The sequence below is a fragment of the Canis lupus genome, chromosome 29 (genome assembly GCF_048164855.1).
Source record: "Canis lupus baileyi chromosome 29, mCanLup2.hap1, whole genome shotgun sequence".
Classification (NCBI taxonomy): domain Eukaryota; kingdom Metazoa; phylum Chordata; class Mammalia; order Carnivora; family Canidae; genus Canis; species Canis lupus.
Window position 1 is genome coordinate 39,919,938 of NC_132866.1, and position 144,179 is coordinate 40,064,116.

The window sequence follows — 144,179 nt, forward strand, 5'->3', positions numbered from 1 at the left end:
ATTTATTTCACTTAGCAAAATACCCTCTAGGTCCACCCATGTTGTTGCAAATGACAGGATTTCTTGTTCTTTACTTTTATATATCAGCTTTGGAGAGTAAGGTGTTTGTTGATTCTGTAATCACCCATGTAATGACCCTAAAATTAATGTAATGATTACCCATGTAATGATTCTGTAATGACCCTAAAAGATTATAGAAAAAAGCAGTGCCCAAAATTAATCTGGGAGGGATTTGAGAAAAAGTCAGGGTAAAGAGAAAGTTGGACAGAATATATGAAACAGTGAGACTAAGAGAGGCAAAGGCACAGAATGTCATGGTGTCCAAAGTAGGGACACTATTCCTCATCTCCACACCACACTTCCCCCTGTATACACACATGCACACAAACACACACATATACATATATATTTCAATGGAATCATATAACCATTGTTATATATTCATTGCTTTAAAAATTATTTGTTCACTTATTCAACCTATATTTAACATTACTTTTTGTAGTGGTGGCTAACATAATTCTAAATAATATGCTTTTACCTCTATTTTTAGATTTATCAGTTTCTCACAGTGTTCAATGCACTTCAAAAATATTTTTTTCACGTTTTAAAACTTTATTTGCATATTAAAAATTGTGCATTCCAATAATTAAAATCATTTGAACAAAAAAATGGCACTCTGATTAAACTGCATTTTGACAGCCTGCAAGATACCTTGGGCCAGCTTGGTTTTTTACTCTAGATCTCACTGTCCTCCCACCCAGCTTCTTCCTTCACCAACATGCAAGTTCTTTTCCTTCCCTGCCAGCCAGCCAGCCAGCCAGCCAGGCAGATGGGAAAGGCAGGCGCCTTCGTTGTCAGTAGTTCTCCATTCTTTGATGTGGAAAGGGGCAGCGCAGTCATTTAAACTTGATCCAACCGCTTTGCATCTTACAAAGTTAAACAGCTAAAAGAAGTAAAATAAGAAGGCAATGCTTGTGGAATGTACAGTGCATATTAGTGGCGCATGCCTCATTACGATTCGCCTGCTTGCTTCTCCTGTTCAATCGTTTCTTTCGAAGGCAGTGGATTTTTCTCTTGCGTTTCTGTCTTCTTCAATTTCGACTTCTTGAATTTCTCAATCTCAGCCATATCGGGTTTGTCAGACATGGTTACAGAGGAAGCGGAGCGAGGCGAACGAGTGAGCTGGAGAGAGGAGAGGGATCCGGTCTGTGCTGTGGTCGCTGCCGAATCCCAACATATTTTTTTTTAAAAGATTTTATTTATTTATTCACGAGAGATACAGAGAGAGGCAGAGACAAAGGCAGAGGGAGAAGCAGGCTCCCTGCGGGGAACCTGATGTGGGACTCGATCCCAGGACCCTGGGATCATGACCTGAGCTGAAGGCAGATGCTCAACCATTGAGCAACCCAGACGCCCCATTTCTGTTTTTGTTTTTTTGTTTTTTTTTTTTTTAGTTTTTCCATGTTTCTGAGGAAGGGGAATCAAATTGGGGCATTGCCACTACCCTGAAGTTTTTTTTTTTTTTTTTTACTACCCTGAAGTTTTGAAAAATGAGAGTCAACTTAGTCCTTCTGTTTTGTAGAGGTAGGGAGAGAGTTTCTTACACTGAACACTAAATAGAAAGGAAAAGCACAGTGATAATTATGGTCATATTTAAGAGAGTTAATATTTTTAAAGCTCTCAGGACAAAACCTGGTCCACAGTTAGGACTTTAAAAGTCCTTGTTATGTAAAATGTATTAAAATCCAAAGTAATAAGTACCATAGTAGAGATGCGGTTTGGGGTGCAGAAGGAGCTGAGAAGGCCTAATTCTATTTAGAGGATCAGAGAAAGCTTCAGAAAATAGAAACTTTGGAATGGGTGAGAGAAATCCAAGCAGAGAGACCCATATGCAAAGTCATATAGGCCTGAGAAGAACAAGTAGCAATATGCTGGGAAAAAATAAACTGTCCCCCTCCTATCAAAAACTCTGGTTCATAGAATTTGTCTGTTTCTGTAGTATATACTCCCACGTGGTCAATTTCAAGTTACCAATGTGAGGCCACTGATTCTATGTTGGAGACCTAATGTGACTGTACTTAGAGATAGAGCCTTTAGGAAGTACCTAAGGTAAATAAGATCTTAAGGGTGGCATGGGTCCTAATCTGTTAGAGTTGGTGCCCTTATGTGATTAGGAAGAGACAGGAGCACCTGTGTGGCTCAATGATTAATCATCTGCCTCTGGCTAAGGTCATGATCTTGGGGGTCCTAAGATAGAGCCCCGAGTCAGGATCTCTGCTCAGTGGGGAGTCTGCTTTCTCCTCTTCCTCTGCCCCACCCTCACTCTTTTTCTCTCTCAAATCAATCAAGCTTTTAAAAAAGGAAACACCAGAACTCTCTCTACCATATGAGGACAGTGAGAAGATAACTATCTGTGAACCCAGAAAAGAATCCTCACCAGGATTAATTAGACTTTTCAGCCTCTAGAACAGTGAGAAAATAAATGTCTGTTGTTTAAGCCACCCAGTGCATGGTATTCTGTTATGGCAGCCTGAGCAAACTAAGGCAGTTGGAAAGAGGTGCACACAATGGTGCTAGCCAGTTCAAGATGACTGCAGCACATTACAAATAGAATAGTAAATAGTTCCTTAAATCTTGAGAGGACAAAAAATGATATAGAAAAAATCAGACTGGGCAGGATAATAAAATGGCTTGGATAATATGTTAAATAGTTTGGATTTTTTCCTGCATTGGTCGGTCTGAGGCAGAGGAGAGACATGATCCAAAGGGTCTGAAATCCTCACCCAAGTGCATGGGTAGGGAAAAAGACTGGGCTAGGAGACTGATTGCAACAGTCAAGAAAACTGAACATAGGGAATGGAGAAGATGGGATAGATGTGTAATCTATGGGGGAGGTGGAACTGATGGAACTTGGGGACTGAAAGGATGTCGGGGGGAAAGGAGAGGTTTTGGTTGACATTCAGACACTGAAGTTCATAAATGAATATTATAAGTAATTGCTTATAATTTATCTTAACCCATTCAGGCTGCTGACAAACTACTACAGACCTGGTAGCTTAGAAACAACAGAAATTTATTTCTCCTAATTCTGGAGGCTGGGAAATCTGAGATCAAGATGCTGATGGATTTGGTGTCTGGTGAGAGCTGACTTCCTGGTTCATGGACAGTCATCTTTTTGCTGTGTCTTCACATGGCAGAAGGGGTGAAGGATCTCTCCAGGACCTCTTTTTGTAAGGGCACTATATTCCATTCATAAGGGCATGAGTGAAAAGAGGGATTTTGGGGTATTCAGGTAGGCACAGAAATCATCAAAATCTAAGTTGTTGCTGCTAATGTGACATTACTACTTTCAGGCCACAGAGGTCAGAGGAAACTTGGCTTAGAGAAAGTACATAGATACTTCAATTAACTAAATACAAATTCATCTAAAAACCTTTACTGAATTAATGGTGACTGTTTCATTACGCATTTTCTACACTAAAGGGATACTAAAAGGATGAATACAATTGTGTAGGGTATAATGCATCTTTTCAGTTTGATGCTCCAAACCTACTCTCCATCTCTCTCAAACCTAACCTAGGCCTGAAGAGGCTGATCTATACAGAATGGCATCAACAGGCTTCATTGCCCTCTGGCTGTCAGTAAGTTTGGCTGGTGGGAGGCAACAACAGATGAAATAATAGAAGGGTAGTGAGTTCGGGGTGTTTATTTCCCCAGTTCCCTCTCACTGAGTGATCATGGGTTGATACATTTCAATTGGTCTTTTCCATTCAACTATTCTCTTCTGAACCAATGTCTTACCATTACCCTTTCATGCCCAGGGATGGTGTATTCATGTTAGTGCTGCCATAATATAGTACTACAAATTGGGTGGCTTAAAAAAGAGAAATTTATTTTCTCACAGTCTGGAGGCTATAAGTCTGAGATCAAGGGTTGGCAGGGCTGGTCTTTTCTGAGGCCTTTCTTCTTGAATTGTAGATGGTTGCTGTTTCCCAGGGTCTTCACATGGTCTTTCCTCTGTGCATGTCCAATGCCCCAATCTCCTCTTTTCATAAGGACACCAATTATATTGGATTGGAGTCTACCCTAATTACCTCATTTTAACTTAATAAAAAGGTTTTTGGGGTCTTTAGAGATCCTATCTCAAAATATAGTCACTTTTGAGGTATTGGGGGTTAGGATTTCAGTTGAATTTGGAGGGATGCAATCTAGCCCATAATGTAAGGGAAAAGGTCCTGAAGTCTTGCTAGCCTCAGGGGTACTGTGCCATCCTGAGTTGTTTTCTTAATCCTGTCCACATCTTTGTAGAAGTTATTGATTCTCCTCTAGTTTGAGTGTAGCATCTACTTCTTGTCCAAATTCTGATTGATACATGGGGGCTCAGCAAGATAGTGCATATTTAAAAGGGAACCTCATTCTCAAAACGGTTGGGAGCCACTGTATATCTGGGAGAAACAGCTTTCAAATTCAAGCATTAAAAGTAGTATCTTACCAATGCCTTTCTATTCTCAATAATTGTATCCAGGAGATCACTAGAATTCTTTATTCCTTTTTAAAAAACAAAGTTAGGAGGCGGGGCAAGATGGCAGAAGAGTAGGGTCCCCAAGTCACCTGTCCCCACCAACTTATCTAGATAACTTTCAAATCATCCTGAAAACCTACGAATTCAGTCTGAGATTTAAAGAGAGAACAGCTGTAGTGCTACAGTGAGAAGAGTTTGCGCTTCTATCAAGTACAACTTGTTTTTGGCCACTCTGCACTGAGCAAAATGACTAGAAGGAAAAACTCACCAGCCTCGGTGTCCATTGAAAGATGAATGGATAAAGAAGATGTGGTCTATGTATACAATGGGATATTCCTCAGCCATTAGAAACGACAAATACCCACCATTTGCTTCGACGTGGAGGGACTTGGAGGGTATTATGCTGAGTGAAGTAAGTCAATCGGAGAAGGACAAACATTATATGGTCTCATTCATTTGGGGAATATAAAATTTAGTGAAAGGGGATAAAGGGAAAGGAGAGAAAATGAGTGAAAATATCAGTGAGGGTGACAAAACATGGGAGACTCCTAACCCTGGGAAATGAACAAGGGGTGGTGGAAGGGAAGGTGGGTGGGGGGTCGGGGTGACTGGGTGACGGGCACTGAGGGGGCACTTGGCGGGATGAGCACTGGGTGTTATGCTAGATGTTGGCAAATTGAAGTCCAATAAAAAATAATTAAAAAAAAAGACAAAGTTACATTTTTTTGTGTGTGTAGGATGACTTTGTGTGTGTGTGTGTGTGTAGGATGACTTGAGGCAAATGTAGACTGTGCTGCTAACAGGAGAGATATTGTGGTATTACTATTACCCAGTAGTTTCCTAGCCCCCTTTTCCTGTTATCCCACTTCAGGCTTTAAGATGAGGAAGGCACTTCCCTACCCAGGCCCAAAGATGTTTTCCTAAAAAACCAAACCAGACCAAGCCACCCCCCAGAACACAGAGACCTTGTCTGAGTTCCTACGACTCCCAGAGGACTTTCCGGCGCTGGCGCTGGCGCTGGCGCTGGCCAATCCGCCGTGTTGCAGCGCCGGAATCCCCGGGTTGAGAAGCTGCCTCTTTTGGTAAGCCTGGCACCCATCACAGGCTACTCCTTCCTCAGGTAAGGCTTGGTTTCCTCCCTCTGTGGTCAACATAGGTGTGGGTATTTTGTTTCTTCAAAAGCTCCAAGCAAACATTCTCATTTGGCTCAAAATCTCTGTTACCTCTTTGGTAGGAGGCCAGATGGGAGGGATTGCTTCAGTCACGCAATCCAGACCGTCGCGTAGGCCCGCTGCGCACCCGCACCCGCACCCGCACCCGCACCCAGACCTGCGCGGGGGCGGGGGGGCATCAGCCCCGCCTCCGCTCGTCGCGCGCCAACAGCCGCGCCAGGTGACCGCATCCACCGTGCGTGCGTCCTCAGGTGTGCCGTTCGGGCCCCTCCCTTCTGCAGCCTTACTTTCTCGGGGGTTCACAGCGTACCTCTCCCTCTCTCTTCCTGGAGACACAGCTTTTACTCTCTACACCAGGCGACACACAGAGCGCGCAGGCGGAAAGGCGGGGCCACGCGCCTCCTTAAAAGTCACGTGCTCGGCCACGCTCGTCCTCGTCGGCCTGGCGCATGCGCCTTGGGGCCTACCGCGCAAGCCCGTCGGGTCACGCTGGGGGCGGGGCTGACGGGGGACCGAGGACGCATGCGCCGGGCCGCCCGGGCTGGCTTCTCGGCTGCTGGCGGCCGCGGTGTCTGCGTTTCCGCTCGGGTGGCCGCGGGGTGAGTGAGCGTCGGTGAGGGTCGGGGCGGCCTGGTGGAAGGTCGGGCGGGGGATGTCTGGGCCCCGCTGGGGCTTTCAGGCGCCGGTGGCTTTGCCTCGGGTGTCCGGCCGCCTGGAGGGAGCCCCTCCGCGGCCGCCCGGGAGCTGGCCCTCGCGCTGGGCGCGCGCCCGCAGACCTGGCGCACCTGCGGCCGGAAGTGACGAGCCCGCGCTCACCTGGGACTGCGGCGCCCCAGCTTCAGGCCGGCAGCAGGCGGGCGGGCGGGCCCGCCGCGAAACCTCAACTTTGGGCCCGTGTCGGCGCCGGCGCGCGGGGCCAGGACCCGGATCGGCGCGGCCCTGTTTGGTTTAGGCAAGAATAGTGGAGTTACTTGAAAGAGAGGATCGGGGCAAATACAAGTCGGGCACTTCGGGCGTTGATATTGTCGGATGGGAGCGTGTGAAGGAAGGTCGAGCAGCCTGTATACGAACGCTGTGACATTGGTTTCCCACGAGCATCCGTCTTCACTGCTGTCACCCTGTTCCAAGTGGCCATCACTCCTCACCCATAGGTCTCCCATCATCTCCTTGTGCTGCTTCCTCGGATCTGTTATCCATACAGAGGCCAGGTGGTCTCTTCTGAACATGAGATGGGTCATGCCATCATCACCCCGCTTAAAACTCTTAAAAATAAAAAAAATTAAAAAAAAAAACTCTTAAAAATCATTCCATTGCAATTGGAATGAAATCCAAGTTCCCGTTCTCCCAGGTCCTTTGTGATCTTACCTACCCCTCCATCCTCACTTATGCCCCACTCCCTCCTCAGCTAGGCATGTGTACAACCAAATCTGCAAACTAGAATCCAGCTCGTCTAGGAGAAGCCCCAGTGCTCAAAGGAGAGGACAGTGAAGATACTGTTTTCCCAGAGGACTGCACCTTACAGAGTGTTAGAAGATATTCTGCAATATTTACACGATGAAAGGAGTCCTTATCAGCAGCTTTAACTCAGTTATTCATGGAGGATAAAGTAAAAAATTCCCAGTGTTCCACCCTTTCATTTTTCCAAGTGTACCATCTTTTACTAGCCTTAGACATTACACGTTTCTTTCCAGAATATTCATTCCACTTTTGACCTTATTCATCCTTCAGATACTGGCTCAGGTATTACTTTATCATAGAAACCTCCTTTCTCATACCTACTTCTGCACTGTCAATTAGGTTCCTCTGTTATTTTGGCCTTAAGAATCCTGTATTTTTATAGCAGTTACCATACCTACATTTCTGTGTATAATTTATATATGAATATACATATTTAAAATTGTAAATACGTATAAATGTATATAGTTCTTAAAGTGTGTGTCTCCCCAGGGGACTCTAAGCTCTATGGCGACAAAAACTAGTTAACCTAGTACACTGCTTAGTATAATCAACTCTCAAATATTTGTTGAATGGATGATTTATTTCACTTCTGAAACTGTTTATCTTCTGATAAGAACCTCCTGGTTTTCAGCTCTCATTCCCAGGAGACTTGCCTTTTGGTCCATAGTCACACCAGGTGGCTTCTTGGTCTTCCTCTCTCCTTCCCTCCCTTCCTATCCCAGTCTGTTCTGGATTGTTTTTTTTTTTTTTTTTTTAAATCTGTCCAGCTTGGACCCAGAGTTCAGTTACTTAAACTACTCTCTTCCTCAGCATGGCATCCATGTATCCATGCCCTTTTGTCCTGCTACTTCTGCTCCAAAAAACCGCAACAATGACATTTCCCCTGGGACTGGTAATTACGGAAGGAGGAAATTGTATAGCCTTGGGGATTGTTGGCAGTTTGTGGTTTTGGGGGGCTCCACACTTATGTCACCAGTGTTTGTTCCCCATTGGCTTTTCCCTTCTATAGGACATTTATTCCAGATTCTTACTCTTCTCCAGCCTCCATCCCAACTTCATCCCTTGACTCAGGAGATGCCAAAGATCCCAGACTTGGGATATTTTCTCTTTGGTCCACTTTAGCTTCTCTCCTCCTTAAAGATTTAGATTCATGAAGATCATCCTTCTGCCAGGGTCAGAGAAAGATGTGTCTTCTGTTTCCATCTGCATTTGGTCCCTGCTGTCTTGTACAACCTATTTTCCTCCTCAGCATCTGTATCCTTGTCTCTGTAGGTTACCTCCATATACATCTTCTTGCCCCTGTTGCTTCCGTAGTTTTTCTTGACCTAATTTTCCAACCCCAACCCCGTTCATTGTTACATTGATCATTCCACATGTCTCCCTTCCAGCCAGGATCCTTAGAGGGTAGGCTACCCACCTGTGGCCTCCATTTCCTGATCAAATCACTTAACTCCTCACTGTCTGATTTTGGCCCCCATGGCTCCACTGAAACCTCTTTTACTAAGGTAATTAGTGACCTGCTAATTTCCAAATTCACTGCTCTCCTTCTGGTTTCCTTACATGAATTTGCCGTATCATTTCCCATTTTTAACCATTCCTTCTTCCTTCTTTTGTATTAGAAGTTTTCACCAAACATTATTTTAGTCTTGTCTTTGTACTGCAATATTAAGATTTTTGATTGAATTGATGTTTTTTTTTTTTTTTTTAACTAAGAGAGGAATCTTTGTATACATACAAATAAGAACAATGAAATCAGAGTTGTTAAATTCCAGCTATCATGAAGGCTCTGAGCCAGAATCCTGCCCACTGTGTTGAAAATGCCAGCTAGCTAGGGATGCCTGGGTGGCTCAGCGGTTGAGTGTCTGCCTTTGGCTCAGGGCGTGATCCCAGGGTCCTGGGATCAAGTCCCACATAGGGGCTCCCTGCGTGGAGCCTGCTTCTCCCTCTGCCTATGTCTCTGCCTCTCTCTCTCTGTGTCTCTCATGAATAAATAAAATCTTAAAAAAAGAAAGAAAGAAAATGCCGACTACCTAATGATAGAGCACCAAGCTGATCCTTTCTTCTGAAAATGATCAGAAGGCCCATAGAAAGGAGGAACTTTTTACTCTGCGGTTAACTTTTAACCTTTGCAGTGTTAGCCTCTTCTTACCCTCTGAAAGGATCTCTGGTACTTGTTATAGCCTTGGGATTCCTTGGGCTGCATCCACATCTCATCCAGACTTTTTTCTTGAGCCCAGATTTGCATTTCTGACTGCATGCTGGACAGGTTACCTGTGGCTAATAAGCTCTCTACCAGCCCCTCCTTCTGCTTCCCATCTGCTTCCTTTCTGAGATTTTCATTTTTTATCACTGAATTCACGAGTGACTCAGTTGTCCACATCAGACTTGTTATTTTAAACTCTTTTCTAAACTTACTTCTGTTCAACATATGTGAAGCATCTTTTGTATATCAGACTCTGGGCCGGGGATTCAGATCTTAGCTTGTATATGTTTCTTTAGCACCAGACTCAATGCATTGTTCCTTCCTCTGTTTCCAGGTGGCTTCTTGTGCGTGCCTCTTCTACAGACCTGCCCTGCTCTTGTTATTGACATGTTTCTCCTCTAGAGAGTCAGCTTCTCTGGAAGGGATGGTGCTAAGTTCTTGGCATCTTTGTATCCTAGTGCTTGGCTGCCAAGATGGTTTTATTTAATGAGAAATCAGTGGGGCTGGTATTTTTATATAAATAAAGTTTTGGTGGTGAAAGAAATCTTAGTTTATTGACTTAAAAAGCAAGGCTGTCTCTTGGTTATTGCATTGCTTTTTGATGTATTTATTAGATAGAGTTATACAGGCAACACAGCGAGTACATTTTCATTCAAGGAGCTTCTAAGGGTATGTGGAGTGAAATGTGAAAGCTTCCTTTATTCGTCCCTGTTTCTTCTTGTTCCTCCTCCCCACGGGTTGCAGATTTAGTGTATATCTCCAGATCACTTTGAATGCATTCCATACATACAGATGCAGAATACATTTTTAAATCCAACATAAATGTGTTCATATTATGTGATTTTTTTTTCAGTTTACAAGATTTTCATATCACTGTTACTAGAAATACTTAGTGCCTTAATTAAACTGTTGACTTGCTACAGTGAACATGCTTATATATATATGTGAATATTTGGTATAGATACCTGGTCATGTGCATTTAAAGTCTTGGTAGATACTGTTAAATTGCCTTCCAAAGAGTTTTAGTAGTTTATATTGCCACTGGTGTTGTGTGAGGGGGGATCTTCCATGTCTTTAGTGGATATTATCAGGCCCAGCCTGTTTTCGCCAACCTGATTGGCAGGAAATTGTACTGTACGTTGAAATGTTTTTTTTTTTTTTTTTAAGATTTTATTTATTTATTCATGAGAGATAGAGAGGCAGAGACATAGGCAAAGGGAGAAGCAGGGTCCCTGCAGGGAGCCTTATGTGGGACTTGATCCTGGACCCTGGGATCACATCCTGAGCCAAAGGCAGAAGCTCAACCACTGAGCCACCCATGGGTCCTGAAATGGGGTTATTTTTGAGAGTGTTTAATCTTTCTCAGATTCAGATTTTAGTGGTGATACTATGTCTCATTCAGAGTTTTTGTAAATGTTCAACCTAAAAGTTTCTAGGGTCAGATTCATAGAGAAATTTGTTCCTTACTTCACTAAATTCACATATCACAGTTGATCATGCTGCTGTATTGTGAATCGTTGGTGCCATAGTGCAGTGAAGATGTTAACTTGGAAAGTAGAGCAAATGACTTCAGTTGATTTGGAGGAGACTCTTAGGGTGTCAGTCAAGATTTTGGTTGCCACTTTTCTTAGCTGACTCTCCAAATGTCCTTTGTTGTTGATATGTGTTTTTTCTTCTTGTTTGTCTTCTTTTTCCTTTGGTTCATTTTTCTTATTTACTATCAGAACTCAGGAAGATGTGTAGTTTATGCCATTTTAAGAAAAGTAATACTTGGAGACTTGAATTTCTCATTGGAGGATTATTACTTGATCTTTTAAAAAATCATTCTTTAATTATAAAAGTTTTAAGAAACTATATAAATATCAATTCTTTATAACCAAAATTTGACTTCTTACTTTTTTTTTCTTTTTAGATCATCTGTAGAGGATGCAAAATGCGAGAATCTCCCACTCAAGTCAAACTCAGGAGCAAGACTGTTTGCTCAGCAAGACTGAGCAAAGTCAGTGTGTCAGTGATAAACAAGAAATGACAATCAAGCAAGAAGATGATGGCAATATGGAGGTGGAGGAGAGCCTCCCCTCTTGTTCTTCTGCTAATGGACCATCCGCTTCTGCCGAGGGGCGTTCATCGGAAGTTCCGAAGAGAGGGCCAGCCCTGCTGCATATCGACAGACATCAGATACAGACGGTGGAGCCAAGTGCACAGGCCCTTGAACTGCAGGGGTTAGGTGTGGATGTGTATGACCAGGACGTGCTGGAACAGGGTGTGCTTCGGCAGGTGGACAGCGCCATTCATGAGGCCAGCCGTGCAGCCCAACTTGCTGATGTGGAGAAGGAGTATCGATCAGTCCTGGATGATCTCACGTGAGTGTGGACCATATTCTCTGGTTGCAGAATTTTTGTCTACATGTGATGGAGAAATTCAGATGGTAGTTGTAGTATTCCAGAAATTTAGGAGATTTATAGAACCTCTTATTTGGAAGATGGAGGCAATTAGGGTAGTTCTCACCCTTGTGTGTGAACCCTAGCCCTTTCCTTCAGGAGCAAAATTGAACATTGTAGTCAGGCTTTCATGCCAGCTCATAGCAACCTGTTTATGCATAATGTCCTAGAGAGAAGTACTGTTGTGAGTACCCTGGAATTCATAAGCATGTGCACAAAATGGTTTTCAGAGTGTACCCAAAGGTGTGATGTGTCCTACTTGAGATACCAGGAACACATTGCCATATCGCCCCTCCTCCCATTTTTCTCTTGTTCTGTAGTTTCTTTCCAGTTTCCTGTGTCTAAACCAAGTCTCAGTCTTTTGGTAATTTTTCAGATTTGCATTTCTAGAAATAATGAGAAACAACTCATTGCTTTTCCTTTCTTCTGTCCTACTTGTGACTATAGAAAGATGAAGTCCCATGGAAATGTCATTTGTGTGTTAGAGAAGTAGGCTCTGGACGTGGGCTAGAAGGGCAGGACAGGTGAAGATTCAGCTCATTCCCTATTGCCGGTCTGCCCTGTCTTAGCCATTGTTCTAGGCTGTGTCAGGACAAGCAGGAAAGAGGAAAGGGATGGATGGAAGGATGGTGCAGTCTCAGATGGGAATGGCTGGAGGAGGGGAAAGGAAGGAAGAATGAGCTGTTGGCTACCCTTGGCTGGGGAGACTGTGGTACAAATGGCTGTTGGACCTTAAAGGACATGTTTTCTGCCAGCAGCTTCCTGGTGTGTCCTCTTGGCCTCTTAAGTAGCAGGTATTCTGGAATACTTATAGTCTGATCTTCAGGTGTGAGGAACTTGACCCTTCATAAGGAACACACCTTTACATTTGACTGTGGAAATGTGCCTACTGCTTACATAGGTGACACCAGAGTGCTGCAGAATTACCACACAGATTAACACTAGCTCCATGGTGACACGTGGTTAGAATGCATTGATAACATCTTTTATCCTGAAGTCCACAAAGGGTACAAACAGCAAATTATACAAGTGTCAAGACTGAATTTGTGTTTTGAAAATTGAGAGTTATGGTATCTGTTTTAGGAGCATTGTATTAGAGTTTTTTTTTTCTTTTACAGTATAAAATATTATGCTACAGCAAACCTTCCAGTTGTCACAGATACTTGACATATAAAAAAAAAGTCAGCATTTTTAGTACTTTTCCAAACTTCAGATAACTTCCAGAATGGGCTTTAAAAAACCATCTGTGGGTTGTTGATAATGGGGGATGGTGTTTGTGTTTGGGGAAGCAATATATGGGTGTCTCTGTACCTTCCTCTCAATTTTGCTGTGAACCTAAAACTGCTCTAAAAAATAAAATCTTAAAAAATAAAGCTCAAACCACCTATGTACATTGTTTTTCATCTAAGAGGACAACTTATTGCACATTATTTTAGTACAATCTCTTGAATCAGGCAGACACTTAAAATGCTTGTAGAATGAATGAAACAGCTTACAAATGAGATTGTGCTGATTTCAATCAGCCAGATCAAAGAAAACACTAGCAGTTATCTTAAACTTCTAATAACCCTTCCAGTTGTATATGTGGCCAACAAGGATTTGCATTCTGGTTTAGTTTCTTTTATCTTTTAGTTAATAATAAGTAAAAGGACATCTTTGTAGCATTTCTGTCTTCATGTTACACTATAACAAAATGTTACCAGAGTAGAAAATAGACATTTTATTTTTATTTTTCAGGTCATGTACGACATCCCTAAGGCAAATCAATAAAATTATTGAACAACTTAGTCCTCAAGCTGCCACCAACAGAAATGTCAACAGGAAACTAGATTCTGTAAAACGACAGAAGTATAATAAGGTGATTCCAAATATATTAAGTATTGCATTTTTGAAAAAAGTCATTATTTCTGTACATGTAATATTGGGGAAATATTCTGAAGAACAGTTAAGACAGGAAGGAAAAATCTATAATAGAAAACTTTGAGTTCCTTTTTTATGTTTAATATTTCAGTTGCTTCCCTTTAATATCTTCTGTTAAAGAATATCTTTTAAAATACACATATGCATACACACACATTTGAGATAAGGTTCCCTTTTTGGCTTTGCTTGCCACCTTTTTGATGTTTATAATTACAGTCTTCCTTGTTGTGCTTTTTTTTTTTTTTTTCCTCAGCTTAGTTTCCTGTTTGGCATACTAGCCTTTCATCAGTCTCTTGTGTTGTGTGAACTTTCTTTTTTTTGCTTAGCTCCTGCTTGTCCTGATTATGTACACAATGTTTCCTGTTGCTACAGCCATCACACACTCACGCTCACTCTTCTTAGGTATGGTTATCACCTGGCCACATTGATGGGTCTGCACTTAGGGTTGTGCAATTTCAGGGTAGGGAATATCTGTTACTTATGACACTGTTTTTATGAGGTTTGAAACATTTTTTAGAATTTATGTATGCTTTATTGAAAACATAGCAAAGTAGGTAGGAATGACTAGTTTTGATCATTTGATTTCTGCTATCTGAAATTACTAGCAAATATCCTTGTGCTGACAGTTGACGCACTACAGTGAGTAGAGTCCTTGCATCTCTTATTTAACTTCCACTACTGATGTCTATAGACTCAATGCCTCCTTTTGCTTTCCACTCACCAGTCCATTATCTTTGCCATCCCATCTTCTATCACCCACCTCCAGAATAACAGCCCAAAGGTCAGAGCTTGCAGTGGTTTCAGGCCACTGGGGTTTCCCCAGAGCAAAGAGAGGACATCTGGCCTCTTGTGGGAGCGTGTGAATGAACATGCAGAGACCTCTGACCTCGGGCTTCTGGTGGGCTGAGAGGTTTCAAGGAGCAGCAAGGACCAGACTTTGGGCCATTTTAGGTACTAGTCTAAGTCAATTCTATATTCCTGTCTTTCTAAAATAGCCCTTTGATGGTTAGAGATAGACTATTCAGAGAGAAAGGCTGTTTTTTGTTGTTTGTTTTTTAGAAAGGCTGTTTAAATGAGATTATGAGGGAAAGACTGAAAGAAAAGGAATTGCAGTTTAGTATAACATGGCATTTATATTTAGCATTTCTCCTTATCTCACTCTCATATTTGGTGTTTAAACATTCTTGACCTTGGGAAGAAGAACCAGGTACCATAAGCCTAGTTAATTGGAGAGGCCCTAGGAATGTTTTTTTTTTTTTTTACCTTTTTTTTTTTTTAAAGATTTTATTTATTTATTCATGATAGAGAGAGACAGAGAGGCAGAGACACAGGCAGAGGGAGAAGCAGGCTCCACGCAGGGAGCTCGACGTGGGATTCGATCCCGGGTCTCCAGGATCGTGCCCTGGGCCAAAGGCAGGCGCCAAACCGCTGCGCCACCCAGGGATCCCGGCCCTAGGAATGTTTGCATAGCTGAACTCTGGTGATGTGGAGGGAGACGAGTTAAAGAGGGGTCTGAGCTGGGTAGTATATCCATGTGTATATTCCTTTTAAAGCCTAGCGATTGGGGATACTACTATAAAGGACTATAAAGGATAATCATAAATATGGTAGATTATCAAAGGAGGCTGACGTTTTCAAGTTTTTAACATTTGTGTTTGTTTGTTATCCCCATAGCCTGTTGACCTCATAGCCCATCAGTTGATAAGGTCAGAAACAAAAGTTTAATATTTGACCCAATGCGTAATGGAGAAAAGCAAGGAGAACAGTTCCACCTCCGTTAGTGGAGAGTCCGTACATGAGAACTTAAGTGCTCAGGCACATAGAAGACAATGCCTCTAGCCAGGAGAGTGGTTGGGGACAGGGATTCCTGCCTGATGAAAATGCTTTTGGGCCTACATCCTGTTAGAAAAGTGGCAGTTGCTCAAATAAGTTTCTCTATAGTAATAGTAACGTAGAATTTGTTTTATTTTGCTCTTTTTTTTTTTTTAAAGATTTTATTTATTCATGAGAAACACCGAGAGAGAGAGAGAGAGAGAGAGAGAGAGAGAGAGGCAGAGGGAGAAGCAGGCTCCATGCAGGGAGCCCGATGTGGGACTCCATCCTGGGACCCAAGGATTACGCCCTGAGCTGAAGGCAGGCGCTCAACCGCTGAGCCACCCAGGCGTCCCTATTTTGCTCTTGATTAAAGTTTTTAAATTTATCTTTTGTATTTAAAAAGAAATCACTTCATTGCTGTTTTCTGTGTTCAATATTTATCATTCAAGGAACAACAGCTAAAGAAGATCACAGCAAAACAAAAACGTCTCCAGGCCATCCTCGGAGGAGTGGAGGTACAAGTTGAGCTAGATCATGCCAGTCTGGAGGAGGAGGATATAGGTGAGGATACTTGGGAACAGTGTCTCTTTGTTCTTGAATTGGTGCCTGATGCCTTTAGCTCCTTAGTTCTGGCCTGGGTTTTAAGAAAAATCTGTTTCTTTGCCTTAGTTTTAAAACAGACTTAGGAAAATTTTATTCTCTACACCTGCAGAACCAAATATCTTTTAAGTTATAAGGGGGTTTTGGAGAATGAAAGTAAATGTTTAACTCCATCTACTAGAGGCTACTGGTGCACATTTGGTATTATACTCAATAAATTAGGGAGCTTAGCATTCTTGCATAGTTAATTCTGCAGAGACAACATCTTAATCAAATTACATTTTTATGCCCAGCATCATCAGTCACCATTCATAGAATTGCTTTTACATACATTTTTTGGATGTATTTGGCAGGCTTTCCAAGCATCACTTCTGTTATTTAAGAAAAGGTATCTTCATTCAGGTTATAGTATGACTCTGATTTTGTTTTTATTACTGCTTAGGATGGATGTCTTTTGGAAAACCTTTTGAGAAAATGCATAAGTTCTGAAATGAAATATCTTTGTAGTCTTTGTGTATGTGCGGATGTGTATTTGGAAATTGTTGGTAGCTGCTCATCATTTAATACTTGAAATGTAGATTAAGGCTTCTTAGCATTTAAGCTTTCCAAGCAGATATTTTCTGCTAGCTCCAGAAGTTTATTTAGTAACATAGGAGAATTATTATGAAGAATTGAGGTAACAGAAAAAAATACTAGAGAGAAGGATTTATAAAGTTCAGTCTCAAAATTTGTTGGGCCTGTGAGTGAGGCTTTCTGCTGGTGAAGTGCCATGTTTCTCATTCCTGTCTGGCTGCCTAAAACCTGCTGCTGCATTTTACCTTCTCTTGCTTCCTTAGTAAAACTTTGCCCAGGATTAATAGTTACTTCCCCAGTTCCAAAAGCCCCTTTTCATTTTTGTTCCACTTGGCCTGTCTGAAGCAGCAGATACTTCTGTGCCTTCCAGGATTCCAGTTGCTCCTGGTTTTCCTTTTGGCCCTCTGACCACTTCAGTGGGTTTTTGTTTTTTTCTTTTTTGAAGGAGAAATTTTGGGGTGGGAAGGATAGGGTGAGGGTAGGGGCATTAACAAGCTGATTCTAAAATTGATGTAGAAATGTATTGGGCCAAGAAAAGTTACTTTTGAAGAATAAAATATCAAGACCTGTTATCAAGCTATAGTAATTAAGACAGTGAGGTATTGGCATAAGGAAAGACAAATAGACCAATGGGACAGAATATAGGATCCAGCAAACAGATCCACCCAATATGTGGTCATTTGGCTTATGACAGGTATAGCAATACAGTGCTGTGAAGAAGTATCTTTTCAGTAAGTGGTGCTGGGCTAACTCACTTGAAGGTAAAATGAATCTCAGCCTATTATACCATGTACAAAAATACATTCCAAATAGATTTGAAATATGAATGTGAGTGATAAAACAAAGCTTTTAGAATATAGCTTAGGAAAGTATTTTCATGATCTTGGGACAAAGACTTAATGAGGCACAAAAGATGCTCATTGTAAAGGAAAAGATTTGGTAAGTGAGCTATATCACAACTAAACTTCTGTTCAAAAGATAGCATTAAGAGAGTGAAAAAGCAGGCTGCAGGGTGGGAGAAGATACTTGCAATACATACATTAATTGAAGGACATGAATCCAGAGTGTATTAAAGAACTCTTGGGAAAGGGCTAAAGACTTGAACATTTTCTTCAAAAGAGACAATTCAGAAAGTCAATAAATCAATGAAGAGTTGCCCTAGTACATTAGTTAGTAAGGAAATGCAAATTACAACCACAAAGTGGTACCATTACACATGTACCAGAATAGCTAGAATGGCAAGAATGTAGACCAGTTGAAACTCTCAAACATATAAACTTAAAATTAATAGGACCATTTTGAAAAACTGTTTGGCAGTGCCTGCTAAAGCTTAACATACCCAAAGAATTATGTATAAATGTAATACTGAAGAATATGTACTGGGATATTCATAGCAATGTAATTCATAGTAGCTAAAACCTGGAAACTACCCTAATGTCCATTAATAGTGGGATGGAAAAATTATAGTGTAGTTAGATGATAGAATACTAACAGCAATGAAGATTCACAAACTGCCACTATCTTCAACAATAAGGATTGATCTCAAGCATGATGTTGAGCAAAATAAACTGACACAAGTATACAAACATTTCCATGTTACTTAAGGTTCAAGGCCAGGTACAGCTTGTTTGTAGTGTTAATAGTCAGCCATTCTTTTGGATGGGGTGTGAGACTGGAGAGTACCATGAAGGATGCATCTGGTGGTGCTAGCAATTTCTGATTCTCGATCTGGATCATGGTGTATGAGTATGTTTTTTCCTGAAAATTCACTGTGCTGTACACTTAATATTTGTGTAATTTCTGATGTGTATTTTTCTTCACTGCAAATTTAGTGAAAAACTGACTGTGATATTACTGTACTAAAAGAAATGTAGATTTTAGAATATGGATTCCTCCTCTTTGGCCTTACTTACATTGGTATTTTGGCTGTGGGTAAAGTAATGTTGCTGAAGGTTAAGTTCACCTAATGAAAGAGGGATGACTTCTGGGTGACTTTATATTATCATGACCTAACTTCCAGTTTATGTCCCCTGTTCTGTCAGTTTGCACATCTAACACAGTGCTGTCCAGAAGACTTGATTGCAGTGATGAAAATGCTGTCTGTGTTGTCTGTTGTGGTAGCCGTTAGTCACATACAGCTCACTGAGCACTTGAAATATGGCAAGTGCATCTGAGGAATTGAATTTTCAACTTAAATAGCCACAAGGTGACTATTATATTGGGCAGGCAGAGCAAACATTTATGTTTTACCTATTTAGGAATGTGTTGACTCTATGTTTGCAGTTTTACTGTTCTCTTGAATTTAAGTTCCGTGTGGATGCTGGTATTTGAAGTGATATGGAAACTTGGGAGATTGTTTCTTCTGGGGCTAAGCTTTGATAAGGAAACAGACACATTTATCTGTCTTTGGATGCAGAGAGTATATTTATAATGTATTATTTTAGGAAAAGTTATTGAGAATTTACCTTTTTGAATAGGAGTATATTGAATTTGGCACAATGAATGCTATAATAAATTTTATTCTGTTCTTTATATATGGTATACTTTAGTACATCCATGGTATGTTTTTATTTTTTTGATTTTATAAAATGTTTATTATTTATTTTTTAGAGAGCACGTGTGAGCAGGAGGAGGAGTAGAGGGGGAAGGAGAGGGGAGGGGAGGGGAGGGGAGGGGAAAGAATCTCAGGCAGGCTCTGCACTGATTGTGGAGCCCACTGCGGGGCTTGATCTCATAACCCTGAGATCATGACATGAGCCAAAACCAACAGCTTGAGCCACCCAGGCACCCCCATCCATGGTATATTTTTAAAATGTGAGTTAGGGATGCCTTGATGGCTCAGCAGTTAAGCTCTGCTTTCAGCTCAGGGCCTGATCCTGGAGTTCAGGGATTGAGTCCTACATTGGGCTCCCTGAGGGGAGCCCGCTTCTCCCTCTACCCTGTGTCTCTGTGCGCGTTCTCTCTCTCTCTCTCTCTCCCCCCCTCCCTTTCCCTCTCCCCCCACCTCGTGTGTCTCATGAATAAAATCTTAAAAAAAAAATGTGAGAATTGTAGGTGCTGTTTATTGAAGAAGTGACTATTTCTGTCGTACTCTCTGAAAGGTTTATTCTTGTGCCCAATGCATTGTCATCTCTCTTTCAGAACCGGGGCCATCCTGTCTTGGCAGCATGCTCATGCCTATTCAGGAGACTGCGTGGGAAGAGCTCATCCGCACTGGCCAGATGACACCTTTTGGAACCCAGATTCCTCAGAAATCGGAGAAAAAGCCTAGAAAACTAATGCTCAATGAAGCATCAGGCTTTGAAAAGTATTTGGCAGATCAAGCAAAATTGTCTTTTGAGAGGAAGAAGCAAGCTTGTAATAAAAGAGCAGCTAGAAAAGCCATAGCCTCGGTCGCTTCTGAGCTGAGTTCAACAGTCGATGAAAACAAAACAAATGAGCGAAGCAAAGTTCTCTCAAAAACAGATAAGCGCTTGAAAAAGCACATCAAGAAGCTCCAGAAAAGAGCTCTTCATTTCCAGGGGAGAGTGGGGTTGCCCAAAGGAAAGAAAACTTTGGAGTCTGACATGAGACTGAAGGTGGAGGGCAATTCTGAGGGTGAAGAGTCTGAGTACTTACCCACAGAGGAGGAGCTGGAGGAGGCAGAGGGGGTCAAGCTGACTGGGGAGGACAAAGACTATGAACTGAATCCCATGCTCAAGCGCTGGAAACGGCAGAAAAAAGTAATGGTGCAGGAGAACGAGGATGACTTTTCCCCAAGTTCTGGGGAAGAAGCAGAAGCTGCCTGTGGAGGAAGAGGTCGGAAGGTAGTGAGATGCCGAGATGATGGAGACGAAGATTATTATAAGCAGCGGTTAAGGTCAGTCTGCAGAGTTTGTAAACAGATTGTGCTACTTGCTTGATCTCAGGCAGCAGGTTTATTACATGAGAACTCTAGATTCAGCTTAATGTGTTAGACCCGTTTATCCAAAGGTTGGACTTCCTGCAGCCTTAGCCTCCTAGAACCAGCAGAGTGCCTGAGTCTTTAGGGGAACTAATTCCAAATGCTTCTAACTTTTCTTTATCTCATTCAGATTTTGGGCAAGTCTCATTAGAAACGTTTAGGGGAAGGGCCAGGGCAAGAGGCATGCAGAAGACCGAGGTGTGAACCCCTATGCCTTTACACTCAGAGGTCAGCTATAGCCAGGGTCAGGAAAACGAAAAGGCTGGCCTGTGTGATATATGCTGGATGGTTGTTGTTTTTCTTTTGAAGCAGGAAAGTAATTATACAAGACTTTCCTCCATAAAGTAGTAAGATTAAAGCTTTAGTGTATGAAAGAATAAGCTTGTTTTCTTAAATCCCTCCTTCCTTGTCTTGAGAAAATAGTCACCTGCAGAATTACAAACTCCTGTCATGCTGCCAGAGAGGCTTTTCATGTGCATAGTGTACCCCTCCTTTTCATTCTCATTTTTGTTGCTGGACACTGACTTTGGGTTTTCTTTCCATGACTCTCTCAGTGGATGATGCAAATAAAATGAAAGGGGAAGTGATTGTGTCTCTTCAGGAAGTCCATTGCCACCTATTTTTGTGAGCCCTGAAAAACGGTCTATACACTGAAGCTACCTGGTGTGCCCACTGAGCAAGACCCTGCTGCATCTCTGATCTCTCACATGAGCTTACCAAGCACTAAGAATGTCCAAGGGAAAGGGAATCTGTTTATCAGATTACTTTTTAAGTATTTGCTCCTAGGATGGCTTTTTCCCAATCCTCAATAGTTTTTTGTTTTCATTGTAGGGAGACCTCATTTATTGTTTGTTGTAGCTTTCCACTGACCTTCGTGAATACACACTGTCCTAATATCTTTTCCTTCTGTTATTTACTCATTCATTCATTCATTCTAGACGGGGAAGAGGGGGCAGAGACACAGGCAGAGGGAGAAGCAGGCTCTATGCAGGGAGCCCGACATGGGACTCGATTCCGGGTCTCCAGCATCAGGCCCTGGGCTGAAGGCGGCACTAAACCGCTGAGCCACCGGGGCTGCCCTTCCTTCTGTTATTTAGAACTGATGACCCACTTCCAGCTGTCGCATACATTCCCTAACCTTTAAAAGCAGATGTGGCATAATTCTTTTCACACAGAGCTTGAGGACCTGTGACCTAAATCAGTTCTTAAAAGCTGTTACACTCACACCGTGGTAGTCATGTAGCATAGTTAAGGAGTGGCTTAACATTTGTTACTTCTCATTGCAACTTTAAGTTTATTTGGCACATCTAATATGTGCAGAGCCATTTGAGGAATATTCCTGGATGCTCTTGAACCCTGAGCAGTGTAAGTCTCCTGTTTTTTTTTTTTTCTTTCTTAAAGATTTTATTTATTTATTTATGAGAGAGAGAGGCAGAGACGTAGGCAGAGGGAGAAGCAGGCACCTTTCAGGGAGCCCAATCAGGACTCGGGATCATGCCCTGAGCCGAAGGCAGACGCTCCTCCACTGAGCCACCCAGGTGTCCATCCTTAACTAACTGTAGAGAATTAATAAATTGTTAATCTCAACATACTGATTGTAAATGGAAAAATATTTTCTTCCCATTCAATATTACATTTATTTTAAGTATATTAGTGTGTTGATCAGAAGCAGTTTATTTTGATTGTATTTTAAATATCAGTTTAAATTCATGGGAACACATTTTTCTTAATAATGTCAAGATTGTAGACCAGTTATCTCCAAAGCCATATCAAAGCCAGTTTTTTGCTGAAGTTACAGTAAAATCTCAAATGAATTTCAGAAATATCAATAACTCTAATTGCCACCAAAATACTGTAGCTCTTAAAATTTTATAGCCATAGTTATTAAGGCTGTTAAACTGCAGATAGCACATTGAAATGTTTGTATTACATCTCCTTTGGTACTCTTTGGATTGAGGGATGGTAAAAGAAAATGCTTGAGATTGAGAAGCATTATTACCAACAACTGGCAGTTACTTTTTTTATTTTGTTACTTCTTGTTGCTGATCTTTGTATACAGATTGAAATTGTAATGGTATTCCCTTGAGTGAGGAAAAAGAAGACTTCAGGCTTCCTTATCTTAACAGTGATTTGATGACAGATGATCAGAATAAAACCCCATAGAGTTTGCAACATAGAAAAGGAGTTTTTCTTTATGGTTAGAGCTTAGGAATATTTACTGAGGCCAGGCACCTTTTACTGAACTTGTATTGGTTATAGCCCTATTAACTATAATGCTCATTTAAACTCAGAGGTGAAAGTGGGTCATTCCTAGATGTCTCATCCCCTTTATTCTCTTAGCTGGAGCGTCACAGATCTTTCTTTAGTTCTCTAGGTATCTTTCTTTTTAACTGTTTTCAAGTTGGAATTTCCTCACAAGCCTTTTCTACAGCTTAACCTTTTCTGGAACAGAATAATGGCACTTAGGATCCTACTTTCTCTGACTTCGCCCAAGACCTCAGATCAGTCTTGGAAGTGTTACCCATTTTTTAAACTGCCCCGGTATTTTCTGCCTTTCCCACATTTGTATCTTGCTTCTGTCTCTGTACTAAGTTGCATTTGGAGGCTGTCTCCTTAGTGGTGTACCCTGATTTTTATACCTCTGATAATGTACCAGGGTGGATGAACCAGTTCTTAGAAGTACATATTCTGTCCGTTCTTACTCATTCCTTGGTATGCAGATCCTAGAAAGCAACCATTATTTTTTAGTTTTCATTTTATAGCAGCAGAGTTTCTATCAGTGTATTGCTCTTAGTGGTGAGATTTAGGTTTTCTTAAAATACATTGTTGCTCTAGAAAGCTAAGGCCTAGAAGCTCCAGGAGCCAAAGAAAGACTTAATAGGAGTGACACTTGTTCAGCGTTTGAGTGGTAGGCGTCCCTGGTGAACGCTTATGTGTCACTTATCCAGTCTGTACAGCCGGAACAGATCAGGGTGGCCTAGAAGACCAGACATCTCATATGTGCACCTTTCCCCTCCAGGTAACCAAAGATCAGCAGTCCTCAGTGTTTCGGATTCATTTCCAGATGAGATATGAGGCACCTCCCATTGCTTTGTCTTTGTTCTCACTGCTTGAATACATTTGTGTACTCTAGGACTGATACTAGGGTTTTTGGCAAGGAATTTGCAGTCTTCCAGGAGATGTGGGCACAAATAGGCCCTAAGCAGAGTGAGGGAATAATGAATTCTGACAGATACTTGGGGAAGACTTCATGGAGGAGATTCATCTCAGCACAGGGCCTTGTCTGTTGGGTAGTTTAGATATGTTGAAATAGACCTTAGGGTGCAGGCTATTGAAAAGGAAAATACTTGCTTTGCTTTGGAGGCACCTCATTTCTCATTTAGATTTCCTTGTATAGTGGTGTGTGGTGTGGTAGCTGTGGTCTGCAGAGATGCCTGGTTTCTAGGTCGTCCATTATAGGACAGGCAGGTTGCAAGCCCTTGTATTGCCAGACAGCTCCCATCTTGGGCAGTGGTAGTCTGTTCTGGGGGAGACTGAGGCCCTGTTTGGACTCTCCGGGAAAGGGTGCTGCAGTCTGTTAGCGATGTCTACCATGAGCACAGGGGCCTCAGGGGATAGCAGCAGCATTCATGACAGCTGTTTGACAACCTTCAGATAGAGCAGAAACAAACTGTCGCCAACTCTGGCCTCCTTCTTCAGCAGCAGTCAGACTGCTTGGGTCAGACTTGGGCTGTAGAGGTCAGATTGCACCCTGAGTGAGAGGATACACTTCGAAACAAGTGTTGTCTCCTGCTGGCACAGCTAGGGTTGATGTTTATCATTTGACTTAAACCCATGTCCTAAATCTTTTCGGTTTCTATTTGCCAGGCATTATTGTTTAAGTTGCTACACAATGGGCTGTATTTCCATGGCAGTGAGCAGAGACTAAAGCAGAGGTTCCCAGCCTATAGGAGAACCACTTGGGAGCCCTGCCATTGGAAGTCCTGATTTGGGAGGTCTAGCATGAGGTTACCAGGCAGTAGTTTTTAAAAAGCTTTTCTAGGTATTCTGATGCACTGTCAAGTTTGGGAACTATTTGATGTGTATAAATAGATTTTATATATTCTTTTCCTTTTTGAGGTTGTGGCTTTTGGCAGACTCAGTTTGTGTATGTTTCTCTAAAATCCTCTGTACATTCCCTGCACAGGTGTGTTTATGTAGGGGAGGGCTTGAAGAGGAACTTTGAGGTTAGTTCATTCAGCTATATGCTGTACATAATAGACCATTTGCTTCTCATCAGAGCAGCATATGCTTCAGAAGTACCTGGAAAGCATCTTTAGGACTCAGCCTAGAGTGTCTGAGGCAGCAAGTCAGGAGTGGGAGGAGCTGGTTACTGCCTGTGTGCTGTGACTGAGCTCCCGCTGATTCTGAGGCAAGTTTGGTGGCATTTTTCATTGTTATAGGCCCTTACTGTGTTTCCGTTTAGGAAGCCCTTGAGGTGGTTGGAAAAAACTGTGGGTAAGGATGCTGGGATTTGAAAATGTAATGCTTTTTCCCTCTGCTCTAGTCCAGAGTCGGCTTGGCATTGCTACTGCAATAAATCTACCCACCCCCTCCAAATCCACTCCCACAGCAGTGAGTGAAACACAGTAGAGTTCAGAAACAGACTCTTGAGTAGGTGGTACTGAGTTTTCTCAGATTATCAGGTACTCGGGGCCAGGTTGCTGAGATCACAGCCTGAAACCGACTTGAGTTGCTGCCTGGGAATGGTTTGAAGGCTTTCCACACTCCCCACTTTGCACTTTTGGTGATTCTTTGTGGTTTCTTTTAGTGAAATTAGAATAACATTAAGATAAAAAAAAAAACTACCTACACCTTTATTTTTCATATTATTTGTTATTCCAGGTTTTGATCCTTACATATCTTTCATTTATTACAACTATAATAAGCTGTTGAGACACTTAATCATATCTTGTTCAAGTTGATCAACTTGCCTATGATTTCACTGTTAAGAGGTAGAGCTGGGATTTGAAGCCGGGACAGGGTTGTTGTGTAAATGTCATTTTCCTTCCGTTTGTGGAATGTGCAATATCTAGATGTGACCACAAGGTGGTGCCAAGAATCAGCACATAAGCTGCTTCCACCTCACTGTGATGGGAACCAAACCCTAAACCTAAGCCAACTGAATGGGGACTTGGAGAGATTGTAGGGAGTCTAGAAGACTTGACAGGTATGGTATGGATGGGGATAGAATTTGCCTCATGTCTTGTATAACCTGCATCTATAGTCATGATGTCTGTTGCTGTAATTGGTTTCTAATCCATTTAATAAAATACCTTTAAACCTTAAACATTTTTCATCTCTGTCCTTTTTTTTCTTTATTTTATATGACTAATTTTGAGTTTAAAAAGGCTCTCATGACTCCACTCATTATGTAAATCTTACACAGTGTCTTCACACTGCAAGGCTTAATCATTTGGTAAATGGTATCTCTCTTGTCCTTCCCCTTGAGCACTGGGGCTGCTGTGGCTAGGGGTGAGTTGGATCCTGGTTTGGAGGGTTTGGCTGTATACATGAAGAGAAAAAAAGAAAGAGACTGAAAAGAGAAAGGCTGTCAGCATTTTCAGATGCTTAGAGGGGTCAAGCCAAGTAGGATAAATGATGAAAAAAGTCTCTTGGACTTGGAAATTTGGAGGCTTTAATGGCCTGAGCGAGATTGGCATGTGGGGGGTGGAGGGAGGTGCTATGAGAACAGCTGTAACTGGTGTCACTGAATGCATACTACTTGGCAGTGCTTCATGTAAGATGGGCTCGTTGGTTTAATCTTCACAACCCCTGAGGAGACAGGAACCTGAGCCTAGAAAGCTGACATAATATGCCCAAGATAGCATAAATGGAAGAGGCTGGAAGGGGAAGGGGTCTGAAGGTGGATTGGGCTCGCAGAAGTGATCTGTCAGCTTGGTCAGTGGGATAGACTAAGAAGGCTGTTGCCTCAGCAGCACATTTCTGCCACCACTTGATAGGGACCACCTCCACACTTTTTGTGGGTCTCATTCCTTGCCTGAAATGCTGCTGAAGGCGTTGCCTCCTAGAATTACTCCTCGTTTTTCTACCTCCCTTTTATTGTGCTCACAGAGCCTCTTTCTCTTGCCGAGAGCCGGCTCCCTTTGTATTGGGGTTGTCTCATTTATTCTGCATTTGGATTTTGTTTGCACTGGATGACGATTTAGCACATCTGGGAAGGTTGCACATAGGAAAGGCCAAGTTACGTTGTAGAGCTTGTCACTTTATTTTTTTTTTAAAGATTTTATTTATTTATTAATGAGAGACACAGAGAGAGAGAGAGAGGCAGAGACACATGCAGAGGAAGAAGCAGGCTCCATGCATGGAACCTGATGTGGGACTCAATCCTGGGACTCCAGGATCACTCCCTGAGCCGAAGGCAGATGCTTAACTGCTGAGCCACCCAGGCGTCACAAGCTTGTCACTTAAAAAAAAATAATTTGCTCCCCCAAATCTGATTTATTAGAAATTTAATCTAGATTTGATCAAGAAACCTAATGATTTGAAGATTGTTCTTACCATCAGTTTCTGGGAGTTAATTTCTCAGGAAATAAACATATATTCTTATCTGCCCCCCCTCCCTGCCCCCCGCCGCCCTAGGAGTCTATATTTTTAAGAGAGAAGAAAAAGTTGCTCCCTTAAAGAGTTTTCTTAGAATCTTGGCTTCTTTTAAATGACGAAGCTAAGACACAAATGAAGACTAATTCTGCTTCGTGCTCTGCACGCACCTCTTATTCCAGCTCCAGTGCATAATTGTCTGCATCAGTCTTCATTTACTCTGTGAGATCTGGACTGCTAACTGAGGGTATTTCATCTGCTAAGATGTGCCAATTAAGTCCACCCAGATAGACCATAAAAAGGCAGATAAGAAAAGTAAAACACTGAGTATCTCAATTTAGCAAATTAGACTAATCTGTAAGGGATTCTTAGCTGTCTGAAATAGAAAACCTATCACACTACAGAAATGCAAACTATATTAAATACCCAGCTTGGTGCCTTGAATATATTTTTAAAAATCAAATTGTACTCATTGTGCTTCTGTTGTAGAATTTCTTTCATGGATATTGCAATAAATGGAGAATGATCCTGAGATTGAATTTTCACACCGTATGAGAATGATTTAACTGTATGGTGTGTGACTTTTTCCTCACAGTGCAGATCTGAACTCCGGACTTGGTGGCCCTTGCAGTGTAAAAATGAAAGCAGGGCAGTTTGGTCACTTTTGAATTCCAGGCAGTTTTGGAGTGTATGTGTTCATTTTATTACTATATGATCTGAAGCTACTCGTATTTGACAATTCCTATTGATTAGGTAGATTTTGCCATATTTGTGGGTTGGTATAGGCAGTTGAGTACATTGGTTTGTCTGTTTATAAAATGTATCTAATGTGTTAGTTCAGCCCTATTTGTAGTAAAAAGAATTGCTTAGCTGATTTTACTGTTACTTGAAAAAGTTTGCAGGTGTACAGTGAAGAAGTAGTTTTGACTCTGCAGAGTTGAGATAGGGACATTTTTTGAGACAAATTTAGAATTTGGTTTGCTCTTGTACAATTGTTTTCATTGTACAGTGATTAAAGAGGTGATTACTTACTCTTTGGCTTGCACTATAAGAAAAGGGGTGGCTTTAGGGAGTTTTAAAAATATTTTTGAGAGGCAAGATTATGTAACAGGAATACAGATTCTGGGGGCTGATTATCTGGGTTTGAATTTTCATGTTGGTGATCTTGGCCAGGCTACTTCACCTCTCCCTGCCTACTTCTAACTGAAAAATAGATTAAAAATAGTATATGCCTCATAGGGTCTGTAAGGATTGAATTAATGAATTAATGAATGAATCAATACAGGTAAATTGCTTAAAACAGTGTCCAGCACACAGTGAACATCAGTACCTATTCTTATTGTTATTATTTGTTTTCTGACTCTAAATCTAAAAAAACATATACATGGTATGGATGTTTGTATGTTCAATTTCAAAACACAGCTAGTCCAGAGCTAGCAAATGTTACTCAGGAGGTGATATGTGACATATGGGTTAGAAATCACAGCCATGGAATTGAACGTCAAAGTCTCATCTAGTAGCTATGAGATTTTTCTACATTTCTTCATCTGTAAAATAGGGATTATAGCAGTACTTTTTTCAGGGGTGGCATGAAGATTACAAAAGATAATATCCCTAAGCTATTAGGCATATGTCAGGCAGTCAATAAATATTACTTATTCTTATTTGCATGCCCACTACCTAGTGGCATTACTGAAAACATTTACTGAAAGATTTCATTGAGCCGGTAGGAGGGTCTGTGAGAATCATGAATAAGAGCCTATGAATATTGATATATATGAAAAGATGTCCTCTTTCCAAAGTAAAAGGCAGTTTAACAATTGTTATGATAGCCAAATAAATATTAGCTATTATATACTTAGTTTTGTTGGTGTCAGGTTTTCTTACCTATTATACTTTTTTTTTTCATACGATAAGATCCACTTAGTGATAAAATATCCTTACAAATATGAGCACATTATCAGTAGTTGTTTGGGGAGAAATAAAAATTTCTCCTTTACACTAGGGGGCACTAGACTTCTACCCAGGGGGCAGTCTTCAAACTTCACAGCATGGTCATCAGTTCTAAGTGTGGGTAGGTCAGGATTACACTTTGGTTCCTCATGGTTTTCTCTGTTCTAAGGTCAGTGTTCAGATCATTCTGTTGTGTCTTGTAAGGCTTGATTTCCACACACCTTGCTGACCTAGATGTGTAGAACGTTATCCCCAAGTGGACTGTGATAATCTTGGCTGATGGCATGGGTAGACTAGCACAATGGCCTTCTAGACTTGGGGGGTATGTCTAACTCCTACCTGCCCAAGATTGCAGTAGATGTTTTCACGGTTGTTATTTTTTTATTTGTATTTAACCTACAATTAACTAAAATGTCCAATTTTACTTTTTTATATAATCTCCAGCCAATAATTAATTGTGAGATAGTGTCTGACATGTATGCAGTGTAAACAAAAAATAGTTTCCAAAGAGTGTAGTACCTATATTATCATTGTAGTGCTGTGAGAACCTCTTACTTGGTTCCTTTTGTGGCCGGGGAGACAAATACAGTGATGTTGAATGATGTTTCTAAAGTTCAGATCTCCCCTTGCTAGTTATAGACCTGAAATGTAGCTCTCTGCCCACATCTGGTTTTCACTTCTCAGTGTTATCTGAAATCAGTGTCTTTTACCGGGTTCTCCTCTAGTGGCTGCCACCAAAGTCTGAGGAACTGTAGGAGTTAGAAACTCTTTCCAGTGAATAATGTGCTTCATTTTATTTGGTTGCAGCTGTGACTATTGCATGTGTGGATTAAAGAAAAAGATGAAGGTGGGACCATCAAAAGCTTTATTTCCTTTCTAGTAATGTGAGTGTTGTTTAGGGCTAGTTTAAGCTTTTTACCCCCCTCCCCTGTCAGAAGATGAATTCTTTCATTAAAAAAAGTTGAATTTTTTGCCCACCCTTTCCACGTGGATCCAAACTCAGGGCTCCCGATTCTTCCCAAAGGCTGGTGGGCAGAAACCCAGTTTTGTTGCAAAGTGAATCCACTGGAAAACCCGAAAAACAGAACTCAAGACTTGAAAATAACTTATAAAATTTTTACTGGTCGATTTAAAGAATTTCTCTGATTCCGTCCTTGCCATGCCTCATTTCTTTGTGGATCTTAACTATGTTTATCCAGTGGATGCATCTGGGGGTAGTACCTTAACATCATACATTAGAGAGAGGAGGAATGCAGCAGGAGGTAGGCTGTAAATGAGATAAACGGGACAATTCTTGAACCCATTTTTGAATGACCCACTTTGACCATTCCCATGCCACGCATCTGTCCCTGATGTCTTCCTTATCCCTAGCCTGATTCTGAACCGCATTCATTGATTCATTCACTCATGCAGCATGTACTGAGTATCTATATTAAGGTAGGCCATTGTACTGGTCTCTAGGGATGTGAAAATGACTATAAAAACAGTCTCTTGCCTCAGGTGGCTCCCAGTCTAATGGGGGAGATAGGGTTTTCAAATGGTACTGACACTTGGTGAGCGCTCTAGTAGAAACACCAGCCGTGGATTGGGAAGGTACCAGGGGGGTAGGACACCTAACTCTGGCTGATCAGAGGAGGCTTCCTCCTTTGGAGGCACTGCTTGAGCAGAGCTCTGAAGGGTCCATGGGGGATGTAGATGTTTGTGTTTGTGGGAGGGAAGTTGGGGACAGTATAAGAATGCAGATGGCACAGGAAGGATGGCACCACAAGGTAGTGGCATAATGACAGCTAGCTATGTTTTCCCACTTACATATTTTGAACATCTTTGGCGTTCTGGAAATTCTTCTTTGAAAATAAGTTAACTTTAAATTGGCTGCAGCTAGCTCTCAGGTGTATTCTTAGGGTTCGATTGATGAGGTGCCCTGGCAACTGGAGGAAGTGTTGTTCCTGGTATAGTTGAACTGATTATGCTGTGCATTGTTGCCAGCAGCCTGGCCCTGGGTCCCCGTTGCTTCTGACAGATCGTTGCTGTGGTCTCAGCCCCAGGCCAGGTTCTTGTTCTTGCATGAATGTAGCAAAGCCAGGGAGCATTTTCTCTGCCTGCATCTGATTGGAATTTAACTTTATGTTTATTGCTGGGTTTTTCTCTTAAGTGGCTGCCAGTGAAGCTGCTAGCAGGCTGACGATGGCAGTCTTGTGAAGAGTTAGAAAAACTGCCAGGGAACACCAGGCCCACTTACTTTTATGTGGCTGCAGCTGTGACTATGATATGTGCAGAGGTTTTTAAATGAGAGTGTAGAAAACATGAAAAAGTTATTTCTTTTCCAAAAATGGACTGTTTCCTGCCCCCTTCCACTTTTAAAATCCATTCTCTATGTTATTTATTGAAATAACAGATTTGAGATACTTTGGGTCCATATCTGATTTTTAAGATTTTAAATCATTGGGGCCAAGATCTTAATCTTGACCCACCCCCAACCAATTTTAAGTCATTCTGTATCTATTTTCTTGTTATTCTTATACAGAAAGCGGCCATATTTTATGACAGCTCCCTGCATACACATCTATCACAGAATTTTAAAATCGAGGTATTCCAGTAAATACCTTCTGATGGGTAGTTGTGTTTACTCATGGTGATCATGTTAGTCATCATAATTTTCTGAGCATCTGTTTGATTCACAAACATGGTTTTTGTTCAAATGTACATATTCAGGTAGTTCTGTTAAACCCTTGCAAGCGTGTTGCATTATCACAAGCGGATTGTATTGTACTATATATTGCCTCCACCACTTCTCTGTACACGAATGTAGTAATATACTGGTCTCTGGGGATTGCATGCAAGTTTGTGTGAGGATTTCAGTAAGCAGACATGATTACGTATAACAGTGTATTTATTTGTTAAGTACTTATATTCTAGGCTTATGCTAAGTGCTTTACATGTGGCACCTTATTTAATCTTCCCTAAATCTAGGGAAGTGGGTAGACACCATTGTTCTCCTCACCTCACACTTGAGGAAAGGTAGGTGCTGCAGAGGTTAAGTGACTTGCTGAGGGTTAAAGAACTGATAACTTGCAGTCAGGATTTGATTCTAGACCATCTGGGTGCACTTTTGTATTTTGGTTTGTGCTTATTCTATGCGTCAAACCCAGTTTATTCATAGCACGGAGATCCCTTTACACCTGCTGGCCAGACAGATTGCTCAGCCTGCCAGGCTGCAGGACAAGCAGGTTAAGCACACAAAAGAGAGCAACTTTAAGACCCTTGATGGCATCTAGGATGGGAAAGGCATCTGTTTCTCTCAATTCAGGTGAATCTGGCACTCCTCTGCCTCCCTAGTCTGCTTCTTGTCCATTGGCACTTGGTCCTGCACTGCTTCATTGGGCATTGGTTAGATGGTCCGAGGTCTATTTTGGCTACAGGCCACATGAGGAATTACTGCTTTATATAACAGAAGGATCTTTTAGCCTGAGCCACATACGCATGTGGTTTTATAACCTTGGTATTTACTGTCTTTAATATGTGTATATGATTCTACTGGGGCAATTTGTCTTAACAATGGTACAAATGTTTGTAGGCAATAATGATTTTTCCCTACCACCTTTAGTCATCCTTTAGCCAAACTGAATAAATATTCAGCTCTGTTCATCTTTATGAAGCGGAAGTCCCTGGAATGCAATCATTTCTGTAGTGGCTTTTGTGGTTTCCTAGGTGCTGTGTTCTGTGGTGACATAACGCCTATACATTTTAGGAGGGAGGAGAAAGAGGAGGATGAAACCCTGTTGACGCAGAGTGATGCAGTGGGAAATTGAAGAGCCACAAAGACTTACTGGCTGAGTCTGAGGAAATAGCTATCATCTGTCAATGGAGTTTAATATGTGATACTCTTTATGTAAAATATTTAGTGACCTTATGCCAAACTTTTAAAACCAGTATCTTGTGGTGTTTTCCTTTTTCTTCCTGTAAAATTATCTTTGTATAATTGCAGAATGGAGTATTTTTAAGGGGATATGGTAGTTTTTGTGATTCTTCTGAGTTTTGTATTATTCATAAATTTACTAAATACAGGTATGTTTTGTAGTTCTGGTTTTGGTTTTGAGTTCTGATTGTAAGGAATTTGGATACTGAGGAATATCTCATTATGTGAAATTGCTTGCTTACTAAATTTCAGATAGTAGGTAACAAGAATCCAGATATATACACCAGGAAAATATATGTTCATCATTTTGGTTTCTAAGTTCTAGTAGTGGATATACTTATATACCATGGTTTTTTTTCAGCCTTGGCACTATTGACATTTGAGACTGGGTAACGTTTTGTTGTGGAGGACTGGCTTGTACGTTGTCAGATGTTTAGTAGCATACCTGGTCTCCACCTGCTAGATACTAGTAGTAGTATATCTCCCTCCCCACAGCAGTTGTAATGACCAAATATGTCTCTAGACATTGTCAAATTACTCTGGAGGGGCAGGGAGGATGGCCAGATTGCTCTTGGTTGAGAACCACTGCTGTATACCATTGCACTTAACTAAATTTGTAGATAATATGAAACTCAAAAGAATAGCAGACGGAGCCACTGAGAGGTACTTCATTTCATCAATTGCATGAAGATAATTTTTAAGAAAGAAAAATAAGAGAGGAAGAGATGCCTTTAGAAGTTAAGCACAAAAATGTCATCAAATATTTTATATAAAAAGACTATCTCATGGTTATATGACAGCTATTTTCTTAGGCTTGGCTATATACTGCCTCTTATATTTGCTATTTGGAAATTACCAATAGGGCTTATTTATAGGCATTCTTAGTACCCTAAGAAGCCGCTTCAGATCACCAGCTACTGCTTCCTTACTGATCACAGTTAAATTTCAGATAGCCCTTCCTTTTGTTTCTTGAAGAGTTGACATATTCAACAAAGGCAAGACTTTATCAGAGAATGTGCTTTAAGGGCCTCCAGCAGATACCTGGTCCCTTTTGGTCTTAATATTTGGCGGTGGTTGATACTGGAAAATACCATTGGTCTAACTGGGCAGTGTGTGATATTATCCTTCCATGTGCTCATTCACCTTCCCCCATACATTCTCTTTGTATTCTTACATAATCGATGATTGATAAATGTCTTCTTATACAAGCTGCTGTTCTCATTCCCTTCCTGGGAGCTTTTTACTTTGAAGGTGTTTATCTGTATTGCTTTATTCCATTCCCAGCATTTTGTGAAATTCCCATTGTGAGCTGTGTGCATACTGAGAAAGATCATCCTTTTATTTTGGAACTGAATAGAATGTGAGACTGTTGAGTTTTGTGTGTGTGTGTGTGTGTGTGTGTGTGTGTATACATACACACAAACTCATGACACCAGTGTCCATTATAGTTATTTAAATACAGAATTAGTCTGGTTAAATGACTGCACCTTCCCAACAACCTTAGTGTGTTGTTAAAACTTTCAGATCTTCAGACATTTCTTGTGGTATACATACATGGCATCATCCCTCTGAGATATAAACACTGATTTTATACTTGAAAAGCATCATATTACTAAGTTTATAGTTTAGGTTTTATTTAGTGAACACAGTTTTTCCTAAGTTGTTTACTTTAGCAGTCTTTTGGTATTATTGATGCCCCCCGCTTAAGTAAACAATATGTTAATCTGATACATAGGAATTTTGACCCCAAATTGGCTTTGTGTTCAGGATACTATGCTCACTTATGCTATGACCATCATATCTTTTGCATAGAAATAATAATTATAAATCTGTTTTTGTTATACTACCATTTTGGAGATACTTATATTGAAGTTTTCACTGAGTCTTTTCTAGAATTAAGTTCATATATCTTAGGAAGTAGCAGAGAAATTTCCCCACAGGATATGCCAGAAGAGGCACAAGTAGTTTTGGTAATGAAATGAGACCTTACAGAAATATTTCTAAAGCAGCTGTAATAATTCAAATAAGAATTGAATTGAGAGAAACGACAAATACCCACCATTTGCTTCGACGTGGATGGAACTGGAGGGTATTATGCTGAGTGAAGTAAGTCGATCGGAGAAGGACAAACATTATATGGTCTCATTCATTTGGGGAATATAAAAAATAGTGAAAGGGAATAAAGGGGAAAGGAGAAAAAATGAGTGGAAAATATCAGAAAGGGAGACAGAAAATGAGAGATTCCTAACTCTGGGAAACGAACTAGGGGTAGTAGAAAGGGAGGTGGGTGGGGGGTGGGGGTGACTGGGTGACGGGCACTGAGGGGGACACTTGATGGGATGAGCACTGGGTGTTATTCTATATGTTGGCAAATTGAACACCAATAAAAAGTAAATTTATAAGTAAGTAAATAAATAAATAAATAAATAAATAAATAAATAAAAAAAATTGAATTGAGAAGGAAGGAAAAGAGAATTATTTTTCTTTGAATATCAATGTTTTGGGTAATGATGGTAGCAGAAAGCTAAAAGACCATTCTGATTTCCCTCTTTTTCGTACATTATTTAGAAATATATTTTAACCTGTCTTTTAACCAAAATAATGGAAACATGATTTTTGTTTTCGTGGTAGGAAATGGAATAAGCTGAGGCTGCAGGACAAAGAGAAGTGTCTGAAGCTCGAAGATGATTCTGAGGAGAGCGATGCTGAGTTTGACGATTTTAAAATGCCGGGTTTTCTGTTCAGAAAGCTTTTTAAGTATGTGCCATGTGTTCTTTCCTTTATATCTATCATCAAGCCATTGTGTACAAATTAATATTTTAGATATGACACAGTAGTAACCTGCGGTCCCTTAAGGTACTTGCAGCAATTTATTTCAAATACAGATACCATCAAATATAATTTTAGCCACGTGCTGCTCATTAGAAGTAGATGATAATAAATTGACTGAAGTGCGCATGGGGCATGTTTGTAAGCTGGTGGATCTGTGTGGACCTGTCTCAGCAGGCAAAAAGCAACACATTTAAAAGCCATCTACACTGAATTAATTTTTTTGTTCTTAGTAATTTTAAGGGACCAAACCTCTAATTTCTTAAGTCAGATGAAGTAAGAAGAGTTGTATATTAAAATCAATATTGGGGTTTTTTTGTTTGTTTGTTTTTGTTTTTTTACTTCTGTGTAGAAATAAAAACTATTGAGAACAGTTTGAGTTTTTTATATTGTACCTAAGGGTATAATACTTTTGAGCTGACTAAATGTGCATCTAAATATTTTATGTAGATGTTGTTCTAATGTCAAAAGAGAAGATCTAGGCAAACACCTTCAGCATTAAGTTGCTACTTGGAACTGTGTTTCTTATATGGAGTAGCCTAGTGTTCCAGATAACCAGAAGCTGTGTATTAGATGCCTGTAGGCTCCATGGCCCAGGCCAGTCTCCCATGGTGAACATACATGCTGAGCCACATTTGGGATTTACTTAACAAGATACTTTAGGAAGGCTTCTTGATATGTATAGGAAGTTAAACCATTCAGTAGCTATTTTCTGTTTAGTAGCATCACTTGGTAGTTGGTGCAGGATGTGAACTTTCTTTGAGACAGTTATGTTTAATCTCCTTCATAGAGTTGGGTGTCTGCCATGCCTTAAACTCGTGCAAGATGTCTATTTTAAAATAACATGCTTTGGGCAGCCCTGGTGGCGCAGCGGTTTAGCGCTGCCTGCAGCCTGGGGTGTGATTCTGGAGACCCAGGATCAAGTCCCACGTCGGGCTCCCTGCATGGAGCCTGCTTCTCCCTCTGCCTGTGTCTCTGCCCCTTCCCACCTCTCTGAATAAAAACAAAACAAACAAACAAAAAAACCATGCTTTTTGTATTTCCTTTCAAAGGGCATATATTCTAGTTCTAATTTTTATCTCAGTGAGGGGAGGGTGAGCAAAAGGAGTTGGGAGTAGTTATTTTATCCCACTGAATATATAGGAAAGCTGAAATCCTAAAGATGTGAAGTGTCTTGGTTGGATTGCCATAACTGGACAGAGCAGACCTATGTAGAAATTCAAATCTGAGTCACTAGTAATTTTTGCAGACAAATCATTTTGTAGTCCAGAGGGGTGGCTACTTTGTTTATTGCCTCTCCCAGATGAGAATTAACTATGGAAGGGTATGCAAACAACATTTATTGACAACTCTTTTTATCTTCTTTAAAGTGATTTCTTATTAAGGAGCAGGCCAAATGGTATCAGTGTTGTACTAGCAAAAGAAATACCCAAATTATAAATTAAATCGACTTAACAAAGAAGAATACTTCTGCATATATAATGAGTTGGCAATTATCCTCAAGAGTTAAGTTGAATGTGCATTGTTGTGTGTGAGATTTTTGCTTAAAAAATTTCACGGTCACTAGAACCAAACTTTGCTTACTAGGAGTATATAGTATTCGGTGTATTGACTATTAACCTTATAGTAGTTAATGTAAATACATGTTTATTTATTTTAATGAGTCTTAATTGCACATTTTTGGAAAGTATTTTGTTTTCATTTCTCAAAACCAGGTTTTTTAATATTTCCTAAGTGTTACTAACTTCTGTTCCTTTTCTGTATGAAAAAATTAATAGGGTGATAAGTCTCCATTTTTCTTTTATGATTAAGTTTTAGCCAGGCCAGTTTAATTTTAAGCCATAGATATATTTTTGCTCTATTTACTGCACTCTGTGGAATTAAATTAACAGGGTTGTACACAAGGGACTCAGAAGGTACAATTATCCATTTAAGTGCTATTTTCTGCAAGATGATGTTTAACTTTAAAAATTCTATTTTGAAAGTTTGCCCAGCAAATGCATTTGTCTGGATCATTTAGCAATCAAATGACAAACTTCAATCTTTTGACCTTACTTTTAGCCACACTAACAAGTGTAATTTCTTGGGTTAGTGTGACAATGCCAAGATACACCAATTATTTGTGGTTACTTTGTGATACTTCAGTCTCATGGGGGAAGCAGTGTATAATCAGTTTTTACTATTGTACAATAGTTTGTAAAAAAAAAAAAAAGTTCTGGAAACAATTCTGTAACCTTTAAAGTATGTAATTATTTACAGCATTTATTAGGAAATTAAAGCAACAAAACCTAAGTCAGTTAGTGGTACTGCTGAAACCAGAACCCAGACCCCCTAACTCCTCCTCATCCAGTGATACATGCCTACCAGCCAGTATGCTAGTGCAGTCTGAGGGCCTTTGTAGAAAGAGCCACTCTTTGCCATCTTTGCACAGTGTCCCAGTTGTTGGGGATTTCCATGTAGTAATGTGACTTACAGGGCCACCTAGTAGATATTTTTCTCTTAAAACATTTCTTTAGTGTTAATCATTTTATAAACATGTTATGTTTATGCCCTTGGAGATTACATCTGTAGATGAGAAAACACCCATCATGCTATTACTGCCTCTTCTGGATGACATAGGATGCAGCTGTCTTAATGCTCTCCTAAACTCCCTTTGGGATACTGTGCAGGTTGCCACTTTTTATTCCTTTGATGACTTCTCAAGTGCTGCTCTAGATTTTCCCCACCTTGAGTTGATTAGCTCCAGACAGAGAGCTGTTGGACCCATGTTGGGAGGAGGTGTTGTGGTATAGTAGGTGAAACACTGGAATGGTCACTGGGAAATTTTGGTCCCTACTCTGCCTGGAGGAGCTGGTCCTGTAGTTGTTCTCCACCTTGGTAAAAGGAGGTTGATTAAGTAGTATCTAAGTGCTTCTGATCATTTAACAGTTTTTTGAACTACATTTTTATTCACAGCTGAGCTTGGTCCAGTGTAGTGGTTCACAACCAGCTTTTATTCTACATCAAGGCTTCTCCTGCTCAGCACAACTGACAATTTGGACAGAATGGTTCTTTTGTTGTAAGGATTATTCATTCTGTGCATTGTAGGATGTTGAACAGCAGCTCTGGACTCTGCCTACTAGATTATAATTGTACTTTGCCAGTTGTAACAACCGAAAATGACTCTAGGGATTGCCAACGGTCCCCTGGGGAGCAAAATAACTCCCCATGGAGAACTGCTGGTCAAGATTATCTCCAAAGTGGAGTCATTTTAGAAGAAGAGGTTCTGGATTTCAGTTCTGGCTTGCTCATTTTTTTCCTAGCAGTGTGACCTTTGGCAAGTTACTTAACCTCTTTGTGCTTTCATATCCTTACTATATAATGGGTTGATTATGCAGGGTGGTTGTGAGGCTATGTCCAAACCACCTGGCCAGCTGTCTCCACAGTAGTTGGCTTCTTAAGGAGTTGGTAGCCATTATTCTTTGATTACATACCATGTTAATAGAGCTTGTCCTTCCTAAATTTAATGATCTTTTATCGATACTAGACTTTACTGTGTTTTGATTTTTAATCCTCTTCTTCAGGGTGCATATTCAGTGTGTATATTAGCAATCTTAATAAGCAGCAACATTCTCAAAGTTTCCCTTATATGATAGTAACAGCAACATCTAGAGGTAAGCTTTTGGAATCGATTTGCAAACTACTGGGGGAAAAGTTAATTATAATACATAATTAAGTTATTAAATAAAACTAGCTCAACAAAGACTAGAATCCACAATGAGACTTTAGGTATATACACCACACATACTGAAGTAAATATTGGGCTAGTAAACCAACAACAAAACTACCTGTTGTAAGGTGGGAAGCTCATCAGCCTTGGTATTTTCTTTGGAAAAAACAAAACAAAACTTTAGACTTCATTGTCTTTTAAATAGTTTTTGCCTTGGATTTGTTTTTAAACTTGGCATATAATTTTCATACCATTCTATCATGTTGCCCTTCCTTTACTCTCAGAAATGTTTCTTGCATTGTTCCTTTTTTTAAGCTTCATTTTTAGATTATAGATTAAATATACCATTGATGGAGAAAGGAAAATACCGTTTTTTGAGAACATATTTTTTTTCTTTGTCTTGTACTCCTTATTTAAAATTGTAATAGCTCTGATTTTTTCATATTTATGGTAATGATAATTTGTATTTATGAGTCAAATTCTGCTTTAAAATGTTAAGACTTTTTGTATTGTTGATTCTTTAAACTATTCTTTTTTGCATCTGCTAATAATATGAGAGAATCATCCATCATGTACTAATTTTGTGAGCAGTCCTTTTATTCAGACTTATTTATGGCCTTAAAATTCAATTAAATATTTCCTATGAAAAGATAATGTAATTATCAAGTGACTTTTCAACAGTATATGCTATGAATTGTGCTGTTCTCGGTCTTGCTTTTTGATGCTGTTCAGATAGAAAAAGTAAATGTTAATGCCTCTTTTTTATAGAAAAATTATTGGAACTTTATGTAACTAAAAATATTTGAGATTTTTTTCTGGAAAGATACTGAATAAAAGATAATTAATTTATGCTTGTTTACTAAGCTATTTCTAATGTTGAAAAAGAAATGAAATAGTCCCTAATTACTTCATCTATCAGTTTAATTAGAAATGTGTTAACGTGTTCTATAAAGAAAAATTTGTGATTTTATGCCTAGATAATAAAAAATGTATGACCTTATAAATATAATACTCATGTAAAACACACATCCGGCGTGTTTCTCTGACTGGTACTAGAACCTAGCCAAATGATTAATTCATGAGTACTTTCTGTTATGATCTGTATTATCCACCATTTGCCATTTTCTCTTTCTTGTTGGTGTTTGTTGTTGTAGGTACCAGCAGACAGGTGTTAGGTGGCTGTGGGAATTGCACTGCCAGCAGGCAGGAGGAATTCTGGGAGACGAAATGGGATTGGGCAAGACCATCCAGATAATTGCCTTCTTGGCAGGTCTGAGCTACAGCAAGATCAGGACTCGTGGTTCAAATTACAGGCAAGTGCTCCTCTGCAGACTGTCAGTCTGTGGAGCTCAATTAATATTTCATCAGATGTATTGCTGTGGAGGAGGGTCTTGTGAATTATTGATGACATTTCAATTACAATATTCCTTTAATTCTTTTAGTGGGGGACATCAAAGGAAAATTTTTACGAGACAATGGAGCTGTAGGGCAGGAGAAATTAAACATGTAACACTTTTAATGAATTCCAGGCATTGATGCTTCATTTTGCAGATGAGCCCCACTAGATATTTTGGGTCAATACAGTGTCTAAGGTTAGCTTCTACAAATGGATTGTTTACAAACTCAATTATGTTAATATCAATAGTTTACACAATATGGAATTTTAAATTGGGCATAATACCTTTAGTTCCATTTATTAAATTTTACATTAAAATATTTGTTCTGGCAGGAGACCAGGTGAGCATTACAGTAAGTACATCTATTCATGGGGAAAGTTGGAGCTTTGGAAAAGCCATTCTCCCGAATTTCTTTTATAATCAGTACGTGCTATTGCATTTATAGATAGTGGTAGTGGTTTGTTTGTTGGTTTTTTTTTTACATGAAATTGTCTGTTCACTATGCTTTCTTCTCCCTCTCCCAATCTTCAAGAATTTTATATCAACTCTAAAGCGAAAGCATAAATGACTGCCTAAAATGACAGAAAATTATGCTTAGATTGTGATCTTTATTCTCCTTAGGAATGTAAATGAACTATTAAAGCTGTGGTATTCAGAAAGAATCAACATTTAAACTGTGTTAATGCAGTATGTTGGGATTGAAATAATTTTATCTTGAAATACAGTGAGCATTTATTTCAATACTGAAGCTGTAAATTGGCTTTATGTAAATCAGTATTGGTAAAAATAATACCAGGCAAATTATGTAGCGTATTTAATCTTGAGCCCAGATAATCTGAGAGCTCTTTGGATTCCAGTAGGTTTATCTAATGAATAACAGCAGGAAATTTTCCAGATGGTTTTGTTGTAGCAACCTCAGATACTCACTAAATAGGGTTTCGAGACACCTTAACATGGTGTCAATGTGCCTTATGTCAGCAACTGTAGAAAGTGACTGTCCTGCACTCTGGTTTATCCCCAGAGAAACGTTTAGTATGGAGCCAAATGCAGACCATAAACTATTGAGTAAAGAACTTTATTTTTTGATCTTCCAATAGTGCTTTGTTTTTATCCTTCCATTAATTTAACAGATCACACTTCTCATGAGGAGCATATGAAGTTTTAAAATATTGTAGGAATATTTTATATGATGTAGGAAAGGGAAAAAACATATGGAGATTTTAAAATACTAAATATTTTTTTATTACACAGATGTTTTTGAAGCTGAAGTTTTCCTTCATATATTAGAATTCTATTACATGTTTTGCTTGGGAACATGAAAACATCCCAGCCCAAGGGAAAAGTCAGAGCTGAAAATGAGCATTTAGTGTTTTCATATCTACTAGTGTCATTAGTTTAATATTTTGAAAAGTGCTCTCTCTGTTCTAAATAAGCTCTTTGATTGGCTTGGCTTTGTATCTCTATATGGCTGTTTTTTGTTTGTTTCTTTTTGGTTAACTGGAATGCCCCTGGCTGCTCCAGATGGTTTCTAGGACTGTCCTTCTTTTCTTAAATGATTTCTCAGATTTTCTTATTTCCTGTCTCTTATCTTTCCTTCCCTACCTATTATCATGAGACTTGTATGGAGTCTTAATACTCTGGGTCTACGAAACTCAAGTCATCCCTGCAGTGTAGTTTTGATCTAAAAATTAAAACATGCTCTCCAGAGTGGTAGCAATCCTACTAGGAGTGAAGGCAGGGCTAATAATGAGCAGCAGCTGTAATCAATTAACTATCAAAGCTCATATCCTCTTTTCCATAATGAAATAGTGTGGCATGTTGGACTATAGCCCAGATTGTTTTTATTAAAATAGTATTGGTAGAAATATGGCATCCCAGAATGCATTTCTGTGTCAGCCAAACAGCCGGGCTCTTTATGAACAAAGGTGTGCTGGGGAGCTTGGTCCCCTCCACTTCCACGTGCCAGAGCAAATTGTGTCATGTTTTTCTCACATTTTTATAACATGTCCACCTCTGCAACTAGATGAGCTTGGAGTTCTTCTCTGTGTTTATATTCTAAAGAAAAATAGATGGTCAAATGAAGTTCTCTAGGAGTCGCTCATTTTGGCTATTTACATTTTCTCTGAACCTCTTCAAGCTGTAGATTGGGGGGCCCTAACTTGAGATGGTCTTTGGGATGCAATTTTATGGTCCATGATGACTGAAACAGTGTAAGTCTCTGGGATACCAAGAAGAAATTTCATGGTACAGAGGTTTTTTCAGTTTTGCTTTTTCATGTTTTCACATGTGTGTTTGTTTTTAAAAGAGGGAGAAGCTTATTACATGCAACTGTAAAAATTTACACTGGTCGTTGTGCTCCTAGTTCATTCTGTGTGTACTATCCTCCCTTCCCCTGGCCATTCATATTATATTGATAGGTCCTCTGAATTTAATGACGACGAAATAAATTATTGACCTTTCAGACTGCAGTTAATACTTTAAAGTCTTGGATATCATTTGGTAAATTCCTGGTTACAAATAAATGGCTTGCAAAAGTTAATGAACTTTTAAAGGTAAATATTTTCCTTTTAAATCCTGCTAACTTCTAGCCTGTGGATAGCAGATTTCCATCCTGTAAATTGAAGTATTTGACCATTAGAACTATGGGCTTGTCCTGAACTTGTTAGATAATCAATGATAATCAAAGATGAAAGGAATTTTAGCCAGTTTGGTAATTGATGCTAATCACTCTAGTACATTTAGCCATTTCTTATGCTCATCTCACTGGTTTTGAGGGTTAGAAAAGGGTGGTTCAGTTGATGTGACTGTTAATGGATTTGATTGCCCTTCCTGTGGTTCAGGAGCAATCTAGGTCTGCTCCTGGATTTCTACTCAGTGTGAAAACCTCCATAGTCTTCTAATAGAGGGAGAATGGCAGAAACGAAAGGCCATCATAATGCCAGATAGATGTTCAGTTAGAATAAAATATTGGCCCTAAATGACAAAACGTGAGTCATCCGTATAGCCGTTTGCAGAAAGCATGTGATAAAAAGGAAAAAAAATGCTATATAACTGAGTAAAGCGTGTGTATATATTTATGCTTACTTGAAAGTGACTTTGTAAATATTTTAAACAGGTTTTGATTGGTTGTTTCCTAATCCCTGCTAAGTGCATATTGATAGTAACTCTTGGGGACGTGGAGGATATAAAGAAGCTGGTACATTTAATCCTTTTAGAAATGAATATTGTTATGGAAGGGGCCAGAACAGAGTCATGCTCTCCCCAGGGAGCTTGAGGGGATGCCTGCATGGGACCTGCCCTTAGTGAGGAACAGAGCCTGGCTTGGGAATTCTTTGGGAAGTGTCAAAGTCTGTTGCAGCCTCTACTTCTTGAACCCTTAGTGTGGACGCAAAGGGGCAGGGGCAGTAGCTGTAGCTGAAGAGTAAGAGGATTTAGAAGTGGGTGGAGGCATTTTCTCACTTTGGAATATAAGGGTGAGCCTTTCAGTTATGGCTTGTTTCTATATTAGAACTACAGATAGTTTTGAGTTGTGCAGCAGATTATTTTTAATATTTCAAGCACTGTGATTTACTCTAACTTACAAAATTTTTTTTTCAAGCTCAGAAATTATTTACTGAGCTATATCAAGAAGAGAAATTTACCCATATTCCCTAACTTGGAAATAATCTCTTTTAACATTTCAGTATATTTTCTAACCTTTAAGAAAATGTTTTCATTTAATGAAGCCAATATTCATTAATTACATCCTGTGCTAGGCGTTTGAAGAAGAGGCCTATCTTCAAGGAGCTTAGGAGGGATCTATTACAATATAAATAATAACATGTTATGGTAGGGTTAGTATGGGGTCCTAACTAGGATTGCTATACCAAGGAAGGATCATTACCCATCTGGGGAGATAAAGGAAGACTGTAAAAGAAGTCCAGAGCTAAAGCACAGGTAGATGGCAGCTAGGATAAGAGGGTAAGAAGGGGAATGCCTGGGTGGTTCGGCAGTGTAGTGCCTGCCTTTGGCCCAAGGCGTGATCCTGGAGTCCCAGGATCGAGTCCCACATCAGGCTCCCTGCATGGAGCCTGCTTCTCCCTCTGCCTGTGTCTCTGCCTCTCTCTCTTTCTGTGTCTCTCATGAATAAATAAATAAAATCTTAAAAAAAAAAAAAAGAGGGTAAGAAGGGACAAGGGGGATATGGAGAGATCAGAGGAACGTGCACTTTGTAGGAACTGAAGATAGTGCTGGCAGGTGGAGTGCCGAACCACAAAGGCTGATGCTGGAGTGGGGGCAGTGAAAGAGATGAGGCTGAGGAGGTGAGCAGAGGGCAGTCCTTATGGTCTTCTAGGCCAGCTTAAGGTGTGTAGATTATTCAAGAGCAGTGGGCAAATGTTAAAGTCTTTCAAGCAAAGGGATGAGATATTCAGATTTTGCTTTTTTGAAATGTCTCTGCTAAAAAGTGCAGCAACTTTGGTGAGGTGATAGTGGCCAAAACTGGAGTATCAACAGTGTAGATGGAGAGCCAGGGTGCCTTTCAGAGGAGGTAGACATGACATGAACTCACTGTAGGTTGGGTATGGTAGAGAACAAGAGGGACAGATCAGTGATGAAGCATGGATTTCTAATTTGGGCACCTGGATAGTGGGTGACAGTTCTTTCCATTGGATTTGTAAACATGGGAGGAGGACAAGGTGGGGGAGGATGATGTGTGGTGCTGTGGGAGCATTTAAGTGGAGAGACCAGCCAGCAATTAGATATCCATGCATGTGATACTTTGGAGTTCAGGAAAGAAATATGGACTGAAGACCTAGATTTGGTGTCATCAGTGTAGAGGGAGTAATTACAACTATGGGAATTAATGAGATAGCATAAGGGAAGTATGTGCAGTGTACATCTAGCTTCAGATATTCAGCATTGTTGTTGGGCAGAAAAACGTGAGGGAGGGAGGAAGAGTGGCTGTGATTCTGCCTCAGAATGAGTGACAGGTAAGCTATGTGGCCTCAACATCCTTAGTCAGCCTTGGCTCCAAGCTGCCTCCTGGAGCGCGAGCTGAGTGTGAGTCTAGTGCTGAAGAGATTCCCATAGTTTGACTTTGGCTTGATTTTCATTTTGTGCACCAACTGGCACCCGATTCCCAGCAGGACGGAGGAGGAAGTAGACACGGTAGTGAGAGCCTTGATGTCGTAGGGTGTGGACTCCTAGGCATAGGCAAAAGTTAGACGAGAAAAGGGATACTTGTTCCACTGTAATGGGGGGAAGGAGGGCAGGGTGGTACACATTCAGTCAGTACCCTGGTGTGCAATGTATCAAGATATTTGGGCTGCAAGTAGGCAAAACTTACTTTGAGTCATGTTCACAATATACGTGATACACCTAGGAATACAGAGGAGGTGGGCAGTAGACACAGTGTGATCCGCAGCTCAGTGATGTCGTCAGGGACCCAGCGACTTCAGTTTTCTCCTAAGGTCAGTGTTCCTTGTAGTCATAAGATCTCCTTGCCCTGTAGCCCATCTGCCCAGCAGGTGCTGGGCTATATTTCCTTGTTCATATGTGGTAGGAGAGACTGAAAGAGAAAACCCGCCCCCAGCCTAGAATGGAAATCCTTCCTTACACTGAGCATACCAGTCTTACCAGGCCCTGAGTGGAAGTGTAAGCAACGCTGAGCGGTACTGTGTGCTGACAGCTGTGCATGAACCTGGGTTCCTGCTTCTCCTGTCTTGCCACAGCCACACAATGGTCAGAGTCCCATCAAGTATATGTATGGGAAGCAAGAGGGGACACCCGCACAAAATCATGGTTCTGTTAGGAAGGAGAGAGGGAGAGATGAATGTTGATGAAGTGGCCACCACAACCAATCTACTGGCTCTCTATGTGAAAGTGAGTTGGAGTGAATGCATAAGTCATTTTGTTTTTTAAAAGACTTCTTATGAGCATTTTTCAAGGTTTTTAAATATTCTTCATGTGACTTTAATGGTTCTGTGTTATTCTATCTTACTTAACAAGCCCTTGTAATATTTGTTGGTATGGCACTCTTCTGAGCACTTTACAGGTATTAACTGAATAAATCTTCATTTAACCCTATGTGATCAGTACTATTATTACTCCTCTTTCAAAATTAAGAAACTGAGGTTCAGAAAGGTTTTACTTAACCTGTGCCCAAGATCATGCAGTTAATGTGTGCAGAGCTGGAGTTCAGACCCAGGCAGTGCTCCTAATGACTAGCTTGTGCCGAATTAAAGAAATGGAATGGTTTGTTCATCCCTTGTCTTGATGGATGTTTAGGTAGCGCCCATGTTTTCCACAGTGCAGATGATGCTCCAGTGGGTATCCCGGTATATAAATGTGTCTTTGGGAGTGCTGTTAAGGTTCTCGCTGGGTAGTGCTTTGTGCTCCTGTCGTGCTCTGCTGCTTTCCCCAAGAACAGTGCAGCTGCACTCTTGGCATGGGCTTTCTAGGGGAAGTGGTCCCTGTCATGGCCCTCCATTTGAGTGTTTATCACATGGAGAAGTGAGCAGCACAGTATTATGAAAGCAGACCGCAATGGTCAGGAGACGGATTGTAGGTGTTGTTGGCATCTACTGGTATCCATGTTGCCATGGGCATGCCAACCCTTCAACCCCTGACCACTGCAGCATTTCTTCCCAGGGCTGGGAGTTTGACTGAAATCTTGTGGGCAAAAACTTGTAAGATTCTCTTGTGTTTGAAGAGATACATAACATCTCCTCTCACCTGAAATAGAAGAGGAAAGGAAAGTATTTTTGTTACGTAATTTTTGTTTTACTTATTTATTTTTTTACTTAATTCTAGATTTCACTTACTAGGTGTTAATCTCACTAGCTTTTTCTTTATTTTTTTTTTTTATTTTTTTTTATTTTTTTTTTATTTTTAAATTTTTTTTTTAATTTATTTATGATAGTCACACAGAGAGAGCGAGAGAGGCAGAGACACAGGCAGAGGGAGAAACAGGCTCCATGCACCGGGAGCCCGATGTGGGATTCGATCCCGGGTCTCCAGGATCGCGCCCTGGGCCAAAGGCAGGCGCTAAACCGCTGCGCCACCCAGGGATCCCTAGCTTTTTCTTTAAAGAAAATATCAATGAATTTCTATAGCTCAGCTCTTCTTTTTAAAACTGTTACCTATTTGTTTCCTTTTTTGTCTTTGGTGGTTAATCATCCATACGCTGTCATTCATGGTTGTGTTTTCTTCTTGGATGTTTTGGGTGCAGGTTCAAGGGATTGGGTCCGACTATAATTGTCTGTCCAACGACAGTGATGCATCAGTGGGTGAAGGAATTTCACACCTGGTGGCCTCCGTTCAGAGTGGCAATTCTACATGAAACTGGCTCCTATACACAGAAAAAGGTGACACTACAATACTTCAGTACCAGTTAGTTTGCTTGGTTTTAAACTTCTTTTACATATTTGTTTTTCCTTTGATCCATATATTTCTCAAATGTATGTTCCTGTATTTCTTTTGTGCATTTACTTACTGTTACTGGTTTAATTTAGAGCTCTGTATTTTCAAAACAATTATGAATATAGGCTTTATCATTCTAATTGTTCATAGTGTTGTTAAGACATGTTTGTTGTCCAGCAAAACACAACTGGGCACTGACAGGTCACCACAAGCCTGATAGCATGATTGGGACCATACACGGGAGGCTTATTTAACAGTTAGCTAGTGGGATTCGGGCTTTTAGTGGCTTTCCAGTTTTAAGAAAGTGTAATGTAATAACTCCTCATTGGCAAATGCATTTGTTAACATGCTTTTCAGCATATTTTTAATGAACAAAGAATAACCGGCCCTTTTGAGAATTTCCTAATTTGTGTTGTTGCTTTTTAGTTAAATTGTTTTGTGTTCTCTGAATCCTTAGCTAACATGTAAGCATAATCACTGTATTTTGAGAGTTGAGTTTCTTCACTCATTTGTAGTTTTAGTCCCATTATTAAAGTTTATTTGTGCTCAAATGGGTAGCATAGAGAGCTTGTATTATGCTTTTTTAGTTCTCAGCTCTGACCATCTAGACTGTAAGTAGTGTAAAGTGCTCCATAAGCATTTGCTGAGTAGCAACTAATTACACATCTTCACCTTGGGTTTGCAGGTTACTTTATTGACACGAAGTGGCAGTTTGTTATGAGTTCTTTCTTTCTCAAGTCTTTGTAGCTTTTGAGTGAACTCTTCTGTACCCCCAGGAGAGCAGTGCACCCAAAAGAGCAGCTGAGTATTTGCCTCACAGAGTTAGACACATGTGAGCCCCTAAAATCCATTGTCTCTTCAGTTTTGCCCAGTACCCCTTTCCTCCAAACTCCTATTTTGTTCAGGATCATGAGTAAGTGGAGCTTTTGACAGAAGTGAATCAGGAGTATATACAATTTGGTAGCTCAGTTTTGGTGAGATGGAATCTTGCTATACTAGCTGCTGTTAAAACCAACTGACTTTGCCCTAATTTTAAATGATAAATGGAAAACTGAGTTAAAATAATTAATGAAGGAGGGTTAATGCCATGATCAAAACAAAACAGTGATCTTTAACAGCATGAAGATAACCATTTAGATTGTTATTCTAGTCAAACTAAGTTGTCATAACTATCTTTTTGTCACCCGTATAAAACGTAGTTGTTGCCTTCATTCACTTCCATCTCTCTTGACATTTCTTGGTGTTTTGTATTACAAAATCCTGCAGGATTCATTAGTGGATGTTTCTCTTTAAAAGGCATATTTTCAAAAAATAAAAAAGAAAAAAGAAAAAAGAAAAGGCATATTTTCCGTATGTTCCTCTTTATCCTTTTATTTTCTTTGGGGTTACTGAAGGGTGTATACTCACTTGCACCTTTATCATAGCTTATCTGCATTTCCTCTTTCATTATAACCTGAGAACTATCTTCATGTAAATGAAATATCTCTGTTGGTGAGACTTGCTTCCTTGTTTGGAGGGCAGAACTTTAGAGAATAGATACTTTACTTTTGTTTGCAGTGATTCCATCTTCTGAGGTGGTTTTGCACATGCAAACACATGCATACATGTGATTGTTCATAATTTTTCTGGTGCTTTACCATTTACCAAGGGCCTTAACTTGTTTCTTATTTAACTTTTGAGGAAAAAGCAGTAGACTTGTGTTCTTCCTTTGACCCTTAACTCTACCATTTCTTTTCCATTATAAAGTATCCCAGATCTCTAAAGTTGTAAGTTGTTATGCAAACAACCAAAAAGATATTTGTTTGCATCTTACAAACCATACTCTTGACTTAGAAACATAGTTTATTATTTATTATTGTTAGTATCTGTTTATTATTTGTATTGAGGACACATTGAAAATACATTAAACCCTTTGCACAGACCTTGTTAGTAACACTTCCAAGATCAGAACTCTAGCTGCTGGATTCAAATACCTTTGCTCCTTTCTTTTAATATTTATTCGTGAAGATCTTCTTCACCACCCCATGCGTACCTGTTGATTTGCAGATAATGTGTTAGATTGCAGTAGAGTTTGTTTTTTAATCGTAGTTCAAACATTCTGTCAGTGCTGGTCCCTAAGCCAGCATCTAATTTCTGACTTCCTTTTTTTTCTTATCAGCTAAGATTCTTTTTCTTCATGGGGGAGCTTTCTGTGTCCACTAGCCTGTCCAGATAATGGTGCTCTGGCATAGGGGACATTCAGTGCTAGGGCAAATATGGAAGCGAATTTCTCTTTAGAAAACTGAAAAGTACAGTGCTTGGCTGGCTTAGTTGATTGAGCATTTGCCTTCAGCTTGGTCACAATCTCGGGGTCCTGGGATCAAGCCCCATCCCATGTCTGGCTTCCAGCTCATTGGGGAGGAGTCTACGTCTCCCTCTGCCCCTCCTTCCTGCTTGTGCGTGCATGCTCTCTCTCTCTCTCAATAAATAAATAAATAAATAAACAAACAAAATCTTAAAGAAAACTTGAAAGTAATTCAAGAGTTGTTCTGCTTATTCAAATAGATTGTCTTTGTCATAGCTGATATGACATATAATTTTGAAAATTAAAAAAATCTTCACTTAGAGCACAGACATCAGATGATCAATTTCTTAATGGAACACATCTGTCATTCTTCTTCCTTGTGTTGCCTTTTAGCTTCCCACCTCTCTCGCATGTGACCCTGTATTATCTTTGTTAATACTCTTTGATTGACAGCATAATTTAGAATTACCAAATGCAAACCCAGTGACCATGCAGAAATATATGTGGCTAGTTTTTTCAACCCAAACAATCAAGTCAGATAAAGACATTTTCAGTCTTCTGGATCTCCTCTTAATGGTCAATTGAAATCTCATTTCATGGGAATCTAAGATTTTCCTTTTCTCATTATGTTTTGTGATCCCTTTTTTATAACATAGAGAAATTTGCTACATGAATTGATTAACACACATTTGTTGAGTAACCATAAACATGACATTGCATTTGAGGCTGTTAAGTCTCCGAAAAAATGGATGTGATGTTTTTAACTGACCTTGAAAAGCTAACCATTTTCTTGGGGAGAGAAAATATTTGTAAAGATAATAAAAGGCAGTTTTGTGATACTTATCCCATAACTCACAGTGGATGGTGGCATCTTTAGCACTGTTACGAAGTTTATTTAATTATTAAGGACACTTTGTTAGAAGTTTTAATGAGAAATTTCTTGCTTATATTCTGAAACAGTTTTCACTTTGTCTCTCCCACCTTTTCTTGCTGTATCGTACAGATACAGTAATTCTGTGGAATATTTTTGGTAATTCAAAGAGTTTTATCTCATTTTGACAAACTTGGGGCATTTAGAGGCATGAGTGGAAATACAACAATAGCTTAAAGGTTCCAAAGCATAGGTTTTGTCATTACCAGACCAGGGTTTGAATCTTGGATTTGCCATTTTACAGCTTTGTGACCTTGGGCAAGTCACTTAGCTTCTGTGAATCTAGTTTGATCTCCTAAAAAATGAGTATTTTTTGGTAGTTTTGTTAATTGTTGGGGTAATAGGTATACATGAGAAGTGTATTGTCGTCCTTGGCATGTAACATTTACTCAGGTAGTTCCTACTGTTAGCAACAAAGAATGCTGTAGACCTATTCTCAGTAGGCAAAAGAAAGGATGCTCTGGTATTTCTGACTCATTCAATATAAATACTTTCTAGGTCAAAGGTTCACACTTGCTTTATCAAATATGTTCGTTGGCATTTACGTCTAGACCTTTTTTCTCACAGTCAGATGCATTTGGCCCCAGGTGGAAACAATGAAATAGCGTGTTAAAATTCTTTTTGTGAAACACAAGGTGTGATTAAAGAAAAAAAACACAGGAAAACATGGCTGCTTGATGAAACTGCCATTATGAGTTCTTTAAAAAGACCTGTTTTCTAGAACACTAGAGTCAAAGGACTTGGCTTTTTAAAGAGCTGGAAGGGAGTCAGGTAAAAACATAACAAATAAAAGTAGAAAAGGGCCACATGGTCCCTCAAGCATCCTAAATATTTCAGACCCGTTCCAAGTACACAAATTATAACACAAAGTGATATAATTCCTATTAACTTCAGAGACGGTGTATACACCTGATACAAGAAATGATAGATGTTATGTTTGTTCTGTGAGGTATATTGTAAAATTATGTTGCTGGAGCCCTTTTTTTCTTCATTGTCAGCACAAATCCTTGTTTATTAAAGATTTAGCTTGAAGGAAATTTTAATTAATTACAGGTGCAGTAAATCCTGCCTGGGAAGCTGCCGTGCTGTGTTTACCGTGAATGGCCTTCATGTGCCTGTGCTCCTCTCCACTCTCCCTGCTGCCTGACAGTGTGATTTATGGCTGTTGTTTTCTACCAGTCCACTGTTTGCCCTCTAGGAGGGATTGGTCTCCTGAGCCCCCATAATAACAGCAGCACTTTCACAGACATCTTTTAATGACAACAGCACTGCATTCAGTAAGTCAGGCTAATTGCAGATGTACCCTATTAATTGCAAAAACTAGGAGAGGTTACATATTTTACAAGCTTTTAATTTGAAACCGCCCGAGATGATTTGTCTTAAGTATTTGGATAGAGATGTCCATAATCAACAATTCACCATTATTGAAACTAGTCTAGGCAGTTACAGAATTCTGAGATTGAATCAGGTGAAAACAAAGTCTTAGACGGTGTTTTTGCCCAGTGGCTGTTAAGTGGAAGTTAATTTTCAATAGAGATGCTTGAAAAAAAATTCTTAGTCTTATAAAAGTATCTTTTTGATTCTTATTCATCATCTTCCATCTGTCTGAATATGGTAGAAATGGTTCAACATTACAGAATTTTCCAAGTAAACTTCAGTCCTTAAACATGGAAAAGAAGTTGAATTTGGCGCCAGTGGTGTGTATTTGTGAGGTTTGGCATCTCGTTTGTTCAGCTGTGGTGAAGTGACATCCAGAATCCAGGTCAGGATGGCATTCTTTGGGGGGTTTCAGGGAATGGCCAATGGCGAGTCTGTACATCCAGCAGTTACAGGAGTTCCAGGGTCCTGAGCAGGTGGACCTACATTTGCAGGGCTTGGCTATCACCCCGTAGACATTTTATACATGTGGATGGTAATTTGACCTCTGCTGGTTTTGAAGCCCCAAGCATTTGTAGTTGTTTTCATCCCCCTCTTCTCTCTGTGCATGCATAGAGCTCCAGGCCTAGAGGACAGTTCGGCTCGGACATTCTTGGTTTTGGTCTGCTGCCCTCTCGGGTCTTCTAATAACCACTGTGTTCCTGGAGGAGAAAATAAGGTAGAGTTGTGGTGGCTGCCTGTCCACGGGCTCCATGGAAAACTTAGATGCAGAGGAGCTATTAGCATCAGCTCTGGCTTCTGAAAGTCACGGGACCTGCAGGATGAGGCGTTCAAGGTGGAGCAGTGCATCTTGAGACAACTTGCTTTTCTTCTTGGGCACTAGTAGCTGTGGCAGGGCTGGTGGTGGTAGAGTAACAGTGTAGTCAGGGTGAAGCAGAGGGAAGGGAGTCCCAGGAGAAACCTACATATGTTTGTAAAGCTGGGAGCCCTGAGGTTTTTACTCTGCATTCACCATAAAGTACAGAGTTGGGAAATGGTTAATCAGGTATGCTCCTCAGTGTAGTACAGTGCAGATATTAAAAACTGACTAGGAGGATGGCGAAGTAGTAGTCATAATAATAATAATACAGCTCTTCCATTGAACCTTTAATACCTGCCAGGTACTATAGTTGTTCTCTAAAGCAGTTTTATGAACTTGGAAGTTTTGAGTGTAGTATGACATGAGAAAGTCTTTTTTCTCTCTTCGTTCTTCTCTTTCAAAATTTTTTTGGCTCTTGTCATACCCTTTTATACTCTGTTGAATTAAATATTCCAATCCTAGTTTATTAACATATTAAAATCACTTTTGAAGATGTTGAATTTTATAAAATTTGTATAATTATGATTATATGAATTATTGCATTAGGTTTCCTGATATTTTGCTATTCTTATATTCCTGTGATGAGCCTTATTAGGTTGATATAATATATGGCTAGGTTTTATTAGTAATGGGTCTCTAGTAGGGAGTACATGTGTAAGTGTGTTGCGTCTGTTACTTTGGAAAACAGGGTTTTGCTAGCCTTATAGTCATGAAGTGAAATACATCCTGTCTTTTCCTGCATTTTCGAATAGTTTAAACAATAGAATGGATTCCTATATTGCTCAGGAAACCCTTTGGGTCTGGTTGGCTTTTGGTGAGAAGAGCATACCATCTTCTTTAGTAATTGGTCTGATTCTTTAGTAATTGGTCTGATAAGTTTGTCTCATTTTTCTTGGGTTCATTTTGGTGCTTTATTTTTTTAACAGTTGTCCTCTGTCCAAATGTTCAGGCTTTTGGCTCACTGGTGGTAGTTGTGAGAATATACATTTGTGTATTGTCTACATCTGGGTTGTGCTCTTTTTGACATTCTCATGCTGTATGTCTGATTCTGTGCTTACAGAGGTTTGTGTGTTTGGTTTGGTTTTTGCAGTGAGGTGGTTTGTTTTTTGCTTTTTCAGTTCTACCAGCTTTGTGGTTTTTTTTTTTTTTATGGTCCACTAAATTTTGTTTTTATCTTATTCTCTCATTTTCCTTTTTTAGCAGTTTGCATTTACTGATCACTCAGTTTGATTTTAGCCTCAGTGGTGTGTAAAGAATGAGTATTCTCTGTGAAACTTTGCTGATAGCTATTAAAAAAGGAGCTCATGGATGGTGGTGCTCACATCCATTTGTATCTTAATTTTTGACCTTTTGTTTTCCTTAATCTTATTTTCTCTGTACTGGTTTGTCACACTCTGGCAGGCGGTAGATGTCTTGCTTCTTAGCACAGCTCTGAGGGCTCTGCGCCCCTGGTTTGTTGCAGGGCTTGTTGGTAGGTAAAGGTGCATGGCTTCTCCTCCTGTGTCTGTTATCTCATTTAATATATAAAATATTCCTCTTTTCTTCTCTTCAGTTCCTCTTGTCTGATATTTGTATTTCTAGTCCTGCCCTGTTTCTGTTCGCATTTCTTGGGTTAATTCCCATATTTACACCTTTCAGTGCCAGTCTTGTTTGGATCCAAGAGTCTGGCCATGTGTACCCACTGGAAAGTTACGCTGCTAATAACCCACTATCATTGTGGAGACTCTTGGTACATTTAGTCTGAAACCAGCTCTCATATTTTCTGTTTATTGTATTTTCTCTTTTCTTGATTTTTTTTGTATTTTTCTATTACTTTTTTCCCCTAGAGTGGTTTTGATAATACTACAGTCTCTCTTTTTTTTTTTTTTTTTTTTTTTACAGTCTATTTCTTGTCTCGTATTTACGTTGAAGTAGCAGCTATGGATCAGTAGACAGGCTTGTCTTTCACAAATGTCATCCATCCTGTTTCTCTTTCACAGGGTTGTTCACATTTTCTTTTTCTGGTTTTTAAAAAAGCGAACATGGACAGCCTCAGTGGCTCAGCAGTTTAGCGCCGCCTTTGGCCCAGGGTGTGATCCGGAGACCCAGGATCAAGTCCCACATCAGGCTCTCTGCATGGAACCTGCTTGTCCCTCTGCCTGTGTCTCTGCCTCTCTTTCTCTGTGACTCTCGTGAATGAATGAATGAATGAATGAATGAATGAATAAATAAATAAATAAATAAATAAAGCAAGTGGACAGTATCTGTCACCTGTGCTCTTTTCTACCCTTGGACAGGGCGGGATTTAATAAAAGTACACTTTTATTTTCTCCTGTTCTTGCTCTAGGTTTTGTTAAACTAAACAGGAATTATAGTGACACTTAAAAAGTATATCTGTTTTTATATTTTAGATTTATTCTTAATGGTTTAATTAATATTTAAAACAATGTTTTAATATTTGCTTGCTGTTTTAATACAGGTTTCCCTGCTATCCAAAAGTAGAGCATTCCTATAAAACCTTTCATACACTGAAATGGCTTCAAGTAAAGAAGTACTTACTGTTAATTTATATGGAAAAGTTTTTTAGCATTCCTAGACCCAAATAATAATCTCTCTTAGGCTTTTCTGATACCTTAGGGCACATCTTGTTAACATGCACAAAATAAATCAGGATAATGCGCAGATGCTTCACAGACCCAGTTCAAAGCTGCAGTGCTTGCTGCCCAGATGCCAAGTGTAGTTCCTGGGGAAGAAGCTTGGTGGCACCACTCTCATGCTGGGGGGGTGCTGCCTCTGTAATGGCTCTCTTCGAAACAAAGACTGAACGCTATTTTTGCTTTTACCTTCATAAAAAAGTAAATCTTCTTTGGCTTTCTTTTGATTGGCAAAAAAAAATACTAATGTGGGTCTTCCCGTAAAAGTGAAGTGGCCTAACTGAACTTTGGAAAAGCAGAGGATACCTATAATTTATTTTAAGAACTTATGTACATATTACATGTAATTTTCCCTTAATTTCTTTTTTCTTTCACTGTTAAGTATGAGGCAGTGATGCCTAATATTTAGTTAAGACTAGCTTTGGAGTTGGCTACCTGTCTACATTCAGATCATGACTCCATCCCTTACCAGCTCTGTGACCTGGTATATTATTACAGTTTCCTCCTCAGTGAGAAGGACCTCTGTCCTTTTTCAGGGAGCTACTGGGAGTGCTCTGTGATGAGCATTCTGAGTCAGGGAGCTCTGCTGTCTACTGTTCTGCAGCATGCTTTGTGTTCCAGACACACTTTCTTCTGCCCTTGGAAAAGGATGGTGTTCTTTAAGTGACCACACCCCTGTACTGTACCTAGCCTATCTCTTGCTGGTTTATTTTCTGTTTTTTGCCTGTCTGGAGGTGGAATTTATTTTTTCTCTCAAGCATGATTGCTGGTTTGGATCAGTGTAGAACTCCAGGGTCAAAGCTTTTTCCCTAGAATTATGGAAAGATTCTCTCTTTGCTTTCTGACAATTTTAGTGTAATAGAAGAGATGTCCAACTCGTCTGGAGTCTTTTTCCTCGGAAGGGAATCTTTTCTTCTTCTGTTTTGTTCTGACTAGAAGCTGCAGCATTTTCTTTACTTTGGGAATTCTAGTAGGTATATGCCTAGGGCTTGGTGTCTTTTCAGTGTTTCTGCCTGACACTCCATTACATTTTGCTCTATACACTCTTGTTTCTCCTCAGAACTTTTTTCTGTCTTTAAAAAAAAAAAATTGCTTTTATATCTTTTTCTATTCTCTCCTCTTGGAATTAGGAGAGTGCCTAATAGATAGAGTGCCACATCGATAGAGTGCCCAGATTTGTCTTTCTTGTCTCCCTGGCTTTTCTCTCATTTCTTTTCTGGTTTAAAAATAATCACTTCCCAGGCAGCCCCCGTGGCTCAGTGGTTTAGTGCCGCCTTCAGCCCAGGGCGTGGTCCTGGAGACCCAGGCTCGAGTTCCAAACAGGGAGCCTGCTTCTCCCTCTATGTCTCTGACTCTGTGTGTGATTCATGAATAAATAAATAAAAATCTAAAAAAAAAAAAAAAAAAAATCACTTCCCATATATCTTGTTATTTTAAGTTTAACAAGAATTGACACAGAGGTTATTTTAGAAAGATAAATATTGGATAAGTGTTTACATATTATAACTTTTTCTGGTTTTCTTTTGAGGTTCCCCCTGCCTTTAATAGTAGATACTGTAGTCCGTGTTTACCAGTTACAGATTAATGAAACATAAAGTGAGCTTCCAGTGCTGATAGTGTAGAATTGTAATTTTATGTATTATGTTTGTATACGTATCTTAAAAATGCATTAGATTACATCATTGAAAGATTGCCGTTTAAAGAATTCTGCTCATTTAGTTCATTTAAATGAACTTCTTTAAAACTGGCTTTACTATTTTATCATGATTTTAGGAGAAACTAATTCGAGATATTGCTCATTGTCATGGCATTTTGATCACTTCTTACTCTTACATTCGGCTGATGCAAGATGACATTAGCAGGCATGACTGGCACTATGTGATCTTGGACGAGGGACACAAAATTCGAAATCCAAATGCTGCTGTCACCCTTGCTTGCAAACAGGTATGGCCTTTTATAACAAGGGAGATTTCCACGTGGAAAATGATACTTGAGAATAAACTCTGCTTTTAGTAACACATTTACTGATTCTTGTGCCTTTGCATAAGGAATTTGAAATGCAGGTTTTGCCTTAATGCAGAAAGTTCTTTACTCTTGTACATAATCATGGTTTTACAAATTCTGATTGTTCACATTACTGACTGTCTCTCTAGAGATCAATTGTTAGAATGTAACCAAATCCAACTCTGAATCCTAGTATTCAGTTTGAACAAGAAAAATCCTTCCCTATTTGTCTTTTCTATGTAAAATGTCTACATTTTGGAGATGACTAAAACAACATGTAAAAGTGTTAAATAACAAGATTGCATGGGAATATTTTGGGTTAAGGATGGCGATCATCTCTTGAAAAGTGAATTTAATAAAAAAAAGTGTTTTCTTTCCTCCAAATAGTTCCGTACCCCTCATCGCATCATCTTGTCTGGCTCACCAATGCAAAATAACCTCCGGGAGCTGTGGTCGCTCTTTGACTTCATCTTCCCAGGAAAATTAGGCACATTGCCCGTGTTCATGGAGCAGTTCTCGGTCCCCATCACCATGGGGGGATATTCAAATGCCTCCCCAGTACAGGTAACGTATTAGGCAGGTAACACTTTTAGGCATTTTAATATTTAAAGTGTTCCTACTAAATACTATACTTTGTAGCCAGGTCATTTATAATATAAAGGAAATTGCCAAACTTGTAAACTGGTATTTGCCCAATGTCACAAAATTATTTTTGCTGGACAGCTCATATTTTTCCAGATGAGTTTTAAAAAAATCATGTGTAGCATTCAAAAGCAGTCAGAAATTATGAAACAAGAATAAATCAGTTCTGGACACTATATAATTTAGTGAATCTTAAAAGATTGTATAAAAACTTAGAAAAGGAGAAGCTAGGGAAGATGGAGTTGTTCAGAGAGGACTTAATGCAACACTTGTGTCCCTTCACCTGATTCTGGGAAAACAGGTCAAGAAGAGCGGGGCATTCTAGATTAGGGCAGCAGTGTGAACATAGCCATGTTGTGTGGCCACGGGCAGTGAAGAAACATGCCTGATTACACTAGAGATGCTTGTAGGGTAGCAGGGAAGGTACAGATGCCAGAAACAGGGGCCTTGAAAGGGAGGCAGAGGCTCTAAGGCAGCTGAGCAGGAGGCTGGAAGAGGGTTACTCTCGGAGGGTCACTCAGGCTGCAGGTGGTGATGGGATAGAGGCTGGCTTTGAGACACCTGCAGGAATTGTTAGGGGTGAGGGTGATGAAGACCTGGACCCAGACTTGGGTAGTGGCTCTGAGAAAGAGGATAGAGAGAAAAAGTTCCAAGTGGGGTCTTTTTTGGCAGAACAAACAAGATGTGGGGGCTGATAAGATAAAGGAAGTGGGGTGGAAGTGGTGAGCTTGTTAGAGCTGAGTCCTGAGGTTTTAGACCTGGGTGACTGGCAGAAAGCAGTTGTGTCACAGACAGGAACATCAGGAGGCTGACCTGAGGGCAGTTTGTGGCATTTGGAAGCAGGCCTCAGCCTTGGTGAGGGGCATAGCCCCCAGGCAGGGCCTGTGCCCGCCAGGTCATGACCAAGTCAGAAATAAAGCCATCCACCAAGAGAAACATTTCCATGTTTACAAATATTTAATGAAAGAATTTTAAAATTAGGGGATTATCAAAAAGCATTTTAAAAGCTTTTACATTTTGAGGTAGAATGATTTGTAACTAACTTTTATATAAGCCTCTTCCTCCACTGAATTCCCACTGTCCTTCATTTATACCAGTCTTGGAGAAATTTTTATTTTGAACTAGTTTTACCTTAACAGAAAGTTGTACGAATTAGAAAAAGAACTCCCATACTCTTCCCTAGATTCACCAGGTGTTAGCCTTTGCTGACATTTGCTGCATTGGCTTTATCTTCCCTTCCCTCCCTCTTCTTTCCTCATTCTTTGCATGTGCACACAGATTTAGACTGTTTTTCGGGCATCATTGGAGAGCAGGTTATAGACATTCTGTCCCTTTCCTCCCAGCCCTTCGGTGTGTATCCTTGTTCTTTCCTAAGAACAAGGATATTACCCTACCTGACCACATAGAAACATCCAAATCAGGAAGAAGTTGAGCACCAAGGTCTAGTCTCTAGGCATTCATGTTTGCCAGGAGTTCTGGTAGTTGCCCTGTCTCTTTAGTCCTCCTTTAATCTGCAGCAGTTCCTATATTCTTGCTTTGCCTTTCACGACTTTCAGATCTTCCCAAACTACAGGCCTCTTACTTTGTAGGATGTGCCTCGCTTTGGATTTGTCTTCCATGCTCTGTGACTTGTCTTTCTCAGTGCTTCACATCTGGAGGCATAAGCTGTCGGCCTCTCCTTCCTTGGTGGTAATAGTTAGTGGTGTCTGGTTATTTGGGTAAGGTGGTATTTACCAAATTTCTAAATGGTGGTATTTACCAGATTTCAAAGTTGACCCCTTCCTTTGGAATTAAAATCATTTTTAGTGAGAGACTTGGAGACCTTACAAACATGTTATCTTTCTTCACTGACATCCTTGTTTCAGAAGTCTGTGTACTTACCCATTTTCCCTTTGTAGGTTATAACAGAGCTCTTGTTTTTATATTTGTTTTTTTGTTTAAGTCCATGGTTGCCATAAGTTACTGAATCCCAAGAAGATAGTCAGTCAGCAGATATTTATTATGTCAGGCTGGGGCTAAAATGATGAGAGGTGGCTGGCAATCAGAACCTTCCCTTGAATAGCATTCCTCCCCTAGTGGGATGATCATAGTACAGGGAAATGAGGACTATGATCAGGGGAGATATCCAATATCAGAGCTTGTGGGAGTCAGGAAAGACTTCCTAGGGAAGAGATGACTACATGAGGCTGAGGGAGGGTAAGGGAGAAGAACTGTAACTGCCAAGAATGTGGCCTGCTTCTTGGCTTTGCGTGTTAAGCTTAAGGTTTAGAAGTGAAGAGAACCTCCCCATTTCTTGCTCAAGGTTATTGAGACTCAGTGGTTTGGTGACTGGCCTAAGGTCACTCGGCTCTGGAACAGGGACAACTGGGGAGTGGTTATCACTCTGCCTTGTCAGGAATAGGAAGGAAGGACAGGCATGCTCAGCTAGGTTTCCATGGCCCTGGGGAGCTGGGAGTGATAGTTAAGAGGAATACAGTTGGGTCCCCACCTTTTGTGTACTCACAGAGAGATAACGAGGCAGATGGGAAGTAAATAGAGGGTCAGCTTTATTGCCCGAAGCACAGGATTGCCTAGGAAAGGGACTGAGAATGTGGCTGGACATCAAGGCTGAAGGTGGTGTTTAGTCTTCCTTACTGTCCCAACCCCAGCTCTTTTCAGAGTTTTAGTTCTTCCTCTGAAGGAGCATTGGGTGTCACATCCCTAGCCACTATGAGCTCTGACCTCTGTGAGTTCACCACAGTGGGCCAGGAACAGGGAGGAGTGGCAGAAGGATCCAGAGAGGTACAGACAGGAGAGAGTGTCAGAAGGGGCAGCCAGGCCACTCATCACCCCAGCCCTGGTTTTCCAGCATTATTGTCCAGCTCACTCGTGCTTCTGGGGGAGAGAAATGTGGGTAGAGGTGGAGATGTAGAGACTTCCCTTAACATACTGTATATATTTTTAGGAAGAATTTAAACAGTGTACTTGCTTCTTTGGTAGGACTGTAAGGTCTTGTTAAATTTTGAAATTTTTCATCTCTATATTACAACCATAATATGATCATCATCTTAAGGGTAGTTTTGTCTGAATGATACATTTATTAGGTTACCTGTAACTAAAAGTTGTTGATTAATTGAACTTGTTACTCTTTGCTATTCCAAGTAAATCCTGTTTTTTATTTTAAAATGTTTTTTACTATGTTAATTTCTTAACATAGAGTTTTCTCTGTTTGTTATGGTCAAGCTCTTTTTATTGTCATTCATTTTGCAGCTAACTTTGTTAAATTTAGATTTTGGTTGGAATTTTTCTTGTTCCATTAAATACTAATTTACTAGGTTGTTAAGCCTATTTAGATTTTTTTAAGTATCAATAATTTATTGAATTCTTTGTTTGCCTTTAAGTGAATTGCATAGGGAGTGTTTCCTGAGCTATGGGTCTTTGTTTTTCTGCGTACAGTTAATACCCATCTCATGTGGCTATGCTCCATTACAGAACCATATGCTCCATCTCAGGGTAGAGTGACCTTTCATTTCTGGGATCATAGGGCTTTTCTTGAACTTACTCTCCCAAGTCCCCAGTGGGCAGTAATCCCTGCTTATTATCTGGTTGCTCCCATGGCTGCAGCTTTCCCCTAGAGTTAGCTTTTGATCTGCAGTCTTGCAGTGCAGCAGTTCCTTTGTAGCTTTTGGAGAATGCAAGATTATAAACAGATTTATTTGAAAGCCGTTTTTTCCCTAGAGGGTAGTCGAGAACCAAAGAAATCTCTACTTTAGGGTCTAACAGTATAATCATAATCATAATTGTTATTAAAGCAAAGTATGGAGGAGGAATAGGGCACAAAATTACCAGTTCTTTTGTTATACATTTTGGTTAATAAGTTTTTTTTTCTACTGATGATATCTTATGAAAGATACCACCATCTGGAGTATATGGAACCTATTCTTATTTTTCCAAACCATTTTCTAACTATTCCCAGCCAATTTTGTATAACCATAGGTCATTAGAAAAATTGTCTTAAACCTTGGAATCAATTGAGAGGTAAGAACAAATGCATCTATCAAACATAAGTAATTGTTTGCCCTTTTCTCTTATTAAAGGTTAAAACTGCTTATAAATGTGCATGTGTCTTACGAGATACCATAAATCCATACCTGCTTCGGAGAATGAAGTCAGATGTCAAAATGAGCCTTTCTTTGCCAGATAAAAATGAACAGGTCTGTAATCCAGGAATTATCAAACCAATCCTAATGCATGGGTGCACCTGTCTGTTTACACGTGCTTTTCACATGCAGAATTGGTGAGGCTAACAGGTGTGGTTGCTGGTGCTATAGGGCAGCTGGTTTATATCTATATATACCTGTCTGTGGCAGGTGAGCCTGCTGTCGCATCTGCCCTCAGCAAGACTCTTCCTTGGTCTATAGGCTTTGATCTTTCTCTTATTAACACAGAGATCCCTGCAGCTGCACTTTTGAACTTCTCCATTTTCCTCAAACCCTCCAACTCATTCATGTTATGAATTGGGTACCAGTCATGTTCATGGGAGATAGTAGTGAACAGTGCAACTGCTTACTCTCATGGATCTCACATTCATTCTTGAGGAGAGACAGTCATAGACACATATGAGGAGGAATCAGTGAGCAGGGTAAGAGGATATATCAGTTGATAAAGAGATGACTGTGGGCATGTAGGGCCATGGTTTGGGGAAGTGGGCTTCTTATAAGGAATGATGAGAAGTCTCTCTGATAAACAGACATTTGAGCAAAGGCCTAAAGAAGGTAAAGGAAGTGAATCATGGTTGGTTTCAGAAGAAGAGTATTCCAGGTCTATGGAAATGGAAGGTTGTTGGTACCTCTAAGGACCAGCAGAGAAGGCAGTGTGGCCTGAGGGCAGGAAGAAGGATGAGAGCCCATGGAGGGAGAAGTCAGTAAGGCGGCTAGATCACCAAGGCCTACTGGTCATGGTGAAGACTTCAGATTTTACCGGGAGTGAGGAGGCATTTCATGGAGATACTGAGCCAAGGAGTGATGTCATCTAACCTAAGCTGTAAAAGGGACACCCTTTTAAAGCTTATCCTAGTGTTCTATTATCTCAACTGATGACTGCACCCTCTTTGCAACATTCAAAAGTAAATACATTGTAGATTCTCAATGGTGAGACTAGAAAGGATCTTGGAGGTGTGTCACCAAGGCTGCTTGTATCCCTGTCCCCAACCTCCCTACCCCCAAACCCTTGATCTTAACATTCCCCTTACCAGTCTTCTTTTCCCATCAGTGTCTTGGGCTGCAGTGCTCTTGCTATGTCTGATTCCAGATTCATCTTTTATTGTGCTGTTTTATTTGTCCTTACTCCTGCTCTCATTTCTTTGCTCCACATCCTCATAAATTAGCGCAGCCAGTGTCTGACTGGTTTCCCAGCCGTTCGCACTCTCCACTCCATTCAGTATTGCACAGTGTTACTGGATTAGTTTTCCAAGGCTCATCTTTCTACTGGCCTGCCTGCATATCCCTCTGCCCATCAAGAATCCTGATTTAGCTCATTTGCACCAATTTATTTTCACTATGGAGTCCCAGAATGACTCTTCTTTGTAATCCATGTAGCAGCCAAGGTAAATGGCTTGGAAATAGTTCCTGTTTTCCAAACATGTGCCGCTTGTTTTTCCATTAGCATGTCATGTTCCCTCTACCTTGGTCTCCACCCTGCTGCACCCACCCACCCCATCCCCCAGCAAACCCACACACAAAAGTTGTAAGATCCCACTAGGCTCTTGACTAGATAGAACTGCTTGGGAGTGGGACTTTGTCCTACTCACCTTAAAGTGCTATGTAAGAACTGAAACAGTGATTTGCAGACACTAAGCATGTGGTGAATAATTAGTTCAGTTAACCTTGTGGTTAACAGAGGAAAGGCTTTTCTCTTTTGCCATTGTATTTAAAAGACTAAAACAAATTTAAGAAATCAAGAGATAGAAATACTCAGGTTCATATTTTCAAAAGATTACTCCAGCAGCATATGAAAGCATTGGGGGAGGAAGGATAACAGAGACAAAGGGATGAGTTAGCTGGTCCTTCCAGAGTCCATGGAGGGGAGGGTAAGCCTGAATTGCAGAGGGCAGTGGGGCTGGCAGGTGCTTCCCAGGTTTCCTGTTTAGATGCTGGGTTGGATCTGCTGCCAGATGCTTTAAAAGGACAGAGCATGGAAGAGATAGTTGTGTTTTATTCGGTTCATTTGAAGTGCCCATGGCACATCTGTTTGCCCAAAAGGCAGTTATAAATGGGTCTTGGGTTCTTAGGAGAGTTGTAGGGGGGATGTAGTTGTGACCTCTGAGCAGGGAAGGTGTGAAACTTATGAGCAGGGATGAGGTTGCCCAAGGTGCATACATAGAACATGCAGAGAAAAGCTGCAGTGTTGTGGATATGGTTTCAGGAGGGGCTAGCTGGGAGGACAGGAGGCCTAGGCAGAAAGGCAGGTGGTAGGGTAGAGGAAGTGGAATCATGAGGCCTAGGGGCTCAGTGTGGCTGGCTGCTAGGAAGTCATTATTGAGCTTGTCCATAGCACTTTCTCAGCAGACATGCCCTCCAGGCTTGTGCTGGGACCAGGAGAGGCTGAAAGCCAAGGATGTGGGATGATAATTATATGTAATCCTTTTAGGGAGTTCCGCCATCAGTTTTTGAAGAGTCTAAGGTGGTGGAGCACTGTTGAGGGGAAGAAGTGAGGGTTTTCAGATCTGGTATGAAAGTCAAGGGTTGTCCTAGATCCAGAACAGGGAGTCAGATGTTCCCTTGAAAATAAAGGGAAACAAAGTGAGGTGGATAAAGTGGATAAATTTTACGGAGTGAAAATTAGAGGATCATGACTGATAGCTTCAGTTTCTGTTTTTATTTTTGTCTCTTTGTTTTTAAAGATTTTTATTTGTTTGAGACAGTATGAGAGAGAGTGCATGAGCGGGGGGGTCAGGGGAGAGGGAAAAAAAAAACGCAGACTCCTCACTGAGCAGGGAGCTGTACCTGCGGCCTGATCCCAGGACCCCAGGATCATGACCTGAGCCAAAGGCAGGTATCTAACCCACTGAGACACCCAGCTGTCCCCGTTTGATTGTTTTTAAGTAGAGGTAGAGACGAAGGTGAGTAGGTGCGTGGGTGGCTTGGGAAGAATGAGGAGTGTTGTCACAGCCATTCTGGGTTTATAGCATGCACTGAGCAAGGAGGACATAGAAAATTCCCCTGGAGACCAGGAGCAGGCCACTGCCCAGAGGAGTGATATTCTCCAGCAGCACTTAGCATAAAGGAACAGAGATGACAGGTGTTTGAGTCATTCTTCATTTGGAAGTCCTCAAGGCAGATGTAGTGAGTGGCAAAAGGATAGCTAAAGGATAAGATCTTGGGTTTATGACTAGCCAAGGAATAGGGTCAAGCCATGAGGTGATGGCAGTGGACATGAAAGAGAGGAGGATTGAGAGGCAGAAGGTCAAGGAACATTCTGGCATGGAGTAACAGACACAGTTGGGCACAGATAGGTCAGGTAAACTTGGGAACCTGTGCTTCAACCTCCAGGAAAGGGGGCAAGTCAGGAGAGGGCAGGGTCCCTGTCAGATGTGCTGAAGTGAAGTGTGGGTGAGTGGCATGGGTGGTGAGTGCTAAGAGGCTACGATGGAGGAGGGCTTGTGCACCTGGTCCTGAACTTTGTTGTGAAAAGGAAACCAGTCTTCAGGGACTATTGGGATAGTGGGTGGGGACCAGAAGGTGGATGGACAGGAAAAATGGAGGGGCTGTTGAGAAGGGGTGACTATGTCCTTGTTTAGCTCTGAGATGTGGCACTGTTTGGGCTTTTTAAAATAAGTGGTACGTTGTTAAAATTGTATACATTGTGCTTTTTTTTGGTTAGAAAGTTTTGTTGATATTTTAATTATTTTATTATTATTTTTTAATTCTATGGAGTTTTTTTTCTCCCCTCCTCCATAGGTCTTATTTTGCCGTCTTACAGAGGAACAACATAAAGTCTACCAAAATTTTATCGATTCTAAAGAAGTTTACAGAATTCTCAATGGAGACATGCAGGTCAGCTAAATAACAGAAACTGGAGAAATGAACTGTGGAGTCAGGAAGCAGGGGAGGAAAGGAAACTAGTACAGTCATATTTCACTGGTAACTCTTGGAAACATTTGGGTGTGAACAATCACTTAATTCAAAGCCCTTCCAGAAGTAAGAGAATGCAATTATATTTGAGCACATGTCTTTTTGCCTGTATTGCAGCACAGTTACACTTGAACCCCACATCACATGGTTTAGCAGGTCTGTAGCGGTGAGTCCTGCAGGGATGCATGGTCCTATGCAGAACACAGGGAAGTGGCTCTGGACTGCTGGGGTTAGCAGGTGCATGAAGGAAGAATTATTATTATAGATATTTGTGTAAGTAAAAAGTATTTTAGTTGTTGGCAATACTCAGCAATAGATGTTGGTATGTTCAATAAGCATATGTAGTAGGTTTATAATCAGCATATACTTTGAAGTTCCATATGAACTATTCAGTTTCTTTGTGCTTCAGGATCCTAAAGTATGAATTGTGATTTATTAGACACATGAAACTTCCTTAGTCTTGGGTCTCTTCTCACAGGAGGTACAGCTGAGTATCAAGCACTATACTCTGAAACACACTCTCCTACTTATACACAGAGGTTGATAAAGAGATGACTGTGGGTAGCATGGCTGCTTGGGCCCCATCGCATCTTTTTCTTCCAATTGAAGTCATTTCAGTTCTAGCCGTGGCTTACCATTTCTCTTCATTCTATCTTTGACCTCTATGGGAGGTTCTTAAATCATTCATATTTACTCAGCTCTCCTAAGTCTGCCCTTAACTTATTATCTTCATGCACCTCCAAGTTGTGAAGCCTTAATTGGTCTAGATTAGCACTGACTTGTGGATACAGAATGTAAGCTGCATGTATGATTTTTAAATTGTCTTAATAGTCACATTAAAAAAGGTAAAGAGAAAAACAGGTGAAGTCAATTTTGGTAATGAATTTTATTTAGCCTGATGTATCTAAAAATGTTATTTTAATACATAATCAAAAATTTCTAATTATGAATGCGATATTATTACCTCTTAAAAAAAACGGTATCTCCAAAATATTTTACATTTGTAGCACATCTCAACTTAGATTAGCTCTCTGTGGCTTGGGGCCACTGTACTGGAAGCACAGATCTAGAGGTTGACAGAGGAGTTACAGATGATTCTTGGGGGAGTTCTGAAATATTCTTGATTTGTTTAGATTCTTAATTATTTATGTGTTGTTTGTGAGTTAGAACAACCATACTCTTTGATTATTGGCTTAACTTAACGTTTATTCTTTTTCTCCTTGAGCTTTTGTACACATGAACTTGATTTGAGTCACACTTGGAAAGCTGTGAAGGATGCCCTCATGCTGGGGTCTGGAGGGCAGGCCCTTCTGGTCTCCTATGCCCTTCTGCTGTATGAACCATCCTCATATCTTTCCCATTTGTGTATTTCCCATGCAGATGTTTTCTGATATTCTAATGTATAGGTAGATGAAACTTCCACCACTGACTTATGTTAAACTACAGAACTTTTAGTGAGGAGTACTTAGTGTAGTATTTGAATGCATTTGCTAAGTCATCTGCCTGATTTCTCCAAATTTAGATGGGCATTACACTTTTTTTAAGATAGAAGATGAGTCATTTTTTTATATGCTGTGAATTGCATATCTTTCTTTCTAGTGAGAGAAAAGAAATCATCAGCAATTGAATATGAACAGTAGATGTTTGGTCCCATAGAATGTTTTTGTTTCAGAGAACTTCCCTTATCAAGAATTTACATGGTATAATCCAAATGCACATAATTCTTTTATACCATAGATTTTCTCTGGACTTGTAGCCCTAAGAAAAATCTGCAACCATCCTGATCTTTTTTCTGGAGGCCCGAAGAATCTCAAAACTATTCCAGATGACGATGAAGAAGATCAATTTGGGTACTGGAAACGTTCTGGGAAAATGATAGTAGTTGAGTCCTTGTTGAAAATATGGCACAAGCAGGGTCAACGAGTATTGCTATTTTCTCAGTCAAGACAAGTGAGTATACAGACTTTGTAAAGAAACAATTTGATTTTTTAAGACTTACAACCAGTTATTAAGAAAATGGGATATAATCTAAAATAATCATTCTAAAAGCAAATTCACCTGCTGATACTGAAGTGGCAGCCTACAAATCTCTTTGGGAGCTTGAAGAGTTGGTGTCCAGAAGTTGACTCTTTTGAAAGGTGTACCATGTGGTTCTAGGGTGTGGGCAAGTTTGGATTTGATCTCAGATAGATACCCTGTAAGAATTAATAGTAAGGAAGTACCAAAAATACTCTTGTACTAGTAATATTTATCTGCCTCAAAGCAAGAAGCTCCTTTTAATTTAAACCTATCGGGGAAGGCATGACTGTTGAGACAAATGTGGACATACTCACTGGAGGTGTATATTTGATTTTTAAACTGTTATCCCCTATCCCCTCTCCCAAAAAGATGTTGGACATACTTGAAGTATTCCTTAGAGCCCAGAAGTATTCTTACCTCAAAATGGATGGTACCACTGCAATAGCTTCAAGACAACCACTGATTACAAGATATAATGAGGTAACAAGTGAATTTAACAGTAAAGTCAAATAGTGCTACTCCATGCAGGGGAAGGAAGAATAGCCTCACCCACCTGCGCCCTGCTTATACTGGGACGGGCAGCAGGTAAAGAGAGACATTCTGCTTTTAACTCTGGGTATTCTTAGATATGTGTGTATGTGTGTGTGTATGTGTGTGTGTGTAAAGAAAGAATGTGTATTCCTTCTTGAAAAGCCAATTCTGAGATATTGCCAATATAATTGGTATTAAAAACAGGAGCTGTGAGATGGGATCTTGACTGACCAGCAGTCTCTAGGACCCATCCTTTGTATTGGGAAGAGGTTTCCATGTGCAGAATATGTAAAGATAGAGGTGAAGAGCTGTAACTAGTCTTAAATGTGCATACCAGATGTTGTGCATCTTACTCTAGGACACATCCATATTTGTGTTTCTTCTGACCACCCGGGTGGGTGGCATCGGAGTCAACCTGACAGGGGCTAATAGAGTCATTATCTACGATCCCGACTGGAACCCAAGCACAGATACACAGGTAAAGGAGTGTGTGAGTGACATACAATTGAGTGGCCAGCACTTGGGAGGGGCCTTTGGTGCCCCTGTCCGTTTCTGCATAGGGTTCCCATTTTGGTTGTTGCCTAGGCCTTGGCATGGAGGAAGACCCTGTCTAGCCTCATAGTTGGGAAGAGTCTTTAGCAGTTTATCTGTAGCATTCATCACTACATCTGGGGTACAAAGAAAGTGCATAAAGTACAAATAAACACATTGTTTTTTAGGTAGAGGTGGCTAAATATGTCTTTGTCACCTGCCTGTTTATCTTCCTTAGTACACCTTAGCTATATTTAGTGTCATTAGCTAGAATTTTAGCTTTGGCAAGGAAAGGAAGCAGCCAGCTGTCTCTGTTTCTTTTAGTTGCAGCCCTTGTCATTGGGAAGGGCGCTTGTCCTTGGAAAGAGCACTTGTCCTTGGTAAGGGCACTTGTCATTGGGAAGGGTGCTTGTCATTGGGAAGGGCACTTGTTGAGATGTATCTCTCTGCCATAGGCCCGGGAGCGAGCATGGAGGATAGGCCAGAAGAAGCAGGTGACGGTGTACAGGCTTCTGACTGCGGGTACCATTGAAGAAAAGATTTACCACCGGTCAGTACAGATGCCTGCCCGCTCTGTGACTGGAGACTGCTGTCCTGGCTGTAGCGTGTGCAGGATGTAGATATAGAAGTATGCTACCAGGATTTTGAGCTGGGAATTTTTAAAATGTATAGCTCTAAAAAAGTATTTTCAGGAATCCCTGGGTGGCGCAGTGGTTTGGCGCCTGCCTTTGGCCCGGGGCGTGATCCTGGAGACCCAGGATCGAATCCCACGTCGGGCTCCCTGTATGGAGCCTGCTTCTCCCTCTGCCTGTGTCTCTGCCTCTCTCTCTCTCTCTGTGTGACTATCATGAATAAATAAATAAAATCTTAAAAAAAAAAAAGATAAAAAAAAAAGTATTTTCATCTTAGAGCAATAGTTACTATAACTTAAAGGATATATGAGGGTTTTGTTGTTTTGTTTTTGTATTTTTTTCTTTCTCATTAAAGTAAATTTATTATTATTGTTTTTTAAAAATATCTTTGAACCCAATCATTTTTCTACCTTATTAAACATCAAGGACTACTTATGTGTAACCTTCATCTTAATTGTTATTTAAGAGAAATGTATCGTTCACTATAGTGAACCATCTTTTTTTCAGAAAAATTTTAAGAAGTGACAAAGTTGAAATACCTGATGGAATTTTCACATACCATTGCAGCTGTGATCAGCATGGGTAGCCTGGTGATCTTTGGCTCAAATACCCCTGAGCGAGAGGTTGACCAGGATACCTGTTTCTTTCTCCATCCCTCTGTACAATGTGTAGGTGTTTAGGTGAGGGCCCCTTTAACAGTGGGGTGGAGAAACTGCCACCTTCTCCTCATCCTCTGCCGAAGACTTTATTCTTGAGCTGCACCCCAGCTTTTCAGTAGAGGCTCCCTGCTTTCCACCATGCACTGGTCCATTCCCAGATAGGGTGTGTGTTCTTCAGGCTCTTATTCTGAGAGGACAAAAGACTAGCTATATCCTGTGAGGGAGAGCTTCCCCTTAGATGTGCCTTGGGGGGAATAGTGGGGGAGACTGCTTTGTAGGGATGTCTGGGCAGGAGTGACAGTGGTGTAGAGGTTCAGTATAGAGTATGAAACAGCAGGCAGAAGGTGGGTAAAATGACTTCAAGTGAAAGCTTTGTAAAGCCCAGGTAAGAAGTTTCCTGAATCCCATCACAGAAGGGTCCTCAGAAAGGTAGGGCAGGGGACTTTTGGTCCAGCAGTCCAGGAAGCCAACTCCTTCCACCTCAGAGGCGCTGTGAGTCACATGATTGTATGTAGAGAGGTGTTTCCTGACATGTGATGAATATTGGAGATTGAAAAAGCTCACTGGGTATAAATAATAAGATACTCTGTAATTTAAATTCTGTAAAGCTTGGGGGACCACCTCATATTTTATGTACTTTCTGAATTGTAATTTTTCAAGGTGAAAAGTTTGGGGATGATTTAGATATTTGTTCAGCTACAGTTATCATACCTTTCATGTTGTTTTATAACTAGGATTTTGAGGTACAGCTAAACATTGTTTTCTATCAGTTTAATTTTTTATCTTTTTAGACAAATTTTCAAGCAGTTTCTGACAAACAGAGTGCTGAAAGATCCTAAGCAAAGGCGATTTTTCAAGTCCAACGATCTTTATGAGCTGTTCACTCTGACGAGTCCTGGTGCATCCCAGAGCACTGAAACAAGTGCTATTTTTGCAGGTATTACATAAAATAATTTAACTTAAAGTAATAAATTACAGAAGAATTATGTAATGTAACTTGAGTGTGTTTTACCCCTTTACAGGAACTGGTTCAGAAGTTCAGACTCCGAAACTCCATTTAAAAAGAAAACTTCCACCGGCCTTTGGAGCAGACCATAATATTCCAATATGCAGAAAGTTCCCTGATTCTAATGCATCCACAAATGATACCACATCATCTGAAGAGAAATTTACAGCTAAAGGAGCTGGAGTAAATACAATAACTTCTGATCAAGGCGATCCTTTGAAAGATGCCCCCCAAACTCCTAGGAATCTCACTGGCAGTGGTGGACCTGAAGAAAAGACAAAGGCGGTACCTATACTAGAGGAGTTGTCTGTGACTAGTGGACGTGTGGATTGTTCCAGTTCTCCAAGAACTAGCAAAATGGATGGGCTATCTAGTGAGGAAAGCATCCATGAAAAGCAAGGTCTTTCTGACAGAAGAGAAAGCTGCCAGGCTCAAACAGAACCTCTTCAGGAGAATAAAGAGTCGGAAAATAATTTTTCAAAGCACAAGTCAAAAACAAAACATAGTGTGCTGGAAGAAGAGACCCTGGAGCAACTTCAGAGGCCGAAGTCGAAGCCTAAGAACACTAAGCATTGTAGAGATGCCAGGTTTGAAGGAACCCGAATTCCACACCTGGTGAAGAAAAGACGGTACCAGAAGCAGGACAGCGAAATTGAGAGTGAGACCAGTGAACAGAGCAATGATGATTACGTCTTGGAAAAGCTTTTCAAAAAGTCAGGTAATGTTTTTGCTGAATTTGCCACAAGTGTGCTGGAAACAGGTGGGGAGTAGGCCATTTCTAGCAGTGGCAGACTTTACTCACAGGGCACAGTGGGCTCTCAGCTGGAGGTATTTTATTCTTCTAAAATTCAGATTTTGTATTGACATTTTGACAATAGTATTCACCTATCTTTTCTGAAGACCTAGAGGAATTTGAAACTTTGACTTATAGCCACATACAGAAGGGTGCAGTGCTTTAAGTAGGTTTGTACTACCTGAACAGTAGTGAGTAAATAGGAAGGTTCTGTACATGCTGTATTTATCTGATTTTTCAACCGCAGAGATTAACAGTCATGGGGGAGAGGCAGAGGCATGACCAGAGGTAGGCACTCTGGAAATAGAAAAGCTGATAACTAATAGATTGCTAATGTCAAGGGAGAGAAAACTCAGGAAAGCAGATTCAACAGTTGCTCAGGACTGGGGAGGAGCAGCCCAGCACAGCTTAGTTTTTCCTGGGGGTGTCGGCCTATTGTTCAGGCCAGTGTGATGGCCCTGAGTTACCAGAGATCAGTTTGTGGTTCTTGGTTTGGGAAGGCCAGGTTTCTCTACGGCATTTCAGAGAGAAACCATCTGAGCCTGATACTTTACCATAAGAAAGTTTATTGGTAACTTTCTACTCTTCCTGCTGTTACTAGCCTGTTTCCCTAGGAAATGATCTGTTTTGTCTAGTTTTCAAGTTTATTTGCACAGAGGCATTAAAAATATTCTTATAATAATTTTTTAAAATTTGCTTCTGTTTCAAGATAATTTCTCCCTTGTCATTTCTGACTTTTAGTATTTCCACCAACCCTTTTTTGGTCAAGTTAAGCTAGTGGTTTGTCTATTTTGTGATTTTTTTAAAAATAAACTATTTTAATTTATTAATTAGATCTTGGGCTGTTCTCTATCTTATTAGTTTTTGTTTTTATCTTTAATCCTTGTGCTTTTGTTTTTGTTGTGTTTTGTTGAGTTTTTTGGCTCAATTTTTATAAGAATCTTTGACTTGGAAATTTAATTCATTTGTTTTTATTCTTTCATTTTATTGATACACAAATATTTAAGGCAATGAATTTTCCAGTGATAAACTGCATTAAATTCTGCTGATAAGTAGCATTTTCATGATCATTACTTTTTAGAAATTTTATAATTCTGGTTTCTATTTTTATATTTATTCCTTCAATAGAGAATTGATTAATAGAAGGCTTTAAATTTTTCCAGATAGCAAGGATGTGGAAGTTGTGTTGACAAGGGCTTATGCTTCAATTATTATAAAACAGGGATAGTCAATAGTTCGTGCTTTGTCGGGTAGTGATGAGGGCTAAGTGGTGATCACATTTATAACGTTCCTGGGTCATAATAGTCAACTTGGCAAATAGCTACAAGTGTTCAATATTTTTTCTCTACCCACAATATATTAGATTATACAGAAGAAAAAATATGATTGTATACAAACTAAAATAATATGTCACTGTTTCCTTTGTTCTTGCTAGTTGGTGTGCACAGTGTCATGAGACATGATGCTATCATGGATGGAGCGGATCCGGATTATGTGCTGGTGGAGGCAGAGGCCAACCGAGTGGCCCAGGATGCTCTGAAAGCGCTGAGGCTCTCTCGTCAGCAATGTCTGGGGGCATCGTCTGGTGTTCCCACCTGGACGGGCCACAGGGGCATTTCTGGTGCGCCAGCAGGCATAAAGTAAGACATTACTGCTCTGCCATGCATGTGAGGAGGTCAGACCATGTAGGCTAGCAGTAAAGTCAGGGCAGGCGTGCTAGAAAATCTCTCAGGGAGGGGTCAGGTCAGCCAGATTTGCGTGACTTGGCAAAAAACATTTATAATCTTACGTTCTTCTTTACATTGTCCCCTGCTCTCCAAAGCTGAGTTTTCAGGGAGAAAACTGATTTGTTTTGTTTAAGAGATGATGTTAACAATAAGAGATACAGAGTAGTGATTACACTTTAATGAGATGATCAGCCGTTGTTCAGCAGTCAGTAACTACTGTGCTATTTGATATGCTCGTTTAGAATAATTCCCTATCTTGAATTTGACAGTACTTTCCATCATATGTTGAACAAGTTATTGAGAGGTTCTGACTTGAGACTCTTCCTAGGAGAGTAAAGGAGAAAAATTGAAGGGAATGAGCGGCATGGCTGTGGAAGAATAATCATGCAGAAGAAAATTTTTCCAGGAGAAGATTAAGTTGTTGAAAGGGAAATTTTGTCTCTCAATCACAAAAGCAAACATTTTATCTACTGTGTGATTCTTTTCCTTATTTAGGAGTAGATTTGGTCAGAAAAGGAATTCCAAATTCTCTGTGCAGCATCCTTCTTCAGCATCGTCAAAGGAGAAATGCCAGGTAATGTGAAAGCCTTGATAATTTTTGGGTGTGAGACTTATTTGACTGAATTGCCATGAAAATTTAACCTGATGGGGATATGAGGAAAACCGCTGGCATAATGACACCTGGTATTTGTGTTGTATGCTCTGATTAATGAAGCACTTTCATCTGAAGCTGAAAGGGCCAGACAGCTTTGTAAAAGACAAAGTCTTGAACCCAACTCCATAGCAGAATCTCTGCTTTGCTCCCTGAAAGTCAGGGAATAAGTGATGTGTGAGTTGCTGCCCAGGCAGCCTCCTCCATCCAGAGGTGAATACCAACTCCACAGAGCACTGCCCTCTAGAATGAAGGTCATGAAAACCACCTGGAATGTTGTTTGTATTAACTGGCTGCTGGAGCCTTGTGCCCGTCTCTCCCTGTCCTGTAACCCCCCCGGATGCCTTGAGTGCTTCACTGAGTAAAGACTAGAGCAAACTCTATCATTCACTGCTCTCTCTTCGGTCTTTTCTGCTCAATGGTTATGTTACTGATAAAAGTTGAAGACTCCCAAGTTGAAGACTCCCAAGTTCAGACTCCTATTTTAGATTAATATGAATACATTTAGGGATAGAGAACCTTTTTCAAATTCCCGTGTTGTGTTCTTTTAACATTAGAGATAGTGAAGAAAAATCAGATTTGTGGTGGTGTTTTAGGGCAAAAGATGAGAAAGTCAAAAGATGTAAAAGTAAAGAGAAGGAAGTACAGCTCTGCTATTGTTCCTTATCCCACAGTGCCTGGAGTAGGGTGTCCTGGGGTGGGGGGAAGGACAGGAAAAGCCTGCAGAACCCGTGCCTCCTGGAACTGGCTTTCCCACCAAAGGGAGGCTCAGTGCCCTACCCTGCCCCCCACCTCTCACCACACAGAATGATGATGCAGGGAAGAGTGTAGTTTGGGGGATTTGGGTTTTTAAAGAAATGTTCTTTAATGGTGGGTAGATTTCAGTGCTTGACTTGCTCCCTGTCTCTTTCTGTTCCACGGCATCTCCTTCCTTCCTGGCAGCCTCATTGCCATGGGCTCGAGTGTTTATGGCTCCTCAGGGCCTTTGGGAAAATAGTGAGAGCATGAACTAGAAGCTGGTGTGTCACTGCAGTGGTTTTCTTTCTCCAGGATGGTGTCCCAAGAAAAGATGGAAAGGATAATGCTTCTGAGCACTTCAGTGGAAAAGTGGAAGATGCAGAGTCTTCACCTGGGGCTCTCCCTTCATCTTCACTGTTGGCTAAAATGAGAGCTAGGAACCACCTGATTCTGCCACAGCGGCTGGAAAGTGAAAATGCACACCAAGAGGCTCCTGCTCCACCACCCCCCACCACGGAACACGATGACCTGCTGGTGGAAATGAGAAACTTCATTGCTTTTCAGGCCCGTGTGGATGGCCAGGCAAGCACTCAGGAGATACTACAGGAGTTTGAATCGAAGCTGTCAGCCTCACAGTCTTGTGTCTTTCGACAACTGTTGAGAAATCTATGTACTTTTCATAGAACTTCTAGTGGCGAAGGAATTTGGAAACTTAAGCCAGAATACTGCTGACCAACATTATTTTTTAAATTCTCAGTTTCCTAATGGAAATTTCTGATTATTAATCCTATGATTAATTATCATGTTCGTCAACAAGTTGGCGTCATTTGATGTTTACTTTGAATGATATCTACCTCATAATTTAAAACTTTAAGGAAGAAGAAATTCATCTCCAAAACTTAAAAGTTTTAAAAATACTTGGGTTGATATTTTTATTTTGACACCATGAATTAAATGCATTATAAATCAGGGACCTAACAGTTAATCCTTGGATTGCATTTGTTCCTTTATCCAAAAGATGCCATCAGGGAGCACATTGCTGTTCATTTAGATGTTTGTAGGCCAGACATCTCAAGAATTCTTTTTATTGGTGCTAAAAACATGTCTTATGTTAAGTCAGACCTATTCAATAAATTAGTTCACCAGTATCTGATAACAGATACTTATTTTTGGTGCATAGCTTTTAAACGTTTAAATTTATCATTTGCTACCCATAAAAAATCAGACTTGTCTTTTAAATATATTAATTGCCTTTAAACGGTCTTCCTTTTAAGGTACTGATAAATCGGCACATATTTTCATTAGTAAAGCATGAAATAGCGTGGTAATAAGTGAGGAGACCTATACTTGGAGAAGGTTTAGTGTACTCAGCTTATAATGGCTTTCCTTTAAGCAAAGGGCATCTTTTCCCCTGCTACAGGGACTGTTGGTTTTAGGAAAATAAAATTTATTATCTTGAAAAAACTACACAAAAACTTAAGCAGAACCAAAAGCAAGTACAAATAAAACAGCGAAAAAAACCCTCAAAACAAAAAAGCAAATAAAACAGCCAACATACATATGCACACAGTGTTACTCTAGACCACAGCCAACATGCCATGGTTGCCTTGTAGTGACCGCTGTTGGGGCCCGTGCTCTCTGCTTACCCGCAGGGAGATGACTTGAAGTGTTTTAAATTTTATTTATTGTTTGCTTTTCTACGGATGCTGATTACTTTGTATTGGGCACTGTTGTTCTCCTTATGTATTATCTTCTTTCCAGTTGTCCTTTGCATTCACTGTGGCTCTCCTGTTCTAGAGGTTTGGTTTTCAGCTGTTTTCTGGCTATTGCTTATGTATTTATAGTTTTGTGATGGTATTGTTTTGATCCTTACTTTGTTCCCTTAGCCTTGATTTTCTTGTTTCCTTCTCATTGTTTTATCAGCTCTGAAGTCTTGTTTTCTTAAATTCATTACATTGTTTAAATTTTTTCTAGAGATGTTACAGTGCAGTTTGTTCCTTGGGTTCTCTTTGGCATGCTGTTTTTCCACTCTGCTTTTTCTGTATCATGCTTACCTTCCTCCCAAGCCGTTTACTTATGTTGCAGATGAGCAGCTCTGTCCATATTTGTATACTCTTCCCTGTGACCCAGAGAGAAGGGATTTGGGTTTGGGGATTGGGAAAAGCCTCTGCTGGGGACCATGCCGCTCTGGTTGGAGGATTTATGTTTTATCTCTCCATTTTGAGATTTTGTTAAATAGCTTGGGCCAAAGAGCCCTCCCTGTAGGCAGGATGTGTCATAGAGTCATGATTCTCACCAGGATTTTCTGCTGCTTTTTTTTGAATTCTGGCTTACTCATTTTATTCTGTATTTAGAGTGATATATTAGAGGAAGAAGATTCTATTATTGTTTGCTGTCATTATCTAGAAGTCATAGAAGGGATTTTTAAACAGCTCAATAAATCCTAAACTTGAGAATTTGGCTCAGAAGGGAGTCAAAACTCATGACTGTTTTGTTTCTGGGAAATTCTTTTTTTATTTTTATTTTTGTGATCATTAGCCTGTAAGAAAATTGCTTTCCCCCTATTCTCAGATTGAATGCAGTTCATTATCTTTCTTTCTGAAATCTGAACTGTACTGAGTGAGAGAAGTTGTAGCCTTCTCATCCAATAGAAAATACCATCAAAAGCTATGATGCAGTAAAAGCAGGGTGGTCCTCACCTTAGTTTGTGTCTCTGCTCTGCCACCAACGTGCTGAGACCTTGGGCAGGTTGCTGCCCTGCCTGTGTCTCAGTGTGGACACGTATCAAGATTGTCATCATGCCTCCAAGGTAGATAGGCTTAGAGGAATATGGTTTTAACAATAGAGAGTAACTTATTCATTAGATAGAATCCACTTTCTGGAACTTTAAATGCTTTGTACAATGTAGATAGATTTAATGTAGTTAGCGTGTTATATTGGTACCAAGCTACAGTAAAGGATTTTAAATTTTGTGAAATTTTAAGACTTCCTTAGTTCATACATGAATATACTACCACTGTTTTAAAAATTTCAGGCAGTACTTTGTCTCCTCACTGTTCCTGCTCCCATTCCAGAGATAAGGATTTTATTCAGTGTGTGTTCTTTCAGGCTGTTTGCCATGTATTTGCAAATACACCTCCTTCCTTCACTAACAAGGTTCTGGAGTTTTACCTGGATGCATGGCTGCTCAGCTGAAGACTCCGCTTCCCTGCCTCCCTTAGAGTTAATTGTGGCCCCGTGACTAGGCAGTGGGATGTACGTGGAACTTCCAGAATGGGCCCTTAAATAAGGGAGTGGGGTATGCTCCTTTTTGGGTGAGATTCCAGGGGGAGCTTAAGCTACATATGGAAGCTACAGAGGTGGTGTGTTGAGCCTGGAGAAGCTGGCCTGCCAGCCTTGAACTGCTTTCCTTCTACCTGTTATTTAAGACCAAAATAAATTCCTGACTTGCTTAAACCACTGTCTTTTTGAGTCTCTTTTATTACTGAACTAGCTTTGCTTTATGTATGTGATTTAATGTAGATGGGATTTGTATCATCCTTACTGTTTTGCAGCTAGCTTTTCAATTAATGTTCTATGCAAGACATCTTTTCATCCCTGCAATTATATCTTTACCTTCATGGAGCTGCTGGATTAAAAATGATACAGATATTTTAAATTTTTTTAAAAAGGTTTTATAATTTTAATTTAATTAACATATACTGTATTAGTGGTTTCAGAGGTAGAATTCAGTGATTCATCAGTTGTATACAACACCCAGCGCATGTTACTTCAAGTGCCCTCCTTAATGCCCACCACCCAGTTACCCCATCCCCCCACCCACCTCCTCAGTTTGTTTCCTATAGTTGAGTCTCTTATGGTTTGCCTCCCTCTCTGTTTTCATCTTATTTTACCTTCCCTTCTTCTATGTTCATCTGTTTTGTTTCTTAAATTCCACATAGTGAAAAAGTGACAGATTTTTAATTTTAATGGATGTAATGAAACTGCTTCCTTCCACTTACATTCCATAAGAAGACCCATTCTCCACAGTCTTGCCAACCATCAATCTCGAGAGATCTTTGTTTTTGTTTTGTTTTTAACCAATCTTGTAATTGAAAAATACCTTGTTTGAACTTCAGTTTCCCTGATTACTTATAAAACCAAACATTTGCATGTTTTGGGGCCATTTGTAGATCTTTTTGAGTGTTGCCTGTGCACATCACATTTGTCTAGTTTTATAATTGCTTATAAATATTTGAGGGTCCCTCCCCCCAAACAAAATGAAAAGGCAATCACCCCAATTATTATTGAAGCTTTTCATTCTTTGTTCTTTTCTCTGTTCATTCTTCTCTCCGTCTGAAATGTCAAGTCTATCGTATGCTAAGTTGTCTCTTCCTGGACAATGGATCCAGATGTCTATTCTCCCAACCATACTCTTCACTGACATTTGACTTTGTACTGTTTTGCTATCTACAGTCAGATTCCTAGTCCTTCCTGCCTCTGCCCCCATTGTCTTGTGTATTTCTTGTTCCAGGTGAATCTTAGAATCAGTTTGTTATGTTACTAAGATTGTGTTGCTCTTTTGATTAGGATTGCATCAGTTTATTCATTGATTTGAGGATAATATACTTATTCAAATTAATACAATTTTTCCCATTAGGATCATGATAGGTCTCATTTTACTAAAGAATTTTATATTCTTTGATAAAATTTTAATGACTCTTCATAAAGGTCTTGCCACATTTCATATTAAGCTTATTCCCAGGTATTTTATAGATTTTTAGTTTTGGTTGGGGGAATCTTTCTTACATAAGAATGTGGGGAAATAGAACATTCATGTATCTACTTTGCATATGATGTCATTTATCATATAGAAGTTTTAAATCAAGTATAGTTGAACTCTGTCTTTTCCATGTTTTGTTTCCCTATTTAAAAGTCCCTTTCCTAACCCAAGGTCATGATTACATTCTCATAAATTCACTTGTAAATTCCATATGGAAAGTTATTTTTCCTAACACCTTTTTAAAAAAATATATCCCATTTTTCCCTCCTGATTTGTGAAGGTATTTCTATGATTATATCCAACTTTCACGTAATTATGGGAGTATTTCTGGGCTCTATATTCTGTTAAATTGATTCTGTTATCTAACTTTGCCAATGACCCAGTTTTAATCATTGTAGCTTTATAATTGGCTATCACATATGGTGGAATGATTCCCCTCATCTTCCAAAAATGCCTTAGTTCCTGGTTCCATGTAAATTTTTGGGATCACGTCACATTTAGATTCTTGTTTTCACAATTGTAATTATACAGATTATTTGGGGAGGATTGTTTATGATCTTGAGTTTCTCATCTATGGGTAGGGCATTTTTAATACATATCTATTATGAAGACATAATTCCACTATATCTTCCCCTTATAATAAGGTCATGCACATCTTACATTTATGTCTAATTATCCTACAGTTTTGATTGCTATACTAAATGACATTTAAAAGACATTTTCTAGTTCATAAGAATACTGTTGATTTTACATATTGGTGTGTATCTAGCAATCTTGCTAAATTATTTTGCTAATCCTAATAGTCTATAAAATTGTCCTGCATGTAACATTCATGTCAGCTGCAAATAATGACAATTGCGTTTCTTCTATTCCAATACTTACATACTTTATATACCTCCAATATGGTAATGAATGTAAATAGCAACAGTTGGCCTCTTTGTCTTATTTCTTATGTGAAAGATAAACTTATAAAGTTTTACCATTAACTATGCAGTTGCTGTTATTTTGTAGCAGATGGTCTTTATCAGGTTAAGGAAATGCCCTTTCCAGTCCTAAATCCAGTGTTGAATTTTATTAAATGCTTTTTCCTCACCACTGATTTAATTGTGTAGTTTTCTCCTTTAGATATCTTAGTGTCATAAAGTACACAATCAAATGTCTTTTAGACTTCCACTTCCATAATGGCGGTGTGAGGAACTACATAGACTTGCCATTCAGAAAGCAGAATGGCAAATAACTGGGCAAAATATTAAAAGACACCCGCCTCCCCCCAAATCCTTTAGTGTTTCTGGAAATAATCCTAAGGACATACTGCAAATGAAGAGACAGTCAAGAAAAGCTACTAAACTGTGTTAGGAACAGCAAGAATCTGATTCTTTAGCCATAATCCATTCTTTCCCTGCCTTCTCCCACTTCAGTTGTGATGACAGATACTGTATTCCAGGTGGGTTTAGCCTGAAGGGTTAGGTTCCCTCCAGCAGTCCCCAAGGGATACAATATCTCACTGAGAGGGGCATGCTGCTAGCCTTTTTCATTCCCTCCAGCTCCAAGTTGCAGAAACTAAGTTCATGGAATTAAAAAGTACAACAAATTAAAAATTCACTAGATGGGCTCAGGAGGAAATTCGAACTGTGAGGAGAAAGATTCAGCCAACTTGCTGATAGATTGGTAGAGATCATGATGCTATCCAAAGAACAGGGAAGAAAATGAAAAATGTACAAAGCCTCAGAAGAACAATACCCCATTAGGTGCACCAATGTATGCATGAGAGTGCCAGAAGGAGAGGGGAAAGAAAGAAGAAAAATAAACAAATAATGGCTGAAAACTTCCCAAGTTTTTTGAGAAATCTCCATGAAGCTCAAGGAACTCCAAGCAGGATAAGCACAAAGGGACTCACAGACACATCATAGTAAACATTCTGAAATCAAAGACAAAGGGAACACCTTGAAAATAGCAAGTGAAAGATGATGCATTATTTACAAGGGAACTTCAGTAAGATTAACAACTTCTCAGAAGAAACAGTAGAGGTTAGAATGCAGGGACAACTCTCAAGGTGCTCAAAGAGAAAAAACCTATCAATCAAGAATCCTATATCCAATAAAAATATTCAAAAATGAAATACAGGCCTTTCCAGATAAAAATGGAGAATGGTTTTTCCTAGCAGCCCTAACAAAAAATACTAATGGAAGTTCTTCAGGCTGAAAGCAAGGGATTCAGATAGTAACGCATATCTACATAAACAGTTTCAGTAAAAGTAATCATGTTATTATAAAATACATTGTAAATGCATATTTTTCCTCTAAACTGATTAAAAAAGCAACTGTAAAAAATAATATGTGTATAGTGTATTGTTGAGCATATAACATACAGAAATGTAGTATATCTGTAACTACAGTTGCCAATAACTGCAAAGGAGGTGAGGGGAGCAAAGCTGTAACAGGCTAATGAAATGATGACAGGTGACAAAATAATAGTTACAACATTGTAATGTTGGGTTTGCAACAGTAATAGATGTGTATAACCATAATGCTGCAAAAAAAGGAGAAGGCAATATAGGAGTAATGTTTCTATATATTATTGGAATTAAGCTAGAAAAAAACTATAACAGATCCTGATAAGAGGTATATGCTAAATCTGAAAGCAACCTCGAAAAAAATAACTAAAAAGATAGTGAAAAAATCATGAATTAACTTAAAATACTACTTCACAAAATATTCATTCAATGCAAAAGAAAACAGTAAAGAAGAATGGATGAATAGATAAATAAAATGTAGTATACCCATACCATGGAATATTGTTCAGCCATGAAAAAGGATAAAGGCATGATACACATTACAACATGGCTGAAACCTCAAAAATATCATAGTAAGTGACAGAAGCAGACACAAAAGACTAAATATAATTGTATGATCCTATGTATATAAAATGTCCAGAATAGACCAGAAGTCAATAGAGAAAGATGTAGATTGGAAGTTACCAGAGGCTGGGAGTAAGGGAGTGATGTGGAGTGACCACTTAATATGTACACAGATCTCTTTTTGGGTGATTAAAATGTTTTGGAACTAAATAGAGTTGGTGGTTGCACAACATTGTGAATGTACTAAAGGCCACTGAATTGTGTACTTAAAATGTTTCCAGGTGTTCAATAAGTTGCATTTTTCTGAAAAATTGTGCATTTTGTTTAAGTTTTCCAAATTGTTCCTTTGTGGATATCACCTCTTTGTCATTGGTATTCTGCATTTCGCTTTGATGTGTGTGGATTTATTTTGATCATACATGAATCTCATGCTTCCTGAATTTGAGGATTTGTATCTTTCAGTAATTCTGGAAAACTGTAGGATTATTTCCTTACATGTGCATCTCCCAGTTTTCTCTATTCCCATCCTTCTGGGACTCTTTCTTTCTAATTTTCTATTTAATTCATCCATTGCATTTTTAGTTTTTTAATTTTGTAACTGTATTTTTAGTTTTTTTTTTTAATTTTTATTTATTTTTGATAGTCACACACGGGGGGAGAGAGAGAGAGAGAGAGAGAGAGAGAGGCAGAGACACAGGCAGAGGGAGAAGCAGGCTCCATGCAGGGAGCCTGACGTGGGATTCGATCCCGGGTCTCCAGGATCGCGCCCTGGGCCAAAGGCAAGCGCTAAACCGCTGCGCCACCCAGGGATCCCCTATTTTTAGTTTTAAAACTATAATTTTGATTTCTAAAGTTGCTCCCCACCCCCAAAACTTCCTGATTTTGTTCCACAATACTTTTCTCTTTGAATTTTTCTCTTCCAGCTAGTAATTTTAAACCATTGTTTTAGAATCTCCATCTCATTACTGTGATGGCTGGGGTTCTTGGTGTTCATCCTGTTCCGTGTTATGTCTGTTAGCTCTCCCCCATAGTGGGTTGTTTTGTGTGTGCTTGCAGTGTTGGATGTGAGTCATCCTCAGAGGGACTGACTTATCTGTGGGTGTAAGCCATGCCTCACCAGTGTGGCTTCGCATTTGCTGATGTCCTCTGATACTACCAGCCTGGGACCAATTTTTGTGTTATTTTCTTGGTTTGCAGTTTCCTGGATCACATGGTAGTGTAAATTTGAACCCCATATGAGGATATAGTTATAAATTCTCAGTGGGCAGGTGTAGGGGTGAGGTATGAAGGAAAAAAATTCCCCACTAAGAATCTGGACTCAGGGATCCCTGGGTGGCGCAGTGGTTTAGTGCCTGTCTTTGGCCCAGGGCACGATCCTGGGGACCCGGGATCAAATCCCATGTCGGGCTCCCTGCATGGAGCCTGCTTCTCCCTCTGCCTGTGTCTCTGCCTCTCTCTCTCTCTCTCTCTCTCTCTCTCTGTGTGTGTGTGTGTGTGACTATCATGAATAAATAAATAAAATCTTAAAAAAAAAAGAATCTGGATTCAAACAGAAAAGCTTCTCTATCCCAGGAGAAGCCTTTGTTTCTCTGAGAATCGGAGCTATATATAGGGGTCCTGTTCTGCCTCCTGGTCTCTCATCCATGCTTTGGTGTTAAATCCAAACTTCTAGATTTCAGAAGCAGCACTTTATGGTAAACATGTACTACTCTATGTTTTTCAGTTTCTTTTTTTCAAGATTTTATTTATGTATTCATGAGAGAGACACAGTGAGAGAGGCAGAGACACAGGCAGAGGGAGAAGCAGGCTCCCCATTGGAAACCTGATACCAGACTCGGTCTGGATCATGCCCTGAGACTCAATCACTGAGCCACCTAGGTGCCCTGTTTTTCAGTTTCTTTTTCAGTTGTGGGCTCTGGCAGTTCACTTTGCAAAGAGCTCTGGTTTTACATCATAGAACATTTCTTATTTCCAAAGACCTTTAGGTGATCCTATCTGTTACATTGCTGAAACTATGACATTTTCTGATTAGTCATGTTAGTATAAAGGATTTACAATAGTGCCTGGCACAAAAATAAGGGCTGTGTGTGTTAGCTGTTATTATTGTGTTGTTGTTACTATTATCTTTATAGTTCTAGGATTTTGACAGCTGATTCTCACATATTCTAGGTATTCCAAATATCATCTACACATAATGTCAGGATTGTCTCTTGCCTTTCAATACTATTATCTCTTATTATTTTCTTACTTACGTGGTTCTTCTAGCCCAGTGTTAATCAGGAATGGTGATTAGTGTGTCTTGTTCCTACTTGAATGAGGAACACTTTCCATATGTTAACCATATTTGCGCTGTTTCTGGTTGACACTTTTTAATGAGTTAAGAACTTTTATTCCTATTCCTAGCTTTCAAATTGTTTTTATTAAGAACAAATGTTTAATTTTTCAGTTGCATTTTCTGCATTTACTGAGATGATACTTTCTTTAATCTGCTAACATTCTGAAGTGGATTGATATGGTAGATCTAGTTTTTGTTGAATCAACTCATTCAGTCATTCTGGGGATGTTCTCAATATTGGGTTGGAGGTGGGAGATCCCAATTGGGTCATGATATATTTTGCTTTTAATATATTGATGGTTTCTGCTGGCTAATACTTTGGGGTTTTATTGTTTTGGTTTTGTTTTTGCAATTTTTAAAAGATATTTATTTTTTTGAGAGAGAGAGAGAGAGAGAATGAGTGGTGAGGAGAGGCAGAGGGAGAGAGAGAGAAAGCAGACTCCCTGCTGAGTGGGAAGCTTGATGCAGGGCTCAATCCCAGGACCCAGAGATCATGACTTGAGCCAAAGACAGATGCTTAATTGACTGAGCCACCCAAGCACTGCTCATTTTTTTTTTTTTAATTTAAATTCAATTAACAGGGATGCCTGGGTGGCTCAGCAGCTAAGCATCTGCCTTCGGCTCAGGTCATGATCCCAGGGTCCTGGGATTGAGTCCCACGTTGGGCTCCCTGCATGGAGCCTGCTTCTTCTTCTGTCTATGTCTCTGTCTCTAATGAATAAATAAATAAAATCTTAAAAAAATGAATTCAATTAACATATAGCATATTATTATTTTCTGAGGTAGAATTCAGTGATTCATCAGTCTTATATAATACCCAGTGCTCATTACATCACATGCCCTCCTTAATGTTCAGCTGGCTAATACTTTGCTTTTAACCCTTTGGTTTATAAGAGATTTGCTCTATAGTTTTTTCTCTCACTTTTTGATGTGCTCTCTATGCGTGTACACTTGTGTGTGTGTAAAGGTTATTCTGCTCTTGGAAAATGAATTGACACACTTCTCACCTTGTTCTAAGAAGAGTTTATACCACCTGGGAATTATATGAACATTTGATGGAATGGTTGTAAAACTTTGGGTTTGAAACCTTTGGGTGTGTTAGGCTTTTTCCAAATGAATGGCGGAGAAATAAAAAAAGAAAGCAACAGAACAAAACAAAGCAAAAATAAAAACAAAAACAAAAACAAAAACGGCAGAGCCAGGCAGTAGGTTCGAGAGTGCTTTTAGTGGGGAGCGCTCCCTGCGAGGTTCCGAGACTCGGAGAGGTGGCCCGAGTCGGGGAAGTCGCGCCGGGGTTGGGGAGTGTGGGGTTCTTAAGCCTTATTGGTTCCGGTCCGGATCCGGGTGGGTCCCTTGCCAAACTGGCAAGGGAACACCGTGTCCCTAGGTGACTGGCTGGGGGTGGGGATAGCACAGACGATGGGGGGTGGTCGCTGGCTGGAAAGTCCTGGATGGAAAGTTTGGGTTTCCTGTCTAGGCTTCCATTTACTGGAGATGACGCGGTGCTCATGGCTGCCTTGGCGGGAAGATCAGCCATTTGACCCAATTTGAGATGTCCGCCGTGGTGGGTGCCCCTGTCTCAGCCCGCCCAACGGGGTGAATGTTTCACTTTGGTCCTTAGGCTCATTAAATTGATTGTTGATGTTTCTTTAATTTCACAATATATTGTTCATCTCTAAAATTGGTCATTGGTCCTTCTTTCCTAATAGTCTACTCCTTGGTCATGAATGCATTAGGCTCTCTATCCCTCAAGTATGTTAATTATCTTTAATCCTCTTTCATTTCTTCTAGTCAACTCATTTTCTTGAACTCCAGCGCTGCAGTCTGCTGTTTTGGTACTCCAATGGCCTCGGCTGCCTGTGGGCTCAACACCCAGCCACTCCCACCTTGGCAGCCACCACCTGTTCCATCCGAGTTTGCCTTCTCATTCCATTGTGTCTGCCCTTCAGAGATGCTTCATAATTTCTGATTCATAGTGGCCTTCCTTTACTCATTTTCCAATGTTTATCGATATATATATATCTCATACAACTATTTATGACTGTTTTTATATGTGTATATATATTTTGTTGGGAAAGAGTGTCAAGCATTTATGCTCAGTCTACCATTTGATTCAGTCTTCATGTAATGACTCTGCTTTAACTTCTTTAACCTAAGTGTATTAACACTTAATTCATGAGAGTCATTTTAGAACATATTTTTTATCTGAATCTTAATTTACTGCCCAAGTGGGAAAGATTCTTTCAGAAGTTGAATTTCACTTTCCCATTCAGTGTCCTCTGCTGTTAAATCTCTGGGAACTTCATTTATGCGGAGAGGGAAGGGAAGGTGATGAGCCAGGCACACCAAGGGGATATTTTATACCTCCACTGGCACAAGTGTCTGAAGTGAATGCAAACTAAGTAATTATCTACAGGCGAAGAATATCACTAACATTTTTAGTCTATTGGATATGTTTCAATACTCAAATTATTGGTTGGAGTATAATATTTTTCACTAAACATAGAAATGAAATTTTGGAGGTGAAGAATCTAACAAGACAGGTAATCTCAGTCCCTCTTAACAGAAGAAGCTCTTCATAGTTCTATGACCACCTGTCCCCTAGTAAGACCAACTCAACAAGAATGCTGGAAACCCCTGCCCCAAACCTTATATTTTACACATTTCCTCTTTTGTGTGTTGTAGATTTCAGATTTGAAAAGCTTTGTTCTGCATATTTCTTTTACCTATATTGTGAATATCAGATTTGAAAAAAAAGGCTGGAACCCAGCTTCAATTTAGATTTTTGCTTTGGATCGCCCTGAGTTTATTTTTTTAATATTTTTTTTATTTATGACAGTCACACAGAGAGAGAGAGAGGCAGAGACACAGGCAGAGGGAGAAGCAGGCTCCATGCACCGGGAGCCCAACGTGGGATTCGATCCCAGGTCTCCAGGATCGCGCCCTGGGCCAAAGGCAGGCGCCAAACCGCTGCGCCACCCAGGGATCCCTGGATCGCCCTGAGTTTAAAACAAATTCATCTTTGCAACTAATGCATCTCATTAGTATTGTCACTGTCAAGAATTTCAAGTTGCTTGTTAGAACCCTCTGCTTCTAGTGGGAGAAAAGGCAGCACCTTAGTTTGTACTTTGGTTTGAGAAACTCTGTTTCTGAATATTGGCCACCACCATTTATCGTTTTCTTTTTCACAAAGAATGTGGCGCCCTCAACCTTGTAAGCATTACAGAAGGACCTCTACAAACATGCTTCCTTTTTGTTTTTCATGGCAATCGGGGAGGACCAGGTCACTCCTGCTTAGTTTGGCCCACTAGGGGCAAGAAGAGGTAGGAGGCTGGAGCGGTGTGTGGTCCACTGGCTCTGGTAAACTTGACCTTAGGCTCTAACTGTAATTTGGTAAATATCCATGCAAATTAGGAAAACTAGGGGTTGGGACTCCTGGGTGGCTCAGCAATTGAGCATCTATCTGTCTTTGGCTCAGGGAATGATCCTGAAGGCGAGGGATCGGGTCCCACATCAGGTTCCTTGCATGGAGCCTGCCTCTCCCTCTGCCTATGTCTCTGCCTCCCTCTTTCTGTGTCTCATGAATAAATAAATAAAATCTTAAAAAAAAAAAAAAAAAGGAAAAATAGGGGTTTTACTCTTCTGCCTTGGGCAGAAATGGGGTGGGGGAGTTAGACATTTGCAACTGTGGCTATTCATTTTAGTTCCCTCCCCCTTTGCCCCTAGAGGCAGATACCTCCAGGGCAATCTTGTTGGAACCGAACACCCTAGGGTGGGAGAAGATGGTCCTGAAAGGGACCGCGGTACCTCGGGCCTTCCTTACTTCTGGACACTTTCCTGACTTATCTCATAAAATGAGGTTTTATTTCAAACTTAGAGCACCAGCTCTCACTCTTACACTTCTTCCTTTCTCTTTTGCATTGCCGGCTCATCTCCTTTTGGTTTTTTCTTTTTTTTCTTTTTTTTTTTTTTAATTTATTTATGATAGTCAGAGAGAGAGAGAGAGAGAGAGAGAGAGAGGCAGAGACACAGGCAGAGGGAGAAGCAGGCTCCATGCACCGGGAGCCCGACGTGGGATTCGATCCCGGGTCTCCAGGATCGCGCCCTGGGCCAAAGGCAGGCACCAAACCGCTGCGCCACCCAGGGATCCCTCCTTTTGGTTTTTTCATGGGTCCAAACTAGTCATCAAAACCACCAAACCTCCATTTTTAAACCCACAAAATCAGGAAAACAGCTTCATACAGCTGCACTCGAGTTGGTGAGACTGCTGGTGCTGTGGACGGAGCTAAGCCGGGGGCACCCAGGAATGGAAAACCCATGCCCTGGGTGACACTGGGAGTGCACGGAATATCCCCCTGGGAGAATGGCTGCAGAGACCCTGGCAACTGCGGGACAACACATTTTACTGTTAAGAAATCACGAGACACAATTGTACACCCTGTAAAATGGGTCTGTATCATGGAAAAGAGGCAGAGGAATGATGTAAATAACTGTTCTGCCTTTAAGAGGACAAAGTGGGTTTAAAATCCTTCTTCATTAGTCGTGTTTTTATAATAGTCACATTTTAGAATAATTTTAATTTGCATTAAAAAGGAGGTTTCCTCCTCCATTTAAGAACCACAATCTGGACCCTCAAACACACTAAGATGTCAAGGTGGGAAAGTAATATTTTAATAGGGCTTCGAACTGCATCCCCTCACTCCAGCCTGATAACTCCCTGCCTTAGAGCTCACCTGTTTCTTCAGATATGTTGGCTCCCAGCCTTGTCAAGCTTCTCATTCCTGAGGATAAATATTCATTTGTATGGTGATTTTCTCCTCTGGATTTCCCTTATTTCTAAGTTACTAGTTTTCAGTGAAGTACCTTTTACTTACACTTTTTAACATACCTTTTAAGTTATGCTCTTTCATGAAGGCAGAATTAAATGATATTTTGCCCAGCTTTTGACAATATGAAGATTATACAAAACCTGTTTTAGATCTTTTTTTCTTAAAGAAATAAATGTGACAAAAGGAACCTACCATCTCAATTCCTTTTCACTTCCTCTCCCTGAAGTAACTAGATACCTAATGTTGATGTATTAATCTTCTAAAGTTGGCATATGTTATTCCAAACATATTTTTATTCTTTGATTATATATCTAGCCATACACTAATAGAGTATTTTTTTAGAAAAAATATTAAACAGAATAGTGTCATTCTGTGCATATTTTGTGCAACTTACTTTTTCACACACTATGCTCTTGAGATTAGGTCCATGTTGGTCATGCATTGCTCGTTCATCTTAACTGTTGCATAATATTCCATTGTGATCTAATTCCTTACCATAGGCATTTTTTGGTATAATCAGGAATAATACTGTGAACAGCATAGTCCCTGATTCCTTGTGCGCAAATGCAAGGACTTTTCCAAGACAGATGTCTAGTTGTGGGGTTGTATTTTCAGCTTGTCTTAGGAACTAACAAAGTGCTCCCTGTAGTCATACTGATTTACTCTTCCACCAGCACTTTATGAGAGCTACACCCTTGCCAATACTTGTTAGGTTTAGAAGACATTTATACATCCAAAAAGGGTATCTATTTTATTTGTTTTTACTTTGATGTTAAAACAGCATTAAAAGATGTCTTAGTTTTTTCTAGTAGAACTTTAATATGACAAAGCCATATTGCCAAAATGTGATTCTTAAGCAAATACTGAGTAATGTTTTAAATTCAGAAATAGAGCTTCTATGATGAGCACATAGAAATGATTAATATTCTTTTTAAAGACTTTGTTCTTTTAATCATAGAAAATTTCTTCATTTCATGGTTACAGAATGGTGCTAAGTAATCTCTTTTCTTGTAACTCAAAGGAGGTACATATTTTATTTGTTGTAGCAAATTCCTAAATGAAAATTAGGCAAATAATGTCATATCTAACCAGCTGCAACCTCCTCCCTTGACCTGCATACTCAGGAATTCTGAGCTGAGACTCTTCATTATGTGGCCTTGGGATCATTTTTACTAGTCGTCAACAAATTCACTTATCAAATGCAAAGGCAGTTGAATTACTGTGAGTGGTTTTGTTGTAGGATTGTGCCATGGTGAAAAACTTACATTTTTGGACACTTACCTATGTTCATAGAATTAATCTAGTTAAGTGGCAACACATATTTAAAATGTATTTTAAATGGACAGATATTGAAATTGTATCTCATTGTTTTATTTTCATTTCTCCCTTTACTAGAAAGATTGAACAACTTTTTGTTTGCTCAAGATACTGTTCATCATGTTCCTTTTCTGTGAATTGCCTATTTATATCATTTGCTTATTTCTATTACCCTTTTCTTACTGATTTTAGGACTTACATAGTCTAGATATCTTTTATTGGTATGTTACAAAAGTTACCTCTGAATGGCTTGTGTTTTTACTTTGTATGATGTATCTCTTATCAGAGAAGTTTTCAGCTATCAGTCTCTTTATTTACAGTTTGAGTATATTATGCTATGTTTATAAAATCATTCCCTCTCCCCAAAGTTATAAAAATTTAAAGTTTTATTTTTCATGTTCATGTCTTCAATCAAAAATCACTTGTTTTGTGGAGGATGTGAGCTAGGAATCTAATTCTATCTTTTTCCATATGGATCCTAATCACAGATGGATGTTGAGTGTTATCACAATCAATGATTGTTATTTTATTTCTTCCCTCGATCTTTTCATATGATAAAGCAAACTGCTGTGTTGTCATTGTGTTCCTGTGATAAATCCTACTTTGCTACTATTTTTTAATATACTGTTAGATTCTGTTTGCCGCTATTTTATGTAGGGTATTGCATCTGTGTTCATAAACGAATCTGGCGTAAGACTTTCCATTTATGTACTATTCTCATTTAGAACATACATTGAGTTAGGAGAGGTTTCCTGCTCTTTCAGTTCTTTGGAGAAATTTGCATAAGGTTATCTATTCCTAGAAATTTTGGAAGAACCCACCTGTTTTACTGTGTATGTCTGTGTTTGTGGAATAGTTTCAACTTTTGATTCTACTTAAAGAAATAGATACAAATCTATTCTGCATTTTCATTCCTTTTGCGTTACTTTTATTGTTATATTTCTATAGAAAATGTTTCATTTTATCCAGATTTTCAAGTTTATTGGCAAAAACTTACTCATCTTATTTTCACATGATTATTTCAATTTTGACTGATTGTGTTCCTTTATATTTCTAAGATTGTTTTTTTGTTTTTCCTCCTTTTATCTCACTACCATTCTGGAGGTTTGTCTGTTTTATTAGACTCTTCGAAGAACCAGCTTTTAGGTTTTGTCATTCTCTCTATTATTTCTTTGATTACTATGTTATTAGCTTTCTAATGGACCTCAGGTGCTCAGAATTGGATAAGTGAGAATTCTTGGCTCAGGATGCTCATCATTATCCTGTCATGGCCTGTTTTATTGTGTTTATGTATGTCATAATAACCATATGGGAGCCCACTGCTTGACATGAGGGAAAGGACAACTCCAATAGTTCACATCTACCCATTTATTCCTCCGCTTCCCTCAGCTGTCTCCTCCAACTGACTACCATTCTTCTGGATCTTGTACTTTTCATTCTTTTCCTTCTGTATTTGTGTGTATTTTAAAAAGTACATTGTTTATTTATAGGTGCTCTTACTGTAAAAAAAAAAAAGGGGGGGGGCATCTTGCAGTACATAATATTCCAGGACTTGTTTTTTTGTTTGTTTGCTTTTTTAGAGAGAGCAGCATATGGTAAGTGTCAGGAGTCAGGGGAGGGGGCAGAGGGAGAGGGAGAGACAATCTTAAGTAGGTTCCATGCTCAGTGCAGAGCCCAACATGGGGCTTGATCTCATGACCCTGAGTTCACGACCTGAGCCAAAATCAAGAGTTGGATGTTTAATGACTGAACCACATAGGTGCCCCTGGGACTTGTTTTTTTATTTTTATTTTTTTTATTTTATTTTTATTTTTTGGGGACTTGTTTTTTTAAAGTCAGGATTATGCTGCTGTGTCTCATCCATGTTGCTGCATATAGCTGTACTTCTTCAATTTCACCACTGTATGATACGCCATTTGATGAATATTCCATAATTTATTCATTTATTAAAAGGCATTCAGTTATTTCCAGGTCTTTTTATTATAAACACAATGGCTATCAACATTCTGATATATGCTCTCTGGTATTACATGAGTAAGACCATCTCTTGGACATATTTTAGTGGACATAACCAGGAATGCAATTACATCAATTGTTCCAAAAATCACCCTTTCAAGCAAAGTATAAGAAATCCTGTTGATTCATACCCTTTTCAACAGCCAATGCTATTGACTTCTTAGTCTTTGTGGATCAAATGAGTATAAAATCTCCCCTTAATCTTTTTCTTTTTAAGATTTATTTGTTTTAGTAATCTCTATACCCCAGACTCACAACCCTGAGATTGAAAGTCACATGCTGGGACGCCTGGGTGGGTCAGCAGTTGAGTATCTATCTGCCTTTCACTCAGGGCATGATCCCAGAGTGCCGGGATCAAGTCCTGCATCAGGCTTCCTGCATGGAACCTGCTTCTCCCTCTGCCTATGTCTCTGCTTCTCTCTGTGTGTCTCTCTCATAAATAAGTAAAATTCTAAAAAAAAAAAAAAAAAAAAAAAGTCACATGCTCTTTGGACTGAGCCATCCAGGCACTGTTTTCCTCCTAATCTTAATTTGATTTTCCCTTGATCATTGATTCACAAATGATATTGAACATTTCTCAGTATGTTTTCTTTCTTCTTCTTTTTTTTCTCCTGCTCATTTTTATTGGATTGTTTGATCTCATTAATTCGTAGGGGTTCTTCATATTCTTGATGCTAATCTGGTGTAGGTTATACATGTTGCAAATATGCTCTCCTAGTCTGTAATTTGTCTTTCTCTTTAAGGTGTTTGATGATGAGCATAAATTCTTAGTTTGATACAAATTTATAAAAATTTTAATGCCAGTGCTTGCTGTCTCCTGTTTTAAAAAAATCTTTAATTACTGTAAATTCAGAAAGATGTTTATTTATAATTTCTGCTAAAAATTTCACTTTGCCATTTGAGTACTTAATCCATCTGGAATTCATTTTTATGCATGGACTGAGATAGAGATTCGATTTCATTTATTTCCTCAAATGAACATGGTTTTAAAATCATTTTCTTCCCTCTTTGGTTTTGGAGTTTTACCCTGTTATTCTTTTAAATAATGTCTTGAGTTGGGCTCTTGTTTCATGATTCTTTCATCTTCCTTGTATTTTAATACTGCATCTCTTATAAAATAGCGTATAGCTGTATTAAAAAATCCATCTGAAATTGTTGTATTTCAGTGGGAAAATATAGTCAGTTTATAACTGAGATTGCTAATAAATCTATATTTACTTCTATCTTTTTTTGGGATTTATTATTATTATGCTTAGTTTCAGTCCTCAACTTCATTTTTGTCCTCTATCTTCTGTGAATTGTTTTTTTTCTCTTTAACTTTTTATTATTCCCTATAACTTTTATTTACTTGGAGGTTATACAGTTTAATGCTATTCTTTAAAAGTTAAATATGCATTCTAAAAAAATCAGCATTTTTATCCTTTTTCTGAAAAATAAAAGCACCCCAGAACCCTTGAACTGTTATTGTATCTCTTCCCTGACTTGCATGCACCTTGTCTCGCTTTCAGGTCTGCCTTCTTTCCAGTGATGCCCACTGAGCATAGTGTTGCTTTGTATAGTTTATGCTCCTTTACATGTACATAGAGTTCACTCATTTCTTTCTTTATTATTGCTGGAAACATCTCTCTCCTTACTTCTAGATCCAGTTTTTTGCTTTGGAAGCATGTCCCTAAATAGTCCTCTCTGAGGGAGCAAGTGAATGAGTGTAAATGGCATACTCTGCTTGAATGAAAATTACCCTGTTTCACCTCACTCTGGGATGGTTCTTCAGCTGAGCATGGGATGCTCGGTTAACAGGTATGTGTTTGCAATGTATTGAAGATATCCTTTTCTTGTCTTCTGGCTTCTTCTCATGCTCTTTAGATCCCTGCCATTAGATAATCATTGCCTTGCAAGGTCATTGGTCTTTTCTCTCTGGTTGCTCTCTAGGTTTTCTTTTGTCTTTTTTTTCTTCTCAAATGTTTTTTAGTGAGATATAGCCATGAGTTCTTTTTAAATTTTTGTTTCTCAGGACTACTGCTGCTTCCTCAATTTGAGGAGTGATCATTTTTTATAATTTCTTAAAAATGATGAACTTCTCAAAAATTGCCTTTCCTCCCTCCTCCGCATGCTTTCCTTCCTGAATGCTTATCTATGTGTGTCGGCTTCTCCCATCCTAGTCTCTAAATCTTGAACTCCTCAGAGGGTTTCATCTGTTTCTCTTGCTGTGATGCATGCCTGGTGATTTCCTCAGATTGGCCACCACCCCCTCATTCATTCTCCCCTCAGAAGGATTTAACTTGCTCTTTAATCTACTGAGTTTTTAATTTCAGTGACTTACATCTATAAATCTTTTATTTTGTTTTCTTTTCCTTAGCTGATCTTTTCAAAGTTCCTTGTTCTCACAGGGTTCTAATCTCTTTAATCATTTAAAATAGTCTGACATATAAACTTTTTAATGGTTTACTCATTCAAGTTTGGTGGGGGTGGGGAGGCTAATCCTCTTGTTTGACATTCCTACTAATTTTTACTCATCATGTCTTATTCCCTGTATATTTTGGAATTCTTAAATTGGGACTAACTACATAGCCGGAGTTTCATTTGTTTTTATTGACTGTGGGAATCTTCAGGCTGGGAAATTACTCCTTTTTTTAAATAAATTTATTTTTTATTGGTGTTCAATTTGCCAACATATAGAATAACACCCAGTGCTCATCCCTGTTGGTTTTGCTTTTGTTTTCCTCTAGAATGCCTAGGGTTTCACCCAATCATAACCAATTCTCATGTTAATTTTTCAGTTTAGGGATTTCCACATTTCCCTGATTGTGTACCTGGGGACTACAAACCTATGTGTGATGTAAGCTTAGGTTTTTACTTTCCCTGGGGAGAATCTTCCCTCTGCCCCAGCCTGCCCCCCAACTTTAGACCCCTGTGCACATCCCAGCTACCCTGGTCTCATTTATGCTGCTGGGCAGACTTTTCCTTGTTCCCCTTTCACCATAGGCCCCACATTGCTGCAAATCCTAGCTTTGTGCAGTGGTCTCAGTTCCAGCTCTCTGGCTTGAGCGGGCACCATGAGTTTTCTCCTGTCTCTCTGCGGGATGTTAATGCATAGGAATAATTATCTCTGATGAGCAATAGAAATGTTCCAAATACAAGTATGAATCTTTTTAAAATATTAAATCAATAGTGAAGTGAAATGCACACTCGCTCTAATGAGGGACAGTCCCACAGGGAAGTCACCAATAAAGTGACTTGTGGACACACGTCTTCATCCCAGGGTGGATCCTTAGAGGAGGAAGTGTGGGTGGGATTCTGGGAAAAGCATCTATAGCTACACTTTATAAGATATAATCACCAGGCAAATGTGGCTATGGAACACTTGAGATGTGGCCAGTCCAGTGTCCACTGAGATGTGCTTCAAGCTAAAAAGACTTCAAAAACAATATGAAAAAGAATGTAAATATGGAAATAATGTAAAAATAATATAAAATATTTCAGAGCATTTTTTTTCAGAGCATTTTTATATAGATTACATGTTGAAATAATAATGCTTTAGAGTATTTTTTAAAAAGAAAACATCATTTATCTAAATTAATTTATGTCCTTTTATTTTAAAAATATGTGGCTACTAGAAAATTTATGATTCAATCTGTGGCTCAGATTATATTTTTGAGAGCCATCCTAGTCAAAGTGAAGTTTTGGGCCAGCAGCATTGGCATCACCCAGGAACTTGATAGAATTCTGCACAGGACCTCAGGCCTCAGAACCTGCATTTTAATAAGATCTCTATGATTTGTGTGCATGTTAGAGATCAGTGGTTCTGAAACATGGGTGGGTATCACTATGTCCTGGAAGGCTCCTTAAATCAGAGTGCTGGGCCCCACCCCTAGAGTTCCTGATTCAGTAGACTTAGGGTGGGGCCTAGAATCTGCTTTTCTAACAAGGTCCTAGGTGGTGCTGAGGCTTCTGACTGAGGACCTCACTTTGAGAGCCACCTACTCTCTTTATATTTTGGAAGATAACAACCAGATATATCCCTAGGACCTAAATTAGGAGTTAGAGCAAAGTTTTGGGGATTAGTTATTTTGGAACTTATCTTCTAGGATAGCTAGGGTATAGTTATCCTAGTTATAGGATACATATCCTAGGATATAGAATATAGAATATAATCTTCTTTCTGTTCCTTCATACCAGGCTCTCTGAGAGTTATCCCCAAATCCCTACTCTTTTAAATGGATTGGAGCAAAAAATTCTTAGAATGTGGATATGAAAATTATAGGAATGTGAAAAAGTCTTTCCTTTGCTCAGAGATACGAAAGAGCTTCCCAGCCTCCATTCACCATCTCCCATTCACCTCCATTCACTATCTACTATCCACTTCCACTCCACCTTAATTCACTTCCATTCACCATCCACCACACACCTTCACTCACCATCCACCACCATCCACCTCCACTTCCCTTTATTTATCTCCATTCGCCATTCACCGCCATTTACCATATTCACCTCCATTCACCGTCCACCACCATTACCTCCATTTACCTCCACTTCCATTTGCCACCTTTCATCCACCTCCACTCACCATTCTTCATTCATCATTGATGTCCCTTCACTCTCTTGGTCCTCACAGCCTGCATGTAGGTTTTCTTAACAGAAGGATGAAGAAGTTGAGGATACAGGAAGTGAGTGACTTTCCCTCTTTTTAGAGCCTCCTTTCAGCAGCACCATTGAACATCAGTGCAGCAACTTTGCCCCATGCTGCCATTTCCTCTGCCTGTTCTATGATGAGTAAGAGTTGCCATTCCAAAGACAGAGCTGAATCCTGGCTATCCCACACACCCAGGCACTTGGGTCATCAAGCACTTTGAGACATATTTTCAAAAGACAATGTAGATGAGGGAGGGTAAGTGATTTAGCAGAATAAAGTTGAAGGGGGAGGAAGACAATATGCTGAGGATGGCCAGAGAGCCTCAGAGTTAGAAGCACAAGGGCTGGTTGGAAGCTAAATGCAGCAGAATCTCTTCCAAGTCTGGAAATGCCAGATCCCTTCTGCTACCCAGGCAGTATAGGAATGTTGACCATCTGCAGAAATGAACTGGAGGAGTTGTGGGCTTTGGGAACCAGGCACAGCAGAGAGTGGGAGTACAGAGGCATCAGCAAGATAGAAATCAAGTTGATGTCTGTAGAGATGGTGAGAGCCAAGCCACCTTCTCCATCCTGGGCCCAGAATCCCAGTGGCCAGATTTCATCCCCTAGTCAGGAAATTGGCAGATTCTTCTGGAAAAACTGAGTGGCCAAGAGAAAAGACCCCACTTTTTAGATCCTTCAGGATGAAGGGGACTCCAAATAGTGGGAGTTCCCCAGGAAGGTCATCAACCAGCCAGCTCTGTCCTTGCACATGGAGCTTCCATTTTTGATGCCTCTTTATGCAATAAGAACAGGCAAGTAAGGATTAATCATTTAAGAACCATATGTATACCTATGTATTCCCACCCCAGTTAAGGCATAGCATACATTTGGTTAATGACCAGCTTTAGAAAAGTATTTGACTTTTAAAACTTATACATATATTTCTTTGTTAAAAAATAAAAGAAAGACAGAAGAGTCCCATTGCTCTGAGACACTTTCATCTCCTCCAACCACACATGATGTACTCCTTCAAGTGAGTGGCCCCAACACAGTTTCAGCATCCATTTCATATACCCATGGGGCTTCGCCAATGTGAGCTGAGTGTGCTTGGAGGACGGAGAAAGGACGTGGTGTCTGCAGTCCCACTTCCTCTGGCACCCGGGCTGGATCTCATGACCTTGGCTGGGCTAGTGGTGAGGGTTGTAAGGGAAACCCAGGGCCCAGAAACTTGGTTTGGTTTGATTATATTGGTTTGATTATATCCCCAAATGAGGGCTGACTGTGCATGGAGAAGCCAAGGGAACCTCCAGAAGACTGAACTAAAGGTATCCCTATGGTAGTTTGTTTTGCTCAACAGTGCAGTGTGTAGCGCTTGTGCTGAGCTCTTGGGAAGAGCTGAGAGGCTGAGTGTGTTTCCCTTTCTCTGGAGCTTGAGGTGAGGTAGTTGGGTGAGGGGTAGGATGGAGAAGAGGGCGCCCAGGCTGACTTCCAGGATCCCCCTTACGTAGCACTCTAGGGCTGGGTGAGGGGTTCTGTGAGGGTTTCCTTATAAAAGTGTGTGGCCTGGATGTAGTCATGAGAGGAGCAAGTGTAGTAGAGCAATTATCACAGGGCGAGTGGGGCTTTTGGGGAAGCCACCCACCAGTGATAGGTTGGGAGACTGTAAGCTTCTCTGCACTCATCCCAGTTGAGTTGGAGAGAGCATGTCTGTAAAGGGACAACCAGCCTTGGCCTATCCAAATAAATTTCCCCAAGCTCTCAGGTTGCCCACAGCCCATGGGCCCAGAGTCAGGTTGGGACGGAAGTTCCTGGTCTGAAGCCTACCTGAGGGAATGGCCTGCTCTCTGATTGACTGGGGAGGCCTGTGGGGAGCCTGTAGGGGGAAAGAAGCCATGGAGGGTCTCTTGAAAGACAGGGTGGGCATCTTCAGGAGCAGGAATCAAGGTGGCACAGGGTGGGCACTCTGTTTCTGAGGTGAATTTGGCAAATTCCCAAGTGCACCTTTCTTTTCCATCCTTATTCCTCCCTCTCTCCTTCTTCCTCTCTCATTTGGTCATGCTTATTGGGTGCCAACCGTGTGTACCATTAATCCATTCTCTAAGGGTAAAGACTCTGTTCTCAGAGACCCTAATCCTAGGGGAGATGGGCTCTCAATGATCAAGACACAGGACAAACCAATGTCCTGGTAAAAGTCTCAAGAGACAGGTGGATGGATTGCCACAGGAATCCAAGGGAGCTGTTGTCAAGGCTGGCATACTGTACTCATTCATTCCATGGCTTTCTATCAGGCAGTGTTCCTGTAGCAGTCCCTGCCATCTGCACTGGCCCTGAGATGTGCATAGGTGCTGCTAGGCAGGAAAGGAAAGGTATTCTAGGAGGATAGGGAGGGCTGCATGGGGACGTGAGTGGTGGTGGTGGGTTAGAAGTAATCGTAGAAGGCCTGGAATGAGGAGAATGGACTAAACTTTATTTCATAGGTAACAAGGAGACATATGCTCACTGGAGGAACTTTGGAAGATATGAAAAATGTGAAGAACTAGTAACAATATCCATAATCATACTTCTATGGGCAACTATTAACTAGGTGTAGTCACATCCAGTCTTTTTCTCTCATGACTTTTACAGCAGATTATATTTTATAACTATATTTTCATTTGATGTCTTCACTAAATTATTTTCTCATGTTAAGAATTCTCTTGGTCACATAATATTGTATCAGGTAGATGGGTCATCATTAGCATCTTGTGTTACAAGTAATACTGATGGGCATTTCCAGGCACAAAGGTTTTTTTCTCCCCTCTCATTCTGGATTAGTTTCTTGGAAGGATTTCCAGGTCAGTGGCCCTTAACTTTCCCAGAAATGAGGAGGCCAGCTCCCTGGTGGTCAGTGCTGTGGCATTTCCTGGCATCTGGGTCTTATCTCTTAATAGCTCCAAGGGCAGCTTTTCTCCTCTTTCAGGAATTGAGCACCGCTCACTATGGGGTTGCCATGTTTGCACGTGTTAGATTGTGAAGTGCTGAGATTGACCCCAGGGTTGGAGCAAGGGAGCCTCCTTTCAGCCTGGGACCTGCCTCTGACCCTGGCTGGTGCTGGATGTCCCCTGGACAATAAAGGGGCAGAGCCTCAACTCTCTTGGAAGGAGGGGCTTGGGGGGGCACAGGATGCAGCATCGTTGAGTGCCTATGATGTGCCGGCACTACTCACACTCCTCTGGATGCCTTGTCTCAGATGCTTCTCCTCCAGCTCTCTCCAAGCCAAAGCCCGGGCTCCTCTGGCTTCAGTCCCCAGGTGGGGTGCTCAAGCTCCCTGGAGGTTGAGCACGGCTGCTCGACCTCCTGTTGGCTGTGCCCTCTTTTCACTCTTTCAGAGGAGCCCGAAGCAGAGGATCCGAGTCATCACACAATAACCTTTAATTTAAAAATATTTTTATTTTGAAATAATTTCCAACTAACTGAAAAGTTATGAGAGTGGCAGAAAACACCCATGTGCCTTTGACCCAGATTCACCAAGTGTTTACATTTTTGCCCTGTTTGCTTATGTGCACTACACACACACACACACACACACACACACACACACACTTTTGCTCCTGAACATGTGAGAGTAAGTTGCAGACTCATGACCCTTTACCCCTAAATATTTCAGTGTGGTTTTCCCAAGGAAAGAAAAATCTCTCAGTTATTTGCAGGATATGCATCAAGGTTGAGAAATTTCCTATTGATATGTTACCGTCACCTGATACAAAGTCCATCTTCAAATTTTGTCAGTTGTCCCACACTGTTCCCTGCAGCTCCTCCTGCCCGCCTGTCCAGGACCACACACTGCCTGGGGTTCTCCAGCCTTTTAATTTCCTTCAACTGGGAAGTCCCATTTTTCCTCTGCCTTCATATCCTCCCCAGCCTGAACTCTGCAGAACCTCTCTATTGGGGCCTGTGGCGTGCTTCCTCACAGTTAGGGTTAGATGAAGCAGAGGTGGTGTGGTGTCCCCTCAGTGCATGGCACAGGCAGGCACAAGGAGCCTCTGGCCCTTGTGTGAGTCATGCTGACCTCGACCACCTTGGGACAGTGGGCTCCTCCACTCTGCATTACTCTTTCTTTCCTCTCTTTGAGCTTAGTTAGTAATTTGTATGTGAAGAAATTCTTTGAGATTATGCAGCTGTTTTTCATCAAACTTTTGCCCAATATTTTTAACTTTCATTGATGTGTTTGCCTGAGTCCATGATTACTCTGATGGTTGCCAGAAGAAGTCTAACTCTGCCATTCCCTCTACATTTATTATTGGCATTACTGGAAGGAAGAGCTATCACTCCTTATGTATTTATTTACAGCAGAATGGACTCATAGAATTTTATTTTGTTCAGTAGATTATAATCCATTAGTATCCTCGTTTATTTTGATGCTCAGATATTCCCAGTCTTGGCCAGAAGCTGCTTTAAGTGAGCTCTTGTGGCCTTTTGATATATTCCCATCATTTTTGGCTAATTCCTTACCTCCTGACATGGCAAGATGGTTCAGGCTTATAGTATACTTTCCCTGCCTGAGCTGGAATCAGCCACTTCTCTGAGGAGTTCTGCTTCTCTCTTGTTTCTCTCTCTTTCTGTCTCATGCACACACATGAACATGAGCAGGGCTGATGTGGGGCTCGATCTCACAACTCTGAGATCATGACATGAGCTAAAATCAAGGGTCAGGCACACTCAAGTGACTGAACCATTCAGGCATCCCTCTCTTTCTCTCTTTTATTTTTTACTTTTTATTCTGAAATAACTTCAAACTTACATAGCATTTGCAATCTGGCTTCTGTTTTAGTGGGGGAATACTATTTAGAAACCAAGTACTTACTATATGTGCTCATTGCTATTGGAGTATTGCTTTTCTTCTGTATTAAGTCTGTCCTCATGAACAGAAAGATAATGAGTTTATGGTAATGCTTTATTTACTTTATTTTTTAAAGATTTTATTTATTTTTATTTATTTATTCATGAGAGAGAGAAACAGAGACATAGGCAGAAGGAAAAGCAGGCTCCCTGCAGGGAGCCTGATGCAGGACTTGATCCCAGGACTGAAGGCAAACGCTGAACCATTGAACCACCCAGATGCACCTGTGATAGTGCTTTAAAGTGCTCAGTTAAAATAAATTTTGGGGGGTGCCTGGGTGGCTCAGTTCATTAAGCATCTGCCTTCAGCTTAGGCCATGATTCCAGAGTCCTGGGGATTGAGTCCCACATTGGACTCCCTGCTCAGTGGGGGGTCCACTTCTCCTGCTCCCCCTGCCTGTGCTCTCTTTCTCTCTCTGTCAAACAAATAAATAAAATCTTAAAAAAATAAATTTTGGGTTACCAATATGAGACAGTTTATAGAAAGAGTCAATAGTAAACCCAGGATTTGTTGTATCATATTTTATTTTATTTTTTAAAAAAGATTTTATTTATTTTTTATTTATTTATTTATTTATTTATTTATTTATTTATTTATTTATTTATTCATGACAAACAGAGTGAGAGAGAGGCAGAGAGGTGGAGGGAGAAGCAGGCACCATGCGGGGAGCCCGATGTGGACTCAATCCCGGGACCCCGGGATCACAACCTGAGCCAAAGGGAGGCACTCAACTGCTGAGCCACCCAGGGTCCCTGTATCACATGGGGATATGAATCAGTGAAGCCAGAAAAGCCCCAGATTATTTTTTCATGGACTTATTTTTAAACACCAAAGGGCACTTTGGAGTACACCCCCCAAAACACTAATACTGAGAATGCCCAGCTCATGGGAAAGTTGGCTTAGGCTAAGAAAAATAGCTCATTTATACCAAGTCATGTGAGTTAATGCTCTCAGTAGACCTTTAAGGTTTTTACCATTTTTGTTGCTATTGCACAGATGGAGAAACTGAGGCACAAAATACTATTCAGTGAGGCAAAGCTGCTTGGTGCTACAGTAATTCAAGCCTGTAATGGTGACCATGGATGCTGAGCTCTGCTTTCCTAATTTTGGGTGTTGGATGTGGGATTGCATGAATTTAAGGTATCTTCCATTGTTCATCTTCAAAGATACATGGTTTATTGGGGTTGTCTTTCCATTAAAATCATACACATCTGGCTTAGGTCTGTTTAAGCAGAAAACCATGACTTGCTCTCTTGGTTGGTCTTAGGGAAATTGGTACCCATTAAGGACTTTTTACTTGTCTCTACATACCTTGTAAATTTCAGTTCCTTATATACAAAATGGTGATAAATATAGTTCCTACTTCTGAGGCTATTGGGAAGATTGGTTTCAGATAATGCTAATAACATATCAAGTGTCTGGCACATAGTAAGTTCCCAGTAAATGTTAACCATTAAAAAAAAAAAAAATCACTCTGCTAATGAGAGCCAGAGTCAGAATTTGTACCCAGGCAGTGTGGCTGAAGGACCATCTTGTTTAACCCCTACCTGTTTGGTCCCTGGCGCTTGGATGGTGTCGCCTGGTGACTGCCTGGATTCAAAGGAAAAGCCTTAGCCAGGAGCTTTCTGGTCCTGACCACAAAGAATATGGGCAAGCTGAAGTGTAGGTAAGGCAAGATTGACCAGGAGTGGGACAGGAAAGGGAATGGGTTTTCTACATCAACAATAGGGGTAAGAAGCTTCTGAGGGAGACTGCCTGGCCCTGCTGGCTGGTGAGGACGAACCACACTCAGCCTGAGTAAGCAAGAGGCTCTGTTGACAGTGCATTGGGTGTCTCAGGGCCCCTGTGACAGGCAGGGGAGACATCAGACAGGAAGGTGCCTTGGTGAGCTAGGAAGGAGGCCCAGCTCAAGGGCAACACAGAGCCCCGGCATCAAGCAGGCAGCACTGTTATGCTGCCTGGCCACAGTGCGTGGGCAGCACTGTGCATTTACAAGGCCCTTCAATATCCCCTCTTTGATCATACCAGCATGAAAACTCTGCCAAGAGGTGGTGCTGTCTGCATTTTACGTGTCTGAAAGTGAGGCACCAGGAGGCCGCTGTATGATGTAGTAGTTAAGAACATGGGTACAAATTCTAGCTCTGCCATTTACCTTCTGATGACTTGGTTAATCTACTCATCCACTCTAACCTTCATTTCCTTTTACAGAAACTGAGGTCAGTTTGGGGTCTTATAAGGCTGAATGAATTATTTAATTAAGCTCATCCATACCAAGTCAAATGACTTTAATGTTCTCAGCAGGCCTATGAGGTGTATGCTATTATGATTGCTATTATACAGTGGGGGAAACTGAGACACAAAACACTGTTCAGCTAGTAAGAACTGGAGCCAGAATTTGAACCCAGGTGGTATGGCTGTGGGAAAATCCTATTTAACTTCTATCCATTTGGACTCCAGCATGTGGATACATGGATCATGTATGACTCTTGACTGTTGCTTATAGCTGCCCAGCAGGCAAGAGGTGGGCCAGCACTAGACAGGCAATGAGAGTCTTGGTTACAGGTAAAGCCCTACCTGTACTTACTGCCCCTGGGGAACAGAGAGGGGCTGAGGGGCAGGTGCAGGGAGGTGAGGCTCAGGCCAGGGCTAGGTGAACATGCCTCCGCAGCTCTGGGGGTTGCCCAGCAGAAGCCACCTTTTCTCATCACCATTGGCCACCTCGGTGGCTACAGAGTGTAAGAGACAGCTTGAGGGGGCCAGTGGCCTGCCAGAAGCATGTCCCCTAAGGGGACTCCAGGATATCAGCTAGTAGGGCCTGGGTCATCCTGCCCTCCAGCTATCAGGTCAACTACTGCAAGAGACAGTGTGTCGATCCACTGGGACACAGGATCAATTCTTCTAATCACACCTCCTTCATGTTCTTCCTCTCCCACTATAAGATGAGCCCCAACATCTCCAGCCCCTCCTGTCTCCAACAAGCTCAATGCTGTCAGCTTCCTCTACTTCAATGAGCAGAAGACACAGTGTGCTGTGGCAGTATTGAGACATGTTGGTGGAGAATTGTGGTTGCTGGGAAGGCAGGGGTGGGTGGCAGTTCCTCCTGGGGCTTCACCCTGGCACAAACTTGGCTCTATTGAGTAGTAGGAGCAGGAAGCAGGTATGGGAAGAAAAAAATCCTCTTGGAAGCCTAGAGCACCAGATCTTGTCTAAGAATGCATTGAATTCCCTTTGTGACAGATGAGGCATAGATTCTCCTTAAGCCTTGGTTTATCCACTTGCAAGGTGAAGTTAAATCTTGACTGACCTCGCTAGGATTAGCCAAGGACTTGGGAATGGTACTGCCTGGGGAGGAAAGGGTGGCTGGTTTCATTCTGGTAGTGGCTGTTATTGCTTGTGTCATCCTCTCCTGTAGGGTCATTCACTGCTGGGTCCCTGTGGACCACACAGGCTGGGCACAGAGTCAGCCCTTGATAGTACTGAATCAATAATTAATGAACTGGAAGCTTCTGTAGTCATTCTTGCAAGGCCATGTCTGGAGGAAACAGGAGGAAGAGTTTCATGTCTTCCCTGCCTTCCTTCATCTCCCCCACTGCTTGCGTCTTGAGTCTTAGTTTGGGGCCTTCCCCTCCCCCACCTGACTGGACAGTGGATGGGAGGGGCAGTAAGCCTTAGAGGGTGGGTCAGCAAAGTGTTTGTGAAGCTTAGGGAAGTAGGTCATGGAACAGCTGAGACCTTGCACAGCCAACACACCAAGGGCACCTGCATCCCTGTGCAGCTGAGACAGAGTGGGGGTAAAGCAGGTGTCTCTGATCCTCTCTCTTCTTGACACACTCACCTGGATCTCAGATGAGATCACCAGAGGTCTAATGAAATCAGAGCAAGAACCTTGCCTCCTGGCAAGCTACCACTGTCAATCAGGTTGTGAAAAGAGAGAAGTAAGTCTTCTCTGTGGTCCATTGTAAATGTATGTTGAAGCTTAGATAAAGGGAAAGTAAAGAAGAAAGAAGAAACTCCTGCCAGAAAATTCTTTAGTATGTTATCCAGGAGAAACCATTTATCTGAAAATTTAAGAATAGGTATGAACTAAATGTCCATCTATGAGGAACTAACTGGTGAATGGAAGAATTTCCTTCCTCCCTCCCGCCTTCTCTCCTCTCCATCCCTTCTACCTTCCTCCCTTCCTCCCTCCTTTCCTTCCTTCCTTCCTTCCTTCCTGCCTTCCTGCCTTCCTGCCTTCCTGCCTTCTTTCCTTCCTTCCTCCATCCATTTACCCACCTATCCACCATCCATCCATCCATCCATTTTTCTGTCTAAATTGTGGAGAAGATATTGAAAATGATGTTCATAGCGAGATGTTCACAGCATCACTGGATAAAAAAATTGGTTACAAAATTGGGTAGTGAGATCTTGTGCAATTTTTGTTTTCTTCTCACTTATGTTTTCTACCTTTTCTACAGTGAAAAGAAGTGAGAAGAAACAACTATTTTTAAAACAAAGCTGATGTGCTCTCTGATTTGGGCAGCATGAACACTGACCAGGGGAGATACGTATCTTGGCAGGGGAAGCAGGGTTACAGGGACATCTCTAGGCCTTGTTTACAACCTGTTGTGGGCTCCTTTCTGGTACAGATGAGGTTCTAGTGACCTCTGGGGTTCCCACATCAACTTAACATCCCATTCAAGGATTATTTCTGTGTCCTGCGGACCTAAAGATGAAGGCGGTTGGCTTCTGGTCCTTTGCACACCGAGAATGTGGTTAAAGTCCTATGTTTGGACCCGGCTCTGCCCCTGGCCAGCTGGCTGTGTGACTTTAAGAGTCCTCCAAGTTTTCTGAATAGCAGCATCCTTATCCAGAAAGAGTGGGGGAATGCCTCATCTCTCAAAGAGTAAACGCACAGTAAGAAAATAAAAAGTAAAGAGACTGTAGTGAAGGAGATGAAATAAACACTATTCACATAAAAGGTGGCAGAGGAGATGGTGCTTAGCCAGGCTGGGAGCATCTAGGAACAGGTTTCACTGAACCCTCTTCGGCAGGACCAAGCCTGGCACAGAGTTGGCTTTCGGGACATGTCTGTTACTTAATGAAGGTGTGGGGGACATAATGGGGTGGAGAGGAGAAAGAGACAGGGCCTATGTGTTTCTGGGGTAAGGGAGGCATGTCAGCAGAGTGGCCATTAAGGCTGTACACAGTTGGCACTCGATCAAAGGATATGTGCTGGCTGAATGGATGGATGGATGAGCAAGCTGGGTCTAGAGCAGGGTTTCTCACTTTCAGTACTGTTGACATTTGGGGCCAGATGGGTGATTCTTGGTTGTGTGTGTGGGAGTCCTCTGCATTGCAGGAAGTTTAACAGTATCTTTGGTCTCCCACTAGATGCCAGTGGCAACTCCTCACCCCATCAGATTGTGACAACCAGAAACATCTCCAGACGTTTCTAAATGTCTCCTGGGAGTAAAGTCATCCCAGTTGAAAACTATGGGTCTAGAGGAATGAATAGGAGCTCTCAAAGGTGAGAGGGGAGTGGGTGCTGTGGAAGGAGTACTCAGACCCCCTGGGCTTGGTCCCTCCCCACTTCCCAATCACCCTCACACCCCCCAAGCAGTCCTGCCTGCTGGGCCTGCTGGAGACAGGGTGTAGCTCCTGAGCTGCAGAGCCAGGTGTCCAGCCCTGGCTACTTTCCTACCAGTCCATCACGATGGGGTTGGGGGCTACTGGCAGTGCCTCACCCTGCCCCAGCTCAGTCTCTACACAGTTCTGTGGTTTTAGCTTCCTTTTTTTTTTTTTTGAGATTTCACTTATGTATTCATGAAAGACACAGGGAGAAAGAGAGGCAGAGACACGGGCAGAGGGAGAAACAGTTTCCATGCAGGGAGCCCGACCTGGGACCTGATCCTGGGTCTCCAGGATCACACCCTGGGCCGAAGGCAGTGCTAAACCGCTGAGCCACCCAGGCTGCCCTGGTTTTAGCCTCCTATCCCACCTTCTGTGAGTCTGTCAGCCACCAGTGTCCTTGAGCCCCACCTCAGACAGAAGCCTCATGATCCTGCAGCGAAAACACAGCTGCTCAGGAAGGAGTCTTTGGGAGCACTGGCCATCTGCAGGACACAAAGGCATGGACTCCTTAGCAGACCTCCTGAGCCTGGTGCTACTGCATCACACTGGTGCCCAGACAGCAGGACACCTGGGGGCATGTCTCGGCCCCTCTAGCCTGGTCCAGATTATTGATTGGTTAGATGGCAGCACACACAACACCCACTGTTTTCAAATAATCCCCTATTTATAGTTAGGAGCCAAACAAGTCCTCAACTTGCCTCTGTGCCCCCCAAGTGTTTGTGTGCTCAGGACCAGCGTCAGGCTGCCCCCTGGAAATCTTGTGTGAGGGGGCCTTGCCCTTCTTCCCAGGATTCCAGCTTGAGGGCTAGTGTGGCTCTGTAGAGCCCAGGGTCACATAAGGCCTCGTTGCCCCACAATATCACCCTCAAACACTTTCCTGTGAGATAGCAAGAGCTGAAAGGGGGCTCCACTCTTCCATTTGCTGACTGGCTGCACAGTGTTGGGAGTCTTTCCATGAGTATGCACAGTGAGGACAAGCCATCATGCAAGGTGCATTGAGGGCTCCTCGGTGTCTTTTGTCTGGATATTTCCCTTCCCCTTCATTCTCTCACTGTTTCCCATGATTCCCCCTGCCCCCCATCTCCTCCTAAGCAGAAACGAAGATTCAATGGAATCAGGAGCCTGAATGTGGGACTAGAATAGACTGTTTCCACTTCCTAAGGCTGGAAAAGCCAGATGGGGGAGTGTAGGATGGAGGAGGGGTGATGGGAGCTAGACTGGGGTCCTCCTGGGGGCTGGAGAGGAGGGAAGTCTCCCTTCTTGGGCCTCTGAGAAGTGAGGGTGCTGCCTGCCCATGACTTGATGCATTGTGTGTGGTGGTGTGGGCTGTTGAGAGACAACCTCTGCCCTCACCAAGGCCAAAATGCAGAGAGATCGGTGGAGATTGTTGGGGGAGTAAACACAACACCACTTTCTCATGTTAAACCAAGAAAAACATTTGCAAAGTGGATGCCAAACAGAAGAGTAAAATCTTAATTGCATTAAGCTCTTACAAATCATTAATCCTCCAGTAGAAATTATGAAACTTCCAACAGAAAAACAAGCACAGAGTGAGAAGACCCCCCCTAAAAAAAGAACCCCAAAGAAATAAAATACAATATAAGCAATATAGGTATGGCAAACTGTTTAACCCCATAAAATCATTGAAAAAGAGGGAGAAAGAGAGAAGATAGAAAAAAACATCTTTTGTGTGTGGCTTGTTAGCCTGTCAGAAATTATTTTGAAAGTTGCCCACTGCCTCTGTGAATATGGGGGGACACATCCAGGCACCTGGGCCATGGGGAACTTCCACTATCCCTGTGGTCCCTGGGTTTCTGATTGCTCTCCATGAGGGCGGACATCCTGCTGGAGTGGTGGGCTCAGAGCCAGAAGCAAAGAGGGATGAATAAGTGATGGGTTTCTGGGCACCAGGAGGCAGCCGGGATTACAGTAAATGAAATCTGAACAGCAAGGACCTCACTCACCAGCAGCTCTGCACCGGCGCCTTCTCTAAATGATCTCTTTTTGTGCACCCTCACCATAGTTTGATTATGGCCCATTAAACAGCAATAATTAAAACAAAATATATTGGATTTGTTTATCCTGGATTTCATAAGGATATGAGTTTTGCAGTGGTGGCGGTGCAGAGCTGGGACTACAGGGCTTATAATTAGCAGGATAATTAAGGAGAAGTTGTCTTTGTAGCAAGAAGGTGCGTTTCTCAGGGGCAACAAACTCTTCTGGTGGTGGAGTGTCCTGCCTGGGGGTACTCCAGGGGACGAGGAACTGTTGGAAGCTGGTCCAGGCTGGGAATGAGCTGGGGCTCCTCAGTCAGCAAAATGCTGTGTGACAGGTACCGTTCTAGACACCGGACGCGTATTAGGTTTGCATGCTAGCAGGGAGACGCTAAGCACATACCATTAAAATTTGTGAGAAGGTATTGATGGCTAAAAAAGGAAGTTAAAACAGGGGATGGGCAGAGAGTTGGGGAGAATAAGGTTGTGGTGGCCCTGGAAATCTGCTCTTGAAGAGATGACTTTGAGCTGAGGGTGGATGAAGTGCGGGTCAGGGCCTGAAGCCTTCTCAGACAGAGAGAAGGGCAAAGACAAGAGCAGGAAGACCGCCGGTCAGGCTGGGGCTGAGAGGCTTCGGGAGGGGCTCATCGCCAATGGGCCAGGAAGCTGATTCAGTGGTATTTCCTGCTGAAGAGGAAGGAGCTACGCCCTGTACAGTTTGCCTGCACAGTATTCTAGCCCACATCCCACTGTCCTTTTGCCTAGGGTTTCCTGATTGGCACCTCTGTCCCCAACCACGCTCTTCACCTAACAGCCTGTCCAGGGGATCAGGGGCTCCACCCAAATTTCCATCCCCTGGGCCGGGACTTCTCACCAGGAGTATCTGACATTCCAGACTGTCCCTGAGACCTGGCCTGGCTCCAACTTTGCTACCTCTGATTAAAGGGAGTGAATGGATGTAGTTTTCAGTTGGGGGCTGTGCTCACTGATGTTTACCACCCATGCAGGCTGGTCCCCTTTTAAACAATGGAGACCTGAAGGGTGCTCAAGGCAAAAGGGAAGCCACAAAGAAAAATATTTAAGTAATTTTGACCTTTCGCAGAAATGGGAAGAAGTTTGAATGATGCTTATGAAACATAAATATCCCTATTCTTTGATCAAAACAGTTTGTCTCCTGAAAATTTATCTTGAGAAAATGACAATAGGTGTGGATATCCCACAATAGTCCCCCAAATAAGATAGTGGCAATACGTTGACAGTTGTTCCCCAATATCTATTCCCCATAATGATAGAGCCTACAGTATTTATCTGGCACATGGATGTCAAAATAAAAACTGTTTCTAAGTCTCCAATCAGCCAGGTGTGGCCATAGTTCTGGCTCATGGGGTGAGAGCAGAGGTAACAGGCACAGCCTGCAGTCCCTGGCCCTCCCACGAAGGATGTGTTACTTATTCTCCCTGGTGGCTGCACTGCAGATATGGGGAGGGGTCCTCCTGGGCCATCCAGACAAGAGCTGCACTCAAGGTATGGTGGAAAAGGCACATTAAGGGAAACCTTACCACCTCCTGGAGCCCAGCCACCATACCAGACTGGATGTCCACATAAAAGGGAAATAAACTGTCTTGTTTCAGCCACTATTTGAGGTCTCCAGTATAGTACCTGGACATATGTCCCAACTATGTTTAGAACCTCTAAGAATATTGTGAAACATTCAATGACGTGCTAAGATATTCACAATCTCTTGCTAAGTGAATAAGAAACTAAAAAACCGGTAATGGTATGATCCCATTTTTTCCCTTAAAAAGTATGCATGCAAGAAATTCATGTAAAATATCGTAAACCATATAACATGTTAATAATGGTTATCTTTAGGTTGTGAGATTATTGATGGTTTTAGTTTATTGTCTTATGTGCTATTTAAAAAAACATTTTAACATTTAATTTATTGATCGATTGATTTTTCCTTTAGACAACTTTTTCTGAAGAGCACAATAAAAGGCAAGTCAGCCATAAGCCCGCTATTTTTAAAAATCTATCCAGGGGCTGTAGAATCAGATGCCTTCCGAAGTCAGACAGAAATCACCATTGTGTGAAGGGGCGAGATGCTACAAAGGGGCAGGGGCTGGACCTTGGCCAGTTGGGTTCTGTAGAGTTGTTTTCATATTTTAAATAATGTAAAATAAAGCCAATATCAATTCTGGTCAAACAGAAAAACTCTTATAGTGATAGCCTGGTGAACAAACTGCATCAAGTAAGAAATGAGGGTTCCCCTCTCCTAAACCCATCCTCCCACCCTCATCTCCCCTACCTAACCACTCTGCAGCAGAGAGGGAAGGAGGTAGGCCACCCTTGGACAGGGCGGAGTTTAGCATAGGCTTAGCCAGGTGGAGGCAGGATTTGTGGGGATGGGGAGGGGAGGAAAGGGAGTGGGAGGGGGGAAGGGAGGCGATGGAGGGAATGGGCATACCAGAAAATGGCAAAAACATGCTGGGATTTTGACAGAGGAGCAGGAGGGCAAGGCTGTGACTCATTCTCCTGCCCTCCCCCCCCCCCCCCCCCCGCTTTAGCTTTATTATGTAAAGGAGACCACCTGTGCTGCTACCACCATATCCACAGAGCATTTTACTGCTTCATAAAAGACTTCTTTTTAAGATTTTATTTATTTATTCATGAGAGACACAGAGACACACACACACACACACAGAGAGGCAGAGACATAGGCAGAGGGAGAAGCAGGCTCCATGTGGTAGCCTGATGTGGGTGGGACTCAATCCCAGGATCATGCCCTGGGCTGAAGGGAGGGGCTCAATCACTGAGCCACCCAGGCGTCCCCATAAACGACTTCTGAGATGGGAATCATTTCTCTTCTCTTATCAATGGAGAGATTGATGTTCAAAAAGATCAGATGACTCAAGATCTGGAAAGCAGCAACAGGGATTTTGTATCTGGAATGCCATATCTCTTATACTACTTCAGAATGTACAGTGGGGAGACAGAAGGCTCTGGAATGGTGTGAGTGAAGCTTGGCAAAGCAGCCTCAGACAGTGCTCTCATAGAGCTGTAGCTTTTCTTGCAAGACTGGACTGTGTGTCCATCCTGCTCTGCAAACTATTAGTCACCTATGACCATCTTGGAGGTGACCGCTGTGACTGCTGAGAGGTTTGCAGCATCATTTGGTAAGAGATACAAGAGAGATGAGATGATTGATTGGCTCTTGATTCATGTACTTATTTATGTCCCAACTTGTCCCAGAGAGCATCGAAGGACATAAGACTGCACTGCAGGGAGAGGCATTGATTGCCAAATGACTGTTCATGTCTATGCCCTCTAGACTTGAGCCCACAGATCTTGCCTTATTCACTTATGCACCCAACAGATCTCTACTGCATGTCTACTAGGTACGAGGCATTGGGCTAAGTGCTGAGCATATCATGATGAGCCCAGGCTGACCTCTTCTCTACCTTCATGGAATCACCTTGGAGAGACAATATTAGCAAATACAAAACAAAACAACAAAACACACACACAATAAAGGTTTTAAGAACAGTGAAAGAGGGCAGCCCTGGTGGCCCAGCGGTTTAGCGCCGCCTTCAGCCTGGGGTGTGATCCTGGAGACCCGGGATTGAGTCCCATGTCGGGCTCCCTGCATGGAGCCTGCTTCTCCCTCTGCCTGTGTCTCTGCCTCTCTCTCTCTCTCTCTGTGTGTGTGTGTGTCTGTCGTGAATAAATAAAATCTTAAAAAAAAAAGAACAGTGAAAGAAAAGACATCTCTTTTCTTTTGCCTCTAGCATAAGGCTGGCAGAAACATGATTTTCAGCGAGCATCTGTTGAAGGAATGTGAAGGAGAACAGAATGTTTGGGCTATAGGATGGACATCTGGGGGGCTGTGCTGGGGACTTCTACCTTCCCAGCAAAGGTGAGGTCTTGTCCATCCCTTGCTTCAGCTGCCCTCCTGCAGCTCCCCAAGCTCATTCCTTCTGGCCAGGACTTCCTGGGCCAAGCTGCTGGGGGGCTGTGAGGGTAGTCCTCTCCAGGGGTGCAAAGCCTGGAGACCTGGCTTTGGCAAACTCTGCTACAATGGTTAGGAGAGGCTTTCCTGACACACTAATCTCCTGAGTCTCTGAAATTTTGTTTACAGGTACATTCCCTGAAGGTTACTTGGCCCAAAACTGGTACTCCATAGTTATCTGTGGGATGAACAAAGAAATGAATGAAGGTGGGTGGGGGATGGGACAACTAGGTGAGGGGCATTAAGGAGGGCACATGATGTGATGAGCACCGGGTATTATGTGCAACTGATGAATTATTGAACTCTACATCTGAAACTAATGATGTACTATATGTTGGCTAATTGAATTTAAATTTTTAAAAAAGTAATGAATAGACAGGTGAACAGTGAAGGCTTCTAGTGTGGCTCAGTATGTGGTGCTGAGCTTAGCCCCTGACCTGGCTGGCCTGTGGGGTGCTGTAGGCTACAGGGCACCGAAGCTGAGAGGGCACTGCCAGTACTGGCCTTGCTCAGACATCAGTCAATTTCGCTCAATAAATATTTATGTTGGGATTTAAATATACTCTGAGAGTCTGCTGCTGGATGAAGCTGAGGCCAGCAAGAGAAAGAGGAGGCAGTGAGTGCCCTACTGGCGTGTGCAGAGAAATGTACATGTGTGTACATAGGTGGCCTGGTCATGCTAGGCAAGGTGATGGCAAACCAACTCACAAAGAGAGAACCAGACAGTTCACGTAGAACAATGGGGCGGGCATGTTGGGGACAGCGCCCAGGACGGGTGGGTTCTAATCGTGGACGGGAGTGGGCTGGTCGAAGGGAAGAGGGTGGGTCTGACAACAAATCCAGGTTTGCAAAGCTATCACAGAGAAGTCACACTTGTCAAATGCGGACTTTGTGTGGGGGGGGAGGGGAGGGGGAACAGGGGGTGGAGCTACTGATGGCTGGGACAGATGACCACAGGGCAGGCATTGTCAATCCCACTTTGTAGACAAGGAAAGGAGGGGTTTAGGGAGAAGCCAAATTTGACTACCAGTCCACCTGATCGAAAAGTCACTCCCCTCCCACTGGAGGTGTTTACATAATTCAAGTCTATTAGAAATTGGAAGGCATTCATTATGTTTACTAATCATTCATGTAGCAAACTTATTTCATTTCTTCAACAGTCATTTCAATTAAATTCTGCACATTTATTGAGCACTTAGCATGGGCAATTGACTGTATTTTTTGTTTCAAGAGAAGCATGTCTTATTAAAAAGAGTGTAGCAAACAACGTTGGGCTTGGGCTGGGAGGTTTGGACTCCAGTCATGCTTCTCCTGGTTGCTAACTGCTAACTGCACGTTGTTCTCTCTCTGCTCCCAGTCTCCACATTCTACAGCTCTGTTATTTCATTCTTCTGGAGAATTGTTTTGCACCAAAGAGCTGACCTTGATGGTTATTTTTCCTAGGTTTATTGGTGAGATAATGCAGGCTTGGAGACTACAATCTTTCTTCTATTTTTGGCTGTATCTTATTCGAGATTTTCTTGGATTGGTTTCATTTTCTTATTCACAATTCATTATTCCATTTTTAATAATAGTCAGCTAAGCTTACAACTAAATGTTTATTAAATGATTTTGCTCCAAGCCGGTGACTCCAGTGGATCCATCAGAGTAGTCATGCATGTTGGGATCTTAGAAATTGAAACTGTTGGTGCACCTATAGGACGTATCCCAGACTGATGTGTGAGCTACTCCTCCAATGTTCTACTGTAGCTGGAACTAGGAAGAAGGGGGCTGAAGGCTGATGCTGAGCCCTGTCAAGACCCCTAGAACCCTGCGGACAGACGGGGAGACTGTGGGCTCTGGGGAAGGATAATTCTCCATCTAAAGCTTCATGAGGATACACGAATGTGGGGATCCCTCCCCCAGTTGAAGGTAGGCTGTATTCTGAGAGCTGCCCCTCCAGAGTGCTCTCTAGGACAGTGGAGAGAAGGCCCAGTGAATCCAGTGGATTTTTGTATGGTACCAGGTAGTGCCAGTTTCCTTTCTCCCTGCCATCTCATCTCCTTTCCTAGCCAGAAACTCTAGGGGTTGCCCTCAAGGCCAAAAGCTTAGGTCTGTGTCCTCTGTACCTAGCACAGAGTAAATACTAGATATATGTTTATTGAATTGGACTGAATTAAATCCAGGAACTCCAGAGGTTATGCACTTTGTCTCCCCTCTCATCCTAACACTTGACAAGAAGTCGTTATTAATCTGAAAATTATGATAGAATCTATGTCAGGAAGGAAAGTCAGATGCCTGCAGGAACCAGGCTGGTCACACAAATGCAAAAAGTGACATGGAGGAAAGTAATGTGGAATAGTGGTGCTTGTGGCTAAGCAGGATTGACATGCTCAGTCTAAGGGGAATCCATTTGAATTTCCAAAAAAAATTTGTTAGCCAAATAAAATACCTTTGATCCAGTTTAAAGGTTTTCTAGTCACATAGCTGTGTACTGAGTGCAGCTCAACAAACCTGACAATGAAGCATGAAGGAGGAAAAAATATAAGGAAGCAAGTATGGCAGACTGGCAGATAGGTAGGATGAGGAGCCACAGAGATGCTTTCCCCAGGGTGGTGCTGCTTTGGTCCAAGGTGGGCTCGTCTTGGAGACAAGAAAAGGCTTGTGCCATCTATGAGTACTCAAAGCTGCACCAGGTAAGATCTCCCCAGGCATGTGTCCCCTAGTGGGCTGTTGGTGGCAGGCCAGTAATAGTAATGAGGGTAGAACCATCATAGCTGGTATTTACCGAGTGATCGCTATGTGCTGGGCATGGCTTTCAGCATTTTCCCCCTTTGGTTTAAAAAATAGACTTTATTTTTTTGAGCAGTTTTCAATATGCAGCAAAATTGAGCAGAAAGTACAGAGAATTCCCATCTACTCCTTGCCTCACCGTTATCAACACTCCTAGCCAGAGTTGCACGTTGACACAACATAATTGCCCAGAGCGCACAGTTTGTATTAGGTTGCACTGTTGGTGTTGTCCATTCTATGGGTTTTGACAAAAGTATAATGGCACATACCCACCGCTGTAGTATCATTCAGGAGAGTTTTACTGTCCTGAACATCTTCTAGCAGTGTTTTTAATCTCCTCAGCAGCACTTGTTATAGGCACTTTCATCCTCCTTCTCAGAGGAAGTCACAGAGTTCCGGAGAGAACCGGTGGCTTTCTCAGGTGCGCCCTATTTTATGAAGCTAGTATACATAGACTCTGCAGGCGGCCAGATGCAATGCTTTGTTACTCTGGGAGGATTAGGCAGCTTTGAACTGAGCTGCAAGACTCCCTGGGTGCCACATGGGAATACACTTGGTCCTATGGCCATCTCAGATGAAGTTATTGGAAGTTGGCTTGCATTTTAGTGGCTGCTATTACTTTTACATGATAGTAAAACTAATGAATGATAGGAAATTTCCAAGATAATAAAATGCGTATCTATCCCTCGTTGTATCTATATATTTTTCTGTTTGTAGCTCTCTGTTCATCTGGAGTTTCAATTAGCTGCTGGGTTTTATTTTTCCCCCACACATCATATCATGTTTAGAGAACTCAAGTTTTCTTGGCAATTTCCAAAACTACAAAATGGCAATAGATTAGCTCACAAGTAGAGAGTATGTGGTGTCCATACTGAGCAAGTGGATGCTTCACCTTCCGCTTTGGGAGCGCTGTGTGCCCGCTGGGGGTTACATCAGGGAGGCTTTAAAAAATGTGATGACAGAACAACAGTACAAATCACCCAGCTCCTTCCAAAAACACATAATTGGGAATTCAGTGTAGTTTTTTTCTTCCCTGAAAATGGAGATATTGTTATGGTTTTAAACCATGCTTACCGAAATTGTTTCTGCTAAACAAAGTTTTAAAAGGAAGGTTGGGGAAAATCTGAGCGTAACTGAGTTGTCAAATCCAACAATATATGTTCGTGTATCTGGGCTCAAAACATGTTGACAGTGGTATTTTGAAATGTTTCTCTAGTTTCCCCAAAACAGAGCAGACAGTAAGAAATGAATACCATGTGTGATGGTTGACACATCAGCCTGGAGTCTCAAATCTCTGCATTTGCTAGGGATTTGGGATTCTTTTCAGGAGTCAATTTAAAAAACTCATAATTCAACTGAAAGACAATTTAGGGCTTTCAGGTAGAGAAGCTCTAATTTACAGCATTTTATTGCTGCTCTCAGTGTTTTTGAAAAGACAATTTTTCCCTTCGCAGAACAAGCTTAAAATTAGAAAAATCAAACACCCATTAGAGAAAGCAGATTTACTTTGCTATTAATTGATGTAGAGATGTGAAGCTTCCATCACCCAGGCGGGAGCCTAGCACATCCCCTGCAGACATTTTCAGGGGCCAGTGGGTCAGTGGCAGCCCACTCGGCCTAAACAGGAGCTGTCTGCCTTCAGGAGTGGAGGCTTGAATTTTCAGTGGTAGAAATGCGCTGGGAAGAGAAGCCACATCTGCACACATATCTTAGGGGGTGTGTGACTCTCTCTTCCCACTTTGTTCTATTTTTTAAAAAGTGAACAACCTTGAAAGTTGACAAATCCACCCTATTCTGGCTTCTCTGTGTGCTGCTGGACAGAAGGTAAAGTAGCATGCCTGTTCAGTAACCAGCAAATGACTCAGAGCGGGAAGGGAGACTCTGCGGCTGCTGTGAATTAAATACGGAGAAGAAGGAGCGTGGAGGACCAACCACAGACTCGTCTTCTTCCAGAGGCTGGAAAGCAACCCAGACGGGGGTGGGGAGGGCCAGCGGTGTAAGAATCTGTTGAAATATGACCGGTGGTTTTAACTTTAAATAAGCTTTTCTGGCCTAATAGAAGCCCCCTCTAATGTCTCCTGCAGCTTTGATTTTGGAACACGTCACATTCCTCATTAAAGCAATCACTGTTAAAACATAAAGCAACACAGGATTTATTTCTTCATTAAACTGATGATCCGTATATGAAGCCAATTAACATTATGAGTCTGGTGAACATCAAGTGTAAAGAGGTTAGAGAAAATTAAAAGCAGTCACCTTGGTCTTTAGATAAAGAAAGTACACTTTCAGATTGTAAATTATCAGAGTGTCCAAGCGGGACAGATCGGTGAATTTGGTTAATTGAAAAATACATTTCACCCCACAAGAATCCAGGAAAAATAACCTTTTCGTTTCGAACGTCCTTTTTGGTGGGGGAGGGGGAGCCGTAGCGGGTACACGGTGGCCCCCTTCGGAGCCGAGAGTCAGAGACAGGCCGGAGAAAAAAGGGGGCTCGCGTCCTCAAAGTTTGCGGGAGGCTTTCGTTTCTACTCGCTTGGCCGCTTGTTTAGTCGCTGTTTTGCCCGCAGAGGGGAAGCGGCCGCGGGGCTTCGGGAGAAGGGCGTCGGGCGAGGCGGGGCCGAGGGTCCCGGAGCTGCGAGCCCCGCGCGAGGTTGGTGTCCCCGGGGCCGGGCGCCCGGTCCCTTCGGGAGACCCTGGGGCGCGGCGGGGCGTGGGAAGGCCTGGGGCGGGCGGCGGGGCGGGAGCGGCGAGCGGGGCCGTGGAGCGCTGAGCGCGCGGCCCGAGTTGACTTGAGCGGGTTTGCGGAGTCGGGAGCGAACTGGGGCCAGCGCCCCACAGCCCGGGATCCGACAGGGCGGGCCCCGCAGCCGCGCAGCGCAGAGCCCCCGAGGGGCCCCGGGACCGGCCTCCTGTCGCTCGGCAGCCCCGGGGGCGGGGGCGGGGGGCGGCGCTGTCCAGGGTTCTGACCGGCCGGCGGCTCGGGCTGCTCTCCCGCCGCAGACCCAGGAGCAGCCTGGCCAGGTCCCGGGGCATCTCCCGGCCTGGCGGGAATCCGCTTGGGCGGCTGCGAGGGATGGAGAGCGGAGACGGGCGCTTGGACTTCGCTGGCCTTGGGGAGGTCCCAACGCCGCGGGTTCCCGCACGAGGCCCGGGTGCGGCTGGAGCCCCTCGGCCCGGCCCCCCCGGACACCTACCGTCCTCAGTTCGCTCGACAGGCGCCCGGCTCTGGGGGCGCACCGGGGGCGCAGACGGGGAGCTGCCGCCCAGGGCAGATGGGAACCCGAGCGGGTTTCTGACAGACCCGGGCAGGGCATGCGAGCGTAGCCTCGGGCCCTCGGAGACGGCTCCGGAGCGCAGGGGTCCTCCGAGCGACACACGGAGGGACACAGCGCGCCGAGCCTCACGGCCCGCATTGACACAGGGCCCGCGTTCGGTGCCAGCCCTCTCTGGAGACGGGGAAGCGGCGCTCTCTGCCGCGGGGCGGTTACCAGCCCTGCAGGTGTGGTGCCCGCGGCCCGGTGGGCCACCCCGGCGCTCTCCGCTCTGAACCGAGCCAGTCCCCTGCGCCTTCTTCCGTGTGGCGTGGCCTCGTCGCGCCGGGGCGGGCTGAACCCAGAAGGGGCCGCTGAAGTGCGCTGGGCGCTAACTTGCCTCCGCGGAGCGGCGCTGAGTTTTCCTCCCAGCAGTTTTCGGAGGGGTCTAAGAGGGGCCCAGGTCCCCGCCACTCTCCCTTCCGGTCCACGAGCCTCCCCCGCGGCGGGGATCCACGCGTGGGCCTGCCAGGCCTTTTGTTCCCAACACGCTGTGTCTTTAAGATCAAGGCTGGATCCTAGGCCGTGCAGGGACCCGACCGACCCACCGCCTCGCCAGGGCTCCCGAAAGCAGCATTAGAATGTTTATAAAATATTCAATTTGTGCAGTCTGTCCAAGAAGCCATCGTCCCAAAATAAAATCAGCAGTCTAGACGGAACACAGACACCAGAACTTATCAACAGTTGTCTGACTTGCATCTTCTGATGCATCTTGAGTGGGTCATAATACCAACTTTATTTTCAGTGGTGCATAAATTAATTACATGCATTTAATAACCAAAATATCATTATATTCCCCCTTTAATATCATAAAGGCTTTCCGCCAGGGAAGCACTTAATAGTGCAGGGGGCCGTAACGGGCTATTATCCTGGTGTAATGCTATTACAGAACCAATTATGCACCATTAGACTTGCTTTTTTTGCAGTTTATGTGATTTGATCCAATCCCGCGCCCCTGACTTGAAAATTTCAGCCCGGTACTTTAGAGTTTAATTTTCACCCAGGCAGAGGGAAGGGCGGTCTCTCTCCGCTGAGTGTCTGCCTCGGATGCATTTTAAAAGTAATTGCGAAGGGTCCCACCGCATATCATTTGCATCAAGAAGCGAACATAAATTCAGGGACCCCTTGCTGAGAACAAAATCAAACTTTCCTTTTTGTACAGTCGCTTGGAAAGGAAAGCCGTGTGCAAAGAGTCCCCCCAAAAACCCATCCCGCAGCTACAATTAGCAGCGCTTTGTCAATTCGCAGCCCGGGAGTCGCCAGGCCTCTGACAAGGGCGAGCCCAAATCCAAGCTTTCACGGAGAAAGGTTTGAGTCAGAGGAGACTGGGGGTGGGTGTGGGTGGAGTGTTCAGAAAATGCCTTTTGGGGGTGGTGGTGGTAGTGGTGATTGTTTCTATCCTCTTTTAAAAGAAGAAAAACATTTCCGATGTTTGCTGAGAAATGATGGATTTTTTTTTCTTAACACCACGTGGGCCATTTGTAAGGCCCAATAGACCTATCCAAGTTACTCGCTGTAGACAGCGCTGGAAATAATCAGATTAAGGCCAATTATGCGTGAGATTATAAAGGCGAGTGCTGAGCGGCGGCGCGCGCTGTAGACAGACAGCAAGACATCTGGCCACTTCCCGAGTCACTTTCTGGGCCTGCGGGCGCCAGCCGCGCAGAGCCCCGCCCGCTTCCCGCCGAGCCTGGCGTGCGGACCAGGGGCGGTCACGCTGCAGCCCTACCTCGTCCGCCGCCGCCGAGGTACGCGCGCCTCCCGACCCACTCACCCGGCCCCGCGCGGCCGGCCGCGGGGCTCCGCTGCTTGCCCGGCCCGGGCTGCCGCTCGCGCAGATGGCCTGGAGCGCTCGCTGGTCCTGGCTGCGGTGGCCGGGGCGCAGGGCTTGCGGCGGGGACCCCGGAGAGCCGGTGGCCGGATTGCCTGGGTTTGGCGTTGGGGCCCGCGCGGTGGACCCGACCCGAAGGGCTGTCCCACAGGGGACCGGGCTTGCGATGGCGCTGCCATGTCCCCGCCAGTCCCCACAGTGGGCTGAGGGGGGGGGTGGCTTCCAGGAGGAGGGCCCAGTGCGCCCCAGGACCGGTCCCGCGCGTGCAGAGGGAGACTTAGCCTTATCGTTGTTTGCTTTGCAGCCAGGCCGGAGCTTCGCGCGCCGTGTTTGTCCAGCGGTCACCCTCCCGGTCACCCTTCCCAGGCCCCGCCGCCCAGCGGATCCGGCCGTCGGCGATGTTTTACTTCCACTGTCCGCCACAGCTAGACGGTGAGTAAGCGCGGTGCCTGGGGCCGCTCGGAACGCACTCGCTGGCCAGGAAGCTCCCGAGCGGCAGCGTGGCCGGTGCGTGGTTGGGTTCCCGCTCCGCGTGGGTTGCAACGGCCGGGCGGTGGGTACGGGAGCCCCCGGCCTCCCCCCTACACCCCGCTCCAGCCGTCCGCCTTCTCCCCACCTGCCTCCCACCTCCCTCGCGGCCTGGGCGGGTTGGCCCCGGGGCTATTCGCTCAGCAGGGACCTGCCGGTCCTCCCAGCACAGATGCTGGTGTCACGCCTCTAATGGGGTCTCCTCCGCCCTGGGGGCCGCATCAATCTTTCACGGTGTTTTGCAAACATCCCGAAAAGCCAAGGTGGACTGGGGAGTTGGCCCTCATCACCCTGATCCCAACCGTGACCATGAAGGACCCTTGGCTAGGCTGCTCTCATTTGGAGCACAGGGCAGTACTGCTCAGGGAAGCTTTAAGGTCTGTTGCCGGCCACGATGGCTGTCTGGAACTAGGTGACCCTACCTACCACCACCCCATGTGCCCTGGCATGGTTTCTTCCCTGTGTCTCACTGGGTTTCTTGACCCCAGATGCCAACCACTCCCTACTCCCCGGGGCAGCCATGGCCAAGAGTTTGAGACTTTGAGGGCCTTAGAAGAAATTTTGCCTCAGGATCCCTTATGTGGTTTGGATTGTGCACTAGATTGTTAGGTGGGAGTAAGTTTGTTTGAAGGGGACAGCTTGGCTTTCTGGTGCCCACACACAGGGCCTGGGGGACCCCCTGGGTGGACATCAAACAAATGCAAAGCCACACATTCTGAACTTTTAACAGCATCTTCCTCAGAGCAGGAGTCTTAATCTTGCGATACGAGAACTTTAATAACTGGGAGCAATACCAGGACTTGGCTTTGACAACCTACCTACTCCTTTAATTTATTTGTGGGATGGGAGAGTTTTGGAGGCCAGGAAATGGAGGGAGGAATGGGGGAGAGGCATAGGGGGAGGGCAAAGGTGGTGAGGCACCTGGGGATCGGACACATCAGAACAAGCTCGTCTGCCTTGTCTCCAGTTACCTGGAGCAGTAGCTAAGCCTTAGCTGGCTGGCAAGCACAGGGATTTCAGGCAGTTTGTTTTTGGCTTAACCATGGAAGCTTTTAAGAATTCAGTAGAATTTTCTAAAGGAGCTAAGGATCAGTGCCTAAACCCTGTTAGCTCCATCAACATTCCTAAAAAGGGAAGACCAGACACTTGCCTGCATTTCACCTCCTTTAATCTCCAAGGATTTGTGCTGCCCTGTTTTATGAGGAAGTTGAAAGGCACAGCCCCTGACACTGTACACCAGGCCTGGAGGGAGATCTTTTGCATGTGTGGAGGACATGCCTTCTCTGCCTTCTGAACCTGGGGTTTGGACTGATTGGTATGACATGGCCCACTCTTGAGGTTAAAGAGTGGAAGGTCAAGATTTGGGTATTTAACAGGAGGTGGGCTGCTTGGGTAACTTAGAGGAAAGCTCTGTCTGCAGAATGGGTTGCAGAAGTCACTTAGGGGGAGTCCTGGCCTGGCCTATCATGGTCCTGGGGCACTAAGCTGTTGGCCACTCATCTTTCCTTCCCACACCCTAGGCACATCCCACATTCATGCTGATTTTGAGTGCTATGACTAGAAGAAAAGGAGATGTGTCTTATGCACCTTTTTATTCCTTTGCAGATGTGTTTCTGAGCCAGTTTTGCAGAAAGGGTGTTTTATGTTAGTGTAGTATTGCGGGGGAATAGGTGATCTGCTGCATATGGGAAGGCTGAAAACAGACTTTTGGAATATGACATCTCTTTCAGCCTATGAGTTTTTTAATTTTTCATTTTTATTAATCTAGAGAGGCATAAAGAAGAAAGCAAAGCATGGCTCATCATCTCATTTCTCAGATAATTTTACTAATATTGAACTAAAAAGTACTGCGTATACCTGCTTAGGAAATTCAAATAGAAACCTACACATTGAAAAGTGAAATCCTCCTTCTTCACCACCTCTTTTGTTGGTGTCTTGTGATTCCCTCAAGAAAAACACTTTTTTTTTTCCCTATATGTTATGCCTCATTTACATTGAGATCATACTGCCACATCCCTTGGGATTTTTTTTTTAACTTTGCAACATATATTTTGAGGATTATTCCATGTCAATATATACAGATCTATGGATTTCTTTTAAACAGCTGTGTAATATTCCATTATACGTTGTACTGATGGGGACTTTGGCTGTTTCCAGTTGTTTGTTGTTGTTTTTTTTTTTTTCCTATGGTCATGTTGCCAGGAATGTTATTCTTTTTCTCATTTGGCACACTTTAATGTATTCCTGGATTAAATATGTGTATCTGTACTGAAATTTTTTATGAATATTGTCAAATTACCCCCTAACCCCTAATAAGGCTACACCAATTAATGCTCCTACAAATGGTTAATGAACATGCACATTTTATTACACTCTTAACTGTACTGGTATCATTATACACTTTTTTTTTTTTTGTCAAAATGGTGAAAATAGCAGTTTATGGTTCTGTTTTGTTTAATTACTGGCAGGGTGTAACATTTTCATATTATCAACATTTCTACTTCCTTTTAAGTAAAAAGCCTCCTCATGTTTTCCTCTTTTCTTATTAATTTGATGGTCCACTCAGTCTTTTTTAGGGTTCAATTTGACACACAATGTTTCACTTGCAGAAATTACGTGCATACGTTGTGGAGCAATTGCAAGCCAGCAAGTATAAGTTAGAAGGCTGAGGCAGATCATGTTTGGAGCATCTCAGAGTCTGCATTCCATCCTCACCAATCAAAGGGAGATGATTTGATTTCCTGCAAAATAATGTAAATAAGACTGCTTTGAGGCTGTCCCTTTGAAGTTTCCAATGAGCTGGAGAGAAATCTTTGTAACTAGGGCTTTGAGGAAGAGTGCAATTTGGACAAGATGACGGAAGGGAAGGCTTCAGGAGAGACTGGTATCGTGGCCAAGGATGTAGCACTGGAGAGCAGAATAATAAGTAGGAGGGACCCCCGTTAGTAGACTGAATTTTAAAAAGTCCAGAGGATCTTGCTTCTTTGGGACTGAGGTCTTTCTGAGGGAGATTGCCTGTGTGGCTTACTGGCTTCTAATGCCAAACATGCAGTGCTTCTGAGACCAGAGCCCACAGCAGGTACAGCATTCACTGGCAATTGGGCACTCACTCGTTTGTTTTTCTAAGAAGCCATTGTAGACTGTTGAGTAAATGGTGCATATTTGGAAAAAAAAATCTGGATGCACATTTGGGGCAAAACTCTGCTCTGGCTTTTATATGAGTTTTGGGGACTGCTGAGGAGGACAGTGGAAAGAACACCTTTCTTTTTAGGGAAGGGAGAGCAATGGGCCCTTTATGAGCCTGGCCAGAGGGTGGGGTGCTCTTTGAGAGTGGCTCTGCTTAAGTCTGCTTGGAATTCAGGACGCTAGCTATTAGTGCAGACCTCTTATTAATGGACATCTATATAACAGATCCACTATGGTGCTGATGAGCTGTGACCAACAGTAATTAATATTAATTTATAAACTTCTTACCTCGTTGTGTCCTAAAGTTCTGGGAGAAATGTGCAGTGAAAGCTCTTAATGTTTTTTCTCCTCTCCCACCCCCAGCAGCCTTGTTGTTTATAAGAAACAAGGGAAAGTAAACTAACAGGTGAGCACATGGGAAGTGTGGAGGCTTCCATGAAAGAATCTGAGGTAGGGGATGAGATCAAAGCACATTGGATGCACGTACAGCTGGAAACCAAAGGGCAGGTGAAGGCTCTGCCTCAAGCCAGTGATGCTTCCCAGAGTAGAGTCCAAAATTTCACAAGAAGCCGATTTGACCTTTTTGGGGGAGGAAGGTCTTCACCTGCCCTATGAAATAAACAGAGTTGATGGGGCAGCCTGGGTGGCTCAGCGGTTTAGTGCCACCTTCGGCCCAGGTCGTGGTCCTGGAGACCCGGGATAGAGTCCCACGTTGGGCTCCCTGCATGGAGCCTGCTTCTCCCTCTGCCTGTGTCTCTAGCTCTCTCTCTCTCTCTCTCTCTCTCTCTCTCTGTGTCCCTCATGAATAAATAAATGAAATTAAAAAAAAAATAAACAAGAGTTGGGCCTAAAATCAAAGGTTATTGGGTGAGAGAGAGCATGAGAAAGTGGAAAAGAAGGGACCCCCACGAGATCAGCAGAGAAAGATGCCATTGGAGAGACAGGACTCTACCTGGAGTTATCTCCAAACAAGCACGTTTATCTGGGGTCGCTGTGAAGACAGGGAGGCCCTCTGCTCAGGCTGACTCAGTTTGCTCCCAGTAGGTACTGCACCCTTTGGCAATCACTCTCCAGGAGACTTCGACGATGGCTTTCTGCGCAGGAAGCAGCGCCGGAACCGGACCACATTTACTCTACAGCAGGTAAGGATGGCCCTCCCTTTCTGAGAGTTAGCTACTTCCTGCCTCCCAAAATATCAGAGTTGGAGCAGCTCTTGTTTGTCTTTTAAAATAAAGCCAACTATGGAAACTGGATCTTTCTGTTTTCTTGAACACTTTATGTGTCAAGAAATCCATTTGAGGAGAGGGCAGATGGACCTTATGATCCCAGCTAGGAAGTGAAACGGCGATAGTGATCACTTGCATTTGCCTTAGGTTGGTAGTTGGGGAAACACTTCCACATCAGAAATGTCATTTGAACCTTGAAAAATGCGGGTAGATAGATAGATGGGAAGACTGGGGCCCAAAAAACTGACTGATTTTTGGAAGGTATCGCCGTCCATAAATGGAAGGGCTACAAGTGAGACTCTCATTCTCTGTTTTCTGGACCTGGGCTCTCTCCCTTAGATCTGTGCAAACTGGAGCTGTCAGGAAGGTGGCCTGAACACCTCTAGGTAGTTTCTGTGGGACTGACATAGTGAGGGCGTCTGCAAGTTGTTTCTGTTCCCCCTCTGTTCTATGGGGAAAGCTGTGTGGATTGCTCTGATTCCTCAGGCCACCCTCAGAATCTTTGATACCTAAGAATATATTTACATGTAAAAGCATCTACGTATCTGTGCTTCTCATTTTATTTCTTGGATGAGCATGATACCTCGTTATTAAGTCTTAGCCTCTAAGATATCCATGGTTAAAATCTGAATTCTGTGGCATCTTTTTGAAGAGCTCTCTTCTCCCTCTTCCTCCTCTATTTGATCTGTGAAACTACTTCCTCACCCACTCCTAGCAAATGTGAAATATGCATATGCTTCCTCTCACCTTGCCACAGCCTCTCACCAGTAAATATTTTTCTTCCTTTCACTAGCTGGAAGCTCTTGAGGCAGTTTTTGCTCAAACACACTACCCCGATGTCTTCACCAGAGAAGAGCTAGCCATGAAAATAAACCTCACAGAAGCCAGAGTGCAGGTAAACCTTCTTTTTAATTATTTAACTCTCTCGTATTAAAACTGGCAAACTTTTTTTTTGACATCATGACGGCAGAGTGCACATTTGGCCAAAGAAAGCAAATGAAGACTATCTGTCATTTTCATGGTGCACTTTAATAACATCAACATAATGTGGAATATTAGATTAGGTTGATTAATCGGTCATTCATAATTAACTAGTGATAATGTTCTACACTAATTTGTCCGCGTCTCTAAGGTACTAAATTACATCAATGCACATCCATTTCCTTGCTTTGGAAAAAAAAAAAAAAAAGCTGAGATGCTATTCTCAAAGCAGCTCTGACTGCTCTGGGGTAAGGCTGGTCAATTGCAGAGAACTGTGTTTTCAGATGGGAACAGGGTAGGATCTGCTTTCCAGAAATTGCATCATGTCCAACTTTTCCCCTGTCCGCGGACCCTTTCAGTGAAGTGGATCCAAAGAACATGTGCAATTTAAAAATCTTTAAAGGGCAGCAGCGAGGGGGCTGCCTCCAAGCTGGCCCTCGGTGACCGTCTCTAAGCAGGATTTCTTTTTAGAAGCCACACAGTGATTACGTTTAAGTACACAAACCCGTGGAGCCCAGCAGATGTGCCCGAGCGCGGGAGGAACAGATTCGCAGAGCCGCCTCTCCGGGAGAGCTATTCTTTGAGCACAATTATATATTCATTTTATTTATGGGGTTTCCTCCATGCTGTTTCTGTTCTTTTTTATGTAGGGGCTTGGGGTTAAGACTATGCAAAGATCTAATTGTAGGAAATATAATAGTTTGCTTTTGGTTCCCCTGGGTCATGTTAGTATCTCTTAAAAACCAATGGCTGAAGAGAGATAATGGAATTCTGGGCAGTAAATTGGGGGTTGTAAACAAATTATTTCCCCTATAATCAGATTATGTGATCCTGATTATTAAATCTGAACATGAATCATTGGTCATATGCAGGCAAATTAAACTGATTATTATTTGGAAATGAAAATCTCCTTTGGCCAGGATGCTGTCTATCCCTTCTTTTTTTAATGCCAGCTTGCCAATAGCTGCCTAAAGACTGAACTGCAAATTGAGATAAATGACACAATTATTGAGCATTCAGAAGTGGAAGATCATAACTTCTCCCTGAAAGGTGCAAGGGTGAGATAGGGGTGGTAACAATTAAGGCTGAGAACTGTTGTTCGGGCTGTTGTCAGCTATTATGCAAACAGACAATGGCTGTGAAGCATTTGTTTAGTGAGCTTCCATGTGGGGACTTGGGCTTCGGTGGTGGCGGGAAGGGAGCTGTGTTTACATTTATATCTCTTGCTCATTCAAATATGATTAATGTTCTATAAAGCAGGGTCTTAATCGAAGCTGATGTTGTCAAACAATAACTAAATAGGGAAATAAACGACTCCATCATGCTCTTTCTTCAGAAGCAGGCGAACTGTCAGTGCAAAGTCATTAAAATATGATAATGAAAAATAGCTCAATTAAATGTTGTTATAGCTGTGACCTTCATTCAATTAAGACACAAGAAAGTGTCTGCATTTTGCTTTGCATTTAACTGCCCTAAATTTAGAATATAGATAAAATCATTATTCAATGGTTGCTGATATGTGCAATTAAAAGCCAACTCGATTAAAAAAAGAAAGAAACTGAGTTAAAGGAGAATGAAAATTCAGAAGTGGCGGGGGGGGGGGGTGGTGGGGGGGGGGGGGCTGACGGAGGGCTCAGCCCTGGGACCCGGGCTCTCTCCTGGGCCGGCGTGAGATGGGAGGAGGAAAGGATGCCCGGGGGAGTGGGAGGGAGGTCTAGCCAAGCCTTTTTTGAAAGCCAGGAATTATCTCCCAGGAGATGAGGGAAGAGGTTCTGCTGGATAAAGAGCTGCAGGATTGCACTGACCTCTGGGAACATCTTGGGCCCCGCCTGCTCGGCTGCCGTGAGGCGGTCCTTCTGCATGCAGATATTGTTGGGATTGCCAAGGCTTGGAGAATTCCACACCAGCCTCTAAGAAGGCACTTAGAGCAGGTGAATCACAAGTGTCTTCCTAACCTGATGATGGCAGAGATAAGGGTACTTAATGTTTCCCGGGTGACTGCTGTGTGTTGGGCACAGTGCTCAGCATTTTCCGTGCATCTCTGTGCTAACAATGTTCAGGGGTGGCCACCGTTATTACTTCCATGGAGTTCGGATCTGGTCCTTAGCCCAACCACTGGTCTTCAAATGTGGGTCTGTCACTTACCTACCACCTGCCTGACCTTGGGCCGGTTAATTAGCTTGTCTGCTTAGTTTTCTCATCTGTAAAATGGGGCTAGGTCTACCTGCCTTAGAGGGTTGGGGTGGATTCTAAACCAGATTCACACTAAACCAGGGCTGATTCCAGAGTCATTATTTCTCATGGGTGCACTGGGCTGCCGGTCACAAGCTTCATGATGTGTCAGAAATGATTTTGGGGTTAAATCGCAGGTCTTAGGCCAGACACGTTTGAGTGCTCAGGAGGACCTGCTGGAAGAGTGAATGAATATTTTTGGTGAGGAAACCCCAGGGCAGTGTTTTGCAGACTGCTTTCATGATGATTCCTCCTCCTGCCTCCCCCCAACCATAGAAGATACATTTCACATTAAATAAGGGCACTTGAATACATGGAGCATTTCCACATGATAACACTTGTGCCCTTACTGTGGGCAGAGCATTTGGATACTTTCTATGATTTCACCTTCATTAAAAATTCCTGTCATGCCTTCTACCCATCTTTGGGTCTGAAGCTGCAGTTCAGAGGGCACTGCTTTGGGAGCTCTTTCAGAGAGAGGAGCAACTGCTGCAATGTACGGAACCCAGGCATTTGGGTTTGGGTACTGATTCCCTCCTGTCTGATTTTCTGCCTTCATTGGATGTGCTTCTCCCCTGGGGACTCAGGTTTGGTTCCAGAACCGACGGGCCAAATGGAGGAAAACAGAGAGAGGGGCTTCTGACCAAGAGCCAGGAGCCAAGGAGCCCATGGCAGAGGTGACGCCACCACCTGTGAGAAACATCAATTCCCCACCCCCGGGGGACCAGGCCCGGAGCAAGAAGGAGGCCCTGGAAGCCCAGCAGAGGTGAGGTGGTGGGATCCTGGGGTCTGGAGGCATGGTGGGCACACAGGGCTGGGACTCAATGTGATTTTCTTTTCTCTAGCAGCCTGGGGAGAACTGTGGGTCCGACGGGACCTTTCTTTCCTTCTTGCTTGCCGGGGACCCTCCTGAATACAGCCACATATGCCCAGGCCCTGTCACATGTTGCTTCCCTGAAAGGTAAGATTTGTGTCCTTTGGCTGGCAGGGTGGGGCTGGGGTTATGCTGGCTTGGCATTGTTTCCACGGGGTCGTGGAGGTTGGCTGGCCACTCTGTTTTCCCAGTCCCACCCATCAGCCTTACACCTTGGGCTGGTGCAGCACCGTCTCTCCTGTCCATCACAGCCAGGGTCATGAACAGCATCTGTTCCCCCACATGCTATCTTATTTGATTTCTACATGGCCTGAGATGATAGGCGTTACTGCATCAGATGGGGGATTGTCTGAGAGGCAGTTGTTTCACAGGGGACCATTCTGGGTTCACAGGTTGCTTTTTCTCATTGGTGACAGTCTTGGGTGTTAACCTGAAGCTCCTGGCTGAGCCTTGATGGCGATTGTCCCAGGTCCCTCTCTGTGTGTGCAGCGTGCCCACCCGCCTCCCTGGGGACTGCTGATGTCAGAGGTCTGAACCATTAGGACTGGTGATTTTCCAGGATTGGCTCTCTTCTTAATAACAGCTCTTGTTGTCTGATGTTTTGTCAGGCCCAGAGAGAGGAACTCCCTGGGGACTTCTGGGGCATCCCCACTGGATGAACATGCCCATCCACTGTCTCTCAATTCCTCCTCCTCCTGTGATGAGGCCAGGCAGCTGTGCCGGCCCAGAGTGGGGCTGGGTGTCACGGTGGGTCTGGGGCAGTGACGGTTAGTGCTATTCTTGGGGCTTCTCTGTCACAAGAGGTCAGGGAGGGGGACGTACGGGTGTAGGCTGTAGACTTTCTCCTGATGATAGACAATGGGAGAGTCCCCTCCTAGAGACTGCCCTGTTTGTTCTGCATTAGGATCTGGGGTCTCCTGCCCTTGAGGGGACCCTCTCCAGCTGGTAAGTCAGACACACACGCACACAAACATGCACACAGAGTGGCAATCTGCAATGCAAATGTGGTTTCTGGAGGCTGAATGAGGACATGAAAGAACTTCCCTGGGTAGTCTCCAGAAGGGAGAGAAAGGCATTTTAGGCATAGGAAACAGCATGTGCAGAGTGCCAGGAGAGGGGAGGAGAACCAGATGTGTTTTGAGAATGGTTGGTATGGTGGGTGCCCATGGGAGAGTGCGCAGAGATAATGTGGAGGTGCCTGGCAGAGCCAAAGCTTGAAGGCCCTGAAAGCCATGCTCCTGGGTTTGGATTTTCTATTGTAGGGGGTGGGGCTGGAGGCCCAGAGCCACTTCTGAGTAGTCCAGGTTATTGGGCAAATCCCCTCACTTAGATAGCTGGCATGCGTGGATGAGGCTCACCTCTGTCCAGCTCTAGGCCCCGTGCCCTTCCTAATGCCTCCTTCCACTCCAGGGCCCCGGGGGCTCCAGAGGCCATGGAGAGCCCCCCACAGAGGGGCCTTGGAACAGGATACAGTAGGCTGATAGGGCACTACAGAGGTGCAGTCCCAATTGGAAGGGGCTTCTGGAAGGAGATTACCAGTGGAACTTGGGTATCATTTAAGGAGCTGGTCTGGCAGAGGAGCAGTCCCATGTCTGTCTGCCAAATCCTCTCTGCTTTGGTGGGGGCCGGCTCAGCTCTCGAGAGTAACCATCTCTTTTATAAATATTCTTTGCTCGCCTCACTCCAGCCTCATGTGTTATAGGTGATTGCTGTGTCTCAACTATGGCAACCATGGCTGGGCTCCCTGGCCAGCCAAGGTGGGGCCCTGGCAGAGGCCTGTGGTGGCTCAGGGAAGGGAGAGAAGGCCAGGCTGCTGAGCAGGGAGAGCAGGACAGTGTCTGCCACTGGGAGGTCCAGGGCAGTGGTGAGAGGGAGATGGAGCTAAGGCTTCTGTCATCTGAGTTAGGACCCAAGGCAGAGGCAGGGGCTAGTGGGAGGGACTGGTAAAGGTAAATCTCTCACCTCCTTCTTCCTTTACTGGTATGTACCCCTCTCCAGCCCTTCCCTAAACTTTTCAGGCTGGGCTCTGACCTTGGGGCCCATTTTGTGTCTGCCTCATTAGAAACAGACTTTCCAGGGCTCCTGGGTGGCTCAGCAGTTGAGTGTCTGCCTTCAGCTCAGGGTGTGATCCTGGGGTCCTGGGATCACATTGGGCTCCATGCATGGAGCCTGCTTCTCCCTCTGCCTACGTCTCTGCCTCTCTCTCTGTGACTGTCATGAATAAATAAATAAAATCTTAAAAAAAAAAAAAGAAACAGAACTTTCCTTTGATGCTGCCCTTGTTAAGGGGGTTACTGGGGGTGGAGCTTGGGATGTGCAAGTGCTGGCACAGGTGACAGAAGTCACAGTGTGTTCACCACACCAAGGAACATCTTTGTGTGTCATGGTGGCATGTGTTTGGGCAGCCTGTGCATCCCCATGGGAAGTCCCTCCTGACTGCGGCCCTGTACTGGGGCAGGTGACATGCTCTGGTGACAAGCAGTCAGTGAGCGAGGTATGTGTAGGCATTGTCTTCACCAGACACCAATGAACTCTTGCCCACTTTCCTTGAGGTATATAGCCCTTGTGTCTTTATGTCATTTTCATAGTTTTTTTTTTTTAAGATTTTATTTTATTCATGAGAGACAGAGAGAGAGGCAGAGACACAGGCAGAGGGAGAAGCAGGCTTCCCGCAGGGAGCCTGATGCAGGACTTGATCCCAGGACCCCAGGATCATGACCTGAGCCAAAGGTAGATGCTCAACCCCTGAGCCACCCAGGTGTACCAACATTTTCATAGTTTTGAGAAAGGCATGGGGAGAAGAGACATTTCTCCACTGCCAGAGACAGGTATTTGAGGAGCATGTTAAGGGGCATTTTCAAATTTAGGCTGGGCATAGGTGGGACTGGGGGTGGGATTGGGGAGTGTTTGCCCACTCAGGGGTCAGTGGCTGCTCAGGCCAGCTCATTGTGGCCAAGTGGATATGTGGACATGACATTGCCAGAACTATTGAAATTCCTGGAGAAGTTGGAAATCTTTCAAATTTTTATTTGAGCTATTCCAATCTTTTACATGTGATCTCCAAGGCACATCATTGGTCAGAGCCATCCATGGCCTGCCATTTTGCTCCGAGATAACAGCTAGTATTGGATTGGGGATCTTTGCTCTCTAAAAGTGCCCATCCCCATGTGGTGGCATGTCTGAGAGTGAGGTGTTCTGAGCTAGAAGTCTCTGAATCAGCTGGTCAGAGCTTCTTGGCTCTAGTCTAGGTGGCCTCAGCCTTCCCTGGAGGTGTGCTTGGGGCACCCAGCCTTGGCCTCAGGACCTGGGTAACAAGTATGTACCCACAAGTCGGCTTCTAGATACTGTGGGGTTCGACCTCTGCTTGCTTTGTGGAACACTTGTTAAGTGGTTTGGAGAGAGGACAGCTTTTGACTTCTTGCCCGACTTCCAATGGCCTGACTCAGGGCTAGGACTTCTGGGCTTTGACCAAGACTCTTTTACCTTAGTGCACCCCCACAGGGGACTGGGCAAGCAATGTTGGCAGAGCTAGTGGCCTGAGCTACGCTTCCCAGAGGGTACTGGCCAACCTGGGGACTGCCTCACCTAAGTGGGAGGAGCTTCTTGCCTGTTGGTGCTAGAAGGCACCTGTCTGGACTTCTCAGCCCATGCCTCTTGTCACAAGTGAGAAATTGAGGCTCAGAGAGGGGAAGTCACTGGCTCACACATGGCTTCTTCAGCTACATCTCCCATTTGGGGTCTGGGCTGCCCTCCACAGGATCCTGATGTGCCCTTTCCTCTAGACACCACATATTCATTCATTCCTCTAGATGGTCACGTGTTGGTAGGACCTTAGACCCCTACTCTCCTTTTCCCTAGCAAGTGAATCCACTGGGTGTGAGCCCTGGGGAGGGGTCTAGACAAACCCAAGACTGTCTGAGACCAGGACCATTGTGAGCTGAGCACCACAGCCCCTTCCAGCCCAGAGATCCCAACCCACTTCTCCAGGCCTGTGGCAACTTGCAAATAATCCAGAAGAAAGAAATCAAATTCAGTGTCGGCTCCCAGACTCGAGCAGTGCTCGTGTCTCCTTCTCCAGGCCCTGGGGTCCTAGTGGGAACATATGGCCCTGGGCTGAAGACAGTAAGTATCTCTGGTAGGCCACCGAGGTTCTGGCCCAACCCTAGACAGCACCAGGGTGCCCTTCCCCTGAGACTCCAGCCATGCAGCTCCTGACCAGGGCCTGAGGATCTAAGCCAATGCTGCCCTGTGCTGCAGCCAACAGCTGGCCAGCATGAGAAGGAAGGGCAGGATCAGTTCCCCCAGGGGGCACACAGAGCACCTCCCCTACTAGTCCCAGAGCTGACTGCCCGGAGAGCATTATATATAGTTGCAAGGTGAAGGACTCTGAGTTGGGGGTCCTGATCTTTTGGTTTCAGGCACTGTTATGACAGATGTGAAGTCCTTGCCTGGGAAATGTTAAGAGAGCCTCCAGGGGTGTTTGTGGGAGAGCTTGGGGGATGTGGAGGTACAGTTTGCTTAGTTCCTTGAGGGCTGTATGTCCTTGAATGTAGTGTTATGGCTATTCACTTGCCTGGAAATTTTTTGACTTTGAATGTGTTCTGAAACCAGGAGCGCTGTTGGAATACTGGCTGTCAGCTCCTTGAGCAGGCTACACAGGGGGAAGGGACAGGGCAAGCAGGGACATGAGATGTAGAGGACATGGGCTCTGGGAGCCCCCACAACACTGGGCTCCCACAATATAGAGCTGTGAGTGAGGTGGATGGGTGGAGCCCTAGAAGCTCTGTGGCTGTGGCCCAGAGCATGCCAGCAGATGTAGACTCCACTTCTTTTGTCTTAGGATTATGGTGGGGAAGCGGCCCAGGAAATATGAAGGAGAGCAGGTTTGCTGAGCTCTGGCACAGACTGAGAAGTCAGTAGCAAACTCTAGAACGTGGTTTTCTTAGGAAATTAGAGGGAATAATTTTCATTCCTTGGGGAAATGTGGAAAGCTGGGGTCTGGGGTTTGGAAGCAGCTAGAGAGTTGGGGAAAACAAGACCAGACAATATTTGTCCAGTATTTGGACAATCTACACAGCTCGGAACTGCCTGGGCCGTGAAGCTCGGCTCGATGGTTCTGCTTCAGACCAGGGAGCGAGTGCAGAGACTCTCTAGCGCTTGGCCCTCTGCCGCAGCACCATCATCCCGGCCCCAGGGTTTGGTCAGGGAAGCTAAGACACAGCTCCAGGGCTGGAGTACTGAGGATGCCCATCCAGCAGGCTCCTTGTTGAGAGTGGCTGAGGTAGTGTGTGCACGTGTGTGTGTGTGTGTGTGTGTGTGTGTGTGTGTGGCTGTGTCTGGATAGATCAGCAGGGCTACTCAGGCAGTAGGGAGCCAGGGAAGAGTGGGGGTTAGGCTGGCACCCTTGAAGGGCAGGAGGTCATGACCCCTCTGGGGTGGTGGGTCAAGCAGAGTGCCCATATGTGGGAGTGTGGCCCACTAGCCTCCAGGCTGTGCCCATCAGGGAGTGGGGCAGCTGGCTGCCTCAGGCCGGGGAAACTGCCCCCTGGGGATAGAGCTATGTAATTGAAAATCAGGCACTTGTGGGGGTTTCCTCCTTTAATTATCCTTTAATTATCAAGCAGCCGACCAGGACAATGGCCTCAAGCAAGTGGCCTGCCTGGTATGAGTCCTCATCCTTCTGTTTGTTCTCTAGCTATGTAAACCTGGAGAACGGTACTGGCAGTCTCTACTTCTGCTCCTCATCGGTAGGATGGGGATCTAGATCCTAGGACTGAAGTCATAGAACTGAATGGGGAGCACATGAGCTAGAACATTGGAGGCTCTTGGAACAGTGTGTGGTCCATGAGAGGTGCTCTGTAAATACCGTCGTTATTCACCAGATCCCTCGGTTCTCTTCTCCAAGTCCCTGGGTCCCGCTCACCTTCAAAGGAGCCAGTGAAATGTCTGTGTCTCCAGATGTCTCCCATTTTTCTCAACTTTATTGCAGCTGTGACTTATCTTTTCCTTGTACCCTTTATTGTTCCAAATTCGGCAGTGGGTTCCTTTGCCCCTGGTAGGGTTTCCTGGGCAGGGCCCCTCTTCCTTCCCTGGGACTTCATGGGCAGTGATGTTTTGTACTTTGGGATGGTTGGAGAGGACCCATCTTGGCTGGGCATGCAGTTATAGTGTGTTTCCTTATTGAGTATTCTCAAATAAAAAGGCAGCAGAATCCTATCCCATGCAGGGAGGGTGTGCATCACAGTAATGGGTGTCCAGAGAAAAAGCCTTTGCAACACGAAGAATTTTCCTGCACTGTCTTAATGGCCAGCCTTGTGTTCACAATTCATTAATGCAGAGGATGTTATTAATGGCTGAGGGAGGCGCTTGGGTTTGTTCCGGGGAAGTGCTGGCCACAGGACGAGCGCAATGGGGGCAGGAGAGCCACAGTCAGCGGAGGCCCCCTCTCTCTGGTGCACTTAGCCTGGTTGCCTCTAACCTGTGATTCGGAGATCTGGGTGTGAGGTGGAAACTAATTACAGCTGCCCTGGGAGAGCTTTCTTAATTGAGGCCACGCTCACGCTGGGGGATCACAGTCAGTCTCCTGCTCTAGAGGAAGCATCCGGGCCAGCATTCCCAAACTGGAGGGGCCAGGGAGGAGTGGTGGGCAGACTTTAGGGCAAGGAGGGAATGGGGGCGGCTCAGTCCCTGGGGTCATGCCTGAGGTCGGGGAACAGTAGCAAAGCAAGGGAAAGAGGTCTGACCTCTTCTGACCTTCCCTCCCCTCCCATTGCTTCCTGGGGAGCTGACGTGGGATCCCAGGTTGGAGGGGCTGGAGGCAGACAGCCTGCTCCCACCCCCTCCACAGATCTGTGAGGCCTGAGGAAGTGTTATGTGCCAGGCACTTGCTCAGCGTTGGCATGCAGTAGGTGCTCAACAGCTGCTACCAATTGGAGTAGCAGTCCTGGTCCTGTGCCATCTGTGTGAGGACGGAGCAGGGGGAGGCGAGAGGCAGGGTGTCCAGTGCTGGGGCAGGGTCTGGTCACATCCTTCCAGAGAACAAAGGCCCCTTAGGTAGTCAAGAATGTACCCTCCCTGCTTCACACTGGCCTTGGCCTTGGGCTCAGGCCAAGATAAAGTGTCCAGATCTGGGAGTGCAATGCCTTTATTGTCCAATAAACATCTGCCCACCAAGGCTAAACTCTGAGCTGGAGGCAGCCTCTTCTTTTTCCAGCAATTCCCCTCCATTCCTCTTTAATCACCTTTTCCGAGATGCCTGGGTGGTACAGTGGTTGAGTGTCTGCCTTCCGCTCAGGGTGTGATCCTGGGATCCCGGATGAGTCCTACATCGGGCTCCTTGCAGGGGGCCTGCTTCTCCCTCTGCCTGTGTTTCTCTCTGCCTCTCTCTCTCTGTGTCTCTCTGAATAAATACATAAAATCTTTTAAAATCACCTTTTCCTTTGTGTTGTGGCTTAAAAAAATCACGTTAAAAACATTAAAAATTGTTTAATTCTGAAATATATATTTATTAGAAAAATTCATAAAACATGCATCTGGAGTTTAGTGACCCATTTTAAGCAGCTATGTAACCACCCTCTAGGACTTTGCCTGCATCCCAGGAGCTCCCCAGTCCTGGGCCCCTCTCTCTTCCTAAATGAGAGCACTGCTGACTTTTATGGTGACCTAGCTTTGCCAACGACCTAAGCAGACGTTCTGAAACACTGTTCTTTAGACTGGACTTTTTTGAACTTTACATAGAAATGAAATCATACAGTACAGATTCTTTGTGTCTGCTTCTTTGGCTGAGCATTGTGTTTGGGAGATTTATTCATGTAATTAGGTTCAGTGGTAGATTCTTTACGATATGTGTATGATTAGGCCATCTGCAGATAAAGACAGCTGGTCTCTTCCTTTTGAATCCTTTTGCTTTTCATCTCTTTTTCTTGTTTTTCTTGTTGGTGCCAGCCAGAACCCCGAGCACAGTACTGTATAGACATGGTGACAACGGGCATCCTTGCCTTATTCTAGTTCTTTCATAGCACCTTTACTGATATAATTCACACACCATACCATTCATCCACTGAAGTGTACGGCTCAATGATTTTTAGTATCTTCGGTGAGTTGTGCAACCATCACTATGATCCACATCAGAATGTCTTCATCACCCTGGACCCATTAGCCATCACTTCTTGCTGCTCCCAGGGCCCCAGCCTCAGGGCACTATGAATCTTGCTGTCTCTATAGGTTGTGAACACTTTTGCTCTTGCTACAGTGGACTTATTATACGAATAGAATCATATGATATGTGTTTTTGGTGGCCAACTCTGGCCTATTCTTGATCTCAGGGTTTCACAGTCATGTTTGTCATCTTTTTGTTTTGTTTTGTTTTAGATATTCTTTATCAAAAAAGATATTTGCATCTTGGTTTTCTATGGGTTTTATTTTAATTATTATTTTAAAAAATCATGAATATGAATGAATGCTGAATTTCACTGAATACTTTTTCTGCTGCTGTTGAGGTGATCACATGATTTGTCTTCCTCAATGTATTAATACCGTAAGTTACATTGATTGATTTTTTAATGTTAATCCAACTGTGCATTCCTGGAATAAACCCAAATTAGATGTGACATGTCATCCTTCTTATATAGAGCGGATTCAGTTTGCTAGTTCTTTGTTCAGGGGTTTCTGCATCTATGATCATGAGGAAATTGGCTTGTGATTTCCTTAGAATTTCCATTCCAGGTGTTAGTATTGTTTTACTTTACTGCCAAACTGAGTATAATAAAAGCAGCAGTAGTACTGCCCAGCTATTTTATTATCTATCCTGGTTCCCAGGACTGGCTGGGCTCAGCCAGGCAGTTCTGTTGCTGCTTTTGCCTGGGCTCTCTTATGAGGTTACAGTCAGATGGCCGCTGGGGCTGGTATGTACAACATGGTGGCACCTCCTTGTCTGGAGTCTTGGCAGGGATGCTAGGAGCCCAGGAGCTCCCTTTTCTCTCTTCCCATGGTGAGCTTGGGTTGGGATTGAATGGTGGTTGATTCCCAGGAGTGGAAAGGCAGAATATGCCAGGCTTTCTTAATGCTTAATCCACAACAGGCACAGTGTTACTTCTGGATGCATTTTATTGATTTAAGCTGGTCCTAGAGCCAATCGAGGCTTGAGTGGAGGGGACTGCTCACAGGTGTGAATGCTAGAAGCTCAATTCATTGAAGGCCCTCTTCAGAGGCTGAGTGACACAGATGCCGAGGATACTCTGACATCATGATTTGAGTTGAGGTGTTTGTCTTTGAACCTACCTTGTTTCCTAGTGGTGACTACAAGCCCTTTAAGGGTGCTGGCATATCTGACTCACCTCTAGGGCCTTCCAAGCCACTCAGCCTCAGCCCCAAATACAGAGTCTGATGCAGAGTAAATGGTAGTGAGGTTTGGGTAAACAAGGAAAGAAGGTCATGCTGCTCTGAGTGTGAGAGACTGGCCTCACTTGGGAGACTCCAGTTTACTGGTCCTACCCTGCAGTGCTGGCCACCTGTTGCACCCCACAAACAATAGGACCCTCTTGTGCTTAATTCAGTACCATTGAGTACCCCACTTTGTCAGGCCTGAACCTCTCTGGTGATGAATCAGACACATCCCAACCTTAAGGGATTCACAAGTCATGGGTGGGCTTGGAGAGATAGTCAACAAAGAATTCTATCTCATGTGACATAGTCATGTGTTCCTATAGAGGCCAATAAGGGCAGGCAAAGTGTTGGGGAAGTCCTGAGGAGGGAGGACATTTCTCCCCATAGGACTAAGGAAGCCTTTCCAGAGGAGATGTTTCATTTGGGCTTGAAGGGAGCATAGGAGTTACCCAGTGGGTAAGAGGACTCCAGGTAAGAGAACAGCATGAGCAAAAAGGCATTGAGGCAAGCAGGCCTAGTATGTTGAGGAAAGAGAAAAGCATGAGGTTGGATGGCGCCACATTCCCGGGAGAGGATGGCATAACCTCAAGGTGAGCCCAAGTTCTGGATTCAGACTTCCCATGGCCCAGAACCATTTCCCTCTTGTCATAGGGTCAACTTAGGGAAGACACCAGTCTTCTCTTCACCTGTGACATGAGGATCATGATGGCCATACCCAATATTGCTTGTGGTCAGTACAATATGTATCCATGCCTGGCACATCCAAATGTCCAGTATGTGCTGGCAATAATTGTTAGAGTTCTGCTGATGGGGTTGGGAGGTCACTTGGTATCTAATTAGGGCTTAATTTTGGACCTCTGGGGCAGAAAGTCTTACTTCCTGCAGGTATTTGCTCCTCAATGGGAGAGCCTCTCAGCCTGCAAGGCACATTTTATGAGGTCTGAGGTATGGGCAGATCCAGGAAAGTAGCAGCCCTTCAGGGGCCTTTGGCTTGTTTGTAAAGGTGTAGGTATTTGGGGAGCAGGGAACCCGATGGGGCAGAAGGTAGTCACTGCTTATGGGGAAAGTGACTGGGTCAGCCCTAGCCTTCTCCATGACTACTTGATGTCAGGAAGACAGGGGAGAGAATCCCAACACTTAAGATTTGTAAGGAATCTTCTTAATGAGTGGGTTCACATTCCAAGATATAGTGGGGAAACTGAGGCCCAGAGAGGGGCTGGGACTGCCCAAGGTCATGTAGTACATCTGTCAGAAGCAGGACAAGTCAGAGACCCAGGTGTCCCATCGTCCAGCCGCCCACACCCTGTATTGATTCTGTTTCCTTTACAGGCACCTGCTGTCATTCTCTGGCTTTAAAAACTGCAACTCACTTTCCAGAAGCCATTTCCTATGGGTGCTGATGGGTTTGCCCTTCCTGCTAATCAATGGGGCCCTGGAGTGCAGGGAGCTGAGCAGAAGGTTTCTGGCTTGTGCCCAGAGGCAGCGGGAGAAGCAGCCTGCCTGTCCAGAGTTTTGGCTGCCACTCGAAGGAGGGTGGGCAGTGCTAACTGGCACCGGGCTGCCCAGAACGCATGTCCCTGCTGCTCCTCTGGTTGTGCCAGGGTCCTTGGATCTGGGTGTTGTCATTATTTGTTTGCCCCTTCGAAGACATCCAAGCAGAAAGGAGACCCTGGTGCTGGCTCTGAGACTGTCATGGCACAAGGAATGTTTGGCTGGGCTGCCTCCCATCAAGGAGCATTTGCTGAACAAATGAGCGGCTGTCATTTGATAGTAGGTGTACAAGTGGTAGGTGGAGTTCAGACAGGGGTGGGATCTAGCATCAAGTCTAGCAGAATAACCTGACAAATTAACCTGGGGATTTTGACATTAATCAGATGGAGCAACTTTGCCGTGAGCCCTATTTCTCTCCATGAGGTACTGAGGAAGCTTAGAACCTGGGAGAGGGTGACTCTGAGGACCTAGAGAGAATGCCAGCTCAGTCAGGAAGGAGAGACTCTCCCTCCCTTTCTGCCTTCCTCATATATTCACAAATATTCAATGTTTACTTTCAA

At 42.5% G+C, this 144,179-nt stretch overlaps 3 protein-coding genes across 4 annotated transcripts in view; 2 read left to right on the forward strand and 1 right to left on the reverse strand.

Moving 5' to 3' along the window:
- Window positions 1–589: 589 nt before the first annotated feature.
- On the reverse strand, window positions 590–6,141 carry LOC140621229 (thymosin beta-4-like). Of its 2 annotated transcripts, none has more exons than XR_012020962.1 (2): window positions 6,005–6,065; window positions 590–1,220 (listed from the first exon to the last, which is right to left on the reverse strand). XR_012020962.1 is itself a non-coding variant. In XM_072806338.1 (2 exons), exon 2 carries the CDS (start codon window positions 1,144–1,146, stop codon window positions 1,012–1,014), a length of 135 nt encoding a protein of 44 aa, XP_072662439.1. In that variant the 5' UTR covers window positions 1,147–1,182; window positions 6,005–6,141; the 3' UTR covers window positions 590–1,011. The 2 variants fall into 2 exon arrangements, 1 of the variants encoding a protein (XP_072662439.1); XM_072806338.1 differs by having other exon boundaries at window positions 590–1,182; window positions 6,005–6,141.
- Window positions 6,142–6,159: 18 nt separating this feature from the next.
- Window positions 6,160–80,037, forward strand: ERCC6 (ERCC excision repair 6, chromatin remodeling factor). Its single transcript, XM_072806337.1, has 21 exons — window positions 6,160–6,293; window positions 11,268–11,718; window positions 13,534–13,654; window positions 15,981–16,092; window positions 19,846–20,563; window positions 35,748–35,873; window positions 40,809–40,967; window positions 48,262–48,397; window positions 58,310–58,480; window positions 58,928–59,104; window positions 63,259–63,375; window positions 67,120–67,215; window positions 69,031–69,243; window positions 69,682–69,792; window positions 70,202–70,321; window positions 70,830–70,924; window positions 72,457–72,602; window positions 72,688–73,389; window positions 74,900–75,104; window positions 75,687–75,765; window positions 76,894–80,037. The coding sequence occupies exons 2-21, from the start codon at window positions 11,282–11,284 to the stop codon at window positions 77,311–77,313; spliced, it is 4,461 nt and encodes a 1,486-aa protein (XP_072662438.1). The 5' UTR covers window positions 6,160–6,293; window positions 11,268–11,281; the 3' UTR covers window positions 77,314–80,037.
- A 44,078-nt stretch (window positions 80,038–124,115) lies between these two features.
- The window catches only part of DRGX (dorsal root ganglia homeobox), a 32,319-nt gene continuing 12,255 nt past the window's right edge, over window positions 124,116–144,179 (forward strand). Inside the window, exons 1-5 of the mRNA XM_072804747.1 lie at window positions 124,116–124,149; window positions 128,476–128,573; window positions 129,451–129,552; window positions 132,458–132,636; window positions 132,719–132,831. Of these exons, the coding sequence (XP_072660848.1) occupies window positions 124,116–124,149; window positions 128,476–128,573; window positions 129,451–129,552; window positions 132,458–132,636; window positions 132,719–132,831 (526 nt within the window). The remainder of the gene's footprint in view (window positions 124,150–128,475; window positions 128,574–129,450; window positions 129,553–132,457; window positions 132,637–132,718; window positions 132,832–144,179) is intronic.

What these genes read in the sequence shown, in the direction of transcription:
- LOC140621229 (XM_072806338.1), bottom strand. Translation starts at nt 1,146, where the DNA reads ATGTCTGACAAACCCGATATGGCTGAGATTGAGAAATTCAAGAAGTCG.
- ERCC6 (XM_072806337.1), top strand. Translation starts at nt 11,282, where the DNA reads ATGCAAAATGCGAGAATCTCCCACTCAAGTCAAACTCAGGAGCAAGAC. An exon ending in TCAGTCCTGGATGATCTCAC is followed by an intron (nt 11,719 to 13,533) that starts GTGAGTGTGGAC and finishes TTTATTTTTCAG; the next exon opens with GTCATGTACGACATCCCTAA. An exon ending in CTGTTCAGAAAGCTTTTTAA is followed by an intron (nt 35,874 to 40,808) that starts GTATGTGCCATG and finishes TTGTTGTTGTAG; the next exon opens with GTACCAGCAGACAGGTGTTA.